Raw genomic sequence first — 144,179 nt, forward strand, 5'->3', positions numbered from 1 at the left:
TTTATACTGGGAGGAGGAGGATGTTTTTCCATTGTTTTTTGGGGAGAATTTTGGCTTGCAGACAAAAGTTATGCTTGGGGGGGAGCGTGCTGATTAGTGCTATTTTTTTTCAGGGGAAGGGATTTATGCTGAGACAGGATGCTCAAACATAGGGGGCTTGGTTTGTCATCTTCACCCTGGGAGCTGGATGACCTTGTCCTGACAACACACACAGGACAGTCAATAGATGTCCTCCTCCCCACACAGCACATAGTTGAGATCAGATTCCCTTTCAGACACAGCCTCAATCTGCAGTGTATAGCTGGCTGCTATGTTGCAGTTTTGACCCTGTCCTCTCCTCTTCTGACCCCTGTCCTCTACCCTTCTGACCTTCTGTACCCTGCCCTTCTGACCCCTGTCCTCCATCCTGCTGACCCCCACACACTGCCCTTCTGAGCACTGTCCTGTTGACCCCCTTCTTTCTGCCCAGCTGACCCCCTTTTTTCTGCCCTACTGCCCTATCTTCTGCCTTACTGCCCTGTCTTTGCCCTGATAACCCCCTCCACCCCACCCTGCTGACCCCTGTTATCTCGTCTGTTGACCCCTGTCCTTTGCCCTGCTTACCCCCTATCTTTTGCCCTACTGAACCCTTGTATACTGCCCCACTGATTCATGTACACTCTCCTGCTTATCTCCCTTCCTCTGCCCTGCTGACCCCTATCCTGTGCCCTACAGAACCCCTTGTATACTGCCCCACTGACTCTTGTACACTCTCCTGCTTATCTCCCATCCTCTGCCCTGCTGACCCTTATTTTTTGCCTTACTGACCGCCTGTAAACTGCCCCACTGACTCTTGTACCCTCTCCTGCTGACCTCTCATCCTCTGTCCTGCTAACCCCTGTAAACTTCCTTGATAACTTGCTGTAAACTGCCCTACAAACGAATGGCCTCTGTATTCTGCCCTACGAACTGCTTTCCCTCTCTCTCTGCCCTGCTGGCCCCCTGTACACTGCCCTACTGACTTCTATACACTGCCCTGTTGACCTTGCATGCCCTGCCCCCCTAATGTTTTTTGCTGCGCCCCCATATCAGACAGGCTAAATCCGGACCTGTTACCTGGCCCTCTGCACAAACAGCTTGGTATAGAATTTCGGAGATGAATGAAGTCGCAGACGTGCGGGAGTGATGTCATCTTTACCTGGCCAGCTCCAGGACATCACAGTGCTGGAGAGAAGGTGAGCATAGCTCCGCTTCAAGAATACATTTAGTACCCAAGCACACCTTCCAATGGACCTTAGTTTGTTGCACTGCGCTCCCAAAAAGAGGTGCAATGGGTTCCAATCAGAAACCTCTTTGATTAGTATGACTTCAGCCAGTCCATGTGTTGATCATCTGTAGTTGATGTGTGCAGCTCTTTTGTCTTTCCTCTGGTCGTTTCCCCTGGAGCAGCAGATGTTAAACCTGAACTGTCTGTGTCGGTGTGAGTTGTCGGTGCGAGTCACTTAGCTCTTCTTCTTGTTACTGGCCAGCTGTGACTTTCTTTACTTTAGAAATGATTTTATGAACAAGAAGCCTAATGAAAGTGACAGCCAAGCGTCAGATGTGATATGCTAGATATAATTTGGTCCTAATAAATACTGCACTGCCTACTTTCATTTACTGATATTTTGAATTCCAGAAGCAGAAGATGGTAGAGACTCACACTCAGGGGCGGACTGACAACTCATGGGGCCCCTGGGCAATAGGGCTCCTGTGTCCTTGCCCAAACTCAAAAAAGCCTATGAAAAAGTTACCAGGGGCATCTCATGGGGCCCCCTACTGACCCCGGGCCCTCAGGCAGTGCCCAAGTTTCCAAATGGTCAGTCCGCCCCTGCTCACACTGACCTCAAGGGGCATATTTCTAAAGTTGCAGGTGTATCTTCCTGGGGAATGTGTGTTACATTACAGTGACTGATTCACTTACATTGAATGTTTGGTGTGTGTATGAACGCGGCGTCCGACCCCTGCCGTTCTCACCAACTCGTGATCGAAGGACCAGCTGATCTCACACCGCACTGTCACTTGCATAACATGCCACTCTCAGCTGTGCCCCGCACAAAGATTTTCCAGCTCGCGGGACTACAATCTATGTGCTAGCAGACTGATTGTTACTGGGTCAGGTTAATTACGCAATTACCCTTCACACTGCTACCACCTCCTTTTTACAGAGAAGGAGGAAACTCACAAATCTTAGCAGTAACACTATTATGTTAGTATAAGCATCTGTAATACACACTGTCACCACAGACAGGGATGTTCAGAGGATTATTACGTACATATTAAATACTGTATTATAATAATAATATTAATACAGTAGCACTCTTCAAGAGACAGGGATTCTTTAGTTTGCATTAAAAGCTTTAGAGACAGTTTCAACACTTTTCAAAATAGGAATTTCTATTAAAAAGGTCAAAATGGTGCAATTAAAATATTTACAGAAAAAGATGTTAAAAAGACTTAAAGAGAACAATAAAACAACAGAGAAATAAAAGAAAGGAGTTCAGAAGGCAGAATACCTGCAATATCCTTGGTTTTAGCAAGTCCAATTGTCCGAACAAAAAGATTGCCTTGGCTCTCAAGTCCGGTAGATGTTTCCTGATTGATGTTATATGAGAGCTCCCTTTTCCAGTCATGTCAGTCTTTTTCTATGATATTAAAGGGGTGTCGCCTGACCAATCATGACCAACAAATGACCAATCATCCAGTTTGGGGATGGGTGCTAGGCGGTGACCAAGGTTATGACCAAGTCCCAACTGCAGTTTTATACTAATATTAATAACTTCCAGTTTGTACAGGTGGTATTCTAGCAACTGGCAGATTAATATTCAGAATTATATTTCAAACCCAAGGATACCAAACACAGTGTACCTTTGTCACCCAGGAGGGAAGAGACTGCTTTCTTCTCTCTCCTAGGTGCTAATATAGTCATGTAAGGCCTTGTTTGACTCACATTAAAATGATCTATCCAAATATATACCAAATATTAATGTGCCCAGTTCCTGCTGAACTTTATGAATTGTTACATGTGGAATGGACATTTTATGGCACGCTCTGTATTCCTAGAGCCCTAATGGCCTAACAGGTCATGCCTGACTGAGTTATTGTTTTACGATCAGGCAGAGGAAAGTGGTTTTCAAAGCAGACCTCTTGCACCAGACTAATTAGCGGTTTACAGCTCTGGAGCTTCATCTAGCTGTGTTTTATTTAAGATAAGAGGTCCTTTGGAAGTCCATTCAACTTACAGCTATAAATTCCATTTCAGGAGGGAGGAGAGACAAAGTGGCTGAGGCCTAACAAGATTGCTGTCATGTACTGCGTCCATGTCTCTATTGCGCACAATCATCACATATGTCACATCTGCTGATTCATAAATATGCCCTTTGCAGAGCACAGTTGGTGGTGATCAGCTACATTTCTAGCACACTGCAGTGGATTGGGCCCATCATGTTGGCAATGGAAAAGTAAAAAACTGGACTGGGCTGACACCGGGCTCAGGGTAGAAAACACCTTCAGTGCACCTATATGGTTTGTTAGACTTGCATTTGTGGGGAGTAAAAACACGTGATATTGCATCATTTGTAGGAAGGGAAGAAAGGAAGGAAGGGGATGGAGGAAGGAAGGAAGGAAGGAAAAAAAGGCACCACTGCTTGTAAGGAAAGCAAGCATCAAATACCAAGTGGAAAGAAGGAAAATATGGGGAGATGAAGATAGGAATGAAAGAATGAAGAAAGAAAGGAGGAGAGAAGGGTGGGTGAGAGGAAAATATAGGGTACCAACAGACAATGTATAAAAGTATAGAGAAAGGAGGAGAGACAAAGAAAGACACAAAGGTAAAGTGGAAGAAAACTTAAAATTCTGCTTTCAGAAACTTTCATCATGGAGAGTAAAGAATATCATGCAGTACATTAATTCACCAGCAGGGGGAGCAAGTGTAGTGTTTATAACCTTCTAACTGAAAAATAGAAATAGATTTCCACAAAGTAGTAAACCCTAAACTCAATGGTTTTTGGTTTGCCAAAGTACTGTCATACTTACCGACATCTTCATCTCAGTTCCCAAGTGACTGTCAGCCCTGCCCATGGCCAAGGCATATCAGGCCTTCTTTGCCATTAGTCCTGCCCCAGATTATGCCCACTTTCTGGTTGGTACTGCTACTAATTATGCAGGAGCCACCCTTTCACAGCTACAATCCCCTCAGTAATGTCCTTTCTTTGAGGCACTGTGCATGCTCATTAACTGAAAAGGAGTAATGCTGAGATCTCGGGATGCAGCCCGGCATACAGTATTGTCAAGGCATACACTTTAAAGAACAAGGGTACAATACATTTTAACCACTTGCCCTCCAGAGGATTTACCCCCCTTCCTTACCAGGCCATTTTTTGCAGTACGGTGCTGCGTTATGTTAACTGACAATTGTGCGGTCATGTAACGCTGCACCCAAATGAAATTTATGTCCTTTTTTTTTCCCCACAAATGGAGCTTTTTTTCAGTGGTATTTGATCGCCTGTGTGTTTTTTATTTTTTGTGCTATAAACAGAAAATTACTGACAATTTTGAGAAAAAAAAAATATTTTTGACTTTTGCTATTAAACATGTCCAGTAAAAAAAATTTTAAAAATGAAATTGCAGACGTTATAGCATTTACAAATGGTGGTATATATACTGGAATTGTTTTTTTTACTAGTAATGGCGGCGATCAGCAACTTACAGTGGGACTGCTGGACTGCGGCGGGCATTCTGACATTGGGGGGGGAACTGACTTGGTGTCACTGACATCCCCAGTGACACCAATACAGTGATTAGTGCTAATAAAAAGCACTGACACTGTACTAATGGCACTAAACAGGAAGGGATTAACATCTGGGGCGATCAAAGGGTTACTTTTGTGCTGTGTGCTGTTTTACTACTTGGGCTGTGTGTGTGCTTCGTTGTATGCACACTGCTGTGTATGGCTCTGCTATGCAGAACCAAACAAAGCAGTGTGCAGGAGCAGACAGGGGAGAGATCTGTATTGTTTATACACAGGTCTCTCCCCTGTCGGAGATATTTGGCGATCACCAGGTGCCAGCGAGTTATCACCGGCCAGGACTCGGTCATTGACAGTCGAGGCCGCGAATGGTGGCGTGGGTAAGGTGCGCGCCCCCTCCTCGGAACTGCAAAATCATATATATAATTTTATAAGAAAATGCTGGCTGCCGAGCAGGAGTTATAGTCGAGTGGCTCATCAGACTTAAAGTATAACTAAAGACAAAACTTTTTTTTTTTTAGTTTTGGGTAGACTGGAGAGGGATTAGAATGCCTGCCGGGTTTTGATTGCTGTCTGTGCCCCCGCTAAGGAGATTCACCCTCTCTATTTGTCCTGTTTATCATTGAAAGTGAAACTAAGAAAGTCCCTAATTTCTGGGTTGTCCCAAGAAAAGTAATGAAGGGGAAATCATCCAATGGAGACACTAGTTCTAATGACCTCGTGGTCCCCAAGGAATTCCTTTAATTTCCTCTCACTTCCTGTATGACTATGAGACAGGAAGTGAAGGGAAATCTCCGCAATGGGACACAGATGGCTAAAATAATCTGACGGGTTATAACCCTCCCTTGCTTTATCCAAAATCAAAAAAAAAAAGTTTTGCCTTTACAGTAGTTCTACTTTAAGCTGAACTCCAGGCACAAACACTTTCATTTCAATATATTTTTCAGTAGCCACAAGGTATGTAAGTCCACTTATGTGCACCTTATGCTCTTGAAAACCCAGATATTACCTTTAAAGTATTTTGTTGTACATTGCCTGTGCAGAGAGCAGAGAAGCCTAGCAGTTCCACCCTCCACAGGCTGCCTGCAGAAAACACAGCAGGAGGTGGATACAAGACCGGTCACCGTACACATGGAGAGTGAGCAGCAGTGACCAGCAGGGGTGGACTAACAACCTATGGGGGCTCCGGGAAATAGGAAATCATGGGTCCCCTGTGTCCTTGCCCACACTCAAACCACACCCAAAAAAGCCTATGAAAGGTACCAGGGGCATCTCATGGGGCCCACTACTGACCCCAGGCCCTCTGGCAGTGCCCGGGTGCTCGAATGGTCAGTCCGCCCCTGGTGACCAGTTTCTTTTTTTATTACAGGAAGCTCCTGCTCAGAGGCAGAAATGTCTGCACAGATCTAGAAAAAATACACAAGACTCACAAAGATTCAGGGAAGAATAAAACTTCTATGAAGATAATATTTGCTTATCCAGGAATTCGGCTTTGAATGCAGGACATGAATGCAGGACAAAGCAACAGGTTCACTTAAGCCGGCCATAGATGAATTGAATCTTAGTCAGTTCAGCAGGAACCAGCCAGTATTTCATCAATCTATGGGCATGCTGGCTGTACTAAGGTTGATCCATCGATCGACTTCAGTGCAACTAGGTGGTCAGATTTTTATGGGTGCAATTGCTGGCAGCGGCTATAGCTGCTAGCAGTAATTATTGTGTTTTGCCAGCTGGTAAGGCTCCCTCCTGGCATAACACAATAGACGTTTCCCCATCAACACTGTGTTGGTGGAGGAATCTAGCAGTTTTCTTTCCTGCAACCCATAGTTGCAGGAAGGAAAATTGCTTAATGTATGGCTGGCTTTAGTTGCCCTCTTTCCCAAGCATTCCTTTTCTCCCACAGCTCTGTTTGGCTCTATGCACACTGGCATAAAAAAACTCCAGTGCTCTTGGCAGAAAAAAAGTGCTAATTTTGAGCGGTTTTGTACTAGCGTTTAGCAGCATTTAGGAGTGTTTAGCGGTTTTTCCTGCCAGAAAAATGCTCTAAAAAAACAAAACAGAAAGGATTTTTTCTGCTTTGCTTAAAAAAAAATGCCTCTAAACTACATAATGCGCATAGTAACCTAGTATAACATTAGTTGCTTCTGCCGGCAAAACGCTAAACTCATCAAGGAGCAGCGTTTTTTTAAGCCAGTTTGCCTGGAGCCTACAGCTTTCAGACACAAGAAAAGATAGCCCTGTGTATGCCCAGAGACACTTCAGTTCATTTTCTTATGCCATCATAGACAGTTATTGGACATTCACGAAAGAGCTACGAGGGCTACGATTAAAAGAAGGGAGGAGACTGTATTAGAAAGTTGACTCTTCGTGGAATAGTAAAATTTTCTGTCAAGTTTAAAATAAAATTATTTATGGAAATGAAAAACACAGCAATTAATCATTGACATACTTTATTTTTCTGTGTTTTTACTTGTAGGGGACCACCCCCTAATGCAGAGGTCTCCAAACTATGGCCCGTGGGCCGGATGCGGCCCTTTGCCAGCTTTTAACCTGCCCTTGGGGCACTTTTCCTCTGAATGATACAAGGCTCTATTCCTCCCACTGATACCTACAATGGTGCACTATTTCTTCCACTGATACCAATGATGGGTTACTTCCACTAATTCCAATGATGGGGCAATACTCTTCCTTTTACTGACCACCAACCCTAAGGCCATATTTATTCTCATGGATCCTTGTCCTGGGACATTTTCTACCCTCACTGACCACAATCCGGCCACCCTAAAGTGAAGTACAGTAAACTGGCCATTTGAATGAAAAATTTGGAGACCCCTGCCCTAATGCATTGTGGCTGGCAGTCGCTTTAAAAAAGAACTAAACCTTCCTATTCTGTACAGGCAAGAAAGCTGTCATCTTAGGCTTGTTTGACCCACAGTTGCCTTGGTGCTGCACATGTGATGTGTTATGGCACCAGCCACTTGAAGGTTTTCCAGTTTGGCTGAGAGCAACAGCCATATGTGACAGTTCTCATTCACAGCTTGCCTTAAATGTAACTTTTTTGGGGGCAACAGTCAAGCCTGTGGGTTTAGTTCTGCTTAGGTGCTGGAGTCACATAGCCGGGGCGTTTTGCTTTGTATTCTTCCGCTGATAGGATGGCGCGGCAATGCATTGGTAGGCAGATTTTGGTCTCATTACACGGGCAAGGAGAATGTTTCATTTGGCCTCATTCGCTTGGCTGTACGGGGCCATGTATGATATAATTATTGCATATGTCTGGTAAGTCCCAAAGCTGCATACAGTCTTCCACAGAAATGAATAGCTATGAGCGGCTGTATGTGGGTATATGGTGGTAATGGCCTACACCCATGTAGAGCGTATGCATGTATTCCTTGAATTCAAAAAGTCTGCTTTCGAGAATCCTTCCGTATGCTATACATTGGTTTACACAAGTACTGGCATATACCTGTGCACTGCCATTCATGTCTATGGGCAGTTGTATGCAGCACTTGGACTTCTCAAGTGCAGAAATATGACCATATTTACATCATGCTTTTCCTCATATATGTCCGCGTGCATGAGGCCTTTGGATACAAAGACTGTGGCATATGCTGCATTGTGTGTGCACCACAACTGACAGTAGGAATTCTCTGAGTTTAAAATTTCATTTGTTCATGCATTTCCGGACTTATCGTCATCCTTAAAACGATCCTGTATTTTCATGTACAGATATTATCCTAAAAGTAAACATTTTCAACAACTGTGTTAAGTTCCCTTAAAGTGTGCTTTATTCTTCTTCCCATCAGTGATGGAACATCAACGAACCTCCCCCAGCACCAACATCTTCACCCCATCTTCTTCAGGATTCAACATCTTCAGCCATCTGGATTGGTTCAGCGGGATGACATAACTCCTGTGCAGCTGGCAAGCAGGAAGGTAAGATTCTTTTATTGCAGAAGAGACACAGTCTCCTCTTGAACCACTTTACCGCTTCCTGGTGGAATTTTAAATGGGCTTCAATGCCAGGAATCGGAGCAGCTTCTCTATCATGTGACTGCTGATATTGGCTCTCACAACAGACTCATGATCAGGAGCCTGATCTGCCACATGACCTGGTGTGCTCCCAGCTACGTCAGTGTGCTGGGAGCACACAGAACCCCAGGCTACCATTGGCCCATGGTAAAGTTCCGCTGTAAAGCTGGATTCTAGTCAGATGGAAAATGCTATTTAATTTTGCTACAGTATGTATTAAAGCCCAACTTGGGCCTGGGGTAGGGGGGCTTTATTAAAAATAAATTACACAGCTAACATAAATGATTTAATTTCTAGTTTGGGTAGTGTGAGAATAACAAAGCTAATTCTGAGACGTTTTTGTCTCCATAGGCTCTATGAAGGGCTGTAAAAATGCTGCTGGGAGTTTGAGGGGGACTGCTTGCAGTAGACAGAGTACACGGGGCAATATTTTAATTTTAATTATAGCTGCCCTTCCGAACCACGAGACAAGCCCCTTATGCCATTTTTGGAGCTCCCGGATATCTCGAGGGAGAGGTAGAGTTTAACTCATATAGGCCTGGTGGGTGGGCGGGTTGGCAGCTGGACCCCTAAGTCAGCCTTGACAGTTATGGCAGGGAGACATATAATGCAAAGGACATAGAAAAGTTAATCTGTAGATTGGATAGTGTGCTGTAGTGGGCAAAGTAATTTAGTAGATTAGGGATGGTGAGTTGTGGGTCTGAGAGGAAAAGCAAAATGTTGTCTGCGAACACTGCTATTTTAAAGGCAAATTTGTCTTTAATATTTTTTGCATCAAAATTGAACAGAACAAAACATGAGCAATAATAATATATATAAGTAAATGAACATAAAAATTGCACAGATGTAGCAATGAGCCATGGGGATGAGTGAAAATGTTTCCATACAACTGCAAATGGAAGGATCAATAACACAAAGTACAGAATTATGAAAAAGCGCAATTTCCAGGGGGCATCTGCGGGCGAGATGTATGAAACAAAATGAGAGAACTCCGTACAGCTACATAAATAAATCTGAGCTGAGAAAGAAGAGGAAAAGAGTAAAAAAAAGAAAAATGGGGGAAAAAGAATAAAGAGGAGAGAAAAAGGAAAAACCAGTTTTAGAGGCAGTGAAAGGTAAATAAAGAGAGGGTCGGAAGACTGTAATGGAAAAAAGCAGAACCAAGGCAGCTCTGCATAAGTATGCAACGGGGTGACCCCACCACCAGCACCTGGGCGCGGTCCACAGGGCCAAGTTGGTGTGCAATCCAAAATGTAAATGAATGAATCGGGGGAGCAAGGTTCAACTCCCCCAGTGCACAGCAGAGGAACACATATCTCAGTGAGTCGAAGAGGAGGAGAAATGGAACGCTGCTATCTTATATGTTTGTTCAGAAACGGTAATTCCTTTAATGTTAGGGTTAGCTCGGATTTGCCTTACTAGGGGCTCAGTTCTGTCTCTCCAATCTAAGCATTGAAAGTGTGATCTCTATAACCTACAGTTGTGATGAGATAACGATAACTCCAATCTTAGTTGAATAACACAGGCAGTGACTCTATGTAGAGAACACTGGGGTGGTAGGTGCTGCTTGATCTGAGCGCTCCCCGCCTTGCTTTGCCTCAGGACGATTGTTTGTGAGCGTAGTAGAGTTGTGCGAATATTGATGAAGAGCTTGCGCATGGTTATCAATGTCACACTCTATACATTTGATGATCGCTTTACAGTCCTTTGCAAAGTGCTCTGTGGAGGCACAGCATTTGTAGCAAACCCCAAATTTCTTCAAAAGTTCCTTACGTTCCTGGAGGGTTTTCTTTCTGAAGCCGATACATTTCTTAAGTGGATGTGGTGTGTTATGTATTGGATATTGCCGATTTTGGTCCTCAATTCTCTTGTTTTGATCACTCTTTTCAAGAACTGTAGCAGGTGCAGGTAGAACATTAGTCCTTTTCACTAACTCTGGACCTCTATGGTCTCTGTGTGACATACATGTGTTTGTAGGTCTTGGAGAGAGTGTACTGAGAAGATTACAATCCCCATAGGAGAAACTTAGGTCATTCTTAGTGTCTGCAATTCTTTTGATGAACTTGCAGAAGTAGGAAAAGGAGGAAAAGCAACTCTATGTTCTTCCTTATACTTTGATCCAAGAGCTGCCCATCTTTCTTGAATTCCATATGGAAGCTTGAGAACAATAGATTTGATGCCATGAGAGGTGTCAAGGTAACTGAGACCAGGTAAGTTGATGTCAGCCGTAGCAAGTTGAAGCTCTAATAGAACATCGCTGAGTTCCTGAAACTTTAGATTATCTCTAGCAGAAATCCTTGGGAAGCTTTGCAACCTTTTGAATAAAGCTTCTTCAATGGCCTTTGGGCTGCCAAAGGTATGTTCAAGTCTGCCCCAAGCAGCATTAAGGCCTGCAGCAGGGTTGTCAATATGAACTGCTTTGAGCCTCTTGATGAGTTCAGTGGACTGGGGACCTAGCCATCTGATGAGTAGATCTAATTCCTCTGTGGCATTGATGTCTAGGTCACTCATTGTGGCCTTAAAAGTGGATTTCCAGCCTCTGTAATTTTCAGGCTTGTCATCAAACTTGGTAAGGCCTGTCTTAATAAGTTTTCTGCGGAGCATGTATTTAGCAAACTGTGACAGGTCCGTGTTTTCAGATTTTGAGTGCATGACTGCAGGTGGAACATAGTTGGTTGTGACGGTTGGTGGACTTATGTGGAGTGATTTGGGAACATATGTTGCTGCTAAGGCATTCAATGCCCGAGCTGGCTTAAAGTCCATTGGCATGTTGGTTTGTAGAGTAGTGTGGTTGCTATAATGTACTCTGTTGGTGCCAAAGTATGATGGACGGTCTATTAAATACACAAGAGTGTCTGTGGCTAGCTGAGATGCTGCACTCTAATGTATTGGAGGATAAAAGGGCAAATCGCCTTGAGGTACAGTAGGTGCAGAGAAGAGATTTTGATTGAGTACTTTGGCTGCTGTGACAGGGAGTTGACATTCTGGAGTGGTGAGGAATCTGAGACATAAGATACAACTAAGTGTCTGGAACTGTTGTCTCATTTTCACTAGCGGCTTGTCCTAAGACCCTTAATCTTGCCATGGCTGTGGCATGCTCACATTGTTTGTTCCAAAACTTCATTTTCTTTTACTTTCTTATAATTTCACAGACAAGCCATGTGCTAATCCATAGAGATGCAGTGAATAAACTTGCAGTTGTAAGACATTCACATCAATAATTTGTCCTGACACTGATGAGTGTTATGCCGAGATATACTTGCAGACATGTACAGGTTTGTGTAGAGATGGCTGCACTCTGTTAGCTGCTATATCCAGTGTCCATATAACATCTTACTGTGTATCCAAAGCTAGCAAGGATCCTATGAAGACATTTCACTGATCTTTTGACTGTTCTGTCTCTCCAATCTAAGCATTGACAGTGTGATCTCTGTAATTTACAGTTGTGATGAGATAGCGATAACTCCAATCTTAGTTGAATAACACAGGCAGTGACTCGATCCAGACGACACCTTGTAGATCTTGTGAAGTCTATTCCATAAACTGAGAGAATCTTATGACAATGGACATCGGATAGGTCAAAAGATCATAATGTGATCTACTTCATGACATGAGGCTTGAAGCTGAAATGCGTTACTGGGAAAAAGGGAGGGCTATCTATACAGCATGAACTAAACCAAAGGAAAGGGAGGAGCAGAGACAAAATACAAAGAACACTTAAAGGCATATGACAGTCATGTGAAACATGACAGCCTCTAATGTGAGAACAAACAGGAGTGGGCATCCTTGTCTAGTACCATTTGATATGGAGAAGGCCGTTAACTCTAATTTGTGCAGTCGGAGCAGAATAGAGAGCTAGTGTAACGTTCCTGGTGGTGGAGCCTGACGTGTGGAGGTAGGCTTCTCTTACATCTCTGGCTTAGGAGTCCTGGTATTGATAGGAGCACCTGAGCACAGAGTGGGCTCGAGTGCCTGACTGGTATTCTGTTGCAGGATGCCGGAGAGCTGCACGAGGTTGGAGGATGAGCAGGTAGTGCATTGCTGTGGGCAGGCTGTGTTTGCTGAAAGGCAGGCTGGCTTTGCTGATAAGCAGGATGTGTGTTTGCTGTGGAGCAGGCTGTGCGTTGCCGATGAGCAGGCTGTGCGTTGCTGTCGAGCAGGCTGTGCCAAAGGAAGACCGTCATGGCAAGTGACACAAGTCAGCTGGTTCAGATGCTGAGAGCAGGGTCAGGCAGTCTGGGTTGGCAACTGAAAAGCAGATCAAGGTATAACACTGCAGTCAGAAATGTCAAGATCAGGCCAGGGTTGGCAACGGTAGGCAGATAGCTGTATAAGAAGGAGCAGGCAGAGAAGAAAACCAAGGACAAGCCAGGGGTTGGTACAGGCAGTGTTATTATTATTATACAGTATTTATAAAGCGCCAATAGTTCGCTCAGCGCTGTACATTACAAAAGGGAGACAGAACATGTGACAGAACAATACCAATACAATGCAAAACATGAGGGGATCAAGGGCCCTGCTCTTTCGAGCTTACAATCTAGGAGTTCAGGCAAGGTCAGGGAAGATCAAGTCGGTAACAGAGATGTAATACAGGAACAGGTTTCATGTTCTTCAGGGAACGTAATAGACCAAGTGGCAAGGACCCCAGGCTATGGTGCAGTTTAAATAGCTGCCTGGTGTTTGTGCATGCTCGCACACTTGGCCGCGCTCCCATTCTCACACGTGCGTGCTTTCATGCATGCGCACCCGTGAAATGGCCGTCAACAACTGTTCTGCGCACTGAAATGTATCTTCCCTGACAGCTAGGATGAAGATGAGCATTTTATTCTGGATGCCAATCTTTTCCAGTACTGCTCTGATGTAATCCCAGGCCACCCTGTCAAACGCTTTCTCCGCATTCAAGGAATAGGAAAAACCCATGTTGTTTGGAAGAGGTCAGCCAGTGATGTAGATTTAGGGCTTTAGGGTGAGAATATCTGCAAAACTCTTTTAATAAGCCATCAGGGCCTGGGCTTTTCCCTGTCTTTAGTTGTTTGAGGGCAAGGGTCAATTCTTCTGTCATGAGCGCTTGGACTACGTTTCCCAGATCAGTCTGCTCAAGGGTTTTGGGCTGTATTGGGGAAAAGAAGTCAGCCATGAGCTTTCGACGAGAGGCTGGGTCTTTCAAAGGCTGAGAATCTGTCTACAGACCTGTGTAATACTGCACAAATTGTGTGGCAATATCATTTATGGAAGCTAGGAGGCGTCCATCAGAAAACTTGATGTGACGAATTGAAGTAGTATGTTTGGGCAATATATGTTACATAGTTATCGTACATAGTTAGTCTGGCTGAAAAAAGACAAAAGTCCATCCAGTTCAACCATTAAAAAAAAAAAAAAAAAAAAAAGAAGTTATAAGGTGAATAGCTCTACACCGAGTTCACTATATGAACCACTGATGTATTTATACATGTTGATCATATCCCCCCTTAATCTCCTCTTCTCAAGAGAGAATACATTCAGTTCCTCTAATCTTTCCTCATAGCTTAGCTCCTCCATACCTCTTATCAGTTTAGTTGCCCTTCTCTGTACTTTCTCAAGTTCCCCAAATGTTCTTTTTGCGAATTGGTGCCCAAAACTGAACTGCATATTCCAGATGAGGTGTTACTAATGATTTGTACAGGGGTAAAATGATCTCTCTCTGGAGTCTACAGTGAGGAACAGAAGTATTTGAACACCCTGCGATTTTGCAAGTTCTCCCACTTAGAAATCATGGAGGGGTCTGAAATTCACATTGTAGGTGCATTCCCACTTTGAGAGACAGAATTAAAAAAAGAACAGGAAATCACATTGTATGATTTTTAAAGAATTTATTTGTCTTGCACTGCTGAACATAAGTGTTTGAACGCCTAAGAAACAGCAAGAATTCTGGCTCTCAAAGACCTGTTACTGTGCCTTTAAAAAATCCACCTCTACTCCACTCATTAATCTAACTTAGTAGCACCTGTCTGAGCTCTTTAAAGACACCAGTCCACACCACAGTCAGTCAGACACCAACTACTACCATGGGCAAGACCAAAGAGCTGTCAAAAGACACCAGAGACAAAATTGTGGACCTGCACAAGGCTGGTAAGGGCTACGGGGCAATTGCCAAGCAGCTTGGTGAAAATAGATCAACTGTTGGAGCAATTGTTAGAAAATGGAAGAGGCTAAAGACGACTGTCAGTCTCCCTGGGACTGGGGCTCCATGCAAGGTCTTACCTCCTGGGGTATCACTGATGATAAGAAAGGTGAGGAATCAGCCCAGAACTACAAGGGAGGAGCTGGTGAGTGACATGAAGAGAGCTGGGACCACAGTTTGAAAGGTCACTGTAGGTAGAACACTACGCTGTCATGGTTTCAAATCATGCATTGCACGGAAGGTTCCCCTGCTCAAGTCAGCACATGTCCAGGCCCGTCTGAAGTTTGTCAGTGACCATCTGAATGATCCAGAGGAGGCATGGGAGAAAGTGGTCAGATGAGACCAAAGTAGAACTTTTTGGTCTAAACTTCACTCGTCCATGTTTGGAGGAAAAAGAAGGATGAGTTGCATCCCAAGAACACCATCCCTACTGTGAAGCATGGGGGTGGTAACATCATGCTTTAGGTGTGCTTTTCTGCGAAGGGGGCAGGGCGACTGCAATGTATTAAGGAGAGGATGAATGGGGCCATTTATTGTGAGATTTTGAGCAATAACCTCCTTCCCTCAGTCAGAGCATTGAAGATGGGTCGTGGCTGGGTCTTCCAACATGACAACGACCCGAAGCACACAGCCAGGATAACCAAGGAGTGGCCCGTAAGAAGCATATCAAGGTTCTGGAATGACCTAGCCAGTATCCAGACCTAAATCCAATAGAACATCTTTGGAGGTAGCTGAAACTCCACGTTGCTCAGCGACAGCCCCGAAACCTGACAGATCTAGAGGAGATCTGTGTGGAGGAGTGGGCCAAAATCCCTGTCGCAGTGTGTGCAAACCTGGTCAAGAACTACAGGAAACGTTTGACCTCTGTAATTGCAAACAAAGGCTTCTGTACCAAATGTTAACACTGATTTTCTCAGGTGTTCAAATACTTATGTTTAGCAGTGCAAGACAAATTCTTTAAAAATCATACAAAGTGATTTCCTGAATTTGTTTTAAATTCTGTCTCTGGGAATGCACCTACAATGTGAATTTTAGACCCCTCCATGATTTCTAAGTGCGAAAACTTGCAAAATCGCAGGGTTTTCAAATACTTCTCTTCCTCACTGTATACCTCTTTTAATACAAGAGAGGATTTTGCTCGCTTTAGAGCCACAGCTTGGCATTGCATGCCATTATTAAGCTTGTGATTTACCAGAACTCCCAGATCCTTCTCCACCATTGATTCCCCCAGTTGTACCCCCCCTAATATGTATGATGCATGCATATTCATAACCTTACATTTATTAACATTAAACCTCATTTGCCACATAGTTGCCCAATTAAACAGATCATTGAGGTCAGCTTGTAAGTTGAAGACATGCTGTAAGGACGTTATTCCACTCACAGCTTGGTGTCATCTGCAAAACATGGTGTCATGTTTGCTAGGGTAATTGGTCTATAATAAAGGGTACCTTTTAGGAAGAGATGCCAAACGTTCTCATCTGCCAAGGTTTCGGTAATCGTTAGAGGAATGTGCTTGGAGCTGAGGATGGAAACCCCTTTGGTTTTAGCTGGGTTATTAGTGGCACGATGTGCTAAGGGGTAGTGGTGATTAGTTAACTTAGGGATGTGATCAGTGCGAAAATGTGTTTCTTGGATAAACACTACGTCAGCCTGTTGTTTGCGCATCAACAGTAGGAGCTGTGATTTTTTTTTTACAGGGACATTGAGCCCTTGTGCATTTAGTGTTATTAATGTAAGGGTTCTAGATATAGTCAGCTGGTGATGTGAGCGCATCGTAGTTGAGTGTCAGGTATCTGGGAAGAGAATCAGCAGGGATGGTGCAGTCGTGTTTTGGGAGAACGATAGGCACTCATTTGTGGGGCAGCAACGAGAGAGGGTGGGGGGGGGAGACTTCTCTGCAATGAGGGAGAGGGAAGAAGGGGTAGATGGGACACCGGTCATGGGGAGATGAAGAGGGGATGGGGGGGAGCTAATCTAGGGAGTCATTGGTATGGATAGAATAAAGGGAGAAGAAGGTGTAATGCAGATGCAGGGATGAACCAGGTAGACTGCCCTTGTGTATTCCAGGACGTTCTGGAGGGATTCTGTAGGCAAGGAGAAATAGTGTACTAGGTGTTTTGAAAGCATAAATTCAGCGCAGTGCGGTGATGTGACCTTAGGGTACGCTGTTTATGCAGCAGCGGCTGAGTGGAAGGGATTCTAGAGTAAGGAGGGGTCCCTGTCAAGTGAGATTAAAGAAAAGGGTGAAGTAGCCAATGTCATATGTGGATGACTATTATAAAATTCTATTTCAATTCAATCTTTCAGTAAATTAATTTAAAATGGTTGTAAACTTCAGACATCATATATGAACAAAACATGTCCCTCTGTAGTGCATACTAGTCTCAAATAAGCACACTAAATATAACTTCTGTCTACTGCATTATTTATGTCTGATTAATGAGGTTACATTCTGTAAAGTGTTTTGTTATATCTGATGAGTTACAAATACCTATTGATCTTGGTGGAATTCTTGTGATCTGATAACTTCCTATGTCCTCTACCTGTACTGACTGTTATCAGTTATATTGTTCTCTAAGAACATCAGATCCAAATCCATCTATGTTATGGCTAATAGAAAACGGGCAGGGTTTCCTAGTCCTTTCTTGTTTATGTTGTCCCGCTTTAGAAGAGTGAGTGACTGTTGTTATCCTAGGACAAGAAGTGAAAATAAAGGGAGAATAGCTTGAAAAAAGAAAACTAATGCAGCCATGACATCTAGGAAAAGGTAAAGTACAATATATTTCATTTTTATTTTGAGGCTTAGATATGCTTTAAACGGGACCTGTAAGAATAGGACCTGCCATTGCTGACTGTATTTACGTAAGGCCTTGGGGCTGTCATCTCCATCCTTACTGATCTATGAACAAACTAAAGCAGTAGTAAATTTGCAAGAAAAAACCTGGACCCCCTGCAGGTTTGTCATAAAGTGCTAGTATCCACCGCATATTAGCACATTATGACAGACATACCTTTCAAATGGAGCCCTCCAGCAATGCACCGTCACCGCTGCTAGGCTTCCATCTTCACTCTGTCTTCCTTCCAGGTTCACAGGCTCCAGTCATTTGAACATTCTGTGTGTCCTGAATGCAGACAGTAACCGCACATGTGCATATTATGACATCGGATATGGTCAATGTCAGTATCTCTTCAATGGTGCACATTTATTGATTGTACCTACAGGTAATATTACGCCTTATTGTAAGCTTACCTGTAGGTACAAGTTAGAAAGCAGATTCCCACCACCTTAATTGATCAAATCGTTACCATCAAATAATTTTTACATGAGAAACTTTTTTAATGCAATGCAACATTTTATTTTAAATGGAACGTACTGCATGATATTTGCAAAATATTGTCTGAAATGAAAATGTATTCCCACAGACTTCATTGTAAATTATTTTGCTCTGTATCTTGTTAGATTGAAACAGCTTGGCATATGTACACAAATGGTCAGTGTAATATGAGTTAGGTTGGGTGCACGCAGGCAATTTTTGGTATAGTGTTCATTGTCCAGATTGCCCTATGATTAATCCCTAGCCACTGTGACACATAGGGGACAAAGGCGTGTAGCATGTAGTAGCTATTAATCTTTAATCATCATCACTAATTCATTAGCACATTGCTCCAGGTAAATGCAATCGAACGTTATTACACACAACTGTATGAGTAGTGATCACTAGTGATTAATGGCAGGGTATTAGGCGATCATCACTTTTGTAAAAATCATCTATGTGTGCCTGGCTTTAAGTCCCTAAACCTGCCAATCAAATAGGCAAAATTTTATTCATTACAAGCTAATGTAAAAATTACCCTGGTGGATCTACTGGAGACTTGTGGTATGTGTCTTTTTCTGTATCATGGTATGAAACAGGCATTGTTTGCTATAATGAGTACCCTAAGAGCCTATACAAGGGAATACAATACCAGCTAAACAGGTCTATTCTCTGCCTGTATTTCTGAAAGACTGGACCATTTACACCATGGGGAGTTTTCTTGGTGATTATTTCTTTTCATTCTTCTCAATAACCTACAAATCTTTTGCTTAGTAGCCTGATTTCTATATGGCCTCAGCAGTAGTAAAGCAAACATAGGAAGAGATTATAAAAAAATGGATTAAAGATGAGCTCGATTCTCACTTGAAAAACTGTAGCTGCTGACTTTTTAAAAACAGCCACTCACCTGTCCTACGATCTAGCGGTGGTGTATTCACACCAGCCGGGTTCACCTGCCATCTTCTCTCCCCGGCATCTTAAGTGTGGGCACCCAGCTGCGACAGCTTTGGCTCCTCAGCCGGGTGTCCACTGCACATGCACGATTGTGAATGGTCCTGTAGTCTTCTAGGACCTGTCACGTGTCCCAAAAGACTATGGGGGGTTGGAGGACAACTTCCGCTTCTGATCACCTAGGTGGTAGAAATGGAAGTGGGTACCTGTCAAAATTGGATACTCTCTTCCCAAAGGTGCCAGTTCCTCACAGGGAGCAGGGGATGAGTCCTTAAAGCAGAACTTCCCGTTTTTAGGTGAAGCACTGCTTTATGACCTCGTTCACAGCAGATGTGCTTAAAAATTGATGGGAAAAGCATTTAATTTTAATTAAAACTGTCTTGAGACAAACATGGAGGCTGCTGTGGTGTCCATGCCTGATTGCCGGACCCACCCAATACATTGATGGTTCACTGATTTGGAAGAACCATCATCGGAGATCTCTACAGAGCCACAGTTTGCATTGCCAGGAAGTCTATACCATTATATTTCCTCACACCAGCCACATCTCTGTCAGAGCTGAAAACTAGTTGGTGCATAAGTGAGTAGTGAGGTAAGTAAGGACCTCCCAAGCTTTCCCTGCGTCATGTGACTACAGAGCCTAGGGTAAAATAAAGAGATCCTCACTCTGTGGCAGGTTCCACACTGGTGTTAGACTCTGACAGGGATGGCTGGAACTACCCAAGGTCTGCAGCAGCAGCAGAAGCACCTACTATTCGCTTACTCCTAGGTAGACCAAGTAAGAAGGCATCTCTTCCCAGACCAGCAATATAACCTGGGAATTATCCCCACTGACCGTCACCCCTCTACTGGCCACTAATGTAAGCGAGGCACCCCTCTACTGACCACTGATTTAATTGTGGTCACAAACAGTACAGAGAGCATGTAATGGGTGGAGCTATTCTTGTCCACCTTCAACATACTCTGTACTGCTCATCCACCTCCAATACTTCAATATACTTTTCCTCCTGACTTCTTCCAGCATCCCATTCACAGTTCCTCTCCCCCATTTCCAGGACTCTTCTACGCTGCTCCTCTTGTCCGCCACCAGCACCCCCTGTACTGCTCTTCTACCACATTTCTAGTACTCTTCATGAAATACTCCCTTCCTCCACCTACACCCCTCCTTTTCATTCTCTTGCAGTTTTGCCCTCTGTGCCATGTCTGTTCTTTGTAAGCATCCTTTCCCCCAGATATGCACTTCTCTACCTGCTTTGGTGTCCTGCCAGGGAGCAAGCAACATGCCAACCACAGAAAGGTTTGCTTGACAGAAAAAAACCCCATAAATAATAACATAAAAAAATAAAATAAAAATATAAAAAAAAGTTTAAAAAATTATAATTTTTGGTTATAAACTAATTTGGGTTATTTTTTTTACTAAAAAGATAACTGAATACATTTTGGCCAAGATTTATGAAAAAAGATTATTTATTTGCAAAATTTTATAAGAATAACACTTTTTTCAAAATGTTTGGACTTTTTGATTTATATAGCAAAAAAAAATTTGGGGATTTGTCAGTTGCAAAATAACAGAAGAGCCAGGTGTCACTGCTTGCTAGTCATGTAGTATGTGATGTCATTATCTTTCTCTGCTGCAATGTGAACTATACAAAGATCTTCATGTGCCTGAAGTCTCATAATTCTGGCCAAACACATACAGTTGTTTTTTTTTTTGTTCAGCCTATGGGCTGAATCAAAAAAATCCAATGAATTCCTCCATCCAAGTTATAGAGGGCAAATGCACTAATCCTTTGCTGCGGCCGTGGTATTTTGACAGCCACAAGGGTACAATGGTCCAGCTATCCTGGACCTGAACTTGTGGAAAAAAAACCAGACTCTTGATAGTCTCATTATTTTAATTTATTGTTTTTATTTTTTATTTTGTTTACAAAATTATGAAAAAAATGTGAGTAAATAAAACAACAGTACTCAAATACACAAAAAGGGAAGAACACTGTGTAGAGCAAAGAAACACCTCTCCGTTCCGTTCTTGTCTGTGGGAGGACTTGACATCCTTGTCTACAATGCAGAACCACTGTTTCTCCATTGTGTGTGCTGCTGTTAAAGGCGCCATGACAAAACAACCACATACAGCAAGCAAAAAGCCTGTGGGAGCAAGATATAACATAAAGTGATTGTAAAGGTTATGTGTTTTTTTAAATTACACAGGTCATACTTTCCTGCTCTGTGCAATGGTTTTGAACAGAGCAATCCGAACCTCCTCTTCTGGGGTCTCCTGCTGGTGCGGTTTGCGCCTTCTCCTCTCCATCTGCAAACTGCTTGCTATGGGGCCAAACAAGCAGGCTCATTCCTGGGACGGCTGTGTAAGTCTATAGACAGATATAGCGTGGCTCAGCCCTTCACCCCACTCCCTTCTCTTGGTATTTAAATGAGAACAGCAGGAACCAGCATTTCCAGCTTCTGCTGAGTCTCCTGTACGAAGAGAGAGAGCAGAGAGGAGCTGCTGCAGAGGGCACAGCACTGGACCGAGATTGGTCTCAGGTAAGTAAGTATTTTAAGGGGTGGGGGGAGGCTAAGACACAAGAAGGTTTTTTCCTTAATGCAGAGAATACATTAAGGTAAAAACCTTTTTGAGTTTAGAACCATTTTAAGTATTTCTCGATTCTACTTAACCTCCCTGGCGGTATTCCCGAGTGTAGCTCGGGGTAAAGTTTCAGTACCACAAGCGGTAACCCCGAGCTACACTCGGGCTTGCCATGCGGCGCTACTCCACGATCCCTCGATCACTTACCTTGTCCTGCGCTCCCACGATGTCCCTCCTGCAGTGTCCCCGGCAATGTAATCTGGCGGATGCCGGCATCTGTCATCTGGCTTCTGTCCCCTGCGAGCGTCGGAACGTACAGGGGACAGAACGGCGGGAAATTTGAAAATGACAAAAAGCGACATTCACTAAAATCACTACAATCACATTGTAAAACATTCCTGTATCAAAGCATTTCACATATATTTTGTCCCTAGTGCTTTGTCCTGTGCCCTTCCTGCATTTTTACTGTTCTTTCTGCCTGGAAACTGAGAAACGTCCATGGCATCCAAAAAGCGTCCCTTTAGGTCAAAATCGGTTTTAAACCAGCTAGAGAACAGCGATAGTAAATCAGAACCACTTGCAGAATTGAGTGATAATGATTCGTGGGGAAATTCGTCATCAGACATTGAAAAAGATTTTGCGACTTTGCTCAGCGATGTGTGAACTTGGCGCTATATTTCAAATTTCAGTGTTTTTGGTTTGATTATATTATTGAATTAAATTTATTATATTATTATTTTTACGATTATTTATTAAATTATAATTTATGATTTCGTGTTTCAAGTTTTATCCTACCCGGGACGTTTAATAGACTCTTGTTCGGACAGATTTCAGTGAGTTATTCCTAAAAATTACAGGCCTACAATAAAAAAATACATATTTCCATGCAAAAAAATGTACCGCTTTGAGCATAGAAATATGGACATAATCAGACCGCTAAGGAGGTTAATCCCTACAACTAAACAAGGAATTAAATCTTGCTTTTTGAGTGAAGGGCTAATGATACTAATATTTTACTGGAGTTTAGATTTTAGTAAACTAAGCTATCTTTAAGTCAGTCAAGACTTGCAGCTTCACAGTTGACTGCCCACTACGCATGCATAAGCCAGGCCTCGCTATCTGATTCGTCCCGCAACCTCCTGTGACATCTCCCAGAAGGTTGCAGGTGGGGGGGTCTGAACTTCCGTTGCGATCACCTAGACGTTCATAGCAGAAGTGGGAACGGGTACCTGTCACCATGTGATAGAGAACGGGGGGTGGGGGGGGCAGAACTTCTGTTGTTGGTTGAAGTTTCCCTTTAAATACACCAAAAACAACAACCTATTAAAATAAAAAAAAAGTATGAAAAGCTAAATTGGGAGCTACCACTTTGGCAAAGTGTTGCTAATATCAAAATTGGAAATTTTTCCAAAATCACTTAGCTGATCCCTACTGGCAGTATACATGGATGTTGTAACTAGTCTAAAGCTGGCCATACACTGATCAAAATGTGTCTGTTCCAGTGTGTTGTCCTCCCCGCTTTACAGAAGATAACTATCTAAAAGATTTCTGTCGAAGGGACATATTGGAAAATGTTTGGACTATCAGCAGCTGCAGCCAGTTAACTACAGCAACTGCTCAGTGTATTCTGACAGCAACAGGGGATGTTGTTAAAACAGTGTCTCAGCAGGGAGATTCCTCCATGTACCTCATGTGGATGCAAGAATCTGTTCATCAGGGCAAACAAAAAACTAATGTAAAAGGAAAAAAACTGTATGGCCAGTTTAGGTAATCCAGTTTACTGGTTGATGCAGCAGAGCTGTGTGTAGTAAATGCTATAAGGCCAGCAAGCTCTTCTGGCTGTGGTCAGGGTAGACATCAGTGATACTTATGAAATCGTATAATGCTGAGCTGTTGTACCTTCAATTCCATACCTTCAGCATTCTGTGACCTTCACATTTGATGTGATGTGCAATAGTATACAAGAAAACCAGTAAATAATCTCTATAACAACTTGTGTAATACTATAGACTACTACAGTGATACGTGAAATAAAAAGTGCTCTAAAACACCTCTCACTTTGGTGTTAATAGAAAATGCCAGTGACCATAAACAATACTGAAATAAAAGAAAATAAATAGAACCAAATGAATAATAAAACCAAATGAAAAGTAACATGTGAAGTCTCTCTTTAAATGCATGGAGGTTGGAGGATTCGTCCAGTGGAGGTACCCCGATGCATTAACCTTTATAGGTCTATGTATATCTCCATGAAGGTGAGAGTTCTGTGAGCACTGAGGTGGCATGATTTATGTATATTGCAAGCCACAGTGGAGCTCTATTATGGATGGTGATGGTTCCTGAATCACAAAAGAAGTCTTGTGTTGTTGATATATAAACTTTCCAGGCAAATAAGGAGGGACTTCACACCTCAATGTTCATTGGGTTTTATTTTTCATTTGGTTAGAAGCCCGTCTCACTACCTGCCCCCTGGATCCTGTCCCCTCACAACTACTACGATCACCCTCTTCTTCCATCCTATGCTCCCTCAACCACATCTTCAATCTTTCCCTCTCTACTGGTGCCTTCCCCTCCCCTCTAAAGCATGCGCACATCTCTCCCTGGACCCCACCGACATGAACAACTTAAGACCCATCTCCTTGCTGCCATTTGCCTCTAAACTCCTAGAACGCTTAGTCTACAATCGCCTGAGTTCCCACCTCACCGACAACAACCTTCTTGACCCTTTACAGTCTGGCTTCCGCTCACTCCACTCCACTGAAACTGCCCTAGTAAAATTCACTAATGATCTACTAACAGCTAAAACCAATGGCCACTACTCCGTACTCTTACTACTTGACCTCTCTGCGGCTTTTGATACGGTTGACCATCCCCTCCGTCTCAAAAAACTCCACTCTCTTGGTCTCAGAGACTCTGCTCTCTGCTGGTTCTCCTCCTACCTATCGCAGCGTTCCTTCAACGTTACCTATAACGCTGCCTCCTCCTCTTCACTCCCTCTTTCTGTAGGGGTCCCTCAAGGTTCTGTCCTTGGACCCCTTCTCTTCTCCATCTACACCTCCTACTTTGGTCACTTAATAAACTCCTATGGCTTTAAGTACCATCTCTACGCTGATGACACACAAATCTATCTTTCTACCCCTCACATTACTAACCTACTAAACGACATATCGGCATGGATGTCACTCCACTTCCTCAAACTCAATCTTTCCAAAACTGAGCTCTTAGCATTCCCCTCATCCCGTGCCCCTTCCCCTGACTGCTTCATCAAGATCAATAACACAATCATCAGTCCCTCCCCTCATGCCAGGGTACTAGGTGTAATCCTAGACTCCCATCTGTCCTTTCACCCCCAAATCCAATCACTGTCCAAATCTTGTAGACTTCACCTCTGCAACATCTCCAAGATACGCCCGTTCCTAACCACGGAAACCACTAAGCAACTTATTCACTCCCTTGTTATATCTTGCCTTGACTATTGCAACTCCCTTCTCATTGGCCTACCGAATCGTAGGCTATCCCCTCTTCAGTCTATCATGAACGCTGCTGCCAGACTTATCCAACTTGCTAACCGTTCTGTATCTGCCACCCCTCTCTGCCAATCCCTCCAGTGGCTTCCCATTGTCCAGTGGATAAAATTCAAAAAACATTAACAATAACGTATAAAGCCATTTATAACTCTGCCCCAAATTACATCAACGATCTTGTCTCCAAATATCACCCAAACCGTCCTCTCCGCTCCTCGCAAGACCTCCTGCTCTCTAGCTCCCTTGTCTCCTCCTCCCATGCTTGTCTACAGGACTTTTCCAGAACTTCCCCCATCCTCTGGAACTCTCTACCCCAATTTATCAGACTATCGCCCACTCTGCTCACTTTTAGGCGATCTCTGAAAACCTATCTCTTCAAGGAAGCCTATCCTGCCCTCAGCTAACAATGCAATCTTCTACTCTTCCAACCAGTCCATCCCCCACAGTTACTACCTTTTGTACCACTAGCCCCTCCCTCCTAGATTGCAAGCTACAAGGAGCAGGGCCCTCCTTTCCCTCTTGTATTGAACTGTATTGTTGCTGTATTGTCGCCCGTTATATTGTAAAGCGCTGAGCCAACTGTTGGCGCTATATAAATCCTGTATAATAATAATTGTTTTTATTTTATTTCATCATTGTTTATGGTCACTGGCATTTGCTATTAATATCCAAAGCTGGCCATGCATTATACAATTTTCCTTTAGATTTACCCAAACCATGTAATATGAGGTCAAACCTAATCTCTTTCAATGTGTATGCAATCAGGCAGATCCTTGCAGTACATAAATAGGGCTACCCTGTTCAACTTGCCAGCCAGCTAACCAACAGCATTGGTCAGCATCCCCAGTCTAAAAATGGCTTTTATCAGCAAGGAACATGGATAGGTATCACTTATCAAAAAGGGGAATAAGAAAGTCAGTTCAATTTGCCAGCCAGTTATCCAACAACCAAATTAACCAGTCTAACAACATGCGTTTAAAAACAGGGGTTTAGTTAGCACACATTTGCAAATACATACGTAAGCCACAGAGCCACATCACGGCACCCCGACATTCTGTGGTCCTAACTCTACAAATTTTGGGAGTCCTCATAGTAGAGGCACATGCATTTAATGGATAGACCAAGGGCAGGTGGACCTGAGGGAGCCCACCCCTCGTTAAAGTTACAGGAGCGCACGGACACCCAGCATATAGCACAATGGCAGCCAGGGTATCCGATGCACCAACAGACAACAAAAACTACATTCAAAAGACTTGTCATGGCCCCAGGTCTGTGACTGCCTTTTTCAGCAGTGAACACGGACGGGCATCGCATGAGATATATAAATAGGGCTACCCTGTTTAACTTGCCAGCCAGCTAACCAACAGCATTGGTCAGCAGCCCCAGTTTAAAAATGGCTTTTATCAGCAAGGAACATGGATAGGTATCACTTATCAAAATGGGGGATAAGAAAGTCAGTTCAATTTGCCAGCCAGTTAGCCAACAACCAAATTAACCTAACAACATACGTTTAATGTATTTGCAAATGTGTGCTAACTAAAACCCCTGTTTTTAAACACATGTTGTTAGACCGGTTAATTTGGTTGTTGACTAACTGGTTGGCAAATTGAACTGACTTTCTTATTCTCCTTTTTGATAAGTGATACCTATCCATGTTTCTTGCTGATAAAAGCCATATTTTAAACTGGGGCTGCTGACCAATGCTGTTGGTTAGCTGGCTGGCAAGTTGAACAGGGTAGCCCTATTTATATATCCCTTGCAGTACATAGTTGAAGGTAAATCGAAAGAAAATTGAACAAGAAAATTGTACAATGTATGACCAGCTTAAGTGAGAGGTGTTTTAGAGCACTATTTATTTCACAAATGGTATTATTGCAGTAGTCTATATTATTACACAAGTTGTGATTGAGATTATTTACTGGTTTACTGCAATATATAAGGCATATATAGAAGTATAGAACCAGTGCCACGGAAATTATATAAGACAACAGTAAGCTGCAGAACCTAGCCTATAAACTTATAGGATATATAAAACTTCAAAAAAATAGATTGCACTTAAATACATACAAAACAAAAAATGTGACAAAACAATAAAAAAACTATATTTTTTAAATCAAAGTGAAATCCAGCAAAAAAAATAAAGTCCAAAAGTTCAAATAATCAATAATGTCCAAAATAATTAATCGCCAAGTGAATCCACCACCAAAAATGGTTAAATAAAACTCACCAGAGTAATATGCTGATTGTTAGAACCAGCATATAGCACTTGTTACTCTGGGAGCAATGATTAATATGGTGAGAAGAAATGAGGGATGAACTCCAACAGATGATGTTCTGCAAAGCTGAAAATCCAATCCAAAGGTGATTTAGTATCCAAACTGAGAGATGATCAGACCGTTACTTGAAAGAAAAAAGTGAACAATCATGGTGCAGTATGTTTTAAAAAACATCAAACTTTAATGAAGAAATGCACTTACAAGCAAGGTGTCCAGACTGATACCAGTATAGACAGCGTGTGTAATGAATACAAGCGACTCAGACCCAGCTAAACATGCACATGCAACGTGCAAGCAGACCAGGAGCGTGCTGAACGTCACATCCAAAGGCACCGCCCTAAGCTTTTCGCCATCGACGTCCTCCATGACGTCGTCCATGAGGACGTCGATGACGAAAAGCTTAGGGCGGTGCCTTTGGATGTGACGTTCAGCACGCTCCTGGTCTGCTTGCACGTTGCATGTGCTTGTTTAGCTGGGTGTGAGTCGCTTGTATTCATTACACACGCTGTCTATACTGGTGTCAGTCTGGACACCCTGCTTGTAAGTGCATTTCTTCATTAAAGTTTGATGACACTTTGCTGTTATACAGCCTCCATCGCGGTGTAGTGATGTTTCAAAGTGCCTGACCATTATACTGGCTGGAGTGGCAGATGGAGATAACAAAGTACATGCAGCATGGACCAGAGGGATGTGGGGAGGGTATTGTGAATTAGTTCACTTTTTTTGTGAAAAGGTGAGCTAGCGCTTTAAAGCTGAGGACCACTAGGTGGTTACTTTTACTAACATATTTTTTTAACGTTTACTACATTACATTAGGAAAGATAATTGCATGTGATACATTTTAGGTCCCTTGGACATGGGGCATCTACCCTGCTGGGTATTTATTTCTAAACACCTAGGACTCTAAGCACGTGTATCACTCAATGCAGCATTCAGCTCTGTCCAATCACAGCATATTTCAGCCTGCCATAGGCTATGAAAAGCTGCAGGCAGAGGGGCTGGATGCTGCACCCGTGACTCTTGGGTGCAAGAAGTGTTCTGATGTCAGCCCAAATTCAGCATTATTCTTTAATTTCACTTTCGATGATAATGGTATACAGAGATGGTAAGTCTCCCCAACAGCAGCACAGACAGCAATAAAAAAAAAGTGACAGGTGTTCTAATCCCTCTCCACTGCACCCAAAACAATAAACTGTTTTGCCTTTATTGACACTTTACAATGATTCTAAACCGTATGTCTTTAAAATACTAAACATTTTATACTGACCTGCTCTGTGCAGTGGTTTTGCACAGGGCAGCCTCGATGGCCTCTTTTAAAGTCCCCCACTAGCACCCCTGGCTCCTCTTTGGTGAGTCCCCTCATAGGAAGATGCTTCTTATGGGGGCTCTTGTGTGGGCTCACTCCCAAGCCACGTTGCCTGTGTTCATAACTCGGCCCTGTGCTATAACTCGGCCCTGTGGGGAGAGAGAGGAGAGAGCTGCTGCTCTCTGTCACAGCGCTGGATTGAGATTGGGCTCAGGTAAGCATAAGGCGGGGCTGGGGGAGTCCTGGACACAGGAGAGATTTTACCTTAATGCAGAGAATATAGTAATGTAAAAAACCGCTTAAAGTGGAACTTTACCCATAACAACTTGATAAGCAATAATGTTCTTTAGCAAGGAACATTCCACATTAATAATTACACTACCAAAATTAGTGTGTGTTGTAAATTGCCTCCAGCTTTGTTCCTGTTTCTTCTTGCTGGAGGCTGCCGTTCTGCTGAAGCCCAGAGCCCCTGAGCAGCAGTAAATCTTTAGGGTGTCAGCAGATCAGTTCCTATATTTTCAGCACAATGTGGAAAAATAGAGAGCAACTGAGCATGTGCAGAGTAGGGTGAGACAGTGTGTCACTGGATTTTAAACCATATAGGCACTTATCTTTAAGGTTTTATATAGCTGTACCTGCAAAAGGTACCAACCTGAAGTGATCTAGCAAGACTTAATTTTCTGACTAATGTTCCACTTTAAGCCTTTAGAACCACTTTTAAGAGGAAGTTCAGTCTCTAAGAAAAAATTAAAAGCAGCTACAAGTAGGTACGTGCCCCCCCCTCCAGAATTACATGCCAAGTTAGACAGAGGAGGGAGGGGGGGGGGGTCCTAAAGCAGAACTTCCCCTTTTGGGTGAAGCTCCTCTTCAACCACTTTACTATCGAGCTATACGGCTACAGCGCGGTAGTCCAGTTCTGTGAGGGCGTGATATGACATCCTCCCAGACTGCGTCCCCTGCACCCCCCTAGCGGTTTGCATCCAGCGCTGTGATTGCTGGGTCCTTTGGACATGGTAAAAGGCCAATCACAGCAGCCTTTTTCCATGTGATCAGCTGTGTCCAATCACAGCTGACCTCTATGTAAATACACTTGGCGGTCATCGGCAGTACTTTCCTCTTGCTCTCACAGCGTGAGGAAAGTACTGCCGGTAACTGGCAACTGTCAAAGCAGACATCTGAACTGATAATCAGGGCACTGACTATCAGTGCCCTGATTATCAGTGCTGCTCATCTGTGCCCAGCAGTGCTTGAAATTGAAAAAAAGGCTGAAAATTGGCCTGAGCAAGAGGGGGGTAAAAGTACCCGGTAGGCAAGGGGTTAAGGAGCAGTTGTATTACTTTACACACATCCTTTTCTTCGAGACTGACATCTAGTGGTGAGAAATGTGCACTGCAGAAATCAGATAAGGCAGAAACTATTAACCACTTGCCCTCCAGAGGATTTACCCCCCCTTCCTATTTCAACTGGTAATTGCGTGGTCATGCAATGCTGTACCCAAACAAAATGCTGTACCCAAACTGGTAATTGCGTGGTCATGCAGTGCTGTACCCAAACAAAATGCTGTACCCAAACTGGTAATTGCGTGGTCATGCAATGCTGTACCCAAACAAAATTAATGTCCTTTTTTTCACACAAATAGAGCTTTCTTTTGGTGGTATTTGATCACTGCTGGGTTTTTCATTTTTTGCGCTATAAACCCAAAAAGACCGAAAAGTTTGAAAAACAATTATATTTTTTACTTTTGGTTATTAAACATATGTAGTAAACTCCAAGTTATTCATACATTTAGACCAAAATGTATTCTGCTACATGTCTTTGGTAAAAAAAAAAATCCCAAAAAGTGTATATTAATTGGTTTGTGTGAAAATTATAGCGTCTATAAATGACTGTATAGATATTGGAATTTACGCCATTTTTTTGCTTTACAGCGCTGTGCTCGTTTAACTGACAATTGCGCGTTCATACAGTATTGTACATAAATGAAATTTGTTATTTTTTTGACATAAATAGAGCTTTCTTTTGGTGGTATTTGATCACCTCTGGGGTTTTTTTTGTGTGCTATAAACAAAAAAGACTTAACTTTTGAAAAAAAATATTTTTTTCTCATTTTTGTCATAAAAAATATGCAATAAACTCAAATTTCATCATACATTTAGGCGAAAATGTATTTTGCTTCATGTCATTGGTAAAAACAAAATCCCAATAACTGCATATTAATTGGTCTGTGTGAAAGTTATAGTGTCTACAAACTATGGTTTAGTTACTGGAAATGATAAAAAGAGAAAAACCGCGCCTCTGAGTGTAAACTGTTAAAAAGTATTTATTGGTGAACATGATTAAAACCATTCACATGTAGGTGGTAAAGATCAGGCTCATAAAGGGTTAACAATGCACAATGCCACCTGATGATCTGGACCAGAGCACAAGAGTACAAGAGTGCAGCCTGCACAGCAGGGAGCACTGGAGATCCAGATGCAGCCCAGGTGCGGATGCAGGAATGTGGGTGCAGCAGCAGGCAGGTATGGCGACAACCAGGATACAGGTCAGGTGCGGATGCAGGAATGTGGGTGCAGCAGCAGGCAGGTATGGCGACAACCAGGATACAGGTCAGGTGCGGATGCAGGAACGTGGGTGCAGCAGCAGGCAGGTATGGTGGCAACCAGGATACAGGCCAGGTGCGGATGCAGGAACGTGGGACAGCAGCAGGTAGGTATGACGGCAACCAGGATGCAGGAACGTGGGTGCAGCAGCAGGCAGGTATGGCGGCAACCGGGATACAGGCCAGGTGCGGATGCAGGAACGTGGGACAGCAGCAGGTAGGTATGGCGGCAACCAGGATGCAGACCAGGTGAGGATGCAGGAACATGGGTGCAGCAGCAGGCAGGTATGACGCCAACCGGGATACAGGCCAGGTGCGGATGCAGGAACGTGGGACAGCAGCAGGTAGGTATAGCGGCAACCAGGATGCAGACCAGGTGCGGATGCAGGAATGTGGGTGCAGCAGCAAGTAGGTATGGCGGCAACCAGAATGTAGACCAGGTGCAGATGCAGGAGTGTAGGTGCAGCAGCAAGTAGGTATGGCGGCAATCAGAATGCAGACCAGGTGCAGATGCAGGAGTGTAGGTGCGGCAGCTGGTAGGTATGGCAGTAACCAGGGTGCAGGCCAGGTGTGGGTGCAGAAACGTAGGTGCAGCAGCAGGTAGGTATGGTGGCAACCAGGATACAGGCCAGGTGTGGATGCAGGAATGTGGGTGCAGCAGCAAGTAGGTATGGTGGCAACCAGGATGCAGACCAGGTGCAGATGCAGGAGTGTAGGTGCGGCAGCAGGTAGGTATGGCGGTAACCAGGGTGCAGGCCAGGTGCGCGTGCAGGAAAGTAGGTGCAGCAGCAGGTAGATATGGCGGCAACCAGGATACAGGAACATATGTGCAGCAGTGTCAGACAAGCCAGGTCAGGATCAATCGGGCAGATCAGGTACAAGGGAGCAGGCAAGAGGATAGTCAGGGATAAGCCGAATCGGTGCAGGCGGAGTTCTTTTTTGGTCAGGGTCAGATCAGATACAGGCAACAGAATCAGGTTATCAAGTACAGGACGTTATAGACCAGAAGGCATAGGCTAAACTGTGTTGGTGATTTAAATAGCCCGCCTTGCGGTGACGTGTACGCTAGTGCGCATGCATGCAACCGCACGCTCTCACGCATGTGCACTCGCACCGCTGTGGCTAACAGGGATCTGGTGCATAGATGCGTGACAGCAAGGGAGCGATCCTTGACACTACCATTTTAGATTTACACAGGAGGTCTAGTGCTAGAATTACTACCCTTGATGATGACGTTCGCGGCGATACCTCACATGCATGGTACAACTGTTGTTTACATACCAGCATGGGGTCAACGCTTGCACATGTGTGGGCAGGGCGAGGGTGTTTTGTTAAATTATTTTTACACTGTCCCTTTCATTTTTTTTTCTTTTCTTTTCACTTTTATTGTTATCACAGGGAATGTAAATAACCCCTGTGAATGCAATAGGCAATGACAGGTATTCTTTTATGAGAAATCAGGGTTCCAATAGACTCTTGATATCTCCTTGTCCCTTACATCATCTGATCTACCCAAAATCGGTGTGATCAGATGTTTTCCCAATTTAAAAATAGTGCTGTTTATATCCTGTGAAACTGAAGTGATGAAATGTTCGTAGCTTCCGATATCTTAGACTGTAGATATGATTGGCGCCATTCCAGTCTCCAAACAGCTCTATGGTCAGCCAACAGAAACACTGGCTGCATTCTCATGTTCCCCTAATGCAGTGTTTCTCAACTCCAGTCCTCATGGACCCCCAACAGGTCATGTTTTCAGGATTTCCATTATTTTGCACAGGTGATTTGATCAGTTTCACTGCCTTAGTAATTACCACAGCTGTTTCATCTGAGGGAAATCCTGAAAACATGACCTGTTGGGGGTCCATGAGGACTGGAGTTGAGAAACACTGCCCTAATGGCACGGACTGCCCGAGAAAGCCGTGGAAGGCAACTGGGGGGGGGGGGGCCATCTTCTCACCTTCTCCCGCTGCTTGTTAAAGCAGTTGCAGGCATCACCCTGGTATAATCATTCAAAGTCCAGTGATGTTCCAGTACAACGCTGGTCCTTTGTTGGGTATATATGCTATGTTCTTTTTTTTATGTAGCCTTTGAAATAAAGAGAAGAAATCTCTGCCAAAAAAATGTGTGCCCACCATTAGAATATACCACTCTGCATCCACCGACTTCTAATGGTGGCCACACATGAAATATTCTTTTTTTTGTTCAGCCCGTGAGCTTCCTCTATTCACATCGATGGATGTGGATGAAGAAATCTCTGCCAAAAAAAGATTAAAAATATATGCCAAAGTATAGAGGCCATCCACCCACTGGTCACCCCAGGCCCCCATGCTTGGGCATTTTTAACTGTGGTTAAAAAAATCTCATCCAACAGCACTGCACACACTTACTTATGTATATTCTGAGACCAAGACCCTGTTGCTGTCAGAATAAACAGATTGGTGCTGCAGCTGAATGCCTGCAAAGAAAACAGCAGTGGTTAACAGTAAAACAATAACAATATAACAGTAACTCAATAATGAAACAACTGTTTTTGTTATTGGATAGCAGGTGAGACATCAGGGGTCTTTTAGACTTACCCTCTCTGTGCAATGGTATGGCACAAAGCCGCCCTAAACATCCTCTTTTGGGGTCACTCGCCAGTGATCTTTGCTCTTCCTCCACCTGAATTTCAGGCTCCGCCGCTATCAGCAAACCCAGGACAAGGACCAGCATGGCGTGTGCCATCGGGTAGATGGGAGGGAGATTAGCAAACGTCTGTTTGGTTATCTGCCTTTCCTGTTAAACAGTTGGAAATTTTTTTTTTTAGTAAAATAACAAACATGTTATACTTACCTTCCCTATGGTTTTGTACAGAGTAGCTCTGAACTTTCTCTACTGGGGTCCCGCTGTCATCAAAATATAATTTCCAGGTTCAGGTGTCCCTGGCTGGGGAAGAAACTAATGGAGCGATATATGATATTTACATTTATACATTTACACCTCATACAGTTATGCTTTTACATTTTATACATTTATACCTTTACATTTATGTATTTTTGTAACCACTTGAGCTCCTGAGGATTTACCCCCCTTAATGACCAGGCCCTTTTTGCTGTTTGGCGCTGCACTAATTCAAATGATATTTGCGCGGTCATGCAATGCTGTACCCAAATTAAATTTACGTCCTTTTTTTAACACAAGTAGAGCTTTCTTTTGGTAGTATTTGATCACCTGTGCGCTTTTTATTTTTTGCGCTATAAACAAAAAAAAACACGAAAATTTTGAAAAAAAACAATATTTTCTATTTTCAGCTATAAAAAATATATCGTAAACTCAAAGTTAGTCATAAATTTAAGCCAAAATGTATTCTGCTACATGTTTTTGGTAAAAAAATCCCAATAACTGTATATTGATTGCTTTGTGTGAAAGTTATAGCGTCTACAAACTATGGTATAGATAATTTGAAATTTACACAGCTTTTACTTTCTGACCGCCCATCACATCTCTTGAGGTGCTAAAATACCAGGATAGAACATACACCCCCAAATGACCCCTTTTCGGAAAGCAGACACCCTAAGCTATCTGCTGAGAGACATATTGTGTTCATGGAAGATTTATTTTTTTTCCACAAGTTTCTGGAAAATGACAAAAACTTTTTTTTTTGTTTGTTTTTTTTTACACAAAATTGTCATTTAAATGATTTATTTCTTGCACAAGCCAAGGCTATATGTGGAATTACACCCTCAAATACATTCTGCTACTTCGAGTATGAGGATACCACACGTGTGACACTTTTTGGGAGCCTAGCCACATACAGGAGCCTGAAATCCAATGACCACTTTGAAAGCCTGAAGGTGCGTAACTTCTTCATTTCACTTCCCCACTACCTATCACAGTTTCGGAGGCCCTGAAATGCCAGGAAAGCACCAAACCCGCCCCAAATGACCCCTTTTTGGAAAGTAGACACTCCAAGGAATTTAAAAAGAGGCATGGTAAGTATTTTGCAGATCTCATTTTTTATCACAAGGTTTTGAAATATAAAAAAGAAAAGAAAAAAATATGTTTTTATTTTCTTTCTTCATTTTCCAAAAACTTGGGGCAACAAATGAGATCTTCAAAATACTTACCATGCTTCTTATCAAATTCCTTTGGGTGTCTACTTTCCAAAAAGGGGTCATTTGGGGGGGTTTGGTGCTATTCTGGCATTCCAGGGCCTCCGAAACTGTGATAGGTAGTCAGGAAGTATAATGAGGAAATAAAGCCCTTTAAAAGCCTGAAGGTGCTTATTGGATTTTGGGGTCCTGCACTTGGCTAGACTGCCAAAAAGTCTCTCATATGTGGTACCCCCATACTCGGGAGAAGTAGCAGAATGTATTTTGGGCAGTAATTCCACATATACATATGGCTTGTGAGAGCAATAAATTATTTCAATGACAATTTTGTGTAATTTTTTTTTTGTCATTTTCCAAAAACTTGTGGTAAAAAAATAAATTCTTCTATTGATTCAACATGCCTCTCAGCAAATAGTTTGGGGTGTCTACTTTCCAAAAAGGGGTCATTTTGAGGGGTGGGGGCATTTTATGCCCAGCATTAGAAGTTTATGCCACACATCACTCACTCTTCTAACCACCTGAAGACCAAGCCTTTTCTGACACTTTTTGTTCACATTAAAAAAATCAGTATTTTTGCTAGGAAATTAAAGTGAACCCCAAAACATTATATATTTTTTAGAGCAGACACCCTAGTAAATAAAATGGTGGGTGGTGCAATTTTTTATCTCACATATTACTTACACAGTGATTTTTCAAACGCAATTTTAATTAATTTTTTAATTTTAATGCACAAAAACACAATATATTGGCCAATTATTTGGTATGATATAAAAAGATGATGCTATGCTGAGTAGATAGACACCAAACATGACATGCTTTAAAATTACGCATGCCCTGTGTAATGGCGACAAACTGCATACATTTTTAATATCTATAGGCAACGCTTTAAAAGCCTTTACAAGCTACCATTTTAGATTTACAGAGGAGGTCCAGAGCTATAATTACTGCCCTTGATCTGACGTTCATGGCGATACCTCACATGCATGGTGCAATCGCTGTTTCCATACTGGCACAGGGTCAACGCTCACGACCGCAGGTGTGCGCATGCGCGGATGGGCGAGGGTCCTTTTTTTTTTTTTTTTTTTTTTTAAATTTATTTAATTATTTTTACACTGTCCCTTTCATTTTTTTTATTTTAAATCACTTTTAATGCTATCTCAGGGAGGGGGAGGGGGGGGGCATTTTCTCCTGCTGCTTGTAAAGGCAATCCTGCAGCTAATTAACCACTAGGAATGCTTTTACATGAAAGCCCATTGCTGGCTGAAAACAATTATACCAGGATGATGCCTGCAGCTGCAGGCATCACCCTGGTATAACCATTCAAAGTCCAGTGATGTACCAGTACGTCGCTGGTCCTTGTTGGGTGTATATGCTATGTTCTTATTTTCTTTATGCAGCCTGTGGGCTGAATGAAAAAAAAGAGAAGAAATCTCTGCCAGAAAAAGTGTGTGGTATGCCCACCATTAGAAACCTCCCTGCATCCACCCACTTCTAATGGTGGGCACACATGAAATGTGCCAACAAATATAAAATACATATGCCAAAGCATAGGGGCCATCCACCCACTGGCCACCCCAGGCCCCCATGCTTTGGCATATATTCTCTTTTTTTTAACTGCGGCTGAAAATTTTCATCCGTCAGCACTGCACACACCTACTTATGTCTATTCTGAAAGCAAGACCCTGTTGCTGTCAGAATAAACAGGTCAGTGCTGCAGTTTGACATTCCTGCAAAGAAATCAACAATGGTTAACAATAAAACATAAACTCAATAAAACAACTTTATAATTGAAAGATCTCTGCAAGGAAAAGTGTGTGGTGGTATGCCCACCATTAGAAACCTCCCTGCATCCACCCACTTCTAATGGTGGGCACACATGAAATGTGCCAACAAATATAAAATACATATGCCGAAGCATAGGGGCCATCCACCCACTGGCCACCCCAGGCCCCCATGCTTTGGCATATAGTCTCTTTTTTTTAACTGCGGATAAAAAATCTCATCCGTCAGCACTGCACACACCTACTTATGTCTATTCTGAAAGAAAGACCCTGTTGCTGTCAGAATAAACAGGTCAGCGCTGCAGCTGAAAGCATTCCTGCAAACAGAAATGTTTAACAATAAAACAGTAAAAGTAAAACAATCACAAAAATGACAACAAAAAAAACTATAACTATTTTTGGTTTTTACATTTTTTTATTTTTTTGGGGGGGATTTGTATTTTTAATTTTTTTTTTTAACTTTTTTTTTCCAAACTTTAAACATTTTTAAAACAGCTGGTAGGGTCTCTCCAAATGCGATAGCCAGTTTCCTGACTACCTAACATCTTTCGAGACCCTGTATAAATGTGCCCTGATCTGTGCCGTGCTGTACCCTATACTAATAGTCAACTAGTGTATGGTAGAGGCGGAAGCAGGGCTTGACGCAGAGGCCAGGCTGGCCAGGACAGGAGGGACAACAATAGCTGCTGTCACGCCTAATTCCACGTTTGCTGCAGACACAACATCTTTTTTGGGGTCTTCTTTGGGTTGGGGTACCAGGAATGTTATCGGGAAAACGTCTCTCATGCAGACGGCTAACTGCATCTGGGATGGGGGTTTGGGGCGCAGCACCTTCTGGATACAAAAGGGCCCTGTTGATCTCTAACTGGAAATTTAGGTATGATCCACTATGTCCAGTTGCTTTATAGAGAACAAAAGCGTTATATACAGCCAATTGAAATAAATAAACAGACACTTTTATGTACCAGCGTCTGGCTTTTCGGGAAACTAAATACGGCTTCCTCATCTGGTCGTTGAAGTCCACCCCTCCCATGTTAAGGTTATAATCGTGGACACAGAGGGGCTTCTCAACAACACCAGCTGCCGTGGTAATTTGGACGGTCGTATCTGCGTGAATGGAAGACAGGAGGTAAACATCCCGTTTGTCCTTCCACTTCACTGCGAGCAATTCTTAATTTCTCAAGCAGGCTTTTTCCCCCTTTTTAAGACGGGTATTTACAAGCCGTTGGGGGAAGCCCCGGCGATTAGATCGCACAGTGCCACATGCGCAAATTCCCAGATTGAACAAATATCTAAACAGTAGCACGCTTGAATAAAAATTGTCCACGTATAAGTGGTACCCCATATGGAAAAAGGATGACGCCAAGTCCCAAACTATCTTGCCACTGCTCCCCATGTAGTCTGGGCATCCGGGGGGCTCCAAGTGACTATCTTTTCCCTTGTAAATCCGAAACTTACATGTATAGCCTGTTGCCCTCTCACAGGTCTTATACATCTTGATCCCATATCTGGCACGCTTGCTGGGGAGATATTGTTTGATTAGAAGGCGGCCAGAATATTGAATGAGGGACTCATCGATGCAGATGTTTTTATGGGGAGTATACACATCTGCAAATTTTTGGTTAAAGTGATTTACGAGGGGCCGAATTTTGTGGAGCCGGTCAAATTCAGGGTCACCCCGAGGACGACTGAGTGTGTTGTCGTAGAAGTGCATAAAACGCATTATCGTCTCATATCTCTGCCTGGCCATGGCAGCAGAGAACACGGACATGTGAACAAGCGGGTCTGTGGACCAATACAACCGCAATTGATTTTTAATATTAATGCCCATGTTGAGGGTTAGGCCCAAAAAAACTTTAAATTCGGAAACCGTAATGGGTTTCCATGCGAATGGTCTGGCAAGGTATGAATTTGGGTTGGCGGCGTTATATTTTCTTGCATATAAATTGCTTTGATCCACAATCAATGCATAAAGATCTTCTGTGAAGATCAGCTCAAAAAAATCAAGGGGAGTATTTAAATTTACTTGTGTACTAGCGGCAAACTGGCGCTATCTGGGAGGGGTGCTAACACTATCGGAAGTCACCAGTGATACTAATACAGTGATCAGTAAAAATCTGTTCACTGTAATCAATGACACTGGTGACAGGGCAGTGAAGGGGTTAACTGGGGGGGCGATCAAGGGGTTAAATGGGATTACTGGTGTACTGGCGGGCAAACTGGCGCTATCTGGGAGGGGCGCTAACACTATTGGAAGTCGCCAGCGACATACAGTGATCAGTAAAAATCTGTTCACTGATCAATGACACTGGTGACAGGGCAGTGAAGGGGTCAACTCGGGGGGGGGGGGGGGGCGATCAAGGGGTTAGACGGGATTACTGGTGTATTAGCGGGCAATCTGGTGCTATCTGGGAGGGGCGCTAACACTATCGGAAGTCGCCAGCAACACTGTTACAGTGATCAGTAAAAATCGGTTCACTGGTGACAGGGCAGTGAAGGGGTTAACTGGGGGGGGGGGCGATCAGGGGGGTTAAATGTGTCCTAGGTGTGTTCTAACTGTGGGTATGTGCTGTTTTACTCACTGTTAGTATGTCTTCTTCTCTGTCTGGAACGGAATGTGTCCAGGAGGAGAAGGATGACATCATATCCTGTCCTGTGTAAATGTCAACACAGGATAGGACAGGGACCGATCATGTGATTTCAGCCAGACATCACTGGCTGAAATCTAATGATTGATCCCTCCGGGATCGAATGGTGTCACCCGCGGGTCGGCGGGAGCGCGCGCGCGCCCCCTGCTGCAAAAATGTCGGGAGCGTGGAGCCCGTTTTAAAACGTGGTTTTGCGCCCCAGTGCCGCCCTGCACACGTATATATACAGTGGCAGGGCGGCAAGTGGTTAAAACGTTTTCAAAACATCAAGAGCTACAACTAATTCAAAACTACTACAACCATCTTGTATAAAGAGAAAATATATGTTATACTATACATTTACACGTACACATTTCATACATATTAATTATAATGCAGTGTACAATTCCTCTGGGGAGAACTGCTGCTCTAGGTCACAAGCCTTTTGTGCGAAAATTGGCTCTGTTTAGGGAAGCACAGATATATCGGCGGACGAAAACAGTGTTCTCTGCATTCTGCCAATGGGAAAAATGGTGCAGATACAAGCAAAGGCATGTCACATAGACTTTCATGGAGAAACACCCCTTAGTGACTTCAGTGCAAAATTTGCCAGCCAGATTTATTACGGTTTAAAAAAAAAAAGCAGGGCTAAAGAATGAAAATAAAAGAACCCGCCCGGTGTGTGTGTGATCAAATATGTGGGTTGCCTACACCACACACAAAATATTTTAAAAGACCTCCTGCGTTTACATGGAATCCTAACCTTAAAAAAAAAACTGCTGGCATTAAACTTATACCCAAAATAAGTGAATGATCAATCAATAAACAGTGCAGCGCTAATCAATAATATATATATAAATATCCAATAAATAGGTGATACAATAAATAAACTCGATATACACCCCTGGGAGTATATATCCAAAATAATCAATAATAATATATTATTATCATGCGTGTAATCCCTTATAGGGAATATCTGGTGCAAAACGTGATAAATATAATCATAAAACAATATAGTGGCAAAAAAACGTATAGTGCTCAAAACAAGTGAACCAATAATCAATTTAAAAAAAAATGTCCAAACAATTGATAAAAGTAATGCAATGCTTAGTGGTAATCTTCACACTCCACTCTTTATGCAAAGAATAATGTGCAGTGTGCGTGATTCACACGTGCCAATCCTTAACGGCCAGAATGCCCCCTCCCCTTCTTACTTAGACCCCACAGGGCCAGCACGCTTTAGGATCAAGCGATCCTATCAGAATGGATTCCTCTCTGGATCTCGCCTTCCCCCTCCAGCATCCACCAGACTAGCAGCCAGCTCCTCCAAGGGTCATAATGAAACACAAACAGAGACCCTCCATAGTGCAACCAGTTTTATTAAACAATAAACAGATAGATAATAGAGTTCCACACATTCATGATGATTCAATCCAGCTTTCTTACCACATGCTATGGGTGTACTGCATGGGTAATACAACAGGGTGTTCCAATATGGCCCCCACGCCGGAAATGACGTCACCGCGTAAGCTCCTCCCAACGTACCGACGCGTTGCGTCACGCTCAGCACGTGACTTCATCAGGGTAACGCCCATAAAGTGCGTTCCCTTAGTCAGGCTGAGTCCAGGTTTATTTATGAGATGCGTACTCGGACCCCGAGGGGTCTAAACGTGGATTTTGACTTGAATTGTTTTTTAAGTGATTTTTGATAAGGATTATAGTTCATCTGCACATTTTATTGGATTTTAATATTTATTTTATCTATAGTATCCTGGTATATATTATTGATTTATTAATTAGTAGTGATTATGTTCATGTTGTGAACCTTTGGTATGGGTGTCTGTATGGCCGAATAGGAAGGGAAGAGGGAAGGGAAATGCGGCTGCATGGGCAATACATGCCCCCGCCCCTCGGTTTCCGCCCCGCCTGGTGAGTGATCTTCATGTCTACTGGGGGGGAGAGAGCTGACAGGCAGACTGACCAGAGACTGCCAGGTGGCTGACCGAGACTGACTAGAGACTGCCAGGTGACTGACCAGTGACTGATCGAGACTGCCAGGTGACTGACCGACTGTACCAGGTGACTGCCAAGTGACTGACCAGAGACTGCCAGGTGACTGACCGAGACTGACCAGAGACTGCCAGGTGACTGACCAGAGACTGCCAGGTGACTGACCAGAGACTGCCAGGTGACTGACCAGAGACTGCCAGGTGACTGATCAGAGACTGCCAGGTGACTGACCAGAGACTGCCGAGTGACTGAACGAGACTGCCAGGTGACTGAACGAGACTGCCGAGTGACTGAACGAGACTGCCAGGTGACTGAACGAGACTGCCAGGAGACTGACCGGTGACTGAGCAGAGACTGCCAGGTGACTGACCAGACACTGACCAAGACTGAGCAGAGACTGCCAGGTGGCTGACTCATACCACTAACTGACACCTTCTCGCTGCTCATACCACTAATGACACCTTCACACCGCTCACGCCATTAACTGACACCTTCTCGCCCCTTATACCACTAACTGACACCTTCTCGCCGCTCATACCACTAACTGACACCTTCAAAGAAAGATGTGGCCGACCACTAAGTTCTGCCCAGCAAACATTGGTGCACTAGAGACAGTGGGGGTGCACGGGAATTTTTGTGTTGCCTAGGGCAGCACAAATCAGAAATACATCACTGACTACTATAACTGCTACACACCACTGTAGGCATCCTGTATGAAAAGAAAACATCTGTTATACTACACATTTATATTTTTATACTTTTTTTTTCATTTCATCAACTACTATAACTACTACACACCACTGCAGGCATCCTGTATGAAAAGAAAACATCTGTTATACTACACATTTATATTTTTATACTTTTTTTTTCATTTCATCAACTACTATAACTACTACACACCACTGCAGGCATCCTGTATGAAAAGAAAACATCTGTTATACTACACATTTATATTTTTATACTTTTTTTTTTTTTTTCAGATCATCAACTACTATAACTACTACACACCACTGCAATCATCCTGTATGAAAAGAAAATACATGTTAGATACGGATTTGCACCAAACACATAACACCATTTACACTGTCAATGAAAAACCTGCTGTTGATCATGTCTTCAAGGCTCAGGTTGTTTATGCCCTCCAATGTGATTATCCGGCGCTGGTGTGGAATAGCAGCTCGGCACATGGGACAGGTGGCACTCTCCTGAAGCCATTGTAGAATGCAGTAGGTGTGAAATTTGTGATTGCAGGTCAAGATTGTAGAGTGCTGACTGTCTTCGTACCCTGCAAAACAAATGGGACAGATTGCCCCCTCCTCGCCGCGCTGCTCCATGGCTGGTGGTGGTGGTGCTGGATGGCGATGAGCAGCCCTGTTGATGGCGTAATCCTGTCTCTGCCGAAGCAGCAGTCTGGATCTTGTCCGATGGGCTATTGGAGACTCCTGGACTTCCTGACGTGAGAGCCTTCCCCGACATCTGCAACGTGCAGATCTCGGCATCCTAATGGTGATGGATGGCAAATCACCTGGAAATAGCTATAAAATAAAATATTAATAATAATAATATTTAAACAATATTATTATAATGACAAGAGCAGTATTTCTGGATATTAAGCAGAAAAAGCTCAGGTAATCGCTTTGAAAAGCAGTAGATCGCAGGAGAAATTCCAACGATCCTACTCGCTCGACTCCCAGCGTAAGAGTGACTTGAGCCACAGCCACAGCCAATCACAGCCAGTCACAGCCAGCCACAGCCAATCCCAGCCACAGCCAATCCCAGCCACAGCCAATCACAGCCAGTCCCGCCCCTGTCACTTTTGAGGCCTACTATGAATTGTCATGGAAACCCAGGCCTAAATAAATTTGATATAATTTTCTATGTAATGTTCTCATTTTAATGGTGATTCCTGAATTCCGCCACTAGATGACAGCAAAATTGCAATAAGTTTCACTCCTCCACAGCGGTAATCCCGCACATCGCCACTGATGTCTCCCTTCCCAATCAGCTCCGTTTTCTTTCCTCTGGCGGCCATCTTGCTTTCTCAGAGTGCAGTGAGCCGACATGAAGAATCCGGGTAGATTACAGGTGAGGGGGACAGAGAGCCGGGGGTGGTGAGGAGAAGGCCGCGGTGAGGTGTAATGGAGGTCGGGCAGGCGGATGGTGTAGGCCTAGGTGTGCTGTGGAGGAGGGGCTGAGGTTGCAATACATAGAAGGCCTGAGGGGGTGTGGAGAATGCCCAGGATGGTGTAGGCCGCGATGTGCTGGATGGAGGAGGAGGGGGATGGAGTGTGTGGCCGGCTATAGAGGTGGTCATGAGCAGGAAAGGTCTGGGGGCAGTCATAGTGGGAGCCCCCCATCACTCCCCCATCCATGTCTGCCATCCCTGGCCTGCACAGGGCAGAGCTCATTGCTTTCCTTTCCTGTGTGGTGGGATTTGCGGCTGGGAGTGCGCTGATGATCTCTCCTGTAGGCCCCATTCACATCTGGCGATTTGGTATCGCTGGAGGGATGGCCGCAGTTCTATCACTGCACTAACTCGCACTGCAATCCTGGCAAAACGCACCACATGCGTTTGTATGCCATTCATTTTTAATGTCATCTCAAATGTGCAGCTTTGCAGCGCAAGAGAAGCGCACGTCAATCCGCTTGTCGCCTATAAAGGAGCAGAAGCTTCTATTGGGTGACGAGCTTTGTGCGAAGCGGTGAGCAGAGCAAAAATCGCACCTTTTTGCCAGGATTACAGTGTGATTTGGAATTGCAGTAATTCCAGCCGCGACCCCAAATCGCCAGAAGTAGCTGTCCACTGACACCCATGCTGCACAGCTTTCATTGCGTCTGCTGGAGCCGGAGGTGCGCAGTTTTCATTGCATCTGCTGGAGCCGGAGGTGCGCAGTTTTCATTGCATCTGCTGGAGCCAGAGGTGCGCAGTTTTCATTGCGTCTGCTGGCTCCAGAGGTGCGCACTTGTCATTGCGTCTGCTGGCTCTAGAGGTGCGCACTTACCATTGCGTCTGCTGGCTCCAGAGGTGCGCACTTGCCATTGCGTCTGCTGGCTCCAGAGGTGCGCACTTGCCATTGCATCTTCTGGCTCCACAGGTGCGCAGTTGCCATTGCCTCTGCTGGCGCCAGAGGTGCGCAGTTGCCATTGCCTCTGCTGACGCCAGAGGTGCGCAGTTGCCATTGCCTCTGCTGGCGCCAGAGGTGCGCAGTTGCCATTGCGTCCTCTGGCTCCAGAGGTGCGCACTTGCCATTGCGTCCGCTGGCTCCAGAGGTGCGCACTTGCCATTGCGTCCGCTGGCTCCAGAGGTGCGCACTTGCCATTGCGTCCGCTGGCTCCAGAGGGGCGCACTTGCCATTGCGTCCGCTGGCTCCAGAGGTGCGCACTTGCCATTGCGTCCGCTGGCTCCAGAGGTGCGCAGTTGCCAGAGGTGCGCAGTTGCCATTGCGTCCGCTGGCTCCAGAGGTGCGCAGTTGCCATTGCGTCCGCTGGCTCCAGAGGTGCGCAGTTGCCATTGCGTCCGCTGGCTCCAGAGGTGCGCAGTTGCCATTGCGTCCGCTGGCTCCAGAGGTGCGCAGTTGCCATTGCGTCCGCTGGCTCCAGAGGTGCGCACTTGCCATTGCCTCTGCTGGCGCCAGAGGTGCGCACTTGCCATTGCCTCTGCTGGCGCCAGAGGTGCGCTTTGTATCCACTGGCGCTAGATGTGCACAGCTTTCATTGCGTCTGCTGGCGCCAGAGGTCTGCAGTTTTCATTGCGTCTGCTGACACAAATGCTGCACAGCTTTTGTTTTCTGCTGGCGCCAGAGGTGCACAGCTTTAATTTTGTTCGCTGGCGTAAGATGTGAGCAACTTTCATTGCTTCTGCTGGTGCCAGAGGTGCGCAGCTTTCATTGCATTTGCTGGCCCCAGAGGTGCGCAGCTTTCATTGTGTCTGCTGGCGCCAGAGGTGCGCAGTTCTTATTGTGTCCACTGGCACCAGTGCGGGTGGCCGTTGTATACAGCTCCTCTAGTATGCATTGGAATACGTTGCAAAAAATGCAGTTGAACTAAAATTTTGGTGCATTGAGGTGTTAAAATCCACTGCTATTGTGCGATCCTCTGGAAGGGTCGGGGCCACACTTGAGGCCTTACTTCATTTTTGCGTTGACCTCCACTGTTGGATTCCAGCTAATCCCAACAACCAAATGTAATATATTGCAGCGTTCCAGTCCTCAGATGGGCATTAGATTTCATGTTCACATTTGCTGGATGGATTAGATTTCATGTCCACCCCTTTCACCTGGTGATCCTTCAGTAACACTCTTCCTATCCAGCACTGCATGTACAAAGAGGGAGCGATCTTTAAAATGGTTTTAGGGCCCGTTCATACCACATGCAGTCTAATGCATTTTTTTCTGCATCAAATACTTTTAGACAGTAATTGACATGGATTCCAGTGGCAGAGTTCTCACCAGTGCAAGCACGTTCCAGAACAGTCAAAAGTAGAACATGCTGCCTTTTTTCTGCATGGAACTGTGCTGGAACGCGGCAAAACACATCAAACACACCGGAATGCACATGTCACTAATTAGGCCCCTTAGGGGCCAGTTCCCACCACAGAAACAAAGTCTGAATGCTTTTTTTGCATGCATGTTCTTGATGCATTCCGATTCATTTTGATGCATTTTCATTTTGTTGACTGTACTGGCACGTATTGCAATGGTGTAAACTGTACCGTCCATTGATGCAGCAAATAAACGTACTGGACGGCATGTGGTGTGAACCGGCCCTCACACTAGTGTGACTTCTGATGGATTTGGGTTGCACACAATTGCAGAATGAGGGAAATAACATTTTTCAGCGGTGCCCTTTTATTTCAGCCCTGTAGACTAATATAGAAATTCACGGAAGTGGCATCAGCATTAGATATGAAGTAACTCCTATGTGACTTTGGTAAGAAGATTTTTTTTTTCTACCCTTAAATGTCCTCCCAGGTCATTCTTGCTGCCTAAAAGCACTCCTCCTCCCAAGCACATTCCATTCACATCCTGAGCAGAAGCTGTAGCAGAAACACTCATTCCCATTTTTGATTTTGTGCGATTTTCACATGTAAACATATGTCACGCATAGGGCAGCCCATTTACTTCCCAATGCTTATTTGTGGTGGTGGCTGCTCTAGTTTTCTTTTATAGGCTGCTTTGTTCCCTTTATTTTCATCTGGTGATCGATCCATTAAGTCTATTTTTCAACAGAAGCAGCTGTCCTTCATATGTAGCAGTTAGAGGTTTGAGACTAACTATTTGCCACTGACAGGGAAGATTACAGTGATCAGCTTTTATTTATCCCAAAAGCTAAAAAAACACAGTTTGCTGTAACTGCTTGTGAGACTGACGTGTAAGCTGCGGTTTGACTTGGTTTGTTTAGTGTATTTAAATCTGCTAGTACATTTAACACTCCCCTCTCACCAGACTGACAACACTGCTGTCCAAAGTTGCCCCCTGTGCTCATCCATCCAGAGTGGGTACGCTCTTAATGCAGGAGGTGTGTTACTGGACTGATCACCAGGTGAAAACTAAGGGGGGGGGGGGGAAAGAAAAACTAATGAAAAAAAGCTCAGATACAGGTGCCGAAAAATCTCGCCTGCCATTGCCGCCGCCCACCCGTCATCCGCTGCCGCCATTGGCTGCCACTCGGTAGTTCAGCCTTACCTGAGAAACCATCGATCCAGACGCTTGGCATAGAGGTGTGTGAAGGAAAGATAGCCGCCACACATCTCTATGCCTTTGGAGGACCGGATCGATGTCATTTCCCGTTTCGGTCGTTTTTTGTTTTTTTTTTAAAGCACTAGATCAACGTTTTTTTTTTTTTTTTTTTTTTATCCAATACTTTACATTGCAAAGGAGAGATATTAGGTCTTTTTGACCCCATATCTCTCAATAAAGAGGACCTGTCACTAATTTTTATCACAAGGGATGCATGTATTTCTTGCGATAAGAGTAAAAGTAATTAAATTTTTTTTTAAAGGAACAGTGCAAATAAAGAAAAAAAAAACATTAAATAAAAAAAAGAAGTTTAAAGTGCCCGTCTCCCCGTGCTCGCACATAGTGGTAAACACATACGTAGGCCATGCCCACATATGTAAATGGTGTTCAAACCACACATTTGAGGTGTCGCCATGAACGTCGGAGCAAGAGCAATAATTCTCGCACTAGATCTCCTCTGTAACTTTACACTGCTGACCTGTAGAAATTTTTAAAGCATCACCCATGGAGATTTTTAAGTACCGCAGTTCCATGCCATTCAACGAGTGTGCACAATTTTAAAACGTGGCATGTTGGGCATCTATTTACTCGCCGTAACATCCTCCTTTCATATTTTACAAAAAAATTGTGTTATATATTGTGTTTTTTCAATCAAAGTGTATTTTTTTCATAAAATTATATATTCATTTTTAACAACTGCATTTTGAATTTTCGGTTTCAGCAGCAGAATTTTCATTTCGGTGCACCACTATAGTGCAGTACCCATGTGTAAGAGGCAGGAGGGGGTGGGCAAATTTGGTGCCACCAGAAAGTGTTGAAGCTTTGCCCAGTCAGAACAGTTTGCGTTTTAGAAGTGACAGTACGTTAAAAAAAAAAAAAAACTATCAAACAAGTGGAGATGTTGCCCATATCAACCGATCAGATTCCAGCTGGAGTGTGAATAGTTACTAAACTAAAATGGCGCTATGAGCAAATGCTTTTTTGATTTGGATGGTATTCCCTGGTTTAATGGGAAGTTTTCAGACTCACTCCTCTGCTATTATTGCTGGTTATTTTTAGTATTCATGAAAGTATAAATTTAGCCAAAATGCTTTGATTTTTTTTATAAAGCAGTTAAGGATTCTAACACTTGCTGAATTTATACTTCTATTTGGGGTTCTGTTATAAAGTTTTCTCGTCCATTACTGTCAGTGACAGGTTTTAGCATGCATATATGTGGCCTCTAGATGGGTGGGCTCAAATGTCCCAAATGTCAACATTTTTGTGCGCTCCCAGCACAATTACCGGCAGATCCTGGAAAGCTCCCAATGCCTACTTGCGAAAGGGAGCTTTCCGATCATGTGACTGCCAATCACAGTAGTCATGTGATCAGAGTGTCTGCCTCCCAGCATTTTGAAGCTCTTATAAAGGGCTGGGAGGTGGCGGCAGAAGAGGGTAAAGCTGGCTATACAGGGGTGTGGAATTTGTTTTAGAAATTTCTTGTCTAAGGAGTAAATCAGGGTCCCAATCTACTTGTCCCTGATGACAATCTACTTGTCCTGAAAAAATAAAAAATAACTAAAACCGTATTTAAATCTGAGGTGCTTTTAGTAATGTCTTGGGCTTTTATAAACGAAAGGGGCTTTATGGCGACTTAAATTTGAATATTTTTAACATTGCTCTGCTTATCTCCTCCTTACCTTCCTGCCTGTTTCCACCATCGAGGACTAGCAGGGAGGGGAGAGACCTTGCAGTGTAATGAGCACCGATTGGGCGCTTGTCAGGAAAGGTAAGTTTCAAGCTCTCTAAACGCTCAGCAGAAGCGCGTCTGTTGAGCGAGTAAATGAGGCGCTGACTCCAATAAGAAAAAAAAACTTTACTCCCTCAGGTTACCCTCATATCACTGGGCGCCATCGGGTAATTACTGGCCGGGACTCGGTGATTGACATCCGTGGCCGCGAATGGCAGCGCGGGTAGAGCGCGTGCGCCCCCCACCTGGAACTGCAAAATGGTGTGTATATATAATATATATATATATATATATATATATATATATGTGTGTTTGATTCTGTGCACAGGTGCCGCCCTATAGCAGTATATCTGATATAGGGTGGTCCTTAAGCGGTTAATGAAAACAAATCATGAACAGACAGAATTTGTAATGTAAAAGAGACATACAAAGGTAGATTTACTGAAACTGGTGCAGTCAGAATCTGGTGCAGCTGTGCATGGTAGCCAATCAGTTTCAGCTTGTTCAGTTATACTTTGGCAATAAAACCTGGAAGCTGACTGGTTTCAATGCGGAGCTGCACCAGATTTTGCACTCTCTAGTAAATAACCCCCACAATGTCTCTTCTGCATTAAAGTTGCTTACCTGCCATGGCCGGATATAGGGGGGTGCTGGGGTGGGCTGTCTTCCCCCCCAGATTTCAGTTGTGCCCCCCCGAGACTGTTGAGCCCCCCATCCCCACACTCAGTGCCGGAACAAGGGAAAGGGAGCCTGGAGCAATTAAGAAAGTGACGTAGAAAAGAGTGCAAGGAGGAGCTGCTCCATATAGCGGATGACACAGGATCGCTCTGACCATCGGGCTGTACTCAGTTTCATTACCCGCCCCCTTTCTACATTTGCTGCTGCTGGGGGATGAGCGGTCCTTGGTGGAGATGGGGGCAGAGGATTTGAGCTAAGAGGTGGCAGGGGATTTGGGCTAGGAGGAGGCTTGGGGGGGAATTTTTGTGCTTATTTGTGCTAAGAGGTGGCGGGGGATTTGGGCCAAGAGGGGGCAGAGAATTTTGGCTAAGAGGGTGCAGAGGATTTTGGCTAAGAGGGGTCGGGTGATTTAAACTAAGAGGGCTCAGGGGATTTTGGCTAAGAGGGCTCAGGGGATTTTGGCTAAGAGGGGGCAGAGGATTTTGGCTAAGAGGGGGCAGGGGATTTTGGCTAAGAGGGGGCAGGGGATTTTGGCTAAGAGGGGGCAGGGGATTTTGGCTAAGAGGGGGCAGGGGATTTTGGCTAAGAGGGGACAGAGGATTTTGGCTAAGAGGGGGCAGAGGATTTTGGCTAAGAGGGGTCGGGTGATTTAAACTAAGAGGGGGCAGGGGATTTGGGCTAAGAGGAAGCAACGGATATGGAAAGGGAGAGGATCTGTGCTGGGAAGGGTACCTTGGCAGGTGGTTGTGCTAGAAGTAAGAAATTAGGGGAATGTTTCATAGGGAGGGGAATGGAGGGTGGGGATTTGGGGGGGGAGATTTGTGCTAGAAGGGGGGATTAGCAGGGGGATTTGTGCTAGAAGGGAGGATTTGTGCTAGGAAGGGCGATTAGCGGGGGGATTTGTGCTAGATGGGGGAATTGGGGGGATTTGTGCTAGAAAGGTGGGTTGGGGAGGTTTGTGCTAGGAGGGGGGCTTAGTGGGGGGGATTTGTGCTAGCAGGTGGTGAAGAAATTTGGGTTAAGAGGGGGTACTGGAGGGGAATTTGTGCTAGGAGGGGGGATGGGGGGGTTTTTGCTAAGAAGGAGAATTTTGGGGAGATTTGTGCTTGGATGGGAAATTTGAGGGGAAAGTGGATGTGTGCATGGAGGGGTAATTTTTTTGAGGTAGATTTGTGCTAGGATAGGGTATTGGGTGCATTGGAGTTAGGATTGGGGGCGAAGATTGTGCCGGGATGGGGGTTTATACTTGGAGAAGGAGGAGTTTTATGCATTGTTTTTTGGGGAGAATTTTGGCTTGCAGACAGAAGTTATGATTGGGGGGGAGCGTGCTGATTAGTGCTATTTTCTTTTTTTTCAGGGGGAGGGATTTATGCTGAGACAGGATGTTGAAACATAGGGGGCTTGGTTTGTCATCTTCATCCTGGGAACTGGATGACCTTGTCCTGACAACACATACAGGACAGTCAATAGATGTCCTCCTCCCCACACAGCACATAGTTGAGATCAGATTCCCTTTCAGAAACAGCCTCAATCTGCAGTGAATAGCTGGCTGCTATGTTGCAGTTTTGACCCTATCCTCTCCTCTTCTGACCCCTGTCCTCTACCCTGCTGACCTTCTGTACCCTGCCCTTCTGACCCCTGTCCTCCATCCTGCTCACCCCCACAGACTGCCCTTCTGACCACTGTCCTCTGTCTTTCTGACCCTTTTCTCTGCCCTGCTGACCCCTTTTTTTCTGCCCTGTCTTTGCCCTGATAACCCCCTCCACCCTGCTGACCCGTTATGTTGTCTGTTGACCCCTGTCCTTTGCCCTGCTGACCCCTATCTTTTGCCCTACTGAACCCTTGTACACTTCCCTGCTGACCTCCCTTCCTCTGCCTGCTGACCCCTATCTTGCACCCTACAGAACCCCTTGTATACTGCCCCACTGACTCTTGTACCCTCTCCTGCTGACCTCTCATCCTCTGTCCTACTGACCCCTGTACACTTCCCTTATTTCCCCTGTAAACGTCCTTGATAACTCGCTGTAAACTGCCCTACAAACTAATGGCCTCTGTATTCTGCTCTGCTGACCCCTATTTTGTGCCCTACTGACCGCCTGTAAACTGCCCCACTGACTCTTGTACCCTCTCCTGCTGACCTCTCCTCCTCTGCCCTGCTGACCCCCTGTACACTTTCCTTCTTTCCCCTGTAAACTTCCTTAATATCTCGCTGTAAACTGCCCTACAAACTAATGGCCTCTGTATTCTGCCCTACAAACTGCTTTCCCTCTCTCTCTGCCCTGCTGGCCCCCCTGTACACTGCCCTACTGACTTCTATACACTGCCCTGTTGACCTTGCATCCCCTGGCCCCCTGATGTTTTTTACTGCACCCCCATATCAGACAGGCTAGATCCGGACCTGTTACCTGGCCCTCTGCACAAACAGCTTAGTATAGAATTTCGGAGATGAATGAAGTCGCACACGTGCGGGAGTGATGTCATCTTGGCCTGGCCAGCTCCAGGACATCACAGTGCTGGAGAGAAGGTGAGTATAGCTCCGCTTCAAGAATACATTTAGTACCCAAGCACACCTTCCAATGGACATTAGTTTGTTGCACTGCGCTCCCAAAAAGAGATGCAATGGGTTCCAATCAGAAACCTCTTTGATTAGTATGACTTCAGCCAGTCCATGTGTTGATCATCTGTAGTTGATGTGTGCAGCTCTTTTGTCTTTCCTCTGGTCGTTTCCCCTGGAGCAGCAGATGTTAAACCTGAACTGTCTGTGTCGGTGTGAGTTGTCGGTGCGAGTCACTTAGCTCTTCTTCTTGTTACTGGCCAGCTGTGACTTTCTTTACTTTAGAAATGATTTTATGAACAAGAAGCCTAATGAAGGTGACAGCCAAGCGTCAGATGTGATATGCTAGATATAATTTGGTCCTAATAAATACTGCACTGCTAACTTTCATTTACAGATATTCTGAATTCCAGAAGCAGCAGATGGTAGAGACTCACACTGACATCAAGGGGCATATTTATAAAGCCATGAGACACTGCAGGTGTATCTTCCTGGGGAATGTGTGTTACATTACAGTGACCGATTCACTTATATTGAATGTTTGGTGTATGTCACATCCACTGATTCATAAATATGCCCTTTGCAGAGCACAGTTAGCGGTGATCAGCTACATTTTCTAGCACACTGCGGTGGATTGGACCCATCCAGTGGTCATCATGTTGGCAATGGAAAAGTAAAAAACTGTGGACTGGGCTGACACCGGGCTCAGGGTAGAAAACAGCGCGATCCCAGGGAGCGTGCACAGGCAGTGAATGTGGGGCCGTTTATAAACGGCCACCCGCTTCGGCACTGCTCCCGTCCGGCCGTTTATTTACATGGGCCGGACGGGAAGTGGTTAATGTATGGCCAGCTTTAGTTGCCCTCTTTCCCAAGCATTCCTTTTCTCCCACAGCTCTGTTTGGCTCTATACACACTGGCTTACTCCAGTGCTCTTGGCAGAAAAAAGCGCTAATTTTGAGCGGTTTTGTACTAGCGTTTAGCAGCATTTAGGAGAGCTTAGCATTTTTCCTGCCAGAAAAATGTTCTAAAAAAACGCAAAACGGGTTTTTCTGCCTCTAAATGCCTTGCTTAAAAAATGCCTCTAAACTACATAATGCGCATGATAACCTAGTATAACATTAGTTGCTTCTACCGGCAAAACGCTAAACTCATCAAGGAGCAGCATTTTTTTAAGCCAGTGTGCCTGGAGCCTACAGCTTTCAGACACAAGAAAAGATAGCCCTGTGTATGCCCAGAGACACTTCAGTTCATTTTTTTTTGCCATCATAGACAGTTATTGGACATTCGCGAAAGAGCTACGAGGGCTACGATTAAAAGAAGGAAGGAGGCTGTGTTAGAAAGTTGACTATGGAATAGTAAAATTTTCACATCTGTGCGGGTGGTGCGGCTGCTGATCCGCACAAAAATCCGTGCAGCCGCACCACCCGCACAGAGGAATGCGGACCCGCGGGCGGGTGCCATTAGTTCTAATGGTATGCCGCCCGCACCGGAAAATGCAGCTGTACTGGGAACCAAGGTTCTCGTGCGGGCTGCATTTCAGAAGCAGTGCAGGGACTTCTTCCGTGGGTATCACGGGGTACGGGAGTCTATTCAAATGAATGGGCTCTCGTGGCCGCACAATACGTGGCCCAAATGGCCGTGTATATGTGAACCTTGGGTTAAGGCATTTTTTGAATGAATAAAATGATTTATGGAAATGAAAAACACAGCAATTAATCACTGACATACTTTCTTTTTCTGTGTTTTTACTTGCAGGGGACCACCCTCTATTCCATCCTGGCTGGCGGTCGCTTTAAAGAAGAACTAAACCTTCCTATTCTGTACAGGCAAGAAAGCTGTCATCTTAGGCTTGTTTGACCCGCAGTTGCCTTGGTGCTGCACATGTGATGTGTTATGGCACCAGCCACTTGAAGGTTTTCCAGTTTGGCTGAGAGCAACAGCCATATGTGACAGTTCTCATTCACAGCTTGCCTTAAATGTAACTTTTTTGGGGGCAACAGTCAAGCCTGTGGGTTTAGTTCTGCTTAGGTGCTGGAGTCACATAGCCGGGGCGTTTTGCTTTGTATTCTTCCGCTGATAGGATGGCGCGGCAGTGCATTGGTAGGCAGATTTTGGTCTCATTACACGGGCAAGGAGAATGTTTCATTTGGCCTCATGCACTTGGCTGTACGGGGCCATGTATGATATAATTATTGCATATGTCTGGTAAGTCCCGAAGCTGCATACAGTCTTCCACAGAAATGAATAGCTATGAGTGGCTGTATGTGGATATATGGTGGTAATGGCCTACACCCATGTATAGCGTATGCATGTATTCCTTGAATGCAAAAAGTCTGCTTTCGGGAATCATTCCGTACTCTATACATTGGTTTACACAAGTACTGGCATATACCTGTGCACTGCCATTCATGTCTATGGGCAGTTGTATGCAGCACTTGGACTTCTCGAGTGCAGAAATATGACCATATTTACATCATGCTTTTCCTCGTATATGTCCGTGTGCATGAGGCCTTTGGATACGAGGACTGTGGCATATGCTGCATTGTGTGTTCACCACAACTGACATTTTCAACAACTGTGTGAAGTTCCCTTAAAGTGTGCTTTATTCTTCTTCCCGTCAGTGATGGAACATCAACGAACCTCCCCCAGCACCAACATCTTCACCCCATCTTCTTCAGGATTCAACATCTTCAGCCATCTGGATTGGTTCAGCGGGATGACATAACTCCTGTGCAGCTGGCAAGCAGGAAGGTAAGACTCTTTTATTGCAGAAGAGACACAGTCTCCTCTTGAACCTCTTTACTGCTTCCTGGTGGAATTTTAAATGGGCTTCAATGCCAGGAAGTGGAGCAGCTTCTCTATTATGTGACTGCTGAGATTGGCTCTCACAACAGACTCATGATCAGGAGCCTGATCTGCCACATGATCGGGTGTGCTCCCAGGTACGTCAGTGTGCTGGGAGCACACAGAACCCCAGGCTACCATTGGCCCATGGTAAAGTTCCGCTGTAAAGCTGGATTCTAGTCAGATGGAAAATGCTATTTAATTTTGCTACAGTATGTATTAAAGCCCAACTTGGGCCTGGGGTAGGGGGGCTTTATTAGAAATAAATTACACAGCTAACATAAATGATTTACTTTCTTGTGATATTTGCCTCCTGTAGGGGATACTTTTTTGCACAACATTGTCAGAAAACATTTTCAACAGTCAACAGGCTAGAAGGAAGAGAAAGCAGAACAACAAGCCTATTAGTATGCTTAGTCTCCTTGAATGTCCAGTCACAGGCTAGGCAGGCAGGCTGCTGACCAAACCATATTACTTTAGCCCCAAAACAAACATTTAATATATTTCCGTTCACAAATTCTTAGATGTGGTGGCTGCATTGATTTCTTTAGATTTGTATAGGTCTTTTATTTGTGCCAGTTAGAGTGTAGAGACAAACCATATCTCTAAAGAACTAAAAAAAAAAAAAATAACATTTTGAAATGTTTTTCTTTGAACCAGGTAAACTTGTATATCTATCCATACATTTCTCTGGGGGAAAAAAAGCTTGACTTGTAGAGAGATCAATGACTTCAGCTAAAATGGACACATATACAAGTGACTGCTCCTCATGTCTTTTGCTGTAAACATATAGATTCATAAAAGATTTACATTAGAAATTAGTCTGAAGGTAAAGAGCTAAATAAGATTAATATAAAAAGTTTAAAATATAACTATAGCAATAAAAAAAAAGACTGAAACTGTTTTATTTTCTTTTTATTTGTCAGGATTGTTCTGCACTTCTACTACTAGAGGCAGTCATTTAGATTTTGTACTGGACACTATGCCTTATCTATTGTACAAAGCCAACCCTCTCAGCATTTGATAAAACATGTTCCTGTAAAGCCGTAGCACTCAGGTAGCTCATTTTTTGCTCTTGACATCAACAAAAACATCTGCAGATAATATTCTGTGTATGTTAAGCCGTAGACGGATCAAATCTTGGCTGGTTCATTAGGGACTAGTAAGATATAGATTCATGTATGGGCGGGCTAGTTGTATTTAAGTCGATCCACCAATAGACTTCAGCACAACCAGCCTGTTAGATTTTTTGCATGCGTTTACAGCCGGTCGCTATAGTCGCCAGCAGTGATTGTGTTCTGCTAGCCAGGGAGGCTCCCCGCCGGCAGAACACAATAGTGCAGTGGAAGGGATTCACCCATCAATATTGACTGTGTTGATGGGGGTTTGGCTGCTCTATACCAGAGGAAGGAGAGTCCGTTAAGACGGCCCAGCTCGTCCATCCCATCCCATGAGGGGGACCTCTGGTTTATTTATCACATGCGTATTTAAAATACGCATCTGGTGAGTGCGTATTTTTACTATTTGTCACCAGACCACTGGTTCGTGAAGTCACGAACAACTCCTGTATTGATCACGCATCACGAACTGTCACCATTTTGTTAATTTATTTATTTTTATTATTGTATTACTTATATTACTTTTATCTGGACTAAAGTACATATTGATCTTAACATATTTTATTGGCGTTCATACCTTTTAGCGCTGCACTTTTTATACATATATTTATGAGGTTTATGTTTTGGTTGTCTTGCGTGCTTTCGCTGCTATTATTTGAAGCGCTAACTGATTGAGAGATATATATATATATATATTTATCCAAAATGTACATATCCCACGGGGAATATGCAGGCAAAATTAATCCTCCAGCATTTTGGACATTAAAGCAGTAAAATGTTTGCGCCCAAATACTTACCCACCTCCAATGCCAATTGCAAGGTATCCCAGTTTAATAGAACAGACACTGTTTTTATGGATTGATGTACAGTTGCAAGAAAAAGTATGTGAACCCCTTGGGATTACGTGGAGTTTTACAGGAATTGGGCATAAAATGTGCTCTGAACGTCATCTAAGTCACAACAATAGAAGAACACAGTCTGCTGAACATAATACTACACAAACATTAGATGTTGCCATGGTTTAATTGCACATAACATGTAAACATTCACAGTGCTGGGAGGAAAAAGTATGTGAACCTTTGGACTTAATAACTGGTTGACCCTCCTTTGGCAGCAATTACCTCAACCAAACGTTTCCTGTAGTTGCAGATCAGACCTGCACAACGATCTGGAGTAATTTTGGACCACTCCTCTTCATAAAACTGTTTCAGTGTAGCAATATTCTTGGGATGTCTGGTGTGAATCGCTCTCTTAAGGTCATGCCACAGCATTTCAATCGGGTTGAGGTCAGGACTCTGACTAGGCCACTCCAGAAGGCGTATTCTGTGCTGTTGAAGCCATTGTTTTGTTGAATTACTTGTATGCTTTGGGTCATTGTCCTGTTGCATCACCCATCCTCTGCGGAGCTTCAGTTGGCGGACAGATGGTCGTACTTTTTCCTGCAAAATGCCTTGATAAAGTCTGGAATTCATTTTCCCATCAATGACAACAATCCGTCCAGGCCCTGAGGCAGCAAAGCAGCCCCAAACCATGATGCTCCCTCCGCCATGTTTTACAGTGGGGATGAGGTTTTGATGTTGGTGTGCTGTGCCTTTTTTTCTCCACACATATTGTTGTGTGTTCTTCCCAAACAACTCAATCTTGGTTTCATCTGTCCACAGTATATTTTGCCGATAGTGCTGTGGAACATCCAAGTGCTCTTTTGCAAACTTCAAACGTGCTGCAATATTCTTTTTGGACAGCAATGGCTTCCTCCGTGGTGTCCTCCCATGTACTCCATTCTTGTTTAATGTTTTCCTTATTATAGATGTGTCAACAAAAATGTTAGCATGTGCCAGAGATTTCTGTAGCTGACACTCTGGGATTCTTCTTTACCCCATGCAGCATTCTGCGCTGTGCTCCTGTAGTCATTTTTACAGGACGATCACGCCTAGGGAGGGTAGCAACAGTGCTAAACTTTCTCCATTTGTAGACAGTCTGTCTTACCGTGGACACATGAACATCAAGGCTTTTGGAGATACTTTTGTAACCCTTTCCAGCTTCATGCAAGTCAACAATTCTTGATCGTAGTTCTTCTGAGGGCTCTTTTCTGCGAGGCATGGTTCACATCAGACAGTGCTTCTTGAAACCAGTAAACCCAAAACAGGTGTGTGTTTTTTAAGGGCAAGACAGCTGTCAGCAACACATCCAATATCATCACACTGATTGGAGTCAAGGTTGGCTCACTCCTGGCTCCAATTAGTTCTGGGAGAAGTCATTAAGCTAGGGCCTCACATACTTTGTTGTGACTTAGATGACGTTCAGAGCACATTTTATGCCCAATTCCTGCAAAACTCCACGTAATCCCAAGGGGTTCACATACTTTTTCTGGCAACTGTACATGTATATAGCAAGAAATGTTCTACAGCACATTGCAGGATTTATAGAGACTTGGTCACTGGGAGGACAAGAGGAAAATCACTGCAGGTACCCAGAGGTACATATACCTGCAGCAGTCTCAGTCTGTTCTGAAATGCACAGCTTTGGCTTTTTCCGATATTGCTGAATCTTGCCGGTTCAATTCCCACGACGTGAACATACCTTCTGGCCAGTGAAGCTTTCCAACATAGTAAGATTTGGGAGGCTGCTGCAGGAATGTAAACCTTTAGGTACCTACCCATCATGCCAACAGCAGTTTGCTCCTCTTTTCAAAGTGACATGGTCTCTTTAAAAAACCGGCTAAATAACATAATGCAGTGATGTGGGGAAAGGAGCAAATGTAATAAAACACCCACACTAATCAAAATAAATTTATTATAGTACCAAAAAGGTATTTTGAAGATAGTTTGACAATTGTAAAAAAAAGCAAAAAAAAAACAAACAAACTGTAAATAACTTAGACTACTTGGTGAAGCACCCCCCTGAAAATTACAGGCTGGACTCTGCAAATTGGCAGAGTGACACAACTGTCCTTCTGACTAAAAAGGAAGCTGGGGACAGCACCCGAGCATGGAGAGGGTAAGTACAACATGGCACTATTTATTTGTTTCCCGAGGGGAAACTAGTGGTAAAAAAACCAAAATACGTGGAGTTCTACTTCAAGTCCCTGCATGCGCATTACACAAGCAGCATAAAATACAACACCTTCCTTACCACTGCACCGGTTGCCAGTTTGGAAGAAAAGGACGAAATCCTGTTATACATTCAAATGCCAGCATGCCAAAACTCCAGTAATCCACAGTGACTGTGTATTTCTGCTGTTCCAGTAATTCCGGGGCCTAGAAACATAAGTCATCACAAAACATTGCGGATGGCTCTGAACAACTATGGGCAAAATAGTGCAGACTGAGGTTAAATGGAGGAATAAAATGGTGAACAACCACTTGAGTTCCTGGGCCTTTTCTTCCTAAATCCCCTTGAGTCCCAGAGCATTTTTTTTGTTTCAGTGATATCTTGGTTCCACACATATCTTTTAGCGTCTGTAGTCTACACCAACATAATATACAAAGTTTGTTTGGGACAAATGGGGCTTTGATTCGGTAGAAAATTAGAATACATATATTAATATTTAAACAAAACATATATTTACAACAAAAATAATGAACAAAGTCTGCTGTTTAAAATGATAAACAAAAGTATGACTTATGTAATGTGGAGGAACGGTAAAGCTCACAGCAAACGTATGCATTTTACTTTAGGGAAAGAGGGGGAAAAAAAGTTTGCGTAAATTGTTTGCATAGCATTAAGATAGGGATGAAAAGGCCACATATTAGCTCAATGGTGACTTGTTCACAGGTTTGGGATCATTAAAAATTTGAATGACGATGCGTTCACTTCCATGAGCAATTGATGCTTATATTGCAGACAGGTAGTGCAATTTTTTTTTTTTTTTTTGCCCTAACATACACAAAGTGGAAATAGCCTTCCTATACTGTACAGCCAAGGAAGCCGCAATCTAGGTGGCTGTTTGATCTGCAATTGTCATGGTGCTGCAAATGTGATCAGCTATGAGGCCAGCCATTTGAGAGCTTGAAAATTCATTTGACAGCCAACATAAGCACACTAGCACCTGTACCAGTTATCATTTATGGAATGCTTTGAATGTAACTCTTTTGGAAAACAGTTACATTGATGGGTTTAGTTCCACTTTAAATATGGTAACACAACCAGCCAGCGAGAAAAGCAGGTGCAGAGTCAAAAGGCATCTAATCAATGCAAATGAAAGTTGTGACTCCTTCATCAAGACAATTGAAAGACATCTAGACTTGCACCAGCATGTAGTCAGAAAGCTGCCTGTAACAGGCCTGGCAGTAATTTAAACAGGAATAAAATACATTACATGTTAATAAACGTATCTTGGGGCAAGCTCCCACTACCTCTTTGCAATAATCTGCATGCTACTACAACCCACAGCAGTGCACATTAAATGCATTGGTGCCTCACCGTGTTATTCATTCTGAATGGCACCCCAATGCACCTGACTATCCTGCATCACAATGCTATTTCACGTTTTTCAAATAAGAACCAATTACGTTTTCTTTTAACCAGAATTATGAATTCTAATGAGATAAAAAGTTTCCCAGTTTGATAATGACAACTAAGCTATGAAAAAGTTTTCTCGCGGTGTCTTGGTCTGGCTGGAATAAATGTATAAATAACCAGTCCAGGGTGCGTTTCCTTTCCCACAGAAGTTGTGACAAACATTAGCAGACATATTTGGTTAAGTAGTGCAAGGAGTGCTAGTGATGAAAACAACATTCAATAACCAACAGCAACCAAGATACAGTTTACTACCGGTATGATGACTGCTGTTTGATTGTTATGGGTAATATCCCTTTTTTCTTAGGAAGATCCAGCCACCCTGCACAAGGAGAGAGCAGTTTGTACTACAGGAAGCTGCTGCGCAGGGGTATAGTGTCATACTGGATTACTGCACAGATATGGAAGAAATACACAAAGCACATCAAGAGCCAAGGAAGAATACACACAAATCTTGTATTTAGACATTGTTTGCTTATACCGGATTTCAGTTTTAGAACTGCCAGTATTTATGGATTCTGTTCAGAATGTGAAAATATGATTTGTTAAATAAAGCACATATGCTTCCTATTGCTCAGATACATCTTGGCATGTATTTGTGAACTTGGTTACTTACCAGATACTGCAGATACCAGATAGGTGCCCACAAAGGAGGTACATAGACTGCCCTGGTCCAGTTCTATGGCATATCCCAGGTCTATAATCTTATGAATTAGCTAGAAATAATAAAAAAAAATAATACACATTGCAGCTGACAATAAAAAAAAACAAAACATTATTTTGATTCTTTGAAATTTTTATCCCACCCTTTTTCATGATAATATTTTATATGGAAATTTAATACTAATAGGAGGTATATTTAAAGTGACTCTTTGACCACAGTGCCTTCAGCTACAGAGGACTGTATAAAACCCTTCCTGTCCTCTGCAGCTGAAGGCACTGTGGGTAATTCATCCTTAATGTTCAAAGCAAGAGTGCTAAAGTCATTCTATCATCAATACAGCCTATCCTCCTAGAGTGGTCCTATTTTCACCTCAGAGATTAAAAGGTTACTGAGCCACTGCAGTAGGAAAACTGATTTACGGAGTCACTGCTGGGAAGAAGGAAAAGGGTAGGCTGAGCTGTTTAGAGAACAACGTAGAGGCGTTTAATGCTTCTAATTTAAAAGTAAAGTGTATCATATTATAATACCAGTACTGGTATGTTAGTAGTCTAGTAGTAGTTCACATAGGCAACTGGTATTGGTGTTGCTGTCACAGCAACTGGTATTGGTGTTGCTGTCATAGCTTATTAAAACACCCCATGAATTTACCAAGTGTTAGTTTATGTTTGTGACACCCTCAGCAAGCACTTGACAGGATTTTTTGATGTTTGTCAGCAACAAGCTATGTCAGCCATTTCCCCATAATCATAAAAAAACAACAAAAGACACTTCTTCAATGCAATGTACCCAATGACTTTCATACGTGAGAAAAAGCGGCTTGTGGCATCCAAATCACAGTAATCCAAAGCAATGGAAATGTGAATGACAACTAACATATTCACTTACATGTGCAACATTAATATAAAGCAGTTTCAATTCTTTCCAATCGCTTACCAAACACCTGTTTTTAAAATCCATGTGAAAGTATCCTATAAGGTGGAATCCCCTTTCCTGATTAGCCAGCACTATGCCACATGTCATGTTAACCTACCCTGCTCTCCCCTTGCTGAAGCACAATGTTCTCAGGCTTCAAATCTCTGTGGATTATTCTATTCTCATGGAGATACCGGAGAGCTGAAGCTATAAAAAAAAAAAAATTAAAACATGTTCCTAAATATGTAATAATGCAACAGCCATTAGAGAGAACAGGCTGAAAGACATAAAAGAAAAAAAAAAAAAAAAGAAGAGTTCATGCCTGTGGACATGGTATTGCCATTATGTCCTACATCGAGACTAGCCAAGGTTTAACTCTTCTCTTTTTCATTGATGTAAGAAGCATATTTGTGCTTTTCTATTTTGTGACTCGTATACACGGTATACCGCTTGTGATGCGGAAACTTTACCCCGAGCTACACTCGGGAATACCGCCAGGGAGGATGAATCAGGTCAGATTGGTTATCCCAGCTATTTGTAGTGGAGGATTGGCCTCATTACCCAATTACATTGCCTCAATAACGTCACACATTGCTCTATGGTTATGATCTTGTATCTATGCTTGTACCCTTACCTGAATGATTATATTGTATGAACTTGTTTCCCTTCCTAAATAGAGAATTAAAAAAATATATATATTTTTCTGCCTTCTTGTAACATCCTCTGTGAGCTCCTGAACTTCTTCTTTTCCCTCTTAATTTCATTTGTTTGTAACAAGCAGTGCCTGTTAGGCCGGCCATACACTATACAATTTTCTGTCCAATTTCTGCCCAATTTCCTTTAGATTTACCTTCAACTGTGTAGTGCAAGGGCCTTCCTAATTGGATACAATTGAAAGTGTTGTTTAGGCTTGTCCTCATATTATATTTTTTTTGGTAAATCTAAAGAAAAAATCTCAGGAAAATTGTATAGTGTATGGCCAGCCTAAGGTCCCTAACTCACATTTAGGAAACCGGAGGAAACCGAAGTACCCGGGGGAAACCCGCACAGGGAGAACATGAAAACTCCAGACAGGTGGCACTGTTGTTGGGATTCAAACCAACGACCCTAGTTCTGCCAGGCAGAAGTGCTAACCATTTAGCCACTGTGCTGCCCAACAGATCTTGTAGTCCTCAGTCCATCTCAGAAGCAAGCAAGAGAATGTGGCTACTTTCCTACATACAGTGGGACCATGGAAAATGAGCATAGACACTCTTTATCAGCTACATCACAGCAGAAAAAAAAAAGAATTTGAAGGTTTGGAGGAGAGCAATAGAAGAGACTTTTTCGAATTAAAGTGGTATTACACCCAAAAAAAACTAATATGTTGCAGCTAACCAACATTTAGATGTGATGGCTGCATTCATTTTTTATTCGTAGGCTCTCCTTTTATTTTCACCTGGTGAACCTGCCAGTAAATCGGTTATTTTTTAAACTAGCTTCAACATAGCATTCTGTCATGAAAAAGTGGCAGTTAGAGGATTGAGACAAAGCATGGAACAGATACAGGGGTGCTTACAATGGTTGTCTTGTATTTATGTAAAAACATTTATTCTAAAAGGAAAAAACTATGTTTAACCACTTGCCTACCGGACACTTATACCCCCTTCCTGCCCAGGCCAATTTTCAGTTTTCAGAGCTGTCGCACTTTGAATGACAATTGCGCGGTCATGCAACACTGTAACCATATGACATTTTTATAATTTTTTTTTCAAACAAATAGAGCTTTCTTTTGGTGGTATTTACTCGCCGCTGGGTGTTTTATTTTTTGTGCTATAAACAAAATAAAAAGCAAAAAAGTTGAAAAAAAAGTTTTTATTTGTTTCTATTATAAAATTTTGCAAACAGGTAATTTTTCTCCTTCACTGATGTGCATTGATGAGGCTGCACTTATAGGCAGCAGTGAAGGGCACTGATAGGCAGCACTTATGGGCACTGATAGGTGGCACTGATGGGCACTGATGAGGTGGCACGGATAGGCAGCACTGATGGACGCTCATAGGCAGCACTGATGGGTACAGGTGGGTGGCACTGCTGGGCACTGATCATCAGTGCCCTGATGATCGATGCCGATCTATCCTTTGACAATTGCCGGTTACAAAGTCCAACTTTTATTCAGCATCTCTGTATATAAAACATCCAGCGGGGCCGATATCTTCTTAATGAGTATTCTTCTTCCACTAGTGATAAAAAACCTCTTCCTACACTTAGTACCTTCGAAAAAATATAAATCGCATATAGTGCATTATCTGCAACGCATGATATCCATCATAGCTAAAAAATCACTCCACCGTGTGTGCACCTCTAACCATCCGTCATCCTTACTCTTACCCTCTCATGAATTTGAAAAAGCTTCCACAAAATCCACCTTCCTTCCTGGTTGGGCTCCTAAATCCGTCCGCCATCGCATAGGAAATATACCTCCGAAGGAATCAAACATAGTTTTATATCATCAAAAATCCTTTCACTCTGCTCGTGCTCCCCTCGTAACATCAACTCTCAGTGCTAGTGAACACACTGACCGCCACCTCCTATCTTGTGCACCTTACCAGACCAATATAGTCCACTCGCTTAGAAAAGGGGGGCTCTTCTCACTCTACAGATCATCCAGTTCTCAATGGCATCATAACATGTAGCGAAGTACAACCAACATAGTGCAGTAGGCCAAGGGTGGGCAACTGTGGCCTTCCAGCTGTTGGTGAACTACAAGTCCCATCATGCCTCTGCCTTTGGGAGTCATGCTTGTAACTTTCAGTTTTGCAATGCCTCATGGGACTTGTAGTTCTACAACAGCTGGAGGACCACAGTTGCCCATCCCTGTAGTAGGCAATGGTAGGGATATAGCTTCTTTAATAATCAAATTGTGTGTACAAGAAAGACAAGGTGTCTCAGCATGTGTAGAAATGGCAAACAGTATGAAAAACCTTCTCTAAAATGGCCGCTCCGCAACTTCTGGTTTACGGCCAACGCCACGTCCTGACGTGTGTCGTCACTTCCAACTTCATCTGAGGAAAAGGTTTTTCATTTCTACACATGCTGAGACACCTTGTCTTTCTTGTAAGCACAATTTGATTATTAACCATTTCAATACCGGGCAATTTTACCCCTTCCTGCCCAGGCCATTTTTCAGGTTTCAGCGCTCTCACACTTGGAATGACAATTGCGCGGTCATACAACACTGTACCCAAACTAAAATTTTATCATTTTCTTCACACAACTAGAGCTTTCTTTTGGGGATATTTAATCACTGCCGGGGTGTTTATTTTTTGCTAAATTAACAAAAAAAGACTGAAAATATTGAAAAAAAACACGTTTTTCTTTGTTTCTGTTATAAAAGTTTGCAAACAAATAATTGTTCTTCATAAATTTAGGCCAAGATGTATTCTGCTACATGTCTTTGGCGAAAATAACCCAAATTAGGATGTATTTTTTAGTTTGTAGGAAAGTTATAGAGTTCACAAACTATGGTATAGATCTGAATATTGATCAATCCTGAAGTACTGACAGCCAATCTAATTTCTTGAGGTCCAAGAATGTCAGAACAGTACAGATATCCCCCAAATGACCACTTTTTGCAAAGTAGACCGTCCGACGTACTTCATAAGAGGCATGGCGAGTTTTTTAAGTTGTATTTTTTTGTCATAATTTTTCAGAAAATTAAAAAATTTAAAAAATTATTTTCACTATTTTTTTTACGTATAACTGGCATGGCGGAGATCAGGGACACTGGTGAGAGTATTAAAAAAAAAAAAAATATATATATATATATATATATATATATATATATATATTTTTTTTTTTTTTTAACATTTTTTTTCTTTTTTTAAGATTTTTTTTTTTAATATTTCACTATGTCCAAAGTAGTAACCATAGTAACATTGTTCTACTTTGGGGAAGTGATCAGTATTTTTTTTTTTTTTTTTACACAATTTGCTTATAGCAAAGAAATACTTTGCTATAAGCAAGCATTTACCTGAATGACATCGATTCATTCAGGGGTTTTTTTTTTTGTGCTTTGCTGTGATTTGGCCACAGCTAATCACATGACATGTGCATGTGATCGCTGTGACCATTCACAGCTAGACACTAGTATACAATGGATGGCATGAATGAAGCCATGCGTTGTATACAACTGTCATGTGACCTGATTTGATTGGTCAAAGCAGGTCACATGGTACTGGCAACGGGGCCGATACTCAGATCCGTCATCGGCTGTGTCCGAGGTACATGGCCGGTGACAGATCGTGCCGCTGCGCAGCTCTGTAGTAGCACAAACTGCGCATGTGTGTGAGGATGCCACCCAGAAATCCATTTTTAAAAAAAAAAAAAATGTTAGTTCTGCTTTAAGGATTGGTAAGCTGCATATTGTGTATATTCCATTTTGTTTTGGGGTTTAATATCACTTTTGGAATATACACTATATTGCCCAAAGTATTGGGACACCCCTCCAAATCATTGGATTCAGGTGTTCCAATCACCTCCATGGCCACATATGTATAAAATCACTACTACTTCTACAAACATTTGTGAAAAATGGGTCGCTCTCAGGAGCTCAGTGAATTCAAGGGTGGTACCGTGATAGGTTGTCACCTGAGCAATAAGTCCATCCGTGACATTTCCTTGCTACTTATTATTCCACGGTCAACTGTTAGTGGGATTATAATAAAGTGGAAGCAACTGGGAACAACAGCAACTCAGCCACCAAGTGGTAGGCCACATAAAATGACAGAGCGGGGTCAGTGCATGCTGAAGCACACATTGCACAGAAGTCGCCCACTATCTGCAGATTCAATAACTAAAGACCTCTAAACTTTGTGTGGCCTTCAGATGAGCACAACAACAGTGCATAGAGAGCTTCATGGAATGGGTTTCCATGGCTGAGCAGCTGCATCCAAGCCTTACATCACCAAGTGCAATGCAAAACGTTGGATGCAGTGGTGTAAAGCACTCCGCCACTGTACTCTAGAACAATGGAGACGCATTCTCTAGAGTGACCAATCACGCTTCTCTATCTGGCAATCCGATAGACATGTCTGGGTTTGGTGTTTGCCAGGAGAACAGTACTTGCCTGACTGCATTGTGCCAAGTGTAAAGTTTGGTGGAGGGGGATTATGGTGTGGGGTTGGGCTTGGCCCCTTAGTTCCAGTGAAGAGAACTCTTAAGGTGTCAGCATACCAAGACATTTTGGACCATTTCATTCTCCCAACTTTGTGGGAGGAGTTTGGGGATGGCCCCTTCCTGTTCCAACATGGCTGCGCACCAGTGCACAAAGCAAGGTCCATAAAGACATGGATGAGTGAGTTTGGGGTGGTGGAACTTGACTGGCCTGCACAAAGTCCTGACATCAACCCGATAGAACACCTTTGGGATGAATTAGAGCGGAGACTTCTCGGTCGACATCAGTGCCTGACCTCACAAATGTGCTTCTGGAAGAATGGTCAAACATTCCCATAGACACACTCCTAAACCTTGTGGACAGCCTTCTCAGAAGAGATGAAGCTGTTATAGCTGCAAAGGGTGGGCCAACTCAATATTGAACCCTATGAACTCAGACTTGGTGTCAGGGCTCCTGGGTATGACCAGAGGTGTGTGACTGACGCAGGGAAACGAGGACTTCAGATATGTTATAAACAATATAATTTATTAACACTAACAATACAAACATAAACGCAGTGCAATACTAAAACATAACATAGTGCAAACAAACCAAACCTACCACCCACAGATGACAGTACATACAATGCAAGCGTCGTCAGGCAGGCCGGGTCAATATCAATCGGGCAGGTAGGTACAGGGGGAGCAAGCGGAGAATGGTCGGGGTCACAAGCCAGGTTCAGCAGGTAGCGGGCAGCGTGGTACAGAGGGTCAGGCAGAGGGATGGTCAGGAACGAGCCGGGGTCAGAGCAGGAGAAGTCAGCAGAGGTCCAGATCAGGCAGGGTCAGCAACAAGACAGGAACAGGATGCAGAAACAAGATACAGGGCCCAGGAAAAACACACCAAGGCAGAGTCTGCAGGTCTGGCCATCCCTTAAATACACCAGTATAAGCAGTTCCAGGTGTTTGGCTGGCTGCAAGGTTGAGTCTCTGATTGCTGGGAGCACCCGCTGGCCAGCCCTGGTACTGCAGCCCATAAGGCAGGTGAGTCCCACCATTGCTGGCCAGTCCATTCCTGACAGTACCCCCCCCCTCAACAAGGAGCGGCCTCAGGACGCTCCAAACAGTCCTAGCTGGGCAAAATGTTCCACCGCCCGGGTCTGGTAACTGGCGGGATATCAAAGACTGGCACACCGGGCAGGACTCCGGGCAGCGGCACACCGGACTGGACTCCAGGCAGCGGCACAGCGGGCTGGACTCCGGGCAGCGGCACATCGGGCTGGACTCCGGGCAGAGGCACACCGGGCTGGACTTTGGGCAGAGGCACATCGGATCACCAGGCGAAGCGGCAGGCAGCGGGCCACCAGGCGGAGCGGCAGGCAGCGGGCCACCAGGCGGGGCGGCGGGCACCGGGCCCCCAGGCGGAGCACCGGGCCCCCAGGCGGGGCGACGGGCACCGGGCCCCCAGGCGGGGCGACGGGCATCGGGCCCCCAGGCGGGGCATCGTGCCCCCAGGCAGAGCGGCGGGCATCGGGCCCCCAGGCGGAGCGGCGGGCGCCGGACCCCCAGGCGGAGCGGCGGGCGCCGGACCCCCAGGCGGAGCAGCAGGCGCCGGACCCCCAAGCGGAGCGACAGGTCTCGGGTCCCCAGGCGGAGCGACACGTCTCGGGCCCCCAGGCGGAGCGGCGGGCGCCGGACCCCAGGCGGAGCGACAGGTCTCGGGCCCCCAGGCGGAGCGGCGGGCGCCGGACCCCCAGGCGGAGCGACAGGTCTCGGGCCCCCAGGCGGAGCGGCGGGCGCCGGACCCCCAGGCGGAGCGACAGGTCTCGGGCCCCCAGGCGGAGCGGCGGGCGCCGGACCCCCAGGCGGAGCGACAGGTCTCGGGCCCCCAGGCGGAGCGGCTGGCGCCGGACCCCCAGGCGGAGCGACAGGTCTCGGGCCCCCAGGCGGAGCGGCGGGCGCCGGACCCCCAGGCGGAGCGACAGGTCTCGGGCCCCCAGGCGGAGCGGCGGGCGCCGGACCCCCAGGCGGAGCGACAGGTCTCGGGCCCCCAGGCGGAGCGGCGGGCGCCGGACCCCCAGGCGGAGCGACAGGCACCAAGTCACCAGGTACAACAGTGGGCTCCGAGTCAACTGGCATGACTGCGGGCACTGGGTCAGACATTGGATCGTCTGGCTGGACAGCGGGCATCGAGTCACCAGGCATCAGGTCATTTGGCTCGACAGCGAGCACCGCGTCATCTGGCAAGGCAGTGGGCTCCGAGTCAACTGGCATGACCGCGGGCACTTGGTCAGACATTGGACCGTCTGGCTGGACAGCGGGCATCAGGTCACCAGGCATCAGGTCATTTGGCTCGACAGCGGGCACTGCGTCATCTGGCAAGGCAGTGGGCACCAAGTCACCAGGCACGACAGTGAGCTCTGAGTCAATTGGCACGACAGCGGGCACCGGGTCATCAGGTACCGGATTGTCTGGCTCGACAGCGGGCATCGGGTCACCAGGTATGACAGCGGGCACTGGGTCACCAGGCATCAGGTCATTTGGCTCGCCAGCGGGCACCGCGTCATCTGGCAAGGCAGTGGGCACCGAGTCACCAGGCACGACAGCGGGCTCTGAGTCAATTGGCACGACGGCGGGCACCGGATCAGGTACCGGATCGTCTGGATCAACAGCGGGCATCGAGTCAACTGGCCTAATAGGATCATCAGGCTGGATTAGTTCATCATGCTGGGTAGAGGCATCAGGCTGAAGGGAGGCATCAGGCTGAGTAGAGGCATCAGGCTGGGTACAGACCTCAGGCTGAAGTGCGGGTGCCGAGGCACCAGGCTGAACCACGGAAGGCAGGTTCTCAGACGGCAGGCTCACCGGTTTGGATACTGGCAGGATGGTATTGGTTGGAAAGAATTTTCGCTTTTTTCTGGTTTTAACTACTGGAGCACTGCAAGTAAATGCAGGTCTGCAAACGAACGGAGCAGCTGGAGACAGAGAAGAGCTGGAGGATGGAGCAGGGGAGGGAGCAGTTGCTACAGAGGACTTCTTTACAGGGTTAAAGGCAGGATAGGTGCAGCGAGTGGGAACAGGGTACTGACATGCGGTAGATAGCAGGGCAGGAGGAGCTGTTGGGAATGCAGGAATAGAGCTTTGAGGAAACAGATTAGAAGCAGGACTGGGTTTTTGTAAGCTGACTGAGGCTGGGTACAACAAATCTGTCCATGTCTGCAGTATGGGTTGAACAAAGCTGAGCTTACACAAAGCCTGTCTGACCAAAGACTGCACTGCGTTTATACAATCTCTTAGTATCTGTGGTGAACATGCAGCATAATGCTCCAAGAAGTAACCCACATCATCCTCTAATAACCATACCAGGGACTCTACCTGGTCTGCATTAAATGGCGGCAAAAATTCATCCCTGCATTCGGGGGTACCAGATGAAACCAACTCCGCACAAACCTGAATCAATGGCTGCACCTCAGAGAATTCTGTGCCCTGATCTACTAGAACATGAGCGAGCCGTATACATTCTAGCAGTTCATCCCGGGGATACTCCTTCAGAGCTTGATAAGCATACTCTCTGTCATCAAACACTAGCAGATATAAATACACAACCTCATCAAGATCCATCCTTCCCATCAACAAACCAAGATGGCTTCCCTGTGCAGCCACTTCTGGTCAGGATTGGCCTTGGTGTAATGTCAGGGCTCCCGGGTATGACCAGAGGTGTGTGACTGACGCAGGGAAACGCAGACTTCAGATAAGTTATAAACAATATAATTTATTAACACTAACAATACAAACATAAACGCAGTGCAATACTAAAACATAACATAGTGCAAACAAACCAAACCAACCACCCACAGATGACAGTACATACAATGCAAGCGTCGTCAGGCAGGCCGGGTCAATATCAATCGGGCAGGTAGGTACAGGGGGAGCAAGCGGAGAATGGTCGGGGTCACAAGCCAGGTTCAGCAGGTAGCGGGCAGCGTGGTACAGAGGGTCAGGCAGAGGGATGGTCAGGAACGAGCCGGGGTCAGAGCAGGAGAAGTCAGCAGAGGTCCAGATCAGGCAGGGTCAGCAACAAGACAGGCACAGGATGCAGGAACAAGATACAGGGCCCAGGAAAAACACACACCAAGGCAGAGTCTGCAGGTCTGGCCATCCCTTAAATACACCAGTATAAGCAGTTCCAGGTGTTTGGCTGGCTGCAAGGTTGAGTCTCTGATTGCTGGGAGCACCCGCTGGCCAGCCCTGGTACTGCAGCCCATAAGGCAGGTGAGTCCCACCATTGCTGGCTAGTCCATTCCTGACACTTGGATGTCATTAAAGTTTATGTTCATGTGTAAAGGCAAGCGTCCCAATACTTTTGGCGATATGGTGTAGATTTTTTTGAAACCCGAATTTAGTGTCCATTTAAAGTGAAACTTTAACCACTTGCCCTCCTGAGGATTTACCCCCCTTCCTGACCAGGCCATTTTTTGCATCACGGCGCTGCGTTACTTTAACTGACAATTGTGCGGTCGTGCAACTCTGCACCCAAATGAAATGTATGTCCTTTTTTTATTTTTTGCGCTATAAACAAAAAAAGACCGACAATTTTGAGAAACAAAAACAATATTTTGGACTTTTTGCTATTAAACGGCCAGTAAAAAAATGTAATCAATTTTGTCATAAATTTAGGGCAAAATGTATTCTGTGACATGTCTTTGCTATAAAAAAAAAATCCCAATACGTGTAAATGAATTAGTTTACATGAAAGTTATAGCGTTTACAAATGGTGGTATAGCTAATAGAATTTTTTTTTTCTTCTAGTAATGGCGGCAATCAGCGACTTTTAGCGGGACATTCTGACACTGGGGGGGAACTAACTTGGTGTCACTGACACCCCAGTGACACAAATACAGTGATCAGTGCTAAAAAAAAAACACTGTCTCTGTACTAATGGCACTGGGAAGGAAGGGGTTAATGTTAGGGGTGATCAAAGGGTTAACTGTGTGCTGGGAGTGTTTTACTAGGGGGTGGGGGGTGTGTTCTTCACTGTAAGCACACTGATCGGGATGGCTGTACTGTGCACAGCCATCCCGAGCAGTGTGCTCGAGCTGACAGGGAGGAAGAGCGTTTGTAAACAAAACAATCTTCCTCATTTTCGGAGATGTTCAGTAATCACTGGGCACCAGCGGGTAATTACGGGCCGGGACTTGGTGATTGACATCTGCGGCCGCGAATAGCAGCCTGGGTAGGGTGCGTGCGCCCCCTACCTGGAACTGCAGAATTACATAATTATACACGTGATTCTGTGCACAGGTACTGCCCTATAGCAGTATATCTGATATAGGGTGGTCCTTAAGCGGTTAATGAAAACAAATCATGAACAGACAGAATTTGTAATGTAAAAGAGACATACAGGGGTAGATTTACTGAAACTGGTGTAGTCAGAATCTGGTGCAGCTGTGCATGGTAGCCAATCAGTTTCAGCTTGTTCAGTTATGCTTTGGCAATAAAACCTGGAAGCTGACTGGTTTCAATGCGGAGCTGCACCAGATTTTGCACTCTCTAGTAAATAACCCCCACAATGTCTCTTCTGCATTAAAGTTGCTTACCTGCCATGGCCGGATCTAGGGGGGTGCTTGGGTGGGCTGCACCCCCCCAGATTTCAGTTGTGCCCCCCAGACTGCTGAGCTCCACCCCCCCATCCCCACACTCAGAGCCAGGACAAGGGAAAGGGAGCCTGGAGCAATTAAGAAAGTGATGAAGAAGAGAGAGCAAGGAGGAGCTGTTCCATATAGCGGATAACACAGGATCGCTCTGACCATCGGGCTGTACTCAGTTTCATTACCCGCCCCCTTTCTACATTTGCTGCTGCTGGGGGATGAGCGGTCCTTGGAAGAGATCGAATCTGTGTCATCTGCTATATGACAGGGAGGGGGTTGTGCTAGAAGTAAGAATTTAGGGGAATTTTTCATAGGGAGGGGATTGGAGGATGGGGATTGTGGGGGGGGGGGGGGGATTTGTACTAGAAGGGGGGATTAGCGGGGGGGGGTTGTGCTAGATGGGGGGATTTGTGCTAGAAAGGGGGGTTGGGGAGGTTTGTGCTAGGAGGGGGGATTAATGGGGGGATTTGTGCTGGGAGGTGGTGAAGAAATTTGGGTTAAGAGGGGGGATGGGGGGGATTTATGCTAAGAAGGAGAATTTTGGGGAGATTTGTGCTTGGATGGGAAATTTGAGGGGAAAGTGGATGTGTGCATGGAGGGGTAATTTTTGGGTGAGGTAGATTTGTGCTAGGAGGAGGTATTGGGGGCATTGGAGGTGGGATTGGGGGCGAAGATTGTGCCGGGATGGGGGTTTATACTGGGAGGAGGAGGATGTTTTTGCATTGTTTTTTGGGGAGAATTTTGGTTTGCAGACAAAAGTTATGCTGGGGGGGAGTGTGCTGATTAGTGCTTTTTTTTTCAGGGGGAGGGATTTATGCTGAGACAGGATGCTCAAACATAGGGGGCTTAGTTTGTCATCTTCACCCTGGGAACTAGATGACCTTGTCCTGACAACACACACAGGGCAGTCAATAGATGTCCTCCTCCCCACACAGCACATAGTTGAGATCAGATTCCCTTTCAGAAACAGCCTCAATCTGCAGTGTATAGCTGGCTGCTATGTTGCGGTTTTGACCCTGTCCTCTTCTCTTCTGACCCCTGTTCTCTACCCTGCTGACCTTCTGTACCCTGCCCTTCTGACCCCTGTCCTCCATCCTGCTCACCCCCACACACTGCCCTTCTGAGCACTGTCCTGTTGAACCCCTTCTTTCTGCCCAGCTGCCCCTCTTTTTTCTGCCTTACTGCCCTGTCTTTGCCCTGATAACCCCCTCCACCCCACTCTGCTGACCCCTGTTATCTCATCTGTTGACCCCTGTCCTTTGCCCTGCTTACCCCTATCTTTTGCCCTACTGAACCCTTGTATACTGCCCCACTGACTCTTGTACACTCTCCTACTTATCTCCTATCCTCTGTCCTGCTGACCCCTATCCTGCGCCCTACAGAACACCTTGTATACTGCCCCACTGACTCTTGTACACTCTCCTGCTGACCTCCCATCCTCTGCCTGCTGACCCCTATCCTGCGCCCTATAGAACCCCTTGTATACTGCCCCACTGACTCTTGTACACTCTCCTGCTTATCTCCCATCCTCTGCCCTGCTGACTGCTATCCTGCGCCGTACAGTACCCCTTGTATACTGCCCCACTGACTCTTGTACACTCTCCTGCTTACCTCCCATCCTCTGCCTGCTGACCCCTATCCTGCGCCCTACAGAACCCCTTGTATACTGCCCCACTGACTCTTGTACACTCTCCTGCTTATCTCCCATCCTCTGCCCTGCTGACTGCTATCCTGCGCCCTACAGTACCCCTTGTATACTGCCCCACTGACTCTTGTACACTCTCCTGCTTATCTCCCATCATCTGCCCTGCTGACCCCTATCCTGCGCCCTACAGAACCCCTTGTATACTGCCCCACTGACTCTTGTACACTCTCCTGCTTATCTTCCATCCTTCGCCCTGCTGACCCTTCTTTTTTACCTTACTGACCGCCTTTAAACTGCCCTACTGACTCTTGCACACTCTCCTGCTGACCTCTCATCCTCTGTCCTGCTAACCCCTGTAAACTTCCTTGATAACTCGCTGTAAACTGCCCTACAAACTAATGACCTCTGTATTCTGCCCTACGAACTGCTTTCCCTCTCTCTCTGCCCTGCTGACCCCCCTATACACTGCCATATTGACTTCTATACACTGCCCTGTTGACCTTGCATCCCCTGCCCCACTGATGTTTTTTACTGCACCCCCATATCAGACAGGCTAGATCCGGACCTGTTACCTGCCCCTCTGCAAAACAGCTTAGTATAGAATGTCGGAGATGAATGACCTCGCACACGTGCGGGAGTGATGTCATCTTGGCCTGGCCAGCTCCAGGACATCACAGTGCTGGAGAGAAGGTGAGTATAGCTCCGCTTCAAGAATACATTTAGTACCCAAGCACACCTTCCAATGGACATTAGTTTGTTGCAGTGCGCTCCCAAAAAGAGGTGCAATGGGTTCCAATCAGAAACTCTGATTAGTATGACTTCAGCCAGTCCATGTGTTGATCATCTGTAGTTGATGTGTGCAGCTCTTTTGTCTTTCCTCTGATCGTTTCCCCTGGAGCAGCAGATGTTAAACCTGAACTGTCTGTGTCGGTGTGAGTTGTCGGTGTGAGTCACTTAGCTCTTCTTCTTGTTACTGGCCAGCTGTGACTTTCTTTACTTTAGAAATGATTTTATGAACAAGAAGCCTAATGAAGGTGACAGCCAAGGGTCAGATGTGATATGCTAGATATAATTTGGTCCTAATAAATACTGCATTGCTTACTTTCATTTACAGATATTTTGAATTCCAGAAGCAGAAGATGGTAGAGACTCACACTCAGGGGCGGACTAACAACTCATGGGGCCCCTGGGCAATAGGGCCCCTGTGTCCTTGCCCAAACTCAAAAAAGCCTATGAAAAAGGTACCAGGGTCATCTCATGGGGCCCCCTACTGACCCGGGCCCTCAGGCAGTGCCCAGGTTTCCAAATGGTCAGTCCACCCCTGCTCACACTGACATCAAGGGGCATATTTATAAAGCTGCAGGTGTATCTTCCTGGGAAATGTGTGTTACATTACAGTGACTGATTCACTTACATTGAATGTTTGGTGTATGTTGTGACGGAACGCGGCATCCGACCCCTGCCCTTCTCACCAATTCGTGATCGAAGGACCAGCTGATCTCGCACAGCACTGTCACTTGCATAACAATGCTTCTCTCTCAGCTGCGCCCTGCACAAAGATTTTCCAGCTCGCGGGACTACAGTCTATGTGCTAGCAGACTGATTGTTACTGGGTCAGGTTAATTACGCAATTAACCCTTCACACTGCCACCACCTCCTTTTTACAGAGAAGGAGGAAACTCACAAATCTTAGCAGTAACACTATTATATTAGTATAAGCGTCTGTAATACACACTGTCACCACAGACAGGGATATTCAGAGGATTATTACGTACATATTAAATACTGTATAATAATAATAATAATACAGTAGCTCTCTTCAAGAGACAGGGATTCTTTAGTTTGCATTAAAAGCTTTTAATAAAAACAGTTTCAACACTTTTCAAAATAGGAAATTTCTATTAAAAAGGTCAAAATGGTGCAATTAAAATATTTACAGAAAAAGATGTTAAAAAGACTTAAAGAGAACAATAAAACAACAGAGAAATAAAATAAAGGAGTTCAGAAGGCAGAATACTTGCAATATCCTTGGTTTTAGCAAGTCCAATTGTCCGAACAAAAAGATTGCCTTGGCTCTCAAGTCCGGTAGATATTTCCTGATTGATGTTATATGAGAGCTCCCTTTTTCAGTCATGTCAGTCTTTTTCTATGATATTAAAGGGGTGTCGCCTGACCAATCATGACCAACAAATGACCAATCATCCAGTTTGGGGATGGGTGCTAGGCGGCAACCAAGGTTATGACCAAGTCCCAACTGCAGTTTTATACTAATAGTAATAACTTCCAGTATGTACAGGTGGTATTCTAGCAACTGGCAGATTAATATTCAATATATATAATATGGATTGGACCCATCCAGTGGTCATCATGTTGGCAATGGAAAAGTAAAAAACTGGACTGGGCTGACACCGGGCTCAGGGTAGAAAACACCTTCAGTGCACCTATATGGTTTGTTAGACTTGCATTTGTGGGGAGTAAAAACACGTGATATTGCATCATTTGTAGGAAGGGAAGAAAGGAAGGAAGGGGATGGAGGAAGGAAGGGAAGGAAGGAAAAAAAGGCACCACTGCTTGTAAGGAAAGCAAGCATCAAATACCAAGTGGAAAGAAGGAAAATATGGGGAGCTGAAGATAGGAATGAAAGAATGAAGAAAGAAAGGAGGAGAGAAGGGTGGGTGAGAGGAAAATATAGGGTACCAACAGACAATGTATAAAAGTATAGAGAAAGGAGGAGAGACAAAGAAAGACACAAAGGTAAAGTGGAAGAAAACTTAAAAAATCTGCTTTCAGAAACTTTCATCATGGAGAGTAAAGAATACCATGCAGTACATTAATTCACCAGCAGGGGGAGCAAGTGTAGTGTTTATAACCTTCTAACTGAAAAATAGAAATAGATTTCCACAAAGTAGTAATCCCTAAACTCAATGGTTTTTGGTTTGCCAAAGTACTATCATACTTACCGACATCTTCATCTCAGTTCCCAAGTGACTGTCAGCCCTGCCCATGGCCAAGGCATATCACGCCTTCTTTGCCATTAGTCCTGCCCCAGATTATGCCCACTTTCTGGTTGGTACTGCTACTAATTATGCAGGAGCCACCCTTTCACAGCTACAATCCCCTCAGTAATGTCCTTTCTTTGAGGCACTGTGCATGCTCATTAACTGAAAAGGAGTAATGCTGAGATCTCGGGACGCAGCCCGGCATACAGTATTGTCAAGGCATACACTTTAAAGAACAAGGGTACAATACATTTTAACCACTTGCCCTCCAGAGGATTTACCCCCTTCCTTACCAGGCCATTTTTTGCAGTACGGTGCTGCGTTATGTTAACTGACAATTGTGCGGTCATGTAACGCTGCACCCAAATGAAATTTATGTCCTTTTTTTTCCCCACAAATGGAGCTTTTTTTCAGTGGTATTTGATTGCCTGTGTGTTTTTTATTTTTTGTGCTATAAACAGAAAATTACTGACCATTTTGAGAAAAAAAAAATATTTTTGACTTTTTGCTATTAAACATGTCCAGTAAAAAAATTTTAAAAATAAAATTTCGTCATAAATTTAACCCAAGATGTATTCTGCTACATGTCTTTGCTAAAAAAAAAAAAGACGTTATAGGAATTAAAAATGGTGGTATATATACTGGAATTTTTTTTACTAGTAATGGCGGCGATCAGCAACTTACAGTGGGACTGCTGGACTGCGGCACGCATTCTGACATTGGGGGGGGAACTGACTTGGTGTCACTGACATCCCCAGTGACACCAATACAGTGATTAGTGCTAATAAAAAGCACTGACACTGTCCTAATGGCACTGAACAGGAAGGGTTTAACATCTGGGGTGATCAAAGGGTTACTTTTGTGCTGTGTGCTGTTTTACTACTTGGGCTGTGTGTGTGCTTCGCTGTATGCACACTGCTTTGTATGGCTCTGCTATCCAGAACCATACAAAGCAGTGTGCAGGAGCAGACTGGGGAGAGATCTGTATTGTTTATACACAGGTCTCTCCCCTGTCGGAGATACTCGGCGATCACCAGGTGCCGGCAAGTTATCACCGGCCAGGACTCGGTGATTGACAGCCGAGGCCGTGAATGGTGGCGTGAGTAAGGTGCGTGCCCCCTCCTCGGAACTGCAAAATCATATATATATAATTTTATAAGAAAGACACTTTTTTTTCAAAATGTTTGGACATTTTCATTTATATAGCAAGAAAATAAAAATCCCAGTGGTGAATAAATACCACCAAAATAAAGTTTTATCTGTCTCAAAAAAATGCTAAAAATTTCATATGGGTACAGTGTTGCATGACTGCGCAATTGTCATTCAAAGTGTGATAGCGCTGAAAGCTGAACATTGGCCTGGACAGGAAGGGCGTGAAAGTGTCCAGACTTGAAGTGATTAATAAACTTTGCAGAGCATAAATGGAGCCCCCAGACTGGATCCTATACAAGGGAACGACAGATGCCTGCTGGCTGCCGAGCAGAAGTTATAGTCGAGTGGCTCATCAGACTTAAAGTATAACTAAAGGCAAAACTTTTTTTTTTTTAGTTTTGGGTAGACTGGAGAGGGATTAGAATGCCTGCCGGGTTTTGATTGCTGTCTCTGCCCCCGCTAAGGAGATTCACCCTCTCTATTTGTCCTGTTTATCATTGAAAGTGAACCTAAGAAAGTCCCTAATTTCTGGGTTGTCCCAAGAAAAGTAATGAAGGGGAAATCATCCAATGGAGACACTAGTTCTAATGACCTCGTGGTCCCCAAGGAATTCCTTTAATTTCCTCTCACTTCCTGTATGGCTATGAGACAGGAAGTGAAGGGAAATCTCCGCAATGGGAACAAATGGCTAAAATAATCTGACGGGTTATAACCCTCCCTTGCTTTATCCAAAATCCAAAAAGAAAAAAAAAGTTTTGCCTTTACAGTAGTTCTACTTTAAGATGAACTCCAGGCACAAACACTTTCATTTCGATATATTCTTCAGTAGCCACAAGGTATGTAAGTCCACTTATGTGCACCTTATGCTCTTGAAAACCCAGATATTACCTTGTTAAAGTATTTTGTTGTACATTGCCTGTGCAGAGAGCAGAGAAGCCTAGCAGTTCCACCCTCCACAGGCTGCCTGCAGAAAATACAGCAGGAGGTGGATACAAGACCGGTCACCATACACATGGAGAGTGAGCAGCAGTGACCAGCAGGGGTGGACTGACAACCTATGGGGGCTCTGGGAAATAGGAAATCATGGGGCCCTTGTGTCCTTGCCCACACTCAAACCACACCCAAAAAAGCCTATGAAAGGTACCAGGGGCATCTCATGGGGCCCCCTACTGACCCCGGGCCCTCTGGCAGTGCCCGGGTGCTCGAATGGTCAATCCGCCCCTGGTGACCAGTTTCTTTTTTTATTACAGGAAGCTCCTGCTCAGAGGCAGAAATGTCTGCACAGATCTAGAAAAAATACACAAGACTCACAAAGATTCAGGGAAGAATAAAACTTCTATGAAGATATTTGCTTATCCAGGAATTCAGCTTTGAATGCAGGACATGAATGCAGGACAAAGCAACAGGTTCACTTAAGCCGGCCATAGATGAATTGAATCTTAGTCAGTTCAACAGGAACCAGCCAGTATTTCATCAATCTATGGGCAGGCTGGCTGTACTAAGGTTGATCCATCGATCGACTTCAGTGCAACTAGGTGGTCAGATTTTTATGGGTGCAATTACTGGCAGCGGCTATAGCTGCTAGCAGTAATTATTGTGTTTTGCCAGCTGGTAAGGCTCCCTCCTGGCATAACACAATAGACATTTCCCTATCAACACTGTGTTGGTGGAGGAATCTAGCAGTTTTATTTCCTGCAACCCATGGTTGCAGGAAGGAAAATTGCTTAATGTATGGCTGGCTTTAGTTGCCTTCTTTCCCAAGCATTCCTTTTCTCCCACAGCTCTGTTTGGCTCTATACACACTGGCATAAAAAAACTCCAGTGCTCTTGGCAGAAAAAAAGTGCTAATTTTGAGCGGTTTTGTACTAGCGTTTAGCAGCATTTAGGAGTGTTTAGCGGTTTTTCTGCCAGAAAAATGCTCTAAAAAAAAACAAAACAGAAAGGATTTTTTCTGCTTTGCTTAAAAAAATGCCTCTAAACTACATAATGCGCATGATAACCTAGTATAACATTAGTTGCTTCTGCCGGCAAAACGCTAAACTCATCAAGGAGCAGCGTTTCTTTAAGCCAGTTTGCCTGGAGCCTACAGCTTTCAGACACAAGAAAAGATAGCCCTGTGTATGCCCAGAGACACTTCAGTTCATTTTCTTATGCCATCATAGACAGTTATTGGACATTCACGAAAGAGCTACGAGGGCTACGATTAAAAGAAGGGAGGAGGCTGTGTTAGAAAGTTGACTCTTCGTGGAATAGTAAAAATTTCTGTCAAGTTTAAAATAAAATTATTTATGGAAATGAAAAACACAGCAATTAATCAGACATACTTTATTTTTCTGTGTTTTTACTTGTAGGGGACCACCCCCTAATGCAGAGGTCTCCAAACTATGGCCCGTGGGCCGGATGCGGCCCTTTGCCAGCCTTTAACCTGCCCTTGGGGCACTTTTCCTCTGAATGATACAAGGCTCTATTCCTCCCACTGATACCTACAATGGTGCACTATTTCTTCCACTGATACCAATGATGGGTTACTTCCACTAATTCCAATGATGGGGCAATACTCTTCCTTTTACTGACCACCAACCCTAAGGCCATATTTATTCTCATGGATCCTTGTCCTGGGACATTTTCTACCCTCAGTGACCACAATCCGGCCCCCCTAAAGTGAAGTACAGTAAACTGGCCATTTGAATGAAAAATTTGGAGACCCCTGCCCTAATGCATTGTGGCTGGCAGTCGCTTTAAAAAAGAACTAAACCTTCCTATTCTGTACAGGCAAGAAAGCTGTCATCTTAGGCTTGTTTGACCCGCAGTTGCCTTGGTGCTGCACATGTGATGTGTTATGGCACCAGCCACTTGAAGGTTTTCCAGTTTGGCTGAGAGCAACAGCCATATGTGACAGTTCTCATTCACAGCTTGCCTTAAATGTAACTTTTTTGGGGGCAACAGTCAAGCCTGTGGGTTTAGTTCTGCTTAGGTGCTGGAGTCACATAGCCGGAGCATTTTGCTTTGTATTCTTCCGCTGACAGGATGGCACGGCAGTGCATTGGTAGGCAGATTTTAGTCTCGTTACACGGGCAAGGAGAAGGTTCCAGGGAGAGTGTGGGATGCTGGAGGTGATCATCAGGACCCACGGCAGGCAGGGAGAGCTGTCAGGAGACTTCGGAGAAAGATAGAAGAGCCTATATGCATGAATGTCACAGGAGGCAGTAAGTAACACTCCCCAGGGCTCTTTGTTGGTTTAGTGCCACTGTTGCTGACCTCTCATGTATTTTTGCTGCTCATACGGTATGAACGATTGCACTATTTGGCCTCATGCACTTGGCTGTACGGGGCCATGTATGATATAATTATTGCATATGTCTGGTAAGTCCCGAAGCTGCATACAGTCTTCCACAGAAATGAATAGCTATGAGCGGCTGTATGTGGGTATATGGTGGTAATGGCCTACACCCATGTATAGCGTATGCATGTATTCCTTGAATTCAAAAAGTCTGCTTTCGAGAATCCTTCCGTATGCTATACATTGTTTTACACAAGTACTGGCATATACCTGTGCACTGCCATTCATGTCTATGGGCAGTTGTATGCAGCACTTGGACTTCTCAAGTGCAGAAATATGACCATATTTACATCATGCTTTTCCTCATATATGTCCGCGTTCATGAGGCCTTTGGATACAAGGACTGTGGCATATGCTGCATTGTATGTGCACCACAACTGACAGTAGGAATTCTCTGAGTTTAAAATTTCATTTGTTCATGCATTTTGGGACTTATCGTCATCCTTAAAACGATCCTGTATTTTCATGTACAGATATTATCCTAAAAGTAAACATTTTCAACAACTGTGTGAAGTTCCCTTAAAGTATGCTTTATTCTTCTTCCCGTCAGTGATGGAACATCAACGAACCTCCCCCAGCACCAACATCTTCCCCACATCTTCTTCAGGATTCAACATCTTCAGCCATCTGGATTGGTTCAGCGGGATGACATAACTCCTGTGCAGCTGGCAAGCAGGAAGGTAAGACTCTTTTATTGCAGAAGAGACACAGTCTCCTCTTGAACCTCTTTACCGCTTCCTGGTGGAATTTTAAATGGGCTTCAATGCCAGGAATCGGAGCAGCTTCTCTATCATGTGACTGCTGAGATTGGCTCTCACAACAGACTCATGATCAGGAGCCTGATCTGCCACATGATCGGGTGTGCTCCCAGCTACGTCAGTGTGCTGGGAGCACACAGAACCCCAGGCTACCATTGGCCCATGGTAAAGTTCCGCTGTAAAGCTGGATTCTAGTCAGATGGAAAATGCTATTTAATTTTGCTACAGTATGTATTAAAGCCCAACTTGGGCCTGGGGTAGGGAGGCTTTATTAAAAATAAATTACACAGCTAACATAAATGATTTAATTTCTAGTTTGGGTAGTGTGAGAAGAACAAAGCTAATTCTGAGACGTTTTTGTCTCCATAGGCTCTATGAAGGGCTGTAAAAATGCTGCTGGGAGTTTGAGGAGGACTGCTTGCAGTAGACAGAGTACACGAGGCAATATTTTAATTTTAATTATAGCTGCCCTTCCGAACCACGAGACAAGCCCCTTATGCCAGTTTTGGAGCTCCCGGATATCTCGAGGGAGAGGTAGAGTTTAACTCATATAGGCCTGGTGGGTGGGCGGGTTGGCAGCTGGACCCCTAAGTCAGCCTTGACAGTTATGGCAGGGAGACATATAATGCAAAGGACATAGAAAAGTTAATCTGTAGATTGGATAGTGTGCTGTAGTGGGCAAAGTAATTTAGTAGATTAGGGATGGTGAGTTGTGGGTCTGAGAGGAAAAGCAAAATGTTGTCTGCGAACACTGCTATTTTAAAGGCAAATTTGTCTTTAATATTTTTTGCATCAAAATTGAACAGAACAAAACATGAGCAATAATAATATATATAAGTAAATGAACATAAAAATTGCACAGATGTAGCAATGAGCCATGGGGATGAGTGAAAATGTTTCCATACAACTGCAAATGGAAGGATCAATAACACAAAGTACAGAGTTATGAAAAAGCGCAATTTCCAGGGGGCATCTGTGGGCGAGATGTATGAAACAAAATGAGAGAACTCCGTACAGCTACATAAATAAATCTGAGCTGAGAAAGAAGAGGAAAAGAGTAAAAAAAAGAAAAATGGGGGAAAAAGAATAAAGAGGAGAGAAAAAGGAAAACCAGTTTTAGAGGCAGTGAAAGGTAAATAAAGAGAGGGTCGGAAGACTGTAATGGAAAAAAGCAGAACCAAGGCAGCTCTGCATAAGTATGCAACGGGGTGACCCCACCACCAGCACCTGGGCGCGGTCCACAGTGCCAAGTTGGTGTGCAATCCAAAATGTAAATGAATGAATTGGGGGAGCAAGGTTCAACTCCCCCAGTGCACAGCAGAGGAACACATATCTCAGTGAGTCGAAGAGGAGGAGAAATGGAACGCTGCTATCTTATATGTTTGTTCAGAAACGGTAATTCCTTTAATGTTAGGGTTAGCTCGGATTTGCCTTACTAGGGGCTCAGTTCTGTCTCTCCAATCTAAGCATTGAAAGTGTGATCTCTATAACCTACAGTTGTGATGAGATAACGATAACTCCAATCTTAGTTGAATAACACAGGCAGTGACTCTATGTAGAGAACACTGGGGTGGTAGGTGCTGCTTGATCTGAGCGCTCCCCGCCTTGCTTTGCCTCAGGACGATTGTTTGTGAGCGTAGTAGAGTTGTGCGAATATTGATGAAGAGCTTGCACATGTTTATCACTGTCACACTCTATACATTTGATGATCGCTTTACAGTCCTTTGCAAAGTGCTCTGTGGAGGCACAGCATTTGTAGCAAACCCCAAATTTCTTCAAAAGTTCCTTACGTTCTTGGAGGGTTTTCTTTCTGAAGCCGATACATTTCTTAAGTGGATGTGGTGTGTTATGTATTGGATATTGCCGATTTTGGTCCTCAATTCTCTTGTTTTGATCACTCTTTTCAAGAACTGTAGCAGGTGCAGGTAGAACAGTAGTCCTTTTCACTAACTCTGGACCTCTATGGTCTGTGTGTGACATACATGTGTTTGTAGGTCTTGGAGAGAGTGTACTGAGAAGATTACAATCCCCATAGGAGAAACTTAGGTCATTCTTAGTGTCTGCAATTCTTTTGATGAACTTGCAGAAGTAGGAAAAAGGAGGAAAAGCAACTCTATGTTCTTCCTTATACTTTGATCCAAGAGCTGCCCATCTTTCTTGAATTCCATATGGAAGCTTGAGAACAGTAGATTTGATGCCATGAGAGGTGTCAAGGTAACTGAGACCAGGTAATTTGATGTCAGCCGTAGCAAGTTGAAGCTCTAATAGAACATCGCTGAGTTCTTGAAACTTTAGATTGTCTCTAGCAGAAATCCTTGGTAAGCTTTGCAACCTTTTGAATAAAGCTTCTTCAATGGCCTTTGGGCTGCCAAAGGTATGTTCAAGTCTGCCCCAAGCAGCATTAAGGCCTGCAGCAGGGTTGTCAATATGAACTGCTATGAGCCTCTTGATGAGCTCAGTGGACTGGGGACCTAGCCATCTGATGAGTAGATCTAATTCCTCTGTGGCATTGATGTCTAGGTCACTCATTGTGGCCTTAAAAGTGGATTTCCAGCCTCTGTAATTTTCAGGCTTGTCATCAAACTTGGTAAGGCCTGTCTTAATAAGTTTTCTGCGGAGCATGTATTTAGCAAACTGTGACAGGTCCGTGTTTTCAGATTTTGAGTGCATGACTGCAGGTGGAACATAGTTGGTTGTGACGGTTGGTGGACTTATGTGGAGTGATTTGGGAACATATGTTGCTGCTAAGGCATTCAATGCCCGAGCTGGCTTAAAGTCCATTGGCATGTTGGTTTGTAGAGTAGTGTGGTTGCTATAATGTACTCTGTTGGTGCCAAAGTATGATGGACGGTCTATTAAATACACAAGAGTGTCTGTGGCTAGCTGAGATGCTGCAGTCTGATGTATTGGAGGATAAAAGGGCAAATCGCCTTGAGGTACAGTAGGTGCAGAGAAGAGATTTTGATTGAGTACTTTGGCTGCTGTGACAGGGAGTTGACATTCTGGAGAGGTGAGGAATCTGAGACATAAGATACAACTAAGTGTCTGGAACTGTTGTCTCATTTTCACTAGCGGCTTGTCCTAAGACCCTTAATCTTGCCATGGCTGTGGCATGCTCACATTGTTTTTTCCAAAACTTCATTTTCTTTTACTTTCTTATAATTTCACAGACAAACCATGTGCTAATCCATAGAGATGCAGTGAATAAACTTGCAGTTGTAAGACATTCACATCAATAATTTGTCCTGACACTGATGAGTGTTATGCCGAGATATACTTGCAGACATGTACAGGTTTGTGTAGAGATGGCTGCACTCTGTTAGCTGCTATATCCAGTGTCCATATAACATCTTACTGTGTATCCAAAGCTAGCAAGGATCCTATGAAGACATTTCACTGATCTTTTGACTGTTCTGTCTCTCCAATCTAAGCATTGACAGTGTGATCTCTGTAATTTACAGTTGTGATGAGATAGCGATAACTCCAATCTTAGTTGAATAACACAGGCAGTGACTCGATCCAGACGACACCTTGTAGATCTCGTGAAGTCTATTCCATAAACTGAGAGAATCTTATGACAATGGACATCGGATAGGTCAAAAGATCATAATGTGATCTACTTCATGACATGAGGCTTGAAGCTGAAATGCGTTACTGGGAAAAAGGGAGGGCTATCTATACAGCATGAACTAAACCAAAGGAAAGGGAGGATCAGAGACAAAATACAAAGAACACTTAAAGGCATATGACAGTCATGTGAAACATGACAGCCTCTAATGTGAGAACAAACAGGAGTGGGCATCCTTGTCTAGTACCATTTGATATGGAGAAGGCCGTTAACTCTAATTTGTGCAGTCGGAGCAGAATAGAGAGCTAGTGTAACGTTCCTGGTGGTGGAGCCTGACGTGTGGAGGTAGGCTTCTCTTACATCTCCGGCTTAGGAGTCCTGGTATTGATAGGAGCACCTGAGCACAGAGTGGGCTCGAGTGCCTGACTGGTTTTCTGTTGCAGGATGCCGGAGAGCTGCACGAGGTTGGAGGATGAGCAGGTAGTGCATTGCTGTGGGCAGGCTGTGTTTGCTGAAAGGCAGGCTGGCTTTGCTGATAAGCAGGATGTGTGTTTGCTGTGGAGCAGGCTGTGCATTGCCGATGAGCAGGCTGTGCGTTGCTGTCGAGCAGGCTGTGCCAAAGGAAGACCGTCATGGCAAGTGACACAAGTCAGCTGGTTCAGATGCTGAGAGCAGGGTCAGGCAGTCTGGGTTGGCAACTGAAAAGCAGATCAAGGTATAACACTGCAGTCAGAAATGTCAAGATCAGGCCAGGGTTGGCAACGGTAGGCAGATAGCTGTATAAGAAGGAGCAGGCAGAGAAGAAAACCAAGGACAAGCCAGGGGTTGGTACAGGCAGTGTTCAGGCAAGGTCAGGGAAGATCAAGTCGGTAACAGAGATGTAATACAGGAACAGGTTTCATGTTCTTCAGGGAACATAATAGACCAAGTGGCAAGGACCCCAGGCTATGGTGCAGTTTAAATAGCTGCCTGGTGTTTGTGCGTGCTCGCACACTTGGCCGCGCTCCCATTCTCACACGTGCGTGCTTTCATGCATGCGCACCCGTGAAATGGCCGTCAACAACTGTTCTGCGCACTGAAATGTATCTTCCCTGACAGCTAGGATGAAGATGAGCATTTGATTCTGGATGCCAATCTTTTCCAGTACTGCTCTGATGTAATCCCAGGCCACCCTGTCAAACGCTTTCTCCGCATTCAAGGAATAGGAAAAACCCATGTTGTTTGGAAGAGGTCAGCCAGTGATGTAGATTTAGGGCTTTAGGGTGAGAATATCTGCAAAACTCTTTTAATAAGCCATCAGGGCCTGGGCTTTTCCCTGTCTTTAGTTGTTTGAGGGCAAGGGTCAATTCTTCTGTCATGAGCGCTCGGACTACGTTTCCCAGATCAGTCTGCGACAAGGGTTTTGGGCTGTATTGGGGAAAAGAAGTCAGCCATGAGCTTTCGACGAGAGGCTGGGTCTTTCAAAGGCTGAGAATCTGTCTACAGACCTGTGTAATACTGCACAAATTGTGTGGCAATATCATTTATGGAAGCTAGGAGGCGTCCATCAGAAAACTTGATGTGACGAATTGAAGTAGTATGTTTGGGCAATATATGTTACATAGTTATCGTACATAGTTAGTCTGGCTGAAAAAAGACAAAAGTCCATCCAGTTCAACCATTTAAAAAAAAAAAAAAAAGAAGTTATAATCTTATGACCACAGTTGATCCAGAGGAAGGCAAAAAAAACCCCCTGCAAAGCATGATTCCACATTTTCACAGCTCTCACTGTGAAGAAACCTTTCCGTGTTTGGAGATTAAATTTCTTTTGATCCAGACATAAATAGTGCCCCCTTGTCCTCTGTGATGACCTCAAGGTGAATAGCTCTACACCGAGTTCACTATATGAACCACTGATGCATTTATACATGTTGATCATATCCCCCCTTAATCTCCTCTTCTCAAGAGAGAATACATTCAGTTCCTCTAATCTTTCCTCATAGCTGAGCTCCTCCATACCTCTTATCAGTTTAGTTGCCCTTCTCTGTACTTTCTCAAGTTCCCCAAATGTTCTTTTTGCGAATTGGTGCCCAAAACTGAATTGCATATTCCAGATGAGGTCTTGCTAATGATTTGTACAGGGGTAAAATGATCTCTCTCTGGAGTCTACAGTGAGGAACAGAAGTATTTGAACACCCTGCGATTTTGCAAGTTCTCCCACTTAGAAATCATGGAGGGGTCTGAAATTCACACTGTAGGTGCATTCCCACTTTGAGAGACAGAATTAAAAAAAGAACAGGAAATCACATTGTATGATTTTTAAAGAATTTATTTGACTTGCACTGCTGAACATAAATGTTTGAACACCTAAGAAACAGCAAGAATTCTGGCTCTCAAAGACCTGTTACTGTGCCTTTAAAAAATCCACCTCTACTCCACTCATTAATCTAACTTAGTAGCACCTGTCTGAGCTCTTTAAAGACACCAGTCCACACCACAGTCAGTCAGACACCAACTACTACCATGGGCAAGACCAAAAAGCTGTCAAAAGACACCAGAGACAAAATTGTGGACCTGCACAAGGCTGGTAAGGGCTACGGGGCAATTGCCAAGCAGCTTGGTGAAAATAGATCAACTGTTGGAGCAATTGTTAGAAAATGGAAGAGGCTAAAGACGACTGTCAGTCTCCCTGGGACTGGGGCTCCATGCAAGGTCTCACCACCTGGGGTATCACTGATGATAAGAAAGGTGAGGAATCAGCTCAGAACTACAAGGGAGGAGCTGGTCAATGACATGAAGAGAGCTGGGACCACAGTTTGAAAGGTCACTGTAGGTAGAACACTACGTCGTCATGGTTTCAAATCATGCATTGCACGGAAGGTTCCCCTGCTCAAGTCATCACATGTCCAGGCGCGTCTGAAGTTTGTCAGTGACCATCTGAATGATCCAGAGGAGGCATGGGAGAAAGTCATGTGGTCAGATGAGACCAAAGTAGAACTTTTTGGTCTAAACTTCACTCGTCCATGTTTGGAGGAAAAAGAAGGATGAGTTGCATCCCAAGAACACCATCCCTACTGTGAAGCATGGGGGTGGTAACATCATGCTTTGGGTGTGCTTTTCTGCGAAGGGGACAGGGCGACTGCAATGTATTAAAGAGAGGATGAATGGGGCCATTTATTGTGAGATTTTGAGCAATAACCTCCTTCCCTCAGAGCATTGAAGATGGGTCGTGGCTGGGTCTTCCAACATGACAACGACCCGAAGCACACAGCCAGGATAACCAAGGAGTGGCTCCGTAAGAAGCATATCAAGGTTCTGGAATGGCCTAGCCAGTATCCAGACCTAAATCCAATAGAACATCTTTGGAGGTAGCTGAAAATCCATGTTGCTCAGCGACAGCCCCGAAACCTGACAGATCTAGAGATCTGTGTGGAGGAGTGGGCCAAAATCCCTGTTGCAGTGTGTGCAGACCTGGTCAAGAACTACAGGAAACGTTTGACCTCTGTAATTGCAAACAAAGGCTTCTGTACCAAATATTAACACTGATTTTCTCAGATGTTCAAATACTTATGTTTAGCAGTGCAAGACAAATAAATTCTTTAACCTCCTCGGCGGTATGATTCTTTCCGATTTTTTGTGCTGAAAGCGGTACCATTTTTTTGCATGGAAATATGTAGTTTTTTATTGTAGGCCGTAATTTTTAGGAATAACTCTCTGAAATCTGTCCGAACAAGAGTCTAGTAAACATTCCGGATATGATAAAATTTTAAACACGAAATCATAAATTATAATGTAATAAATAATCATAAAAAATAATAATATAATAATAATAAATTTAATTCAATAATATAATCAAACCAAAAACACTGAAATTTGAAATACAGAGGCAAATTCGCACATCGCTGAGCAAAGTCGCAAAATCATTTTCAGTGTCTGATGACGAATTTCCCCCACGAATCATCACTCAATTCTGCAAGTGGTTCTGATTTACTATCGCTGTTCTAAAACTGCTTTTGACGTAAAGGGACGCTTTTTGGACGCCATGGACTTTTCTAAGTTTCCAGGCAGAAAGAACATTCAAAATGCAGGCAGGACACAGGACAAAGCAGTAGGGACCAAATATATGTGAAATGCATTGAAACAGCAATGAAAAATTTAAAAAATTTCAAATTTCCCGCCGGTTCCGGCGCCCGTACGTCCCGACGTCAGAGGGACCTGAACACAGAAGCCGGATGCCGGCATCGGCCGGAGGAGATGGCCGGGGACGCTGCAGGGGACACATCGCGGGAGCGCAGGACAAGGTAAGTGCTGCAGGGACCCCCAGACCAACACCGCAGGGTAAGCCCGAGTGTAGCTCGGGGTTACCGCTCTTGGTATAGAAATTTTACCCCGAGCTACACTCGGGAATACCGCTAAGGAGGTTAAAAATCATACAAAGTGATTTCCTGAATTTGTTTTAAATTCTGTCTCTGGGAATGCACCTACAATGTGAATTTTAGACCCCTCCATGATTTCTAAGTGCGAAAACTTGCAAAATCGCAGGGTTTTCAAATACTTCTCTTCCTCACTGTATACCTCTTTTAATACAAGAGAGGATTTCTCTCGCTTTAGAACCACAGCTTGGCATTGCATGCCATTATTAAGCTTGTGATTTACCAGAACTCCCAGATCCTTCTCCACCATTGATTCCCCCAGTTGTACCCCCCCTAGTATGTATGATGCATGCATATTCTTGGCCCCCAAGTGCATAACCTTACATTTATTAACATTAAACCTCATTTGCCACATAGTTGCCCAATTAAACAGAGCATTGAGGTCAGCTTGTAAGTTGAAGACATGCTGTAAGGACGTTATTCCACTCACAGCTTGGTGTCATCTGCAAAACATGGTGTCATGTTTGCTAGGGTAATTGGTCTATCATAAAGGGTACCTTTTAGGAAGAGATGCCAAACGTTCTCATCTGCCAAGGTTTCGGTAATCGTTAGAGGGACGTGCTTGGAGCTGAGGATGGAAACCCCTTTGGTTTTAGCTGGGTTATTAGTGGCATTATGTGCTAAGGGGTAGTGGTGATTAGTTAACTTAGGGATGTGATCAGTGCGAAAATGTGTTTCTTGGATAAACACTACGTCAGCCTGTTGTTTGCGCATCAACAGTAGGAGTTGTGATTTTTTTTTACAGGGACATTGAGCCCTTGTGCATTTAGTGTTATTAATGTAAGGGTTCTAGATATAGTCAGCTGGTGATGTGAGCGCATCGTAGTTGAGTGTCAGGTATCTGGGAAGAGAATCAGCAGGGATGGTGCAGTCGTGTGTTGGGAGAACGATAGGCACTAATTTGTGGGGCAGCAACGAGAGAGGGTGGGGGGGGAGACTTCTCCGCAATGAGGGAGAGGGAAGAAGGGGTAGATGGGACACCGGTCATGGGGAGATGAAGAGGGGATGGGGGGGAGCTAATCTAGGGAGTCATTGGTATGGATAGAATAAAGGGAGAAGAAGGTGTAATGCAGAGGCAGGGATGAACCAGGTAGACTGCCCTTGTGTATTCCAGGACGTTCTGGAGGGATTCTGTAGGCAAGGTAAAATAGTGTACTAGGTGTTTTGAAAGCATAAATTCAGCGCAGTGCGGTGATGTGACCTTAGGGTACGCTGTTTATGCAGCAGTGGCCGAGTGGAAGGGATTCTAGAGTAAGGAGGGGTCCCTGTCAGATGAGATTAAAGAAAAGGGTGAAGTAGCCAATGTCATATGTGGATGACTATTATAAAATTCTATTTCAATTCAATCTTTCAGTAAATTAATTTAAAATGGTTGTAAACTTCAGACATCATATATGAACAAAACATGTCCCTTTGTAGTGCATACTAGTCTCAATTAAGCACACTAAATATAATTTCTGTCTACTGCATTATTTATGACTGATTAATGAGGTTACATTCTGTAAAGTGTTTTGTTATATCTGATGAGTTACAAATACCTATTGATCTTGGTGGAAACCTTGTGATCTGATAACTTCCTATGTCCTCTACCTGTACTGACTGTTATCAGTTATATTGTTCTCTAAGAACATCAGATCCAAATCCATCTATGTTATGGCTAATAGAAAACGGGCAGGGTTTCCTAGTCCTTTCTTGTTTATGTTGTCCTGCTTTAAAAGAGTGAGTGACTGTTGTTATCCTAGGACAAGAAGTGAAAATAAAGGGAGAATAGCTTGAAAAAAGAAAACTAATGCAGCCATGACATCTAGGAAAAGGTAAAGTACAATATATTTCATTTTTATTTTGAGGCTTAGATATGCTTTAAACGGGACCTGTAAGAATAGGACCTGCCATTGCTGACTGTATTTACGTAAGGCCTTGGGGCTGTCATCTCCATCCTTACTGATCTATGAACACACTAAAGCAGTAGTAAATTTGCAAGAAAAAACCTGGGCCCCCTGCAGGTTTGTCATAAAGTGCTAGTATCCACCGCATATTAGCACATTATGACAGACATACCTTTCAAATGAAGCCCTCCAGCAATGCACCGTCACCGCTGCTAGGCTTCCATCTTCACTCTGTCTTCCTTCCAGGTTCACAGGCTCCAGTCATTTGAACATTCTGTGTGTCCTGAATGCAGACAGTAACCGCACATGTGCATATTATGACATCGGATATTGTCAATGTCAGTATCTCTTCAATGGTGCACATTTATTGATTGTACCTACAGGTAATATTACGCCTTATTGTAAGCTTACCTGTAGGTACAAGTTAGAAAGCAGATTCCCACCACCTTAATTGATCAAATCGTTACCATCAAATAATTTTTACATGAGAAACTTTTTTAATGCAATGCAACATTTTATTTTAAATGGAACGTACTGTATGATATTTGCAAAATATTGTCTGAAATGAAAATGTATTCCCACAGACCTCATTGTAAATTATTTTGCTCTGTATCTTGTTAGATTGAAACGGCTTGGCATATGTACACAAATGGTCAGTGTAATATGAGTTAGGTTGGGTGCACGCAGGCAATTTTTGGTATAGTGTTCATTGTCCAGATTGCCCTATGATTAATCCCTAGCCACTGTGACACATAGGGGACAAAGGCGTGTAGCATGTAGTAGCTATTAATCTTTAATCATCATCACTAATTCATTAGCACATTGCTCCAGGTAAATGCAATCGAACGTTATTACACACAACTGTATGAGTAGTGATCACTAGTGATTAATGGCAGGGTATTAGGCGATCATCACTTTTGTAAAAATCATCTATGTGTGCCTGGCTTTAAGTCCCTAAACCTGCCAATCAAATAGGCAAAATTTTATTCATTACAAGCTAATGTAAAAATTACCCTGGTGGATCTACTGGAGACTTGTGGTATGTGTCTTTTTCTGTATCATGGTATGAAACAGGCATTGTTTGCTATAATGAATACCCTAAGAGCCTATACAAGGGAATACAATACCAGCTAAACAGGTCTATTCTCTGCCTGCATTTCTGAAAGACTGGACCATTTACACCATGGGGAGTTTTCTTGGTGATTATTTCTTTTCATTCTTCTCAATAACCTACAAATCTTTTGCTTAGTAGCCTGATTTCTATATGGCCTCAGCAGTAGTAAAGCAAACATAGGAAGAGATTATAAAAAAATGGATTAAAGATGAGCTCCATTCTCGCTTGAAAAACTGTAGCTGCTGACTTTTTAAAAACAGCCACTCACCTGTCCTACGATCTAGCGGTGGTGTATTCACACCAGCCGGTTCACCTGCCATCTTCTCTCCCCGGCATCTTAAGTGTGGGCACCCAGCTGCGACAGCTTTGGCTCCTCAGCCGGGTGTCCACTGCACATGCACGATTGTGAATGGTCCTGTAGTCTTCTAGGACCTGTCACGTGTCCCAAAAGACTATGGGGGGTTGGAGGACAACTTCCGCTTCTGATCACCTAGGTGGTAGAAATGGAAGTGGGTACCTGTCAAAATTGGATACTCTCTTCCCAAAGGTGCCAGTTCCTCACAGGGAGCAGGGGATGAGTCCTTAAAGCAGAACTTCCCGTTTTTAGGTGAAGCACTGCTTTATGACCTCGTTTACAGCAGATGTGCTTAATAATTGATGGGAAAAGCATTTAATTTTAATTAAAACTGTCTTGAGACAAACCTGGAGGCTGCTGTGGTGTCCATGCCTGATTGCCGGACCCACCCAATACATTGATGGTTCACTGATTTGGAAGAACCATCATCGGAGATCTCTACAGAGCCACAGTTTGCATTGCCAGGAAGTCTATACCATTATATTTCCTCACACCAGCCACATCTCTGTCAGAGCTGAAAACTAGTTGGTGCATAAGTGAGTAGTGAGGTAAGTAAGGACCTCCCAAGCTTTCCCTGCATCATGTGACTACAGAGCCTAGGGTAAAATAAAGAGATCCTCACTCTGTGGCAGGTTCCACACTGGTGTTAGACTCTGACAGGGATGACTGGAACTACCCAAGGTCTGCAGCAGCAGCAGAAGCACCTACTATTCGCTTACTCCTAGGTAGACCAAGTAAGAAGGCATCTCTTCCCAGACCAGCAATATAACCTGGGAATTATCCCCACTGACCGTCACCCCTCTACTGGCCACTAATGTAAGCGAGGCACCCCTCTACTGACCACTGATTTAATTGTGGTCACAAACAGTACAGAGAGCATGTAATGGGTGGAGCTATTCTTGTCCACCTTCAACATACTCTGTACTGCTCATCCACCTCCAATACTTCAATATACTTTTCCTCCTGACTTCTTCCAGCATCCCATTCACAGTTCCTCTCCCCCATTTCCAGGACTCTTCTACGCTGCTCCTCTTGTCCGCCACCAGCACCCCCTGTACTGCTCTTCTACCACATTTCTAGTACTCTTCATGAAATACTCCCTTCCTCCACCTACACCCCTCCTTTTCATTCTCTTGCAGTTTTGCCCTCTATGCCATGTCTGTTCTTTGTAAGCATCCTTTCCCCCAGATATGCACTTCTCTACCTGCTTTGGTGTCCTGCCAGGGAGCAAGCAACATGCCAACCACAGAAAGGTTTGCTTGACAGAAAAAACCCCCATAAATAATAACATAAAAAAATAAAATAAAAATATAAAAAAAAGTTTAAAAAATTATAATTTTTGGTTATAAACTAATTTGGGTTATTTTTTTTTACTAAAAAGATAACTGAATACATTTTGGCCAAGATTTATGAAAAAAGATTATTTATTTGCAAAATTTTATAAGAATAACACTTTTTTCAAAATGTTTGGACTTTTTGATTTATATAGCAAAAAAAAATTTGGGGATTTGTCAGTTGCAAAATAACAGAAGAGCCAGGTGTCACTGCTTGCTAGTCATGTAGTATGTGATGTCATTATCTTTCTCTGCTGCAATGTGAACTATACAAAGATCTTCATGTGCCTGAAGTCTCTTAATTCTGGCCAAACACATACAGTTGTTTTTTTTTTTGTTCAGCCTATGGGCTGAATCAAAAAAATCCAATGAATTCCTCCATCCAAGTTATAGAGGGCAAATGCACTAATCCTTCGCTTCGGCCGTGGTATTTTGACAGCCACAAGGGTACAATGGTCCAGCTATCCTGGACCTGAACTTGTGGAAAAAAAAACAGACTCTTGATAGTCTCATTATTTTAATTTATTGTTTTTATTTTTTATTTTGTTTACAAAATTATGAAAAAAATGTGAGTAAATAAAACAACAGTACTCAAATACACAAAAAGGGAAGAACACTGTGTAGAGCAAAGAAACACCTCTCCGTTCCGTTCTTGTCTGTGGGAGGACTTGACATCCTTGTCTACAATGCAGAACCACTGTTTCTCCATTGTGTGTGCTGCTGTTAAAGGCGCCATGACAAAACAACCACATACAGCAAGCAAAAAGCCTGTGGGAGCAAGATATAACATAAAGTGATTGTAAAGGTTATGTTTTTTTTTAAATTACACAGGTCACACTTTCCTGCTCTGTGCAATGGTTTTGAACAGAGCAATCCAAAGCTCCTCTTCTGGGGTCTCCTGCTGGTGCGGTTTGCTCCTTCTCCTCTCCATCTGCAAACTGCTTGCTATGGGGCCAAACAAGCAGGCTCAATCCTGGGACGGGCTGTGTAAGTCTATAGACACATATAGCGTGGCTCAGCCCTTCACCCCACTCCCTTCTCTTGGTATTTAAATGAGAACAGCAGGAACCAGCATCTCCAGCTTCTGCTGAGTCTCCTGTACGAAGAGAGAGAGCAGAGAGGAGCTGCTGCAGTGGGCACAGCACTGGACCGAGATTGGTCTCAGGTAAGTAAGTATTTTAAGGGGTGGGGGGAGGCACAGACACAAGAAGGTTTTTTCCTTAATGCAGAGAATACATTAAGGTAAAAACCTTTTTGAGTTTAGAACCATTTTAAGTATTTCTCGATTCTACTTAACCTCCCTGGCGGTATTCCCGAGTGTAGCTCGGGGTAAAGTTTCAGTACCACAAGCGGTAACCCCGAGCTACACTCGGGCTTACCATGCGGCGCTACTCCACGATCCCTCGATCACTTACCTTGTCCTGCGCTCCCACGATGTCCCTCCTGCAGTGTCCCCGGCAATGTAATCTGGCGGATGCCGGCATCTGTCATCTGGCTTCTGTCCCCTGCGAGCGTCGGAACGTACAGGGGACAGAACGGCGGGAAATTTGAAAATGACAAAAAGCGACATTCACTAAAATCACTACAATCACATAGTAAAACATTACAGTATCAAAGCATTTCACATATATTTTGTCCCTAGTGCTTTGTCCTGTGCCCTGCCTGCATTTTTACTGTTCTTTCTGCCTGGAAACTGAGAAACGTCCATGGCGTCCAAAAAGCGTCCCTTTTGGTCAAAATCGGTTTTAAACCAGCTAGAGAAGAGCGATAGTAAATCAGAACCACTTGCAGAATTGAGTGATAATGATTCGTGGGGAAATTCGTCATCAGACATTGAAAAAGATTTTGCGACTTTGCTCAGTGATGTGTGAACTTGGCGCTATATTTCAAATTTCAGTGTTTTTGGTTTGATTATATTATTGAATTAAATTTATTATATTATTATTTTTACGATTATTAAATTATAATTCATGATTTCGTGTTTCAAGTTTTATCCTACCCGGGACATTTAATAGACTCTTGTTCGGACAGATTTCAGTGAGTTATTCCTAAAAATTACAGGCCTACAATAAAAAAATACATATTTCCATGCAAAAAAATGTACCGCTTTGAGCATAGAAATATGGACATAATCAGACCGCTAAGGAGGTTAATCCCTACAACTAAACAAGGAATTAAATCTTGCTTTTTGAGTGAAGGGCTAATGATACTAATATTTTACTGGAGTTTAGATTTTAGTAAACTAAGCTATCTTTAAGTCAGTCAAGACTTGCAGCTTCACAGTTGACTGCCCACTACGCATGCATAAGCCAGGCCTCGCTATCTGATTCGTCCCGCAACCTCCTGTGACATCTCCCAGAAGGTTGCAGGTGGGGGGGTCTGAACTTCCGTTGCGATCACCTAGACGTTCATAGCAGAAGTGGGAACGGGTACCTGTCACCATGTGATAGAGAACGGGGGGTGGGGGGGGGGGCAGAACTTCTGTTGTTGGTTGAAGTTTCCCTTTAAATACACCAAAAACAACAACCTATTAAAATAAAAAAAAAGTATGAAAAGCTAAATTGGGAGCTACCACTTTGGCAAAGTGTTGCTAATATCAAAATTGGAAATTTTTCCAAAATCACTTAGCTGATCCCTACTGGCAGTATACATGGATGTTGTAACTAGTCTAAAGCTGGCCATACACTGATCAAAATGTGTCTGTTCTAGTGTGTTGTCCTCCCCGCTTTACAGAAGATAACTATCTAAAAGATTTCTGTCGAAGGGACATATTGGAAAATGTTTGGACTATCAGCAGCTGCAGCCAGTTAACTACAGCAACTGCTCAGTGTATTCTGACAGCAACAGGGGATGTTGTTAAAACAGTATCTCAGCAGGGAGATTCCTCCATGTACCTCATGTGGATGCAAGAATCTGTTCATCAGGGCAAACAAAAAACTAATGTAAAAGGAAAAAAACTGTATGGCCAGCTTAGGTAATCCAGTTTACTGGTTGATGCAGCAGAGCTGTGTGTAGTAAATGCTAAAAGGCCAGCAAGCTCTTCTGGCTGTGGTCAGGGTAGACATCAGTGATACTTATGAAATCGTATAATGCTGCGCTGTTGTACCTTCAATTCCATACCTTCAGCATTCTGTGACCTTCACATGTGATGTGATGTGCAATAGTATACAAGAAAACCAGTAAATAATCTCTATAACAACTTGTGTAATACTATAGACTACTACAGTGATACGTGAAATAAAAAGTGCTCTAAAACACCTCTCACTTTGGTGTTAATAGAAAATGCCAGTGACCATAAACAATACTGAAATAAAAGAAAATAAATAGAACCAAATGAATAATAAAACCGAATGAAAAGTAACATGTGAAGTCTCTCTTTAAATGCATGGAGGTTGGAGGATTCGTCCAGTGGAGGTACCCCGATGCATTAACCTTTATAGGTCTATGTATATCTCCATGAAGGTGAGAGTTCTGTGAGCACTGAGGTGGCATGATTGATGTATATTGCAAGCCACAGTGGAGCGCTATTATGGATGGTGATGTTTCCTGAATCACAAAAGAAGTCTTGTGTTGTTGATATATAAACTTTCCAGGCAAATAAGGAGGGACTTCACACCTCAATGTTCATTGGGTTTTATTTTTCATTTGGTTAGAAGCCCGTCTCACTACCTGCCCCCTGGATCCTGTCCCCTCACAACTACTACGATCACCCTCTTCTTCCATCCTATGCTCCCTCAACCACATCTTCAATCTTTCCCTCTCTACTGGTGCCTTCCCCTCCCCTCTAAAGCATGCGCACATCACTCCCTGGACCCCACCGACATGAACAACTTAAGACCCATCTCCTTGCTGCCATTTGCCTCTAAACTCCTAGAACGCTTAGTCTACAATCGCCTGAGTTCCCACCTCACCGACAACAACCTTCTTGACCCTTTACAGTCTGGCTTCCGCTCACTCCACTCCACTGAAACTGCCCTAGTAAAATTCACTAATGATCTACTAACAGCTAAAACCAATGGCCACTACTCCGTACTCTTACTACTTGACCTCTCTGCGGCTTTTGATACGGTTGACCATCCCCTCCGCCTCAAAAAACGCCACTCTCTTGGTCTCAGAGACTCTGCTCTCTGCTGGTTCTCCTCCTACCTATCGCAGCGTTCCTTCAACGTTACCTATAACGCTGCCTCCTCCTCTTCACTCCCTCTTTCTGTAGGGGTCCCTCAAGGTTCTGTCCTTGGACCCCTTCTCTTCTCCATCTACACCTCCTACCTTGGTCACTTGATAAACTCCTATGGCTTTAAGTACCATCTCTACGCTGATGACACACAAATCTATCTTTCTACCCCTCATATTACTAACCTACTAAACGACATATTGGCATGGATGTCACTCCACTTCCTCAAACTCAATTTTTCCAAAACTGAGCTCTTAGTATTCCCCTCATCCCGTGCCCCTTCCCCTGACTGCTTCATCAAGATCAATAACACAATCATCAGTCCCTCCCCTCATGCCAGGGTACTAGGTGTAATCCTAGACTCCCATCTGTCCTTTCACCCCCAAATCCAATCACTGTCCAAATCTTGTAGACTTCACCTCTGCAACATCTCCAAGATACGCCCGTTCCTAACCACGGAAACCACTAAGCAACTTATTCACTCCCTTGTTATATCTTGCCTTGACTATTGCAACTCCCTTCTCATTGGCCTACCGAATCGTAGGCTATCCCCTCTTCAGTCTATCATGAACGCTGCTGCCAGACTTATCCAACTTGCTAACCGTTCTGTATCTGCCACCCCTCTCTGCCAATCCCTCCAGTGGCTTCCCATTGTCCAATGGATAAAATTCAAAAAACATTAACAATAACGTATAAAGCCATTTATAACTCTGCCCCAAATTACATCAACGATCTTGTCTCCAAATATCACCCAAACCGTCCTCTCCGCTCCTCGCAAGACCTCCTGCTCTCTAGCTCCCTTGTCTCCTCCTCCCATGCTTGTTTACAGGACTTTTCCAGAACTTCCCCCATCCTCTGGAACTCTCTACCCCAATTTATCAGACTAACGCCCACTCTGCTCACTTTTAGGTGATCTCTGAAAACCTATCTCTTCAAGGAAGCCTATCCTGCCCTCAGCTAACAATGCAATCTTCTACTCTTCCAACCAGTCCATCCCCCACAGTTACTACCTTTTGTACCACTAGCCCCTCCCTCCTAGATTGCAAGCTATAAGGAGCAGGGCCCTCCTTTCCCTCTTGTATTGAACTGTATTGTTGCTGTATTGTCGCCCGTTATATTGTAAAGCGCTGAGCCAACTGTTGGCGCTATATAAATCCTGTATAATAATAATTGTTTTTATTTTATTTCAACATTGTTTATGGTCACTGGCATTTGCTATTAATATCCAAAGCTGGCCATGCATTATACAATTTTCCTTTAGATTTACCCAAACCATGTAATATGAGGTCAAACCTAATCTCTTTCAATGTGTATGCAATCAGGCAGATACTTGCAGTACATAAATAGGGCTACCCTGTTCAACTTGCCAGCCAGCTAACCAACAGCATTGGTCAGCAGCCCCAGTTTAAAAATGGCTTTTATCAGCAAGGAACATGGATAGGTATCACTTATCAAAAAGGGGAATAAGAAAGTCAGTTCAATTTGCCAGCCAGTTATCCAACAACCAAATTAACCAGTCTAACAACATGCGTTTAAAAACAGGGGTTTAGTTAGCACACATTTGCAAATACATACGTAAGCCACAGAGCCACATCACGGCACCCCGACATTCTGTGGTCCTAACTCTACAAATTTTGGGAGTCCTCATAGTAGAGGCACATGCATTTAATGGATAGACCAAGGGCAGGTGGACCTGAGGGAGCCCACCCCTCGTTAAAGTTACAGGAGCGCACGGACACCCAGCATATAGCACAATGGCAGCCAGGGTATCCGATGCACCAACAGACAACAAAAACTACATTCAAAAGACTTGTCATGGCCCCAGGTCTGTGACTGGCTTTTTCAGCAGTGAACACGGACGGGCATCGCATGAGATATATAAATAGGGCTACCCTGTTTAACTTGCCAGCCAGCTAACCAACAGCATTGGTCAGCAGCCCCAGTTTAAAAATGGCTTTTATCAGCAAGGAACATGGATAGGTATCACTTATCAAAATGGGGGATAAGAAAGTCAGTTCAATTTGCCAGCCAGTTAGCCAACAACCAAATTAACCTAACAACATGCGTTTAATGTATTTGCAAATGTGTGCTAACTAAAACCCCTGTTTTTAAACACATGTTGTTAGACCGGTTAATTTGGTTGTAGACTAACTGGTTGGCAAATTGAACTGACTTTCTTATTCTCCTTTTTGATAAGTGATACCTATCCATGTTCCTTGCTGATAAAAGCCATATTTTAAACTGGGGCTGCTGACCAATGCTGTTGGTTAGCTGGCTGGCAAGTTGAACAGGGTAGCCCTATTTATATATCCCTTGCAGTACATAGTTGAAGGTAAATCGAAGGAAAATTGAACAAGAAAATTGTACAATGTATGGCCAGCTTAAGTGAGAGGTGTTTTAGAGCACTATTTATTTCACAAATGGTATTATTGCAGTAGTCTATATTATTACACAAGTTGTGATTGAGATTATTTACTGGTTTAATGCAATATATAAGGCATATATAGAAGTATAGAACCAGTGCCACGGAAATTATATAAGACAACAGTAAGCTGCAGAACCTAGCCTATAAACTTATAGGATATATAAAACTTCAAAAAAATAGATTGCACTTAAATACATACAAAAGTGTAACAAAAAATGTGACAAAACAATAAAAAAACAATATTTTTTAAATCAAAGTGAAATCCAGCAAAAAAAATAAAGTCCAAAAGTTCAAATAATCAATAATATCCAAAATAATTAATCACCAAGTGAATCCACCACCAAAAATGGTTAAATAAAACTCACCAGAGTAATATGCTGATTGTTAGAACCAGCATATAGCACTTGTTACTCTGGGAGCAATGATTAATATGGTGAGAAGAAATGAGGGATGAACTCCAACAGATGATGTTCTGCAAAGCTGAAAACCCAATCCAAAGGTGATTTAGTATCCAAACTGAGAGATGATCAGACCGTTACTCGAAAGAAAAAAGTGAACAATCATAGTGCAGTATGTTTTAAAAAACATCAAACTTTAATGAAGAAATGCACTTACAAGCAGGGTGTCCAGACTGACACCAGTATAGACAGCGTGTGTAATGAATACAAGCGACTAAGACCCAGCTAAACATGCACATGCAACGTGCAAGCAGACCAGGAGCGTGCTGAACGTCACATCCAAAGGCACCGCCCTAAGCTTTTCGTCATCGACGTCCTCCATGACGTCGTCCATGAGGACGTCGATGACGAAAAGCTTAGGGCGGTGCCTTTGGATGTGACGTTCAGCACGCTCCTGGACTGCTTGCACCTTGCATTTGCATGTTTAGCTGGGTGTGAATCGCTTGTATTCATTACACACGCTGTCTATACTGGTGTCAGTCTGGACACCTTGCTTGTAAGTGCATTTCTTCATTAAAGTTTGATGACACTTTGCTGTTATACAGCCTCCATCGCGGTGTAGTGATGTTTCAAAGTGCCTGACCATTATACTGGCTGGAGTGGCAGATGGAGATAACAAAGTACATGCAGCATGGACCAGAGGGATGTGGGGAGGGTATTGTGAATTAGTTCACTTTTTTTGTGAAAAGGTGAGCTAGCACTTTAAAGCTGAGGACCACTAGGTGGTTACTTTTACTAACATATTTTTTTAACGTTTACTACATTACATTAGGAAAGATAATTGCATGTGATACATTTTAGGTCCCTTGGACATGGGGCATCTAGCCTGCTGGGTATTTATTTCTAAACACCTAGGACTCTAAGCACGTGTATCACTCAATGCAGCATTCAGCTCTGTCCAATCACAGCATATTTCAGCCTGCCATAGGCTATGAAAAGCTGCAGGCAGAGGGGCTGGATGCTGCACCCGTGACTCTTGGGTGCAAGAGGTGCTCTGATGTCAGCCCAAATTCAGCATTATTCTTTAATTTCACTTTCGATGATAATGGTATACATGACAAATAGAGATGGTAAGTCTCCCCAACAGGAGCACAGACAGCAATAAAAAAAAAGTGACAGGTGTTCTAATCCCTCTCCACTGCACCCAAAACAATAAACTGTTTTGCCTTTATTGACACTTTAAAATGATTCTAAACCGTATGTCTTTAAAATACTAAACATTTTATACTGACCTGCTCTGTGCAGTGGTTTTGCACAGGGCAGCCTCGATGGCCTCTTTTAAAGTCCCCCACTAGCACCCCTGGCTCCTCTTTGGTGAGTCCCCTCATAGGAAGATGCTTCTTATGGGGGCTCTTGTGTGGGCTCACTCCCAAGCCACGTTGCCTGTGTTCATAACTCGGCCCTGTGCTATAACTCGGCCCTGTGGGGAGAGAGAGGAGAGAGCTGCTGCTCTCTGTCACAGCGCTGGATTGAGATTGGGCTCAGGTAAGCATAAGGCGGGGCTGGGGGAGTCCTGGACACAGGAGAGATTTTACCTTAATGCAGAGAATATAGTAATGTAAAAAACCCCTTAAAGTGGAACTTTACCCATAACAACTTGATAAGCAATAATGTTCTTTAGCAAGGAACATTCCACATTAATAATTACACTACCAAAATTAGTGTGTGTTGTAAATTGCCTCCAGCTTTGTTCCTGTTTCTTCTTGCTGGAGGCTGCCGTTCTGCTGAAGCCCAGAGCCCCTGAGCAGCAGTAAATCTTTAGGGTGTCAGCAGATCAGTTCCTATATTTTCAGCACAATGTGGAAAAATAGAGAGCAACTGAGCATGTGCAGAGTAGGGTGAGACAGTGTGTCACTGGATTTTAAACCATATAGGCACTTATCTTTAAGGTTTTATATAGCTGTACCTGCAAAAGGTACCAACCTGAAGTGATCTAGCAAGACTTAATTTTCTGACTAATGTTCCACTTTAAGCCTTTAGAACCACTTTTAAGAGGAAGTTCAGTCTCTAAGAAAAAATTAAAAGCAGCTACAAATCCTGTAGCTGCTAACTTTTAATAAATGGACATTTACCTGTACAAGGATCCACTGTCATCCTCACCCGGACTAGTTTTTCACTAGCCTCTGGGTTCCCGACACCAACATCTTAACTGTGGACAGTTGCTTCACAGCCAGCTGTCCACTGCGCATGCGCAAGCCCATTGTGTTTTGTAAATGGTCCTGCAGTCTTCTGAAACCTGTGATGTGTCCCAGAAGATTGCAGGGAGGAGGGAAGGAGAACTTCTGCTTAGATCATCTAGGCGATCCAAGCAGAAGTAGGAGTGGGTACCTGTCAAAAGTAGGTACGTGCCCCCCCCTCCAGAATTACATGCCAAGTTAGGCAGAGGAGGGAGGGGGGGGGGGTCCTAAAGCAGAACTTCCCCTTTTGGGTGAAGCTCCTCTTCAACCACTTTACTATCGAGCTATACGGCTACAGCGCGGTAGTCCAGTTCTGTGAGGGCGTGATATGACATCCTCCCAGAATGCGTCCCCTGCACCCCCCTAGCGGTTTGCATCCAGCGCTGTGATCGCTGGGTCCTTTGGACATGGTAAAAGGCCAATCACAGCAGCCTTTTTCCATGTGATCAGCTGTGTCCAATCACAGCTGACCTCTATGTAAATACACTTGCTGGTCATCGGCAGTACTTTCCACTTGCTCTCACAGCGTGAGGAAAGTACTGCCGGTAACTGGCAACTGTCAAAGCAGACATCTGAACTGATAATCAGGGCACTGACTATCAGTGCCCTGATTATCAGTGCTGCTCATCTGTGCCCAGCAGTGCTGCCCATCAGTTCCCAGCACTGCCGCCAGTTGGTGCCATCAGTCAGTGTTGCTAGTCAGTGCCCATCATTGCTGCCTATCAGTGCCACGTATCAGTTCAGCATCATCAGTGAATCCTCATCAATGCAGCCTATCAGTGCATATCAGTGCTGTCTCATCAACACATATCAATGAAGGAGAAAAATTACCTGTTTGCAAAATTTTATAATTGAAACAATGCAAACTTTTTTTTTTTTCAGAATTTTTGCTCTTTTTTCATTTATAGTGTAAAAAATAAAAACACCCAGTGGAGATTAAATACCACCAAAAAAAAGCTCTGTTTGTGTGAAAAATTGAAAAAAAGGCTGAAAATCGGCCTGAGCAAGAGGGGGGTAAAAGTACCCGGTAGGCAAGGGGTTAAGGAGCAGTTGTATTACTTTACAAACATCCTTTTCTTCAAGACTGACATCTAGTGGTGAGAAATGTGCACTGCAGAAATCAGATAAGGCAGAAACTATTAACCACTTGCCCTCCAGAGGATTTACCCCCCCCCCCCTTCCTATTTCAACTGGTAATTGCGTGGTCATGCAATGCTGTACCCAAACAAAATTAATGTCCTTTTTTTCACACAAATAGAGCTTTCTTTTGGTGGTATTTGATCACTGCTGGGTTTTTAATTTTTTGCGCTATAAACCCAAAAAGACCGAAAAGTTTGAAAAACAATTATATTTTTTACTTTTGGTTATTAAACATATGTAGTAAACTCCAAGTTATTCATACATTTAGACCAAAATGTATTCTGCTACATGTCTTTGGTAAAAAAAAAAATCCCAAAAAGTGTATATTAATTGGTTTGTGTGAAAATTATAGCGTCTATAAATGACTGTATAGATATTGGAATTTACGCCATTTTTTTGCTTTACAGCGCTGTGCTCGTTTAACTGACAATTGCGCGTTCATGCAGTATTGTACATAAATGAAATTTGTCATTTTTTTGACATAAATAGAGCTTTCTTTTGGTGGTATTTGATCACCTCTGGGGTTTTTTTTTGTGTGCTATAAACAAAAAAGACTTAACTTTTGAAAAAAATTATTTTTTTCTCATTTTTGTCATAAAAAATATGCAATAAACTCAAATTTCATCATACATTTAGGCGAAAATGTATTTTGCTTCATGTCATTGGTAAAAACGAAATCCCAATAACTGCATATTAATTGGTCTGTGTGAAAGTTATAGCGTCTACAAACTATGGTATAGTTACCGGAAATGATAAAAAGAGAAAAACAGCGCCTCTGAGTGTAAACTGTTAAAAAGTATTTATTGGTGAACATGATTAAAACCATTCACATGTAGGTGGTAAAGATGAGGCTCATAAGGGGTTAACAATGCCACCTGATGATCTGGACCAGAGCACAAGAGTACAAGAGTGCAGCCTGCACAGCAGGGAGCACTGGAGATCCAGATGCAGCCCAGGTGCGGATGCAGGAATGTGGGTGCAGCAGCAGGCAGGTATGGCGACAACCAGGATACAGGTCAGGTGCGGATGCAGGAATGTGGGTGCAGCAGCAGGCAGGTATGGCGGCAACCAGGATACAGGTCAGGTGCGGATGCAGGAACGTGGGTGCAGCAGCAGGCAGGTATGGCGGCAAGCAGGATACAGGCCAGGTGCGGATGCAGGAATGTGGGTGCAGCAGCAGGCAGGTATGGCGACAACCAGGATACAGGTCAGGTGCGGATGCAGGAATGTGGGTGCAGCAGCAGGCAGGTATGGCGACAACCAGGATACAGGTCAGGTGCGGATGCAGGAACGTGGGTGCAGAAGCAGGCAGGTATGGCGGCAACCAGGATACAGGCCAGGTGCGGATGCAGGAACGTGGGACAGCAGCAGGTAGGTATGACGGCAACCAGGATGCAGGAACGTGGGTGCAGCAGCAGGCAGGTATGGCGGCAACCGGGATACAGGCCAGGTGCGGATGCAGGAACGTGGGACAGCAGCAGGTAGGTATGGCGGCAACCAGGATGCAGACCAGGTGAGGATGCAGGAACATGGGTGCAGCAGCAGGCAGGTATGACGCCAACCGGGATACAGGCCAGGTGCGGATGCAGGAACGTGGGACAGCAGCAGGTAGGTATAGCGGCAACCAGGATGCAGACCAGGTGCGGATGCAGGAATGTGGGTGCAGCAGCAAGTAGGTATGGCGGCAACCAGAATGTAGACCAGGTGCAGATGCAGGAGTGTAGGTGCAGCAGCAAGTAGGTATGGCGGCAATCAGAATGCAGACCAGGTGCAGATGCAGGAGTGTAGGTGCGGCAGCAGGTAGGTATGGCAGTAACCAGGGTGCAGGCCAGGTGTGGGTGCAGGAAAGTAGGTGCAGCAGCAGGTAGGTATGGTGGCAACCAGGATACAGGCCAGGTGTGGATGCAGGAATGTGGGTGCAGCAGCAAGTAGGTATGGTGGCAACCAGGATGCAGACCAGGTGTGGATGCAGGAACGTGGGTGCAGCAGCAAGTAGGTATGACGGCAACCAGAATGCAGACCAGGTGCAGATGCAGGAGTGTAGGTGCGGCAGCAGGTAGGTATGGCGGTAACCAGGGTGCAGGCCAGGTGCGCGTGCAGGAAAGTAGGTGCAGCAGCAGGTAGATATGGCGGCAACCAGGATACAGGAACATATGTGCAGCAGTGTCAGACAAGCCGGGTCAGGATCAATCGGGCAGATCAGGTACAAGGGAGCAGGCAAGCGGATAGTCAGGGATAAGCCGAATCGGTGCAGGTGGAGTTCTTTTTTGGTCAGGGTCAGATCAGATACAGGCAACAGAATCAGGTTATCAAGTACAGGACGTTATAGACCAGAAGGCATAGGCTAAACTGTGTTGGTGATTTAAATAGCCCGCCTTGCGGTGACGTGTACGCTAGTGCGCATGCGTGCAACCGCACGCTCTCGCGCATGTGCACTCGCACCGCTGTGGCTAACAGGGATCTGGTGCATAGATGCGTGACAGCAAGGGAGCGATCCTTGACACTACCATTTTAGATTTACACAGGAGGTCTAGTGCTAGAATTACTACCCTTGATGATGACGTTCGCGGCGATACCTCACATGCATGGTACAACTGTTGTTTACATACCAGCATGGGGTCAACGCTTGCACATGTGTGGGCAGGCCGAGGGTGTTTTGTTAAATTATTTTTACACTGTCCCTTTCATTTTTTTTTCTTTTCTTTTCACTTTTATTGTTATCACAGGGAATGTAAATAACCCCTGTGAATGCAATAGGCAATGACAGGTATTCTTTTATGAGAAATCAGGGTTCCATTAGACTCTTGATATCTCCTTGTCCCTTACATCATCTGATCTACCTAAAATCGGTGTGATCAGATGTTTTCCCAATTTAAAAATAGTGCTGTTTATATCCTGTGAAACTGAAGTGATGAAATGTTCGTAGCTTCCGATATCTTAGACTGTAGATATGATTGGCGCCATTCCAGTCTCCAAACAGCTCTATGGTCAGCCAACAGAAACACTGGCTGCATTCTCATGTTCCCCTAATGCAGTGTTTCTCAACTCCAGTCCTCATGGACCCCCAACAGGTCATGTTTTCAGGATTTCCATTATTTTGCACAGGTGATTTGATCAGTTTCACTGCCTTAGTAATTACCACAGCTGTTTCATCTGAGGGAAATCCTGAAAACATGACCTGTTGGGGGTCCATGAGGACTGGAGTTGAGAAACACTGCCCTAATGGCACGGACTGCCCGAGAAAGCCGTGGAAGGCAACTGGGGGGGGGGGGGCATCTTCTCACCTTCTCCCGCTGCTTGTTAAAGCCGTTGCAGGCATCACCCTGGTATAATCATTCAAAGTCCAGTGATGTTCCAGTACAACGCTGGTCCTTTGTTGGGTATATATGCTATGTTCTTTTTTTTTATGTAGCCTTTGAAATAAAGAGAAGAAATCTCTGCCAAAAAAATATGTGCCCACCATTAGAATATACCACTCTGCATCCACCGACTTCTAATGGTGGCCACACATGAAATATTCTTTTTTTTGTTCAGCCCGTGAGCTTCCTCTATTCACATCGATGGATGTGGATGAAGAAATCTCTGCCAAAAAAAGATTAAAAATATATGCCAAAGTATAGAGGCCATCCACCCACTGGTCACCCCAGGCCCCCATGCTTGGGCATTTTTAACTGTGGATGAAAAATCTCATCCAACAGCACTGCACACACTTACTTATGTATATTCTGAGACCAAGACCCTGTTGCTGTCAGAATAAACAGATTGGTGCTGCAGCTGAATGCCTGCAAAGAAAACAGCAGTGGTTAACAGTAAAACAATAACAATATAACAGTAACTCAATAATGAAACAACTGTTTTTGTTATTGGATAGCAGGTGAGACATCAGGGGTCTTTTAGACTTACCCTCTCTGTGCAATGGTATGGCACAAAGCCGCCCTAAACATCCTCTTTTGGGGTCACTCGCCAGTGATCTTTGCTCTTCCTCCACCTGAATTTCAGGCTCCGCCGCTATCAGCAAACCCAGGACAAGGACCAGCATGGCGTGTGCCATCGGGTAGATGGGAGGGAGATTAGCAAACATCTGTTTGGTTATCTGCCTTTCCTGTTAAACAGTTGGAAATTTTTTTTTTTAGTAAAATAACAAACATGTTATACTTACCTTCCCTATGGTTTTGTACAGAGTAGCTCTGAACTTTCTCTACTGGGGTCCCGCTGTCATCAAAATATAATTTCCAGGTTCAGGTGTCCCTGGCTGGGGAAGAAACTAATGGAGCGATATCTGATATTTACATTTATACATTTACACCTCATACAGTTATGCTTTTACATTTTATACATTTATACCTTTACATTTATGTATTTTTGTAACCACTTGAGCTCCTGAGGATTTACCCCCCTTAATGACCAGGCCCTTTTTGCTGTTTGGCGCTGCACTAATTCAAATGATATTTGCGCTGTCATGCAATGCTGTACCCAAATGAAATTTACGTCCTTTTTTTCACACAAGTAGAGCTTTCTTTTGGTAGTATTTGATCACCTGTGCGCTTTTTATTTTTTGCGCTATAAACAAAAAAAAACGAAAATTTTGAAAAAAAAACAATATTTTCTACTTTCAGCTATAAAAAATATATCGTAAACTCAAAGTTAGTCATAAATTTAAGCCAAAATGTATTCTGCTACATGTTTTTGGTAACAAATCCCAATAACTGTATATTGATTGCTTTGTGTGAAAGTTATAGCGTCTACAAACTATGGTATAGATAATTTGAAATTTACACAGCTTTTACTTTCTGACCGCCCATCACATCTCTTGAGGTGCTAAAATACCAGGATAGAACAAACACCCCCAAATGACCCCTTTTCGGAAAGCAGACACCCTAAGCTATCTGCTGAGAGACATATTGTGTCCATGGAAGATTTATTTTTTTTCCACAAGCTTCTGGAAAATGACAAAAACGTTTTTTTTTTGTTTTTTTTTTACACAAAATTGTCATTTAAATGATTTATTTCTTGCACAAGCCAAGGGTATATGTGGAATTACACCCCCAAATACATTCTGCTACTTCTACCGAGTATGAGGATACCACACGTGTGACACTTTTTGGGAGCCTAGCCACATACAGGAGCCTGAAATCCAATGACCACTTTGAAAGCCTGAAGGTGCGTCTTCTTCATTTCACTTCCCCACTACCTATCACAGTTTCGGAGGCCCTGAAATGCCAGGAAAGCACCAAACCCCCTCCAAATGACCCCTTTTTGGAAAGTAGACACTCCAAGGAATTTAAAAAGAGGCATGGTAAGTATTTTGCAGATCTCATTTTTTATCACAAGGTTTTGAAATATAAAAAAGAAAAGAAAAAATATGTTTTTATTTTCTTTCTTCATTTTCCAAAAACTTGGGGCAACAAATGAGATCTTCAAAATACTTACCATGCTTCTTATCAAATTCCTTTGGGTGTCTACTTTCCAAAAAGGGGTCATTTGGGGGGGGTTTGGTGCTATTCTGGCATTCCAGGGCCTCCGAAACTGTGATAGGTAGTCAGGAAGTGTAATGAGGAAATAAAGCCCTTTAAAAGCCTGAAGGTGCTTATTGGATTTTGGGGTCCTGTACTTGGCTAGACTGCCAAAAAGTCTCTCATATGTGGTACCCCCATACTCGGGAGAAGTAGCAGAATGTATTTTGGGCAGTAATTCCACATATACATATGGCTTGTGAGAGTAATAAATTATTTCAATGACAATTTTGTGTAATTTTTTTTTTGTCATTTTCCAAAAACTTGTGGTAAAAAAATAAATTCTTCTATTGATTCAACATGCCTCTCAGCAAATAGTTTGGGGTGTATACTTTCCAAAAAGGGGTCATTTTGAGGGGTGGGGGCATTTTATGCCCAGCATTAGAAGTTTATGCCACACATCACTCACTCTTCTAACCACCTGAAGACCAAGCCTTTTCTGACACTTTTTGTTCACATTAAAAAAATCAGTATTTTTGCTAGGAAATTAAAGTGAACCCCCAAACATTATATATTTTTTAGAGCAGACACCCTAGTAAATAAAATGGGGGGTGGTGCAATTTTTTTATCTCACATATTACTTACACAGTGATTTTTCAAACGCAATTTTTTTGAAAAATATACACTTTTTTTAATTTTAATGCACAAAAACACAATATATTGGCCAATTATTTGGTATGATATAAAAAGATGATGCTATGCTGAGTAGATAGATACCAAACATGACATGCTTTAAAATTACGCATGCCCTGTGTAATGGCGACAAACTGCATACATTTTTAATATCTATAGGCAACGCTTTAAAAGCCTTTACAAGCTACCATTTTAGATTTACAGAGGAGGTCCAGAGCTATAATTACTGCCCTTGATCTGACGTTCATGGCGATACCTCACATGCATGGTGCAATCGCTGTTTCCATACTGGCACAGGGTCAACGCTCACGACCGCAGGTGTGCGCATGCGCGGATGGGCGAGGGTCCTTTTTTTTTTTTTTTTTCTAATTTATTTAATTATTTTTACACTGTCCCTTTAATTTTTTTATTTTAAATCACTTTTAATGCTATCTCAGGGAGGGGGAGGGCATTTTCTCCTGCTGCTTGTAAAGGCAATCCTGCAGCTAATTAACCACTAGGGATGCTTTTACATGAAAGCCCATTGCTGGCTGAAAACAATTATACCAGGGTGATGCCTGCAGCTGCAGGCATCACCCTGGTATAACCATTCAAAGTCCAGTGATGTACCAGTACGTCGCTGGTCCTTGTTGGGTGTATATGCTATGTTCTTATTTTCTTTATGCAGCCTGTGGGCTGAATGAAAAAAAAGAGAAGAAATCTCTGCCAGAAAAAGTGTGTGGTATGCCCACCATTAGAAACCTCTCTGCATCCACCCACTTCTAATGGTGGGCACACATGAAATGTGCCAACAAATATAAAATACATATGCCGAAGCATAGGGGCCATCCACCCACTGGCCACCCCAGGCCCCCATGCTTTGGCATATATTCTCTTTTTTTTAACTGCGGCTGAAAATTTTCATCCGTCAGCACTGCACACACCTACTTATGTCTATTCTGAAAGCAAGACCCTGTTGCTGTCAGAATAAACAGGTCAGTGCTGCAGTTTGACATTACTGCAAAGAAATCAACAATGGTTAACAATAAAACATAAACTCAATAAAACAACTTTATAATTGAAAGATCTCTGCAAGGAAAAGTGTATGGTGGTATGCCCACCATTAGAAACCTCCCTGCATCCACCCACTTCTAATGGTGGGCACACATGAAATGTGCCAACAAATATAAAATATATATGCCGAAGCATAGGGGCCATCCACCCACTGGCCACCCCAGGCCCCCATGCTTTGGCATATAATCTCTTTTTTTTAACTGCGGATAAAAAATCTCATCCGTCAGCACTGCACACACCTACTTATGTCTATTCTGAAAGCAAGACCCTGTTGCTGTCAGAATAAACAGGTCAGCGCTGCAGCTGAAAGCATTCCTGCAAACAGAAATGGTTAACAATAAAACAGTAACAATAAAACAGTAAAAGTAAAACAATCACAAAAATGACAACAAAAAAAACTATAACTATTTTTGGTTTTTAAATTTTTATTTTTTTTTGGGGGGGATTTGTATTTTTAATTTTTTTTTTTTAACTTTTTTTTTCCAAACTTTAAACATTTTTAAAACAGCTGGTAGGGTCTCTCCAAATGCGATAGCCAGTTTCCTGACTACCTAACAACTTTCGAGACCCTGTATAAATGTGCCCTGATCTGTGCCGTGCTGTACCCTATACTAATAGTCAACTAGTGTATGGTAGAGGCGGAAGCAGGGCTTGACGCAGAGGCCAGGCTGGCCAGGACAGGAGGGACAACAATAGCTGCTGTCACGCCTAATTCCACGTTTGCTGCAGACACAACATCTTTTTTGGGGTCTTCTTTGGGTTGGGGTACCAGGAATGTTATCGGGAAAATGTCTCTCATGCAGACGGCTAACTGCATCTGGAATGGGGGTTTGGGGCGCAGCACCTTCTGGATACAAAAGGGCCCTGTTGATCTCTAACTGGAAATTTAGGTATGATCCACTATGTCCAGTTGCTTTATAGAGAACAAAAGCGTTATATACAGCCAATTGAAATAAATAAACAGACATTTTATGTACCAGCGTCTGGCTTTTCGGGAAACTAAGTACGGCTTCATCATCTGGTCGTTGAAGTCCACCCCTCCCATGTTAAGGTTGTAATCGTGGACACAGAGGGGCTTCTCAACAACACCAGCTGCCGTGGTAATTTGGACGGTCGTATCTGCGTGAATGGAAGACAGGAGGTAAACATCCCGTTTGTCCTTCCACTTCACTGCGAGCAATTCTTCAGTTCTCAAGCAGGCTTTTTCCCCCTTTTTAAGACGGGTATTTACAAGCCGTTGGGGGAAGCCCCGGCGATTAGATCGCACAGTGCCACATGCGCAAATTCCCAGATTGAACAAATATCTAAACAGTAGCACGCTTGAATAAAAATTGTCCACGTATAAGTGGTACCCCATATGGAAAAAGGATGACGCCAAGTCCCAAACTATCTTGCCACTGCTCCTCATGTAGTCTGGGCATCCGGGGGGCTCCAAGTGACTATCTTTTCCCTCGTAAATCCGAAACTTACATGTATAGCCTGTTGCCCTCTCACAGGTCTTATACATCTTGATACCATATCTGGCACGCTTGCTGGGGAGATATTGTTTGATTAGAAGGCGGCCAGAATATTGAATGAGGGACTCATCGATGCAGATGTTTTTATGGGGAGTATACACGTCTGCAAATTTTTGGTTAAAGTGATTTACGAGGGGCCGAATTTTGTGGAGCCGGTCAAATTCAGGGTCACCCCGAGGACGACTGAGTGTGTTGTCGTAGAAGTGCATAAAACGCATTATCGTCTCATATCTATGCCTGGCCATGGCAGCAGAGAACACGGAAATGTGAACAAGCGGGTCTGTGGACCAATACAACCGCAATTGATTTTTAATATTAATGCCCATGTTGAGGGTTAGGCCCAAAAAAACTTTAAATTCGGAAACCGTAATGGGTTTCCATGCGAATGGTCTGGCAAGGTATGAATTTGGGTTCGCGGCGATATATTTTCTTGCATATAAATTGCTTTGATCCACAATCAATGCATAAAGATCTTCTGTGAAGATCAGCTCAAAAAAATCAAGGGGAGTATTTAAATTTACTTGTGTATTAGCGGCAAACTGGCGCTATCTGGGAGGGGCGCTAACACTATCGGAAGTCACCAGTGATACTAATACAGTGATCAGTAAAAATCTGTTCACTGTAATCAATGACACTGGTGACAGGGCAGTGAAGGGGTTAACTGGGGGGGGCGATCAAGGGGTTAAATGGGATTACTGGTGTACTGGCGGGCAAACTGGCGCTATCTGGGAGGGGCGCTAACACTATTGGAAGTCGCCAGCGACATACAGTGATCAGTAAAAATCTGTTCACTGATCAATGACACTGGTGACAGGGCAGTGAAGGGGTCAACTCGGGGGGGGGGGCGATCAAGGGGTTAGATGGGATTACTGGTGTATTAGCGGGCAATCTGGTGCTATCTGGGAGGGGCGCTAACACTATCGGAAGTCGCCAGCGACACTGTTACAGTGATCAGTAAAAATCGGTTCACTGATCAGTGACACTGGTGACAGGGCAGTGAAGGGGTTAACTGGGGGGGGGGGGCGATCAGGGGGGTTAAATGTGTCCTAGGTGTGTTCTAACTGTGGGTATGTGCTGTTTTACTCACTGTTAGTATGTCTTCTTCTCTGTCTGGAACGGAATGTGTCCAGGAGGAGAAGGATGACATCATATCCTGTCCTGTGTAAATGTCAACACAGGATAGGACAGGGACTGATCATCTGATTTCAGCCAGACATCACTGGCTGAAATCTAATGATTGATCCCTCCGGGATCGAATGGTGTCACCCGCGGGTCGGCGGGAGCACGCGCGCGCCCCCTGCCTGTGAAAACGTCGGGAGCGTGGAGCCCGTTTTAAAACGTGGTTTTGCGCCCCAGTGCCGCCCTGCACACGTATATATACAGTGGCAGGGCGGCAAGTGGTTAAAACGTTTTCAAAACATCAAGAGCTACAACTAATTCAAAACTACTACAACCATCTTGTATAAAGAGAAAAGATATGTTATACTATACATTTACACGTACACATTTCATACATATTAATTATAATGCAGTGTACAATTCCTCTGGGGAGAACTGCTGCTCTAGGTCACAAGCCTTTTGTGCGAAAATTGGCTCTGTTTAGGGAAGCACAGATATATCGGCGGACGAAAACAGTGTTCTCTGCATTCTGCCAATGGGAAAAATGGTGCAGATACAAGCAAAGGCATGTTACATAGACTTTCATGGAGAAACACCCCTTAGTGACTTCAGTGCAAAATTTGCCAGCCAGATTTATTACGGTTTAAAAAAAAAAGCAGGGCTAAAGAATGAAAATAAAAGAACCCGCCCGGTGTGTGTGTGATGTGAAAAATTATTATAAGAAAATCAAATATGTGGGTTGCCTACACCATACACAAAATATTTTAAAAGACCTCCTGCGCTTACATGGAATCCTAACCTTAAAAAAAAAACTGCTGGCATTAAACTTATACCCAAAATAAGTGAATGATCAATCAATAAACAGTGCAGCGCTAATCAATAATATATATATATAAATATCCAATAAATAGGTGATACAATAAATAAACTCGATATACACCCCTGGGAGTATATATCCAAAATAATCAATAATAATATATTATTATCATGCGTGTAATCCCTTATAGGGAATATCTGGTGCAAAACGTGATAAATATAATCATAAAACAATATAGTGGCAAAAAAACGTATAGTGCTCAAAACAAGTGAACCAATAATCAATTTAAAAAAAAATGTCCAAACAATTGATAAAAGTAATGCAATGCTTAGTGGTAATCTTCACACTCCACTCTTCATGCAAAGAATAATGTGCAGTGTGCGTGATTCACACGTGCCAATCCTTAACGGCCAGAATGCCCCCTCACCTCCTTACTTAGACCCCACAGGGCCAGCACGCTTTAGGATCAAGCGATCCTATCAGAATGGATTCCTCTCTGGATCTCGCCTTCCCCCTCCAGCATCCACCAGACTAGCAGCCAGCTCCTCCCAGGGTCATAATGAAACACAAACAGAGACCCTCCATAGTGCAACCAGTTTTATTAAACAATAAACAGATAGATAATAGAGTTCCACTCACATTCGTGATGATTCAATCCAGCTTTCTTACCACATGCTATGGGTGTACTGCATGGGTAATACAACAGGGTGTTCCAATATGGCCCCCACGCCGGAAATGACGTCACCGCGTAAGCTCCTCCCAACGTACCGACGCGTTGCGTCACGCTCAGCACGTGACTTCATCAGGGTAACGCCCATAAAGTGCGTTCCCTTAGTCAGGCTGAGTCCAGGTTTATTTATGAGATGCGTACTCAGACCCCGAGGGGTCTAAACGTGGATTTTGACTTGAATTGTTTTTTAAGTGATTTTTGATAAGGATTATAGTTCATCTGCACATTTTATTGGATTTTAATATTTATTTTATCTATAGTATCCTGGTATATATTATTGATTTATTAATTTGTAGTGATTATGTTCATGTTGTGAACCTTTGGTATGGGTGTCTGTATGGCCGAATAGGAAGGGAAGAGGGAAGGGAAATGCGGCTGCATGGGCAATACATGCCCCCGCCCCTCGGTTTCCGCCCCGCCTGGTGAGTGATCTTCATGTCTACTGGGGGGGAGAGAGCTGACACGCAGACTGACCAGAGACTGCCAGGTGACTGACCGAGACTGACTAGAGACTGACCAGAGACTGCCAGGTGACTGACCAGTGACTGATCGAGACTGCCAGGTGACTGACCGAGACTGACCGACTGTACCAGGTGACTGCCAGGTGACTAACCAGAGACTGCCAGGTGACTGACCGAGACTGACCAGAGACTGCCAGGTGACTGACCAGAGACTGCCAGGTGACTGACCAGAGACTGCCAGGTGACTGACCAGAGACTGCCAGGTGACTGACCGAGACTGCCAGGTGACTGACCAGAGACTGCCAGGAGACTGACCGGTGACTGAGCAGAGACTGCCAGGTGACTTACCAGACACTGACCAAGACTGAGCAGAGACTGCCAGGTGGCTGACTCATACCACTAACTGACACCTTCTCGCCGCTCATACCACTAATGACACCTTCTCGCCGCTCATACCACTAATGACACCTTCACACCGCTCACGCCATTAACTGACACCTTCTCGCCCCTCATACCACTAACCGACACCTTCACAGAAAGATGTGGCTGACCACTAAGTTCTGCCCAGCAAACATTGGTGCACTAGAGACAGTGGGGGTGCACGGGGCGGGGGGGAATTTTTGTGTTGCCTAGGGCAGCACAAATCAGAAATACATCACTGACTACTATAACTGCTACACACCACTGTAGGTATCCTGTATGAAAAGAAAACATCCGTTATACTACACATTTATATTTTTATACTTTTTTTTTTTTTTTTCAAATCATCAACTACTATAACTACTACACACCACTGCAATCATCCTGTATGAAAAGAAAATACATGTTAGATACGGATTTGCACCAAACACATAACACCATTTACACTGTCAATGAAAAACCTGCTGTTGATCATGTCTTCAAGGCTCAGGTTGTTTATGCCCTCCAATGTGATTATCCGGCGCTGGTGTGGAATAGCAGCTCGGCACATGGGACAGGTGGCACTCTCCTGAAGCCATTGTAGAATGCAGTAGGTGTGAAATTTGTGATTGCAGGTCAAGATTGTAGAGTGCTGACTGTCTTCGTACCCTGCAAAACAAATGGGACAGATTGCCCCCTCCTCGCTGCGCTGCTCCATGGCTGGTGGTGGTGGTGCTGGATGGCGATGAGCAGCCCTGTTGATGGCGTCCTCCTGTCTCTGCCGAAGCAGCAGTCTGGATCTTGTCCGATGGGCTACTGGAGACTCCTGGACTTCCTGACGTGAGAGCCTTCCCCGACATCTGCAACGTGCAGATCTCGGCATCCTAATGGTGATGGATGGCAAATCACCTGGAAATAGCTATAAAATAAAATATTAATAATAATAATATTTAAACAATATTATTATAATGACAAGAGCAGTATTTCTGGATATTAAGCAGAAAAAGCTCAGGTAATCGCTTTGAAAAGCAGTAGATCGCAGGAGAAATTCCAACGATCCTACTCGCTCGACTCCCAGCGTAAGAGTGACTTGAGCCACAGCCACAGCCAATCACAGCCAGCCACAGCCAGCCACAGCCAATCCCAGCCACAGCCAATCCCAGCCACAGCCAATCCCAGCCAGTCCCGCCCCTGTCACTTTTGAGGCCTACTATGAATTGTCATGGAAACCCAGGCCTAAATAAATTTGATATAATTTTCTATGTAATGTTCCCATTTTAATGGTGATTCCTGAATTCCGCCACTAGATGACAGCAAAATTGCAATAAGTTTCACTCCTCCACGGCGGTAATCCCACACATCGCCACTGATGTCTCCCTTCCCAATCGGCTCCGTTTTCTTTCCTCTGGCGGCCATCTTGCTTTCTCAGAGTGCAGTGAGCCGACAGGAAGAATCCGGGTAGATTACAGGTGAGGGGGACAGAGAGCCGGGGGTGGTGAGGAGAAGGCCGCGGTGAGGTGTAATGGAGGTCGGGCAGGCGGATGGTGTAGGCCGCGGTGTGCTGTGCAGGAGGGGCTGAGGTTGCAATACATAGAAGGCCTGAGGGGGTGTGGAGAATGCCCAGGATGGTGTAGGCCGCGATGTGCTGGATGGAGGAGGAGGGGGATGGAGTGTGTGGCCGGCTATAGAGGTGGTCATGACCAGGAAAGGTCTGGGGGCAGTCATAGTGGGAGCCCCCCATCACTCCCCCATCCATGTCTGCCATCCCCGGCCTGCACAGGGCAGAGCTCATTGCTTTCCTTTCCTGTGTGGTGGGATTTGCGGCTGGGAGTGCGCTGATGATCTCTCCTGTAGGCCCCATTCACATCTGGCGATTTGGTATCGCTGGAGGGATGGCCGCAGTTCTATCACTGCACTAACTCGCACTGCAATCCTGGCAAAACGCACCACATGCGTTTGTTTGCCATTCATTTTTAATGTCATCTCAAATGTGCAGCTTTGCAGCGCAAGAGAAGCGCACGTCAATCCGCTTGTTGCCTATAAAGGAGCAGAAGCTTCTATTGGGTGACGAGCTTTGTGCGAAGCGGTGAGCAGAGCAAAAATCGCACCTTTTTGCCAGGATTACAGTGTGATTTGGAATTGCAGTAATTCCAGCCGCGACCCCAAATCGCCAGAAGTAGCTGTCCACTGACACCCATGCTGCGCAGCTTTCATTGCGTCTGCTGGAGCCGGAGGTGCGCAGTTTTCATTGCATCTGCTGGAGCCAGAGGTGCGCAGTTTTCATTGCATCTGCTGGAGCCAGAGGTGCGCAGTTTTCATTGCGTCTGCTGGCTCCAGAGGTGCGCAGTTTTCATTGCGTCTGCTGGCTCCAGAGGTGCGCACTTGTCATTGCGTCTGCTGGCTCCAGAGGTGCGCACTTGTCATTGCGTCTGCTGGCTCCAGAGGTGCGCACTTGTCATTGCGTCTGCTGGCTCCAGAGGTTCGCACTTGCCATTGCGTCTGCTGGCTCCAGAGGTTTGCACTTGCCATTGCGTCTGCTGGCTCCAGAGGTGCGCACTTGCCATTGCGTCTTCTGGTTCCAGAGGTGCGCACTTGCCATTGCGTCTTCTGGCTCCACAGGTGCGCACTTGCCATTGCGTCTTCTGGCTCCACAGGTGCGCACTTGCCATTGCCTCTGCTGGCGCCAGAGGTGCGCAGTTGCCATTGCCTCTGCTGGCGCCAGAGCTGCGCAGTTGCCATTGCGTCCGCTGGCTCCAGAGGTGCGCACTTGTCATTGCGTCCGCTGGCTCCAGAGGTGCGCACTTGCCATTGCGTCCGCTGGCTCCAGAGGTGCGCACTTGCCATTGCGTCCGCTGGCTCCAGAGGTGCGCAGTTGCCATTGCGTCCGCTGGCTCCAGAGGTGCGCAGTTGCCATTGCGTCCGCTGGCTCCAGAGGTGCGCAGTTGCCATTGCGTCCGCTGGCTCCAGAGGTACGCAGTTGCCATTGCGTCCGCTGGCTCCAGAGGTGCGCAGTTGCCAGAGGTGCGCAGTTGCCATTGCGTCCGCTGGCTCCAGAGGTGCGCAGTTGCCATTGCGTCCGCTGGCTCCAGAGGTACGCAGTTGCCATTGCGTCCGCTGGCTCCAGAGGTGCGCAGTTGCCATTGCGTCCGCTGGCTCCAGAGGTGCGCACTTACCATTGCCTCTGCTGGCGCCAGAGGTGCTCAACTTTCATTGCATCCGCTGGCACCAGAGGTGCGCTTTGTATCCACTGGCGCTAGATGTGCACAGCTTTCATTGCGTCTGCTGGCGCCAGAGGTCTGCAGTTTTCATTGCGTCTGCTGACACATATGCTGCACAGCTTTTGTTTTCTGCTGGCGCCAGAGGTGCACAGCTTTAATTTTGTTCGCTGGCGTAAGATGTGAGCAACTTTCATTGCTTCTGCTGGTGCCAGAGGTGCGCAGCTTTCATTGCATTTGCTGACCCCAGAGGTGCGCAGCTTTCATTGCATTTGCTGGCCCCAGAGGTGCGCAGCTTTCATTGTGTCTGCTGGCGCCAGAGGTGCGCAGTTCTTATTGTGTCCACTGGCACCAGTGCTGGTGGCCGTTGTATACAACTCCTCTAGTGTGCATTGGAATACGTTGCAAAAAATGCAATTGAACTAAAATTTTGGTGCATTGAGGTGTTAAAATCCACTGCTATTGTGCGATCCTCTGGAAGGGTCGGGGCCACACTTGAGGCCATTTTTGCGTTGACCTCCACTGTTGGATTCCAGCTAATCCCAACAACCAAATGTAATATATTGCAGCGTTCCAGTCCTCAGATGGGCATTAGATTTCATGTTCACATTTGCTGGATGGATTAGATTTCATGTCCACCCCTTTCACCTGGTGATCCTTCAGTAACACTCTTCCTATCCAGCACTGCATGTACAAAGAGGGAGCGATCTTTAAAATGGTTTTAGGGCCCCTTCATACCACATGCAGTCTAATGCATTTTTTTCTGCATCAAACACTTTTAGACAGTAATAGACATGGATTCCAGTGGCAGAGTTCTCACCAGTGCAAGCACGTTCCAGAACAGTCAAAAGTAGAACATGCTGCCTTTTTTCTGCATGGAACTGTGCTGGAACGCGGCAAAACACATCAAACACACCGGAATGCACATGTCACTAATTAGGCCCCTTACAGGCCAGTTCCCACCACAGAAACAAAGTCTGAATGCTTTTTTTTGCGTGCGTGTTCTTGATGCATTCCGATTCATTTTGATGCATTTTCATTCTGTGGACTGTACTGGCACGTATTGCAATGGTGTAAACTGTACCGTCCATTGATGCAGCAAATAAACGTACTGGACGGCATGTGGTGTGAACCGGCCCTCACACTAGTGTGACTTCTGATGGATTTGGGTTGCACACAATTGCAGAATGAGGGAAATAACATTTTTCAGCGGTGCCCTTTTATTTCGGCCCTGTAGACTAATATAGAAATTCATGGAAGTGGCATCAGCATTAGAAATGAAGTAACTCCTATGTGACTTTGGTAAGAAGATTTTTTTTTTTCTACCCTTACCTGTCCTCCCAGGTCATTCTTGCTGCCTAAAAGCACTCCTCCTCCCAAGCACATTCCATTCACATCCTGAGCAGAAGCTGTAGCAGAAACACTCATTCCCATTTTTGATTTTGTGCGATTTTCACATGTAAACATATGTCACGCATAGGGCAGCCCATTTACTTCCCAATGCTTATTTGTGGTGGTGGCTGCTCTAGTTTTCTTTTATAGGCTGCTTTGTTCCCTTTATTTTCATCTGGTGATCGATCCATTAAGTCTATTTTTCAACAGAAGCAGCTGTCCTTCATATGTAGCAGTTAGAGGTTTGAGACTAACTATTTGCCACTGACAGGGAAGATTACAGTGATCAGCTTTTATTTATCCCAAAAGCTAAAAAAACACAGTTTGCTGTAACTGCTTGTGAGACTGACGTGTAAGCTGCGGTTTGACTTGGTTTGTTTAGTGTATTTAAATCTGCTAGTACATTTAACACTCCCCTCTCACCAGACTGACAACACTGCTGTCCAAAGTTGCCCCCTGTGCTCATCCATCCAGAGTGGGTACGCTCTTAATGCAGGAGGTGTGTTACTAAGGGGGGGTGAAATAAAAACTAATGCAGCCCCCACAGCTAATGATTGGAAAGCTGCAATATACTACGGTTGGTTTTGGGTTTAAAACCACTTTAAAGTTCTGTTTTGTCAATTGTATTCCTTCTTGAGTGGCAATGCTTACCTACTGCCATTCAACAGAGCAGCTTTGTTGTCATGCCTAGTGATCCTGTGTGCTTGTAGTCACTCCCTGTTGTCTTCCATGTCCTTTCATGCTGTACTGTGAAGAAACCCATTATGGTGATAGAGCAGTAGGGATGCATCGAAATTTCGGAAAACACCCCTTTTGGCCATCAGCCGAAATGAAAAAAAAGCACAGATACAGGTGCCGAAAAATCTCGCCTGCCATCGCCGCCACCCACCCGTCATCCGCTGCCGCCATTGGCTGCCACTCGGTAGTTCAGCCTTACCTGAGAAACCATCGATCCCGACGCTTGGCATAGAGGTGTGTGAAGGAAAGATAGCCGCCACACATCTCTATGCCTTTGGATGACCGGAGCGATGTCATTTCCCGTTTCGGTCGTTTTGGTTTTTTTTTAAAGCACTAGATCAACGTTTTTGTTTTTTTTTTTATCCAATACTTTACATTGCAGAGGAGAGATATGAGGTCTTTTTGACCCCATATCTCTCTATAAAGAGGACCTGTCACTAATTTTTATCACAAGGGATGCATGTATTTCTTGTGATAAGAGTGAAAGTAATTAAATTTTTTTTTAACTAGTAGCCGACCGCAGATAGCCGAATGACGGCTGCACTGTGGCCGGCCAGTTCTGGGTGGACGTCATATGACGTCCCACCAGAACGCGCTCTCCTGCGCGCCCCAGGGGGCGCGCACCCGGCGATCTCCGTGATCGCTGTGTCCTACGGACACAGCTGATCACGTGATGTGGTAAAAGGCCAATCACAGCGGCCTTTTACCACCTGATCAGCGGTGTCCAATGACACGCTGATCAGAGGGAAATGCAAGTGCCGGTTCTCGGCTGCAATTTTCTCACGCTGTCAGATCGTGAGGAAAGTACTGCCGAGAACCGGCAGTTGTCAGAGCGAGGATCGGCACCGATCATCAGGGCACTGATGATCAGTGCCCTGATGATCGGTGCCCAGCAGTGCCACCCGCAAGTTCCGCCCACCTGTGCCCAGCAGTGCGCCCACTAACTCCGCCCACCTGTGCCCAGCAGATCACCCACCTGTGCCCAGCAGTGCACCCACCTGTGCCCAGCAGTGCATCCACCTGTGCCACTCTGCAGTGTCACACACCTGTGCCCAGCAGTGCCACCCACCTGTGCCCAGCAGTGCCACCCACCTGTGCCCACCAGTGCCACCCACCTGTGCCCACCAGTGCCACCCACCAGTGCCGCCCACCAGTGCTGCCAGTCAGTGCCACCAGTCAGTGCCCAGCGGTTGTGCCAGTCAGTGCCACCAGTCAATGCCCAGCAGTGATGCCAGTCAGTGCCGTCTATCAGTGCTGCATATTAGTGCCGCCTATCCGTGACACCTCATTAGTGCTGTCTATCAGTGCCGCCTATCCGTGCCACCTCATTAGTACTGCCTTTCAGTGCCCTTTAGTGCTGCCTATCAGTGCCGCCTATCAGTGGCCATCAGTGCTGCCTCATCAACGCAAATCAGTGAAGGAGAAAAATTACCTGTTTGAAAAATTTTATAATAGAAACAAAGAAACTTTTTTTTTTTTTTCAAATTTTTTGCACCTTTTTTATTTATAGCGCAAAAAGTAAAGCGCCCAGCGGCGATTAAATACCACCAAAAGAAAGCTCTATTTGTGAGAAAAAAATGATCAAAATTTCATATGGGTACAATGTTGCATGACCGCGCAATTGTCAATCAAAGTGCGGCAGCGCTGAAAGCTGAAAATTATCCTGGTAAATAAGGGGGTATAAGTGCCTGGTAGGCAAGTGGTTAAAGGAACAGTGCAAATAAAGAAAAAAAAAATTAAATAAAAGAAGTTTACAGTGCCCGTCTCCCCGTGCTCTCATGTAGTGGTAAACACATACGTAGGCCATGCCCACATATGTAAATGGTGTTCAAACCACACATTTGAGGTATCGCCATGAACGTCGGAGCAAGAGCAATAATTCTCGCACTAGATCTCCTCTGTAACTTTACACTGCTGACCTGTAGAAATTTTTAAAGCATCACCCATGGAGATTTTTAAGTACCGCAGTTTCATGCCATTCAACGAGTGTGCACAATTTTAAAACGTGGCATGTTGGGCATCTATTTACTCGCCGTAACATCCTCCTTTCATATTTTACAAAACAATTGTGTTATATATTGTATTTTTTTAATCAAAGTGTATTTTTTTCATAAAATTATATATTCATTTTTAAAAACTGGGCATTTTGGTTTTCGGCCAAGTGCATTTTGAATTTTCGGTTTCAGCACCAGAATTTTCATTTCGGTGCACCACTATAGTGCAGTACCCATGTGTAAGAGGCAGGAGGGGGTGGGCAAATTTGGTGCCACCAGAAAGTGTTGAAGCTTTGATCAATCAGAACAGTTTGAGTTTTAGAAGTGACAGTACGTTAAAAATAAAAAAAAACCTATCAAACAAGTGGAGATGTTGCCCATATCAACCGATCAGATTCCAGCTGGAGTGTGAATAGTTACTAAACTAAAATGGCGCTATGAGCAAATGCTTTTTTGATTTGGATGGTATTCCCTGGTTTAATGGGAAGTTTTCAGACTCACTCCTCTGCTATTATTGCTGGTTATTTTTAGTATTCATGAAAGTATAAATTTAGCCAAAATGCTTTGATTTTTTTTATAAAGCAGTTAAGGATTTTAACACTTGCTGAATTTATACTTCTATTTGGGGTTCTGTTATAAAGTTTTCTCGTCCATTACTGTCAGTGACAGGTTTTAGCATGCATATATGTGCCTTCTGGATGGGTGGGCTCAAATGTCCCAAATGTCAACATTTTTGTGCGCTCCCAGCACAATTACCGGCAGATCCTGGAAAACTCCCAATGTCTACTTGCGAAAGGGAGCATTCCGATCATGTGACTGCCAATCACAGTGGTCATGTGATCAGAGTGTCTGCCTCCCAGCATTTTGAAGCTCTTATAAAGGGCTGGGAGGTGGCGGCAGAAGAGGGTAAAGCTGGCTATACAGGGGTGTGGAATTTGTTTTAGAAATTTCTTGTCTAAGGAGTAAATCAGGGTCCCAATCTACTTGTCCCTGATGACAATCTACTTGTCCTGAAAAAATAAAAAATAACTAAAACCGTATTTAAATCTGAGGTGCTTTTAGTAATGTCTGGGGCTTTTATAAACGAAAGGGGCTTTATGGCGACTTAAATTTTAATATTTTTAACATTGCTCTGCTTATCTCCTCCTTACCTTCCTGCCTGTTTCCCCCATCGAGGACTAGCAGGGAGGGGAGAGACCTTGCAGTGTAATGAGCACCGATTGGGCGCTTGTCAGGAAAGGTAAGTTTCAAGCTCTCTAAACGCTCAGCAGAAGCGCGTCTGTTGAGCGAGTAAATGAGGCGCTGACTCCAATAAGAAAAAAAAACTTTACTCCCTCAGGTTACCCTCATATCACTGGGCGCCATCGGGTAATTACAGGCCGGGACTCGGTGATTGACATCCGTGGCCGCGAATGGCAGCGCGGGTAGGGCGCGTGCGCCCCCTACCTGGAACTGCAAAATGGTGTGTGTGTGTGTGTGTGTGTGTGTATATATAATATATATATATATATATATATATGTGTTTGATTCTGTGCACAGGTGCCGCCCTATAGCAGTATATCTGATATAGGGTGGTCCTTAAGCGGTTAATCAAAACAAATCATGAACAGACAGAATTTGTAATGTAAAAGAGACATACAGGGGTAGATTTCCTGAAACTGGTGCAGTCAGAATCTGGTGCAGCTGTGCATGGTAGCCAATCAGTTTCAGCTTGTTCAGTTATGCTTTGGCAATAAAACCTGGAAGCTGACTGGTTTCAATGCGGAGCTGCACCAGATTTTGCACTCTCTAGTAAATAACCCCCACAATGTCTCTTCTGCATTAAAGTTGCTTACCTGCCATGGCCGGATATAGGGGGGTGCTGGGGTGGGCTGTCTCCCCCCCCAGATTTCAGTTGTGCCCCCCCGAGACTGCTGAGCCCCCCATCCCCACACTCAGTGCCGGAACAAGGGAAAGGGAGCCTGGAGCAATTAAGAAAGTGACGAAGAAGAGAGTGCAAGGAGGAGCTGCTCCATATAGCGGATGACACAGGATTGCTCTGACCATCGGGCTGTACTCAGTTTCATTACCCGCCCCCTTTCTACATTTGCTGCTGCTGGGGGATGAGCGGTCCTTGGTGGAGATGGGGGCAGAGGATTTGAGCTAAGAGGTGGCAGGGGATTTGGGCTAGGAGGAGGCTTGGGGGGGAATTTTTGTGCTTATTTGGGCTAAGAGGTGGCGGGGGATTTGGGCTAAGAGGTGGCGGGGGATTTTGGCTAAGAGGTGGCGGGGGATTTTGGCTAAGAGGGGGCAGAGGATTTTGGCTAAGAGGGGGCAGAGGATTTTGGCTAAGAGGGGGCAGAGGATTTTGGCTAAGAGGGGTCGGGTGATTTAAACTAAGAGGGGGCAGGGGATTTGGGCTAAGAGGAAGCAACGGATATGGAAAGGGAGAGGATCTGTGCTGGGAAGGGTACCTTGGCAAGTGGTTGTGCTAGAAGTAAGAATTTAGGGGAATGTTTCATAGGGAGGGGAATGGAGGGGGGGGAGATTTGTGCTAGAAGGGGGGATTAGCAGGGGGATTTGTGCTAGAAGGGGGGATTAGCAGGGGGATTTGTGCTAGAAGGGGGGATTTGTGCTAGGAAGGGCGATTAGCAGGGGGATTTGTGCTAGATGGGGGAATTGGGGGGATTTGTGCTAGGAGGGGGGCTTAGTGGGGGGATTTGTGCTAGCAGGTGGTGAAGAAATTTGGGTTAAGAGGGGGTACTGGAGGGGAATTTGTGCTAGGAGGGGGGATGGGGGGATTTTTGCTAAGAAGGAGAATTTTGGGGAGATTTGTGCTTGGATGGGAAATTTGAGGGGAAAGTGGATATGTGCATGGAGGGGTAATTTTTTTGAGGTAGATTTGTGCTAGGATAGGGTATTGGGGGCATTGGAGTTAGGATTGGGGTGAAGATTGTGCCGGGATGGGGGTTTATACTTGGAGAAGGAGGAGTTTTTTGCATTGTTTTTTGGGGAGAATTTTGGCTTGCAGACAGAAGTTATGCTATGGGGGGGGACGTGCTGATTAGTGCTATTTTTTTTTTCTTCAGGGGGAGGGATTTATGCTGAGACAGGATGCTCAAACATAGGGGGCTTAGTTTGTCATCTTCACCCTGGGAACTAGATTCTTTTTCAGAAACAGCCTTAATCTGCAGTGTATAGCTGGCTGCTATGTTGCAGTTTTGACCCTGTCCTCTCCTCTTCTGACCCCTGTCCTCTACCCTGCTGACCTTCTGTACCCTGCCCTTCTGACCCCTGTTCTCCATCCTGCTCACCCCCACACACTGCCCTTCTGACCACTGTCCTCTGTCTTTCTGACCCTTTTCTCTGCCCTGCTGACCCCTTTTTTTCTGCCCTGTCTTTGCCCTGATAACCCCCTCTACCCTGCTGACCCCTGTTATGTCGTCTGTTGACCCCTGTCCTTTGCCCTGCTGACCCCTATCTTTTGCCCTACTGAACCCTTGTACACTTCCCTGCTGACCTCCCTTCCTCTGCCCTGCTGACCCCTATCCTGCACCCTACAGAACCCCGTGTATACTGCCCCACTGACTCTTGTACACTGTCCTGCTGACCTCTCATCCTCTGTCCTACTGACCCCTGTACACTTCTTTTATTTCCCCTGTAAACGTCCTTGATAACTCGCTGTAAACTGCCCTACAAACTAATGGCCTCTGTATTCTGCTCTGCTGACCCCTATTTTGTGCCCTACTGACCGCCTGTAAACTGCCCCACTGACTCTTGTACCCTCTCCTGCTGACCTCTCCTCCTCTGCCCTGCTGACCCCTGTACACTTTCCTTCTTTCCCCTGTAAACTTCCTTAATATCTCGCTGTAAACTGCCCTACAAACTAATGACCTCTGTATTCTGCCCTACGAACTGCTTTCCCTCTCTCTCTGCCCTGCTGGCCCCCCTGTACACTGCCCTACTGACTTCTATACACTGCTCTGTTGACCTTGCATCCCCTGCCCCCCTGATGTTTTTTACTGCACCCCCATATCAGACAGGATAGATCCGGACCTGTTACCTGCCCCTCTGCACAAACAGCTTAGTATAGAATGTCGGAGACGAATGACCTCACACACGTGCGGGAGTGATGTCATCTTGGCCTGGCCAGCTCCAGGACATCACAGTGCTGGAGAGAAGGTGATCATAGTTCCGCTTCAAGAATACATTTAGTACCCAAGCACACCTTCCAATGGACATTAGTTTGTTGCAGTGCGCTCCCAAAAAGAGGTGCAATGGGTTCCAATCAGAAACCTCTTTGATTAGTATGACTTCAGCCAGTCCATGTGTTGATCATCTGTAGTTGATGTGTGCAGCTCTTTTGTCTTTCCTCTGGTCGTTTCCCCTGGAGCAGCAGATGTTAAACCTGAACTGTCTGTGTCGGTGTGAGTTGTCGGTGCGAGTCACTTAGCTCTTCTTCTTGTTACTGGCCAGCTGTGACTTTCTTTACTTTAGAAATGATTTTATGAACAAGAAGCCTAATGAAGGTGACAGCCAAGCGTCAGATGTGATATGCTAGATATAATTTGGTCCTAATAAATACTGCACTGCTTACTTTCATTTACAGATATTTTGAATTCCAGAAGCAGCAGATGGTAGAGACTCACACTGACATCAAGGGGCATATTTATAAAGCCATGAGACACTGCAGGTGTATCTTCCTGGGGAATGTGTGTTACATTACAGTGACCGATTCACTTATATTGAATGTTTGGTGTATGTCACATCCACTGATTCATAAATATGCCCTTTGCAGAGCACAGTTAGTGGTGATCAGCTACATTTTCTAGCACACTGCGGTGGATTGGACCCATCCAGTGGTCATCATGTTGGCAATGGAAAAGTAAAAAACTGTGGACTGGGCTGACACCGGGCTCAGGGTAGAAAACACCTTCAGTGCACCTATATGGGTTGTTAGACTTGCATTTGTGGGGAGTAAAAATTGCAGCATTTGTAGGAAAGAAAGAAAGGCACCACTGATAATAAGGAAAGCAAGAATCAAATACCAAGTGGAAAGAAAGAAGGAACATTGGGGGAGATGAAGATAGGAATGAAAGAATGAATAAGAAAGAAAGAAGGCAGGAGAGAAGGGTGGGTGAGAGGAAAATATAGGGTACCAACAGACAATGTATAAAAGTATAGAGAAAGGAGGAGAGACAAAGAAAGACACAAAGGTAAAGTGGAAGAAAACTTTAAAAAATCTGCTTTCAGAAACTTTCATCATGGACAGTAAAGAATACCATGCAGTACATTAATTCACCAGCAGGGGGAGCAAGTGTAGTGTTTATAACCTTCCAACTGAAAAATAGAAATAGATTTCCACAAAGTAGTAATCCCTAAACTCAATGGTTTTTGGTTTGCCAAAGTACTGTCATACTTACCGACATCTTCATCTCAGTTCCCAAGTGACTGTCAGCCCTGCCCATGGCCAACGCATATCAGGCCTTCTTTGCCATTAGTCCTGCCCCAGATTATGCCCACTTTCTGGTTGGTACTGCTACTAATTATGCAGGAGCCACCCTTTCACAGCTACAATTCCCTCAGTAATGTCCATTCTTTGAGGCACTGTGCATGCTCATTAACTGAAAAGGAGTAATGCTGAGATCTCGGGACGCAGCCCGGCATACAGTATTGTCAAGGCATACACTTTAACCAATTCAAGTCCGGACGCTTTCACCCCCTTCCTGTCCAGGCCAATTTTCGGATTCAGTACGATCACACTTTGAATGACAAGTGCGCGGTCATGCAACACTGTACCCACATGAATTTTTTTGCATTTTTTTGAGACAGATAAAACTTTATTTTGGTGGTATTTATTCACCACTGGGATTTTTATTTTTTGCTATATAAATGAAAAAGTCCAAACATTTTGAATAAAAAAGGTTTTTTTCTTATAAAAATGTTGCAAATAAATTATCTTTCTTCATAAATCTTGGCTAATATGTATTCAGCTATCGGTTTAGTAAAAAAAATAAAGCAAATTAGGTTTTTTTTTACATTTTTATTTTTTTATACTATTATTTGGTTTTTATTTTTTTAACATGCTGTCACCCTAGCAGTGCAGTGTCACTACTTCTGGGGGGTGATGAAGATTTTTTTTTTTTTACACTGATTGCTTTTACACCCATAAAGGCTGTAAAAGCAATAATTTCTCCTTCTCTCTGGCTGCATTCTTGCAGCCATTGAGAAATACTGTGAGAGCTGTGTCTGGTCACAGCTTGTCACATGGTACAAGGCTGTTGTGAATATCCTTGTACCATGTGACCTCTGTGATCATTCACAGATTTCACAGGTAGTAAGCAATGTCAGGAAGTGACATCTTGTTTACTACTGTTCCTGTGATCACTGATTGGCTATCAGTGATCACATAAATATTGGGACCTCCCGTACAGCGATCGGTGTTATGACACAGCGGGCACCGGATCGTGGTGCAGCGCGATCCCAGAGAGTGCGCACAGGCAGTGAATGTGGGGGCCGTTTATAAACGGCCACCCGCTTCGGCACTGCTCCCGTCTGGCCGTTTATTTACATGGGCGGACGGGAAGTGGCTAATGTATGGCCAGCTTTAGTTGCCCTCTTTCCCAAGCATTCCTTTTCTCCCACAGCTCTGTTTGGCTCTATACACACTGGCTTACTCCAGTGCTCTTGGCAGAAAAAAGCGCTAATTTTGAGCGGTTTTGTACTAGCGTTTAGCAGCATTTAGGAGAGCTTAGCATTTTTCCTGCCAGAAAAATGCTCTAAAAAAACACAAAATGGGTTTTTTTCTGCCTCTAAATGCCTTGCTTAAAAAAATGCCTCTAAACTACATAATGCGCATGATAACCTAGTATAACATTAGTTGCTTCTACCGGCAAAACGCTAAACTCATCAAGGAGCAGCATTTTCTTTAAGCCAGTGTGCCTGGAGCCTACAGCTTTCAGACACAAGAAAAGATAGCCCTGTGTATGCCCAGAGACACTTCAGTTCATTTATTTCTGCCATCATAGACAGTTATTGGACATTCGCGAAAGAGCTACGAGGGCTACGATTAAAAGAAGGGAGTAGGCTGTGTTAGAAAGTTGACCCTTTATGGAATAGTAAAATTTTCTGTCAAGGTTAAAGGCTAGGTTGACATCTGTGCGGGTGGTGCGGCTGCTGATCCGCACAAAAATCCGTGCAACCGCACCACCCACACAGAGGAATGCAGACCCGCGGGTGGGTTCCATTAGTTCTAATGGTATGCCGCCCGCACTGGAAAACGCAGCTGTACTGGGAACCAAGGTTCTCGTGCGGGCTGCATTTCAGAAGCAGTGCAGGAACTTCTTCCGTGGGTATCACGGGGTACGGGAGTCTATTCAAATGAATGGGCTCTCGTGGCCGCACAATACGTGGCCCAAATGGCCGTGTATATGTGAACCTTGGGTTAAGGCATTTTTTGAATGAATAAAATGATTTATGGAAATGAAAAACACAGCAATTAATCACTGACATACATCCTGAGGAGGAGCCACACCACGCCGTGACGGTACGCCGCCGGAGCAACGTGGAGCTCCGGCGGCCATTGTTTACTACCAGCTGGTCAGTCCTCTTACAGACTACTGTCTGCAACGTTGCACACATGTTTTTATATGATGCACCTCTTTGAATAAAAGTTTTTGGTTTAACCTACTACACTATGGGAGTGTCCTTGTTGCCCCCTGGGGGAGTGCTCTAGCCTGCAGACCCACTACTAGGACGGATTACTACCTACTACCCAGGCCATTCGGAGTGACAGCACCCACTAGGACCATACAGGTGTACTTCTGGGAGAAGAAGGACAACTCATCTCGGATCCGATAGAAGGAAGACCTCCTACCACCTGGCATCAGGATAATTACATACAAGGCGCATTTAATATGCGCGTCCGGTGAGTGCGCATTTCATTATCACCTCTATCCGGACAGCGAAGTCACCTCAATTATCCATATTTACCTATATCTGTGGGACTACCTCTTATCCTTTATTTTATTTTAATTTAATTTATTTTATTGTATTTTACTTTATCCATTCACTCTAAGGACCTGTGTATACATATTGTTTACGAGCGCTGCACTTGTCACATACATTAAACAAGAATGGAGTACATGGAAGGACACCACGGAGGAAGCCATTGCTGTCCAAAAAGAATATTGCAGCACGTTTGAAGTTTGCAAAAGAGCACCTGGATGTTCCACAGCACTACTGGCAAAATATACTGTGGACAGATGAAACCAAGATTGAGTTGTTTGGGAAGAACACACAACACTATGTGTGGAGAAAAAAAGGCACAGCACATCAACATCAAAACCTCATCCCCACTGTAAAACATGGCGGAGGGAGCATCATGGTTTGGGCCTGCTTTGCTGCCTCAGGCCCTGGACGGATTGTCATTGATGGGAAAATGAATTCCAGAGTTTATCAAGACATTTTGCAGGAAAACGTACGACCATCTGTCCGCCAACTGAAGCTCCGCAGAGGATGGGTGATGCAACAGGACAATGACCCAAAGCATACAAGTAATTCAACAAAACAATGGCTGCAACAGCACAGAATACGCCTTCTGGAGTGGCCCAGTCAGAGTCCTGACCTCAACCCGATTGAAATGCTGTGGAATGACCTTAAGAGAGCGATTCACACCAGACACCCCAAGAATATTGCTACACTGAAACAGTTTTGTGAAGAGGAGTAGTCCAAAATTACTCCAGATCGTTGTGCAGGTTTGATCTGCAACTACAGGAAACGTTTGGTTGAGGTTATTGCTGCCAAGAGGGTCAACCAGTTATTAAGTCCAAAGGTTCACATACTTTTTCCTCCTTGCACTGTGAATGTTTACATGTTATGTGCAATTAAACCATGGCAACATCTAATGTTTGTATAGTATTATGTTCAGCAGACTGTGTTCTATTGTGACTTAGATGACGTTCAGAGCACATTTTATGCCCAATTCATGCAAAACTCCATGTAATCCCAAGGGGTTCACATACTTTTTCTTGCAACTGTAGGTTTAAATGTGATCCTTACTTTCTCCTCCATCATAACAGTACATCTTAATGAAATAACTGTAATAAAAGTTTTCAATTATATCATGAGTGTCTTAGAGTAAGGTTCATTACACTACTAGTGGCTATTATTATTATGCATATATACATATACACAATTATAAGTAGATATATATAACATTTAATATAAATAGCATTGTTCTATTTGTAATAGGCAGCTAAAATGGCGTTTGAATAATTTCTGTTTTCTTAAATACAAGTTCCTTTAGGTCCACTATACATACAGGTGTTGGTAAATTGATAAGTAATGATGGGTGTAGCCCAGGGGTGGGCAAACTTTTTGACTTGAGGGCCGCAATGGGTTCATATAGTGGACCCGGGGGCCGGACCAAGAGTAGATGAATGATGTGTATGTGTCATCCATAGTAAGTATAGTAATATTCCCCCATAGTAAGCATAGTAATTAATCCCCCATATAGTAATTCCTCCCCCATATAGTAATTCATCCCCCATATAGTAATTCATCCCCCATATAGTAATTCATCCCCCATAGTAATTCATCCCCCCTATAGTAATTCATCCCCCCTATAGTAATTCATCCCCCCTATAGTAATTCATCCCCCCCATAGTAATTCATCCCCCATATAGTAATTCATCCCCCATATAGTAATTCATCCCCCATAGTAATTCATCCCCCCTATAGTAATTCATCCCCCCTATAGTAATTCATCCCCCCTATAGTAATTCATCCCCCATAGTAATTCATCCCCCATATAGTAATTCATCCCCCCCTATAGTAATTCATCCCCCATAGTAATTCATCCCCCATAGTAATTCATCCCCCATAGTAATTCATCCCCCATATAGTAATTCATCCCCCATATAGTAATTCACCCCCTATAGTACATCACCCCCTATAGTAATTCATCCCCCATAGTAATTCATCCCCCATATAGTAATTCTTCCCCCCTATTAAGTCCCCAAGTCCCCCCTGTGTCAATTCACTTACCTTTGCTCCGCGCGTTCCTCTCGCCGTGTTCCCGCGCTGTTCCGGTGTAGCATGAAAATCTGTCTCCTATGGGGATCTGCCCCCCTCGACGTATCTGCGCATGTGCCAGTTTCAGGCATTAGCAGCCGATCGGCGATCTCCGGCACATGCGCAGATACGTCGAGGGGGACAGATCCTCATAGGAGACAGATTTTCATGCTACACCGGTCTTCAGGGCGGACTGTGAGAGGAGCCTAGCGGGAGCCTAGCTCCGCGGGCCGGATTAAAAGGTCCGCCGGGCCGTAGTTTGCCCATTGCTGGTGTAGCCTGTGCTAAAGATACCCTATAAAAATGTGAACTGTGATCAACTTAATCAGAGCACTAGGTGGCCAGAGGGCATGCTCTCATACAGCTGTATCTTCACCAATAAATATATCATTTGGAGCTCTCGTGCTGACAGGTTGGTTATTTCAGGTTAAAGCCACGAAATTGCATACTCACCCATGTCTCATTAAACAGCACCTATCCTAAAAACCTTAGATCACATAGGGGACTTTTTGTCTCCTACATAATATAAAGTTTTAGTCAAAGTAAAAAAAAAAGTAGAAAAATAAAAGTTACACATCCTCAACTTTTATATTTTACCAAAAAAAGTGAGTAATATATTGCATTTTTGTGGCCTTAACAATGTTTCTCTGAAATTTTGTGCTTGATAAACCGTTGCACAAATATATTGTGACATAAAAATTGGAACTACCACTATTTTATTCTTCAGGGTCTCTGCTTTCAGAAAAATATAATGTGTATGATAATGACAGCAAAATGGTTAAATGGATCCTGCACATAGTTCAGGATGAGTGCTGATAGAAGGAATCTGTCAGGGGCACACATGGAAGCAGGGGCGGACTGACAACTCATGGGGCCCCCGGGCAATAGGGCATCATGGGGCCCCTGTGTCCTTGCCCAAACTCACAAAAGCCTATGAAAAAGGTACCAGGGACATCTCATGGGGCCCCCTACTGACCCCGGGCTCTCGGGCAGTGCCCGAGTTTCCAAATGGTCAGTCCACCCCTGCATTCAAGATGCTAACATGCTTTAGAAGGTATGTACTACATGTTTGTCTCCTCAAGCCTCTCTTTACTACACTGAGTGTCAATGACCTAGAAGAGGCATGTGCATATCAGGTGATACTGTATGCTCAGCTAGAGTCCCCTAAGAGTCCTAATGCAAGAACCTCCTAGACAATTCAGTGTCCATGGGTCCAATTTTGAATGGATGGAAAAATATGAATCAAAAAGACATTCTGGGGTTTGTTTGTGAAGTTTATTTAAGCATAAGGGAAATTATGTGGCAGAAATATTTCCAGAGTAAGCTCTCCGGAAGCCTGGAACTCTCCCTGACTATCACATGTAGCTGGCAGCAAGTAGCGTGCTCTGCCCTGACCTCACCCATGACCTCAGAATTTCCACTTTTGATACTTCCTATTTAGCTATTCTACGTATGGGCAATTCTTCATTTTTAATAATCTTTGTGATAGAAATATAGTCAAAGTCCTCCACATTAAGTGTAAACAAAACACCAGGTAGATGCAGGTCAGAATTTACTCGAACTCTTGGGATGAAAAGTGATGTAACTGCCGCAAGGTGGTGTCACCAAGCTTTTCAAAAAGAGCACAGATACATATCTATTACGTTCCCAAAACATGAAAGACTTCTCGTGATCAGGCTCCCCAAACCCTACTCAATGAGTGGAGACTGAACCTTATCAAGCCTTGGTGCACAACATGGTAGATCATGGTGGACATAACCAATCTTTGTTGGGTCCCTGGTGATCCAATTCTTAACTGCATCTCCTCCATACTGTGAATTATTTGTTGCCACCAACTACATCCATGTCTTGCACAATTCCAACATCCCATATTTCCTTGTTACCAGCTGGATGTAGACCAGGACTTCAGAAAAATGGGCATGCTTAAAGGTCTAATTGTCAAGAGCAAGGTAGAACCTAAAGCTGTTAAAACCAAAAGCCTCACACTGGGAGTAAAAAAATATGTAAATGAATCATGATTACCGGTGCTAATGTAAACCACTATGAAATAAATATGTAACACTACCCCTCAGGGACCACTGAGTAATTTTTGGGTTTCCTATCTTTCCTGACCCCGCTCTGGAAGCCCAACCCCTGCTGACACCACCTTAAACCTGTGACTATTAAAATCCTCTGGCTGCAACCATAACATAGACACGGATATTTTGGTTGTATAGAGATCAAATGGAAGCACAACAAAGCAACAGCAAAATATGTGCATAAGACAACAGCTGTCACTCTAGCAACTTCAAATAAGTGTCACAACACAGCACAATCTCAATCAGTTCTAGATGTCCTGCTATTCAGAATTTAAATGATAGCCCCAGTTCTGAGATGTTTCTTCCCCAGGGAGTAAAAAAGCTACCAAGCAGAAAGACTTACTCACTTTGGGCTCTCAGTGGCTGAGGGCTGAGTCTAATTCTCATGAAATAAGAGCTCTTCTATAAATTGGCCAATGTCCCTTTAACTGCAGTGACTGATCTTCTGTGTGCTCGATGGACCCTATTTGGTGCATATAAGGATTCAAAACTTTTCTTGGGGCAAAGGCAGAAATTCCTTAATAGAAGGTGAATATGAAGGAAGGGAGCTGCCCTTTTGACCACTTGCCCTCTAGAGGATTTACCCCCCTTAATGACCAGGCCTCTTTTTGCTACTTGGCGCTGCACTAATTCAACTGATAATTGCGCGGTCATGCAATGCTGCACCCAAACAAAATTGATGTCCTTTTTTCACACAAATAGAGCTTTCATTTGGTGGTATTTGATCACCTGTGCATGTTTTATTTTTTGCACTATAAACAAAAAAAGACCGAAAATTTTGAAGAAAAACAATATTTTTTACTTTCGGCTATAAAAAAAATATATAGTAAACTCAAAGTTAGTTATAAATTTAGGCCAAAATGTATTCTGCTACATGTGTTTGGTGAAAAAAATCCCAATAAGTGTATATTGATTGCTTTGTGTGAAAGTTATAGCGTCTACAAACTATGGTATAGATACTGCAATTAACGCCATTTTTTTGCTATACAGCACTGCGCTAGTTTAACTGACAATTGCGCGGTCATGCAATATGGTACATAAATTAAATTTATGTCCTTTTTACACACAAATAGAGCTTTCTTTTGGTGGTATTTGATCGCTCATGCGCTTTTTATTTTTGGCTCTATAAACAAAAAAAGTTTTGAGAAAAAAAATGGTATTTTCTCATTTCTGTCATAAAAAAAACATCCAAAAAACTAAAATTTCATCATAAATTTAGGCCAAAATGTATTCTGCTACATGGTTTTGGTTAAAAAATCCCAATAAGCGTATATTGATTGCTTTGTGTGAAAGTTGTAGCGTCTACACACTATGGTATAGATAATGGAATTTACACAGCTTTTCCTTTCTGACTGCTCATCACATTTCTTGAGGTGCTAAAATACCAGGACAGTACAGACACCCCCAAATGACCCCTTATCGGAAAGTAGACACCCTAAGCTATCTGCTGAGAGGCATATTGAGTCTATGGAAGATTTATTTTTTTTCCACAAGTTTCTGGAAAATGGCAAAAACATTTTTTTTTTACACTAAGTTGTAATTTAACCACTTGTCTACAGGGTACTTTTACCCCCTTCCTGCCCAGGCCAATTTTCAACTTTCAGCACTGGCACACTTTGACTATTGCGCGGTCATGCAACACTGTACTCATATGATATTTTATCATTTTTTTGAGACAGAGCTTTCTTTTGGTGGTATTTAATCACTTCTGGGTTTTTTTCATTTTTTGCAAAACCAAAAACAAATTTTTGGGGAAAAAAAACCCTTTTTCTTAGTTTTTGTTACAAAAGTTTGTAAATAAGTGATTTTTCTCCTTCACTGATGCGTTTGTAAATAAGTGATTTTTCTCCTTCACTGATGCGCTAATGAGGCTGCAGTGATGGGCACTGATAGGCTGCACTGATGGACACTGATAGGTGGCACTGAGAGGCATCACTCATATATGGCACTGATAGGCGGCACTGACTGGCACTTAGGTGGCACTGTTAGGCGGCACTGATTGGCGACACTGTCTGGCACTGATAGGCGGCAATGATTGGCAGCACTGATAGGCGGCACTGACTGGCACTGATAGGTGACATTGAAAGGCAGCTCAGATGGGCACTGATATGTGGCATTGATGTGCACTGATGGGCTCTGGCAGGTGGCATTGATGAGCACTGACAGCTGGCATTGATGGACACTGACAAGTGGCACTGCTGGGGCTACACTGATCATCAGGGTACACTGATCATCAGGGTACACTGATCATCAGTGCCCTGATGATCAGTGTAAATGTCCCTTCTGAGGAATGCCGATTACCGGCTCTCCTCTCGAGCTGTCAACGTGACAGCTCGTGAGGAGAGAAATGCCGATAACCGGCATTTCCTTATTTACATGCGATCAGCTGTGATTGGACACAGCTGATCACATGACCGAGCCAACATCTTCGGCTCTTTCCTTTGATGGGTGATCCGCTGTGTCCGAGGGACGCAGCGCACCACCGATCACCGTGCATGCGCGGTTAGAGTGGGAGGATGTCATATGACATCCTCCCAGAACGAGAGAACCACCTTGCGCCCGTCATTTCCTTATATGGGAGGCGGTTAAATTATATATTTCTCGCACAAGCCATAGGTATATGTGGGATTACACCCCAAAATACATTCTGCTACTTCCAACGAGTATGAAGATACCACATGTGTAAGACTTTTTGGGAGCCTAGCCACATACAGGAGCCTGAAATCCAATGACCACTTTGAAAGCCTAAAGTGCGTAACTTCCTCATTTCACTTCCTCACTACCTATCACAGTTTCGAAGGTCCTGAAATGCCAGGATAGCAACAACCCCCCCCCCCCCAATTGACCCCTTTTTGGAATGTAGACACCCTAAAGAATTTAAAAAGAGGCATGGTGAGTATTTTGCAGATCTCATTTTTTTCACAAGGTTTTGAAATATAAAAAAAGAAAAGAAAAAAATGTTTTTTTTTTTTTTTTTTTTTCATTTTCCAAAAACTTGTGGCAACAAACAAGATCTGCAAAATACTCACCATGCTTCTTATCAAATTCCTTGGGGTGTATACTTTCCAAAAAGTGGTAATTTGGGGGGGGGGTGCTATCCTGTCATTTCAGGGATTCCAAAACTGTGATAGGTAGTCGCGAAGTGTAATGAGGAAATAAAGCCCTTTAAAAGGTCCTGTACTTGGCTAGACTGCCAAAATATCTCTCACATATGGTATACCCATACTCAGCAGAATGTATTTTGGGGAGTAATTCCACATATACCCATGGCATGTGTGAGCAATAAATCATGTTTTTTTGTCATTTTCCAAAAACTTGTGGTAAAAAAAAATTAATTCTTTTGATTCAACATGCCTCTCAGCAAATAGATTGGGGTGTCTACTTTCCAAAAAGGGGTCGTTTTTGGGGGCATTAGAAGTTTATGCCACACATCACTCACTCTTCAAACCACCTGAAGACCAAGCCTTTTCCGAAATTTTTTTTGAAAAAAATCGGTATTTTTTGCTAGGAAATTAATTCAAACATTATATATATTTTTTAATGCAAACACCCTAGTGAATAAAATGGTGGGTGCTGCAACTTTTTATGTCACATAGTATTTGCGCAGCAATTTTTCAAACACGTGTTTTAATGGACAAAAACACAATATATTGGCCAATTATTTGGTAAGATATAAAAGATGATGGTATGCCAAGTAAACAGATACCAACATGACATGCTTTAAAACTGCGCATGTCCCATGCAATGGCGACAAACTGCATTTGTTTTTAATATCCATAGGCAATGTTTTAAAAGCCTTTACAAGCTACAATTTTAGATTTACAGAGGAAGTCTAGGGTTAGAATTACTGCCCTTGATCTGACATTCACTGCGATACCTCACATGCATGGTCCAACCGCTGTTTACATACCAGCACAGGGTCAACGCTCGCGCACGCAGGTGTGCGCGCATGGGGGGCGAGGGTGATTTTTTTTTTTTTAAGTTTTTTTTTTTATTATTATTTTTACACTGTCCCTTTTAGTTTTTTTTTTTTTATCACTTTTACTTCTATCACGGAATGCAAATATCCCTTATAACTTCAATGGGCATTGTCATATATTCTTTTTTGAGAACTCTGGGGTCTATCAGACTCTGGATATCTCCTCTGCCCATACATTATCTAATCAAACAAAGATCGGTGTGATCAGATGCTTTCCCAATTTACAAATTGTTCTGTTTATATCCTGCGAAACTGAAGTGATGAAATGCTCGCAGCTTACAATTTCTTTCTCAGGACTGCCCGAGAAGGCCGTGGAAGGCAGATGGAGAGGGGGGGGCATCATCTCCCACTGCTTGTTAAAGCAGTCCTGCAGCTAATTAGCCACTAGGATTGCTTTGACAAGAAAGCGGATCGCTGGCTGAAAAAAATTATTATTATTATTACATCGAGTTTATATAGCGCCAAAGGGTTTGTTCAGCGCTGTACAATATAGGAGGGACAATACATGGCACAGTACAACAATAACAAACAACGTACGAGGGGTAAGAGGGCCCTACTCTTTGGAGCTTACAATCTAGGAGGGAGGGGGTAGTGGTACAGTAGGAAGTGGCTGAGGGGAATGAAGTGGTGGGAGGAATGAGGGAGAATGGCCGTTAGGTGAGGGTGGGGTAGGGTTCCCTGAAGAGATGGGTTTTGAGGGAGCGCCTGAATGTGAGGAGGGAAGGTGACAGTCTGATGGATTGGGGCAGTGAGTTCCAGAGGATGGGGGAGGACCTGGAGAAGTCTTGCAGTCGTGCATGGGAGGAGGAGACCAGGGAGCAGGATAGAAGGAGGTCCTGTGAGGAGCGAAGGGTACGGGTAGGGCGGTACTTGGGGATCAGGTTGGTGAGGTAGTCAGGGGCAGTGTTGTGAACGGCTTTGTAAGTCAGGGTTAGAAGTTTAAATTTGATGCGTTGGGCAATCGGGAGCCAGTGGAGGGAGAGGCAGAGGGGGGTGGCAGAGGTGGAGCAGTTGGTGAGGTGGATGAGTCTAGCCGCTGAGTTCAGGATGGTCTGAAGCGGGGAGAGCTTGTACTGGGGTAGGCCGGTGAGGAGGGAGTTGCAGTACTCGAGGCGTGAGATAATCAGGGAGTGTACGAGTAGTTTGGTGGTGTCTGGGGTAAGGAAGGTACGTATCTTGGCAATGTTGCGGAGGTGGAGCCTGCATGTGTTTGTAAGTGATTTGACATGAGGTTGGAAGGAGAGGTTCGAGTCAAGAATGACGCCAAGGACTTTGGCTTGCGGGGCGGGAATGATAGTGGTGTTGTTGGTGATGATGGATAGGATGGGGGGGGGGGGTGTGTGGGCAGGGGGAAAGACGAGGAGAGGTTAAGCTTGAGGAAATGTAGCAACATCCAGTCTGAGATGTCGTTTAGGAGGTGAGTGATGCGGGCGGAGAAAGTGGGGGTGAGGAGAGGGGTGGAGAGGTAAATTTGAGTGTCGTCAGCGTAGAGGTGATAGTTGAAGCCGTGGGAGTGTATGAGTTTGCCCAGGGAGGAGGTGTAGATGGAGAAGAGAAGGGGTCCAAGGACAGAGCCTTTGGGGACCCCAACAGGGAGGGGGAGGAGGCACCGTTGTAGGTGACGCTGAAGGAGCGTCGGGATAGGCAAGATGAGAACAAGGAGAGAGCGGTATCTCTGATGCCAAGGGAGAGTAGTTTATTAAGGAGGAGGGGGTGGTCAACTGTGTCGAAGGCTGCGGAGAGGTCCAGGAGAAGGAGGACAGAGTAGTTGCCCTTGGCTTTGGCGTTTAGTAGGTCGTTAGTGATTTTGAGGAGGGCAGTTTCACTGGAGTGCAGGGGACGGAAGCCGGACTGGAGCGGGTCAAGGAGGTTATTGTCAGTAAGGTGGCCGCTTAGGCGATCGTAGACTATGCGCTCAAGGAGCTTGGAGGTGAGTGGCAGCAGGGAGATGGGTCTGAGGTTGTTGGGGTCCGCGGGATCCAGGAAGGGCTTTTT

The 144,179-nt window shown here is 44.3% G+C and overlaps 1 protein-coding gene across 6 annotated transcripts; it reads left to right on the top strand.

Moving 5' to 3' along the window:
- The first annotated feature begins 8,558 nt into the window (after nucleotides 1-8,558).
- On the top strand, nucleotides 8,559-61,776 carry LOC149468374 (uncharacterized). 6 transcript variants are annotated; one of them, XR_016311728.1, is made up of 5 exons: nucleotides 8,559-8,698; nucleotides 17,653-17,724; nucleotides 54,475-54,545; nucleotides 55,341-55,470; nucleotides 61,507-61,776. XR_016311728.1 is itself a non-coding variant. In XM_089670254.1 (4 exons), the coding sequence occupies exons 1-4, from the start codon at nucleotides 44,082-44,084 to the stop codon at nucleotides 61,573-61,575; spliced, it is 294 nt and encodes a 97-aa protein (XP_089526380.1). In that variant the 5' UTR covers nucleotides 44,034-44,081; the 3' UTR covers nucleotides 61,576-61,776. The 6 variants fall into 6 exon arrangements, 2 of the variants coding, with proteins under 2 accessions (XP_089526380.1, XP_089526379.1); XR_016311730.1 differs by lacking the exons at nucleotides 8,559-8,698; nucleotides 17,653-17,724 and adding exons at nucleotides 44,079-44,105; nucleotides 46,877-46,949; XR_016311729.1 differs by lacking the exon at nucleotides 17,653-17,724.
- The last annotated feature ends 82,403 nt before the right edge of the window (nucleotides 61,777-144,179 follow it).

Source organism: Staurois parvus, unplaced genomic scaffold (assembly GCF_062004578.1).
Source record: "Staurois parvus isolate SC_StPar_1 unplaced genomic scaffold, SC_StPar_1.0 ptg000088l, whole genome shotgun sequence".
Taxonomy (NCBI): Eukaryota; Metazoa; Chordata; class Amphibia; order Anura; family Ranidae; genus Staurois; species Staurois parvus.

Excerpts from the sequence above, each read along its gene's own strand:
- LOC149468374 (XM_089670253.1), top strand. The coding sequence starts at position 44,082 with ATGAAGAATCCGGGTAGATTACAG. Across the intron at positions 44,106-54,474 it reads AGAATCCGGGTAGATTACAG|GGGACCACCCTCTATTCCAT; the intron begins GTGAGGGGGACA and ends TTTTACTTGCAG. Across the intron at positions 55,471-61,510 it reads TGCAGCTGGCAAGCAGGAAG|ATCCAGCCACCCTGCACAAG; the intron begins GTAAGACTCTTT and ends TTTCTTAGGAAG.